General features: G+C 44.3%; 4 protein-coding genes and 1 long non-coding RNA gene across 10 annotated transcripts; 3 read left to right on the top strand and 2 right to left on the bottom strand.

Annotated features, from left to right (window-relative positions):
* Window positions 1-16,114: 16,114 nt before the first annotated feature.
* Window positions 16,115-33,227, top strand: LIPM (lipase family member M). Its single transcript, XM_004780775.3, has 9 exons — window positions 16,115-16,512; window positions 19,194-19,311; window positions 22,007-22,205; window positions 23,033-23,142; window positions 25,424-25,560; window positions 26,146-26,292; window positions 27,517-27,588; window positions 28,772-28,843; window positions 32,397-33,227. Exons 1-9 carry the CDS (start codon window positions 16,366-16,368, stop codon window positions 32,664-32,666), a joined length of 1,272 nt encoding a protein of 423 aa, XP_004780832.1. The 5' UTR covers window positions 16,115-16,365; the 3' UTR covers window positions 32,667-33,227.
* A 585-nt stretch (window positions 33,228-33,812) lies between these two features.
* ANKRD22 (ankyrin repeat domain 22) lies at window positions 33,813-58,273 on the bottom strand. The gene is made up of 7 exons (XM_004780773.3): window positions 58,169-58,273; window positions 56,156-56,257; window positions 44,178-44,369; window positions 40,045-40,152; window positions 37,966-38,043; window positions 35,538-35,636; window positions 33,813-35,259 (listed from the first exon to the last, which is right to left on the bottom strand). Exons 2-7 carry the CDS (start codon window positions 56,174-56,176, stop codon window positions 35,182-35,184), a joined length of 576 nt encoding a protein of 191 aa, XP_004780830.1. The 5' UTR covers window positions 56,177-56,257; window positions 58,169-58,273; the 3' UTR covers window positions 33,813-35,181.
* LOC106004505 lies at window positions 47,424-52,313 on the top strand. Its single transcript, XR_001177531.2, has 3 exons — window positions 47,424-47,862; window positions 48,055-48,250; window positions 52,138-52,313. It is a non-coding gene; the product is annotated as an uncharacterized LOC106004505 (long non-coding RNA).
* A 17,227-nt stretch (window positions 58,274-75,500) lies between the features above and the next one.
* LOC101682028 (translation initiation factor IF-2-like) lies at window positions 75,501-85,903 on the bottom strand. Its single transcript, XM_013050124.2, has 3 exons — window positions 85,847-85,903; window positions 80,863-81,757; window positions 75,501-76,808 (listed from the first exon to the last, which is right to left on the bottom strand). Exons 1-3 carry the CDS (start codon window positions 85,901-85,903, stop codon window positions 76,774-76,776), a joined length of 987 nt encoding a protein of 328 aa, XP_012905578.1. The 3' UTR covers window positions 75,501-76,773.
* STAMBPL1 (STAM binding protein like 1) lies at window positions 80,570-129,775 on the top strand. Of its 6 annotated transcripts, none has more exons than XM_013050129.2 (11): window positions 80,570-80,798; window positions 106,746-106,828; window positions 111,341-111,558; window positions 114,525-114,600; window positions 117,079-117,174; window positions 119,205-119,562; window positions 120,406-120,530; window positions 122,754-122,897; window positions 127,482-127,594; window positions 128,645-128,744; window positions 129,454-129,775. In XM_013050129.2, exons 2-11 carry the CDS (start codon window positions 106,799-106,801, stop codon window positions 129,508-129,510), a joined length of 1,317 nt encoding a protein of 438 aa, XP_012905583.1. In that variant the 5' UTR covers window positions 80,570-80,798; window positions 106,746-106,798; the 3' UTR covers window positions 129,511-129,775. The 6 variants fall into 6 exon arrangements, with proteins under 6 accessions (XP_012905583.1, XP_004780827.1, XP_004780826.1 ...); XM_004780770.3 differs by lacking the exon at window positions 80,570-80,798 and adding an exon at window positions 81,472-81,601 and having other exon boundaries at window positions 122,754-122,891; XM_004780769.3 differs by lacking the exon at window positions 80,570-80,798 and adding an exon at window positions 81,472-81,601.
* The last annotated feature ends 1,594 nt before the right edge of the window (window positions 129,776-131,369 follow it).

Below are 131,369 nucleotides of genomic sequence, written 5' to 3'. Positions count from 1 at the left end.
AGAAACATAATAACAGCACAAAACATAATTGGTGACAAAACAGATGCCATGACTTGTCAGGGCACTAGAGTTTAAAAACTTCTTTTCTTGTTAAATGCACTCTTTGCCAGGGAGATGAGCAATGGCTAGAAACAAAGACATAAACCAAAGTTAGACTCTCACCTTGCAACATTCAGAAGGTTGAAAGAAAAGACATTTTCTTAAGGTTTTATTTTTAAATAATGCCAACACCCAATGCGGGACTTGGACTTACAACCCCGAGACCTAGAGCTGCATGCTCTACTGACTGAGCCAGCCTTATGTCCCAGAAGGTTGAAATAAATTTCAACCCAGAAGGTTGAAAGAAATTTGATAGGATGTATAATGGCCCCCCAAAGATGTCCGTGTCCTAATCCCACAAGCCTGCGAACGTGTTACCTTCTTTGGCAAAAGAGACTTTGCACCCGTCATTATGTTAGGAAACTGGAGGTGAGAATTTTATTTGGGGTTATCTGGGTGGACCCAATGGAAGCACAAGGGTTCTTATGACAAGGAGGCAAGTAGAAGGTCAAAGTCAGAGAAAGGAAATACACCTTGGAACACCCAGAAATGGTATGATGTACTTGGAGCCGAGAAATGAAGGCAGCCCCTCGAAGCTGGGAACCATAAGGAAGCAGATTCTCTCCAGAAGTCTTCAGAAAGAATGCAGCCCAACCAGCACCTTGATCTCAGCTCCCTGACCTTGACCTTGGCTTTCAGAACCATAAGAGAATAAATGTACGTGACTTTAAACCATAACTTCTGTGGTCGTTTGTTACAGTGGCCATAGGAACTGACTTTCCCATCCTGTGATTCTGTGTTAATTAACTCCTCTGAATGATTTAGCAGCCTATGCAGCAGCTGAAATCTCCCATAGTCCCAGGGGAATCTAGCCCATGCTTGGGGAAACAGTGCCTAAGAAACTCCATTGGTTCGACAGGGGAAAAAGGTAGCCATAGATTAGAGCAGCTGCGGAAGAACTGGGGCCTGAGGCAGTGAAGCTGGTTGTTAGATGACAGGGGAAGCTGCATGTGACCAGTGTCCGGCTTCCTCTCCTGCTTCATTCCTCAAGCTGGACGACAGCATTCCGGAATCAGCCCTCCTTCAGCAAATGAACCCTGCCCTGAGGTAGGCCATCCCTCTGGTTCTTTCTGCTCCCAAACTGCACTGCCTTTCTTTGGATTAAAATCGGCTTGGAAATAGTCTCTTAAATTAAATAGCAAACAAATAAAATTATTTTGTTTTTGCTCAACTGTAAAAGTAAAATCTGTTTATTATAGACATTTTAGAAAATAGACACTAACAAAGAAAATAATAAACAACCAAAGTCCTTACCATCCTAACAAAGAAAATAATATATAACCAAAATTCTCACCACCAAAAGCTACTTGGTTCACATTTTGATAGATTTCTTTCTGGTCTTATTTTTATTCAGTAAATATTATTTACTAGCTTTTATCTTCCCTATTGAAACATATGGTGAACATGTTACTATCTTGCTGCAATAGATCTGTAATGACTGAGTAGTACTCTGCTGTGAGATTGAACTAGATTTTCTGGTTACATTTCCCTCACCTGGCTATTTAATGCTATTTCTGTTTGTCACTGATGGGTCCTAGAAATAAATTTCTGAATGAAGAATATCTCATTGTGGGGGCACCTGGGCAGCTTGATCAGTTGAGCATCCAACTCTTGGTTTTGGCTCAGGTCATGATCTCAGGATTGTGAGCTGGAACCTCATGTCTGGCTCCGAGCTGGGAGTAGAGTCTGCTTGGTCTTCTGTCCTTCCCTCTCCCCGCGTGTGCTCTCTCTCTCTCTCAAATAAATAAATCTTTCAAAAATATATTTAATTCTGGAATTAATTGCAAGTTTGAGTGAATAAAAGAAAGGGAAATAAGTAGTGACCTTTTTGGGGAAAAGAGTGAGAAGTGTCTCCTTTCTTCCTATTTTATGTGTTAAATGAGAGTACATGCTTGTCTTCCTCTTGACCTTGTGTTGGAGAAAGAAAAAGGGCAGAAAGAGATGTTCTGGAAATGGAGTAATTCCTAAAGAGGACAAAAAAATAGGTGAGAGGTTTTTTTTCCTACGGTATTTAGATGAATTTATAAATACTTCTCGGGTCAGTGCTTTCTGGTTGCAGAAAGGTGTAGCAGGTGGACAGCCCTCATTATGGCTCATTGGGAAACTCCTTCCAAGGTCTTTCCAAAGTCTTGGCTGTTATCAGAAAAGTCGCAGGCTATTCCCACAGACAGAAAGAGACCTGTGCATTATAATCAACACAGATGATCAGATTGTAAAGCTGCAAAGTCAGTTTCTGCCTCAGCTGTCTATGCAGGTTGTTAGAGGCAGAACTTCCAGATATCCCCCTTGCCTAGTGGTGTTGTGGCAAAGCCAGAGGTGGCCAGAGCCACCCAGCATGGGGTGGGGATCAGGCAACTCTGCCCACACCCAGCCTCACAAACCCGACATCCTAGAGACTGTGATCCACAGTCAGGGTCGCCTGCTTCGGACTCCTTATGTATTTTAACTGAAATGTGAGGCAAAAAATGTACGAGTAATCTGATTTCTTTTTGGTTTTCTCTGCATCAAGCCTACAAATTGGTATTCAGTCTCGTGATAAGAATGGCAATAAATACCAATGACATATTAAGAAGCTTCTAGATGCCAGGCTTACTGCTGTGCACCTCACGTGTGTGTGTGTGTGTGTGTGTGTGTGTGTGTGTGTATGTTTTAGGCTTTACTATAATGCTGCAAGGAAGGTGTTACTATTCATTTATACATAAGAACAGGGAAAATCAGAATATGGCCGAGGGTGCACAGCTGGTGAGAGCAGAGCTGGGATTTGAACCCAGAGCTGTCAGATTCCACCATTCCCGATGCTTCTGGTAGATGGGATTCCTTGCTAGGTGTCCTTGAGGTTTCAGTTGGGATTTCCAGGTTCCATAACTGAACCCACACATCCCCATGCTTACCTTTTAAAAAAATGGCCTTAGGAAAAAATTTTTTAAAGAGACTCAATAATACTTCTAGTCTTTCATGTTCCTCAGTTGTTCTATCATTCAGGAGGCATATTGTGGGTTTGAAAAAGCAGGAATAAAATTTTTTTTCTATATTTTTAAGGACCTTGTTTTAAGATTGTACAGTTTCTGGATTTGTTGTTGTTGATGTTTGTTTTATTTGTTTTGTGTTTATTGATGTGAGGAAGGAGAGGCTTCATATTCCCTGTTGATGAGCTATACCAGGCATATTATAGACAATCAATTCAACGTTTCAAGGCAGGACCCCTTGGGGAGAATCTTCTAGAAATGATCTATGTCAACATTAGTGACAGGGCGAGGTAGGCTACTATGTTCTGGACATGGGCAGACTCCCCAAGCAAGAATTCATAGGAAGGAGAACCAACTTCTGAATCCAGAGACACTTCCTATCTAAATCTCTTCAAGCGTCCCAGTGGATGTGGCCAGGATGTCCCCTGAATCCCAGTGAAGTGACAGAGGGAGCTGTCTCTACCTTACTTCCTCTCTCCTCCTCCTCTCACTTTGCATTCTGCAGTGCTCCTTGCCTGCCTTGGCCCTCATCATGCAAAATATTTGGGCAAATTGTTTCCTTCTTCTGGGCCTTTTTATCTATAAAATAAATTAGCTGATCTTCTAGGTCTTTGTCAGCCTCAATATGTGTATTCCTATAAATGTGATCACTTTTAAAACATCAACTTGGGGGCGCCTGGCTGGCTCCATCAGTTAAGTGTATGACTCTTGATTTCGGCTCAGGTCAGGATCTCAGGGTTGGAGATCGAGCCCCATGTCAGGCTCCACAATGGGCATGGAGTCTGCTGGTGATTCTCACTTCCTCTGCTCCTTTCCCTCCCCACCTCAAAAAAAGTAAAAAAATAAGAAATAAAATATATTTAAAAATAAAAAAATTTTAAATGTCAAAGGAGAGATTATACAAACCATCTCCCCCTTGATGTTCAAACAGTATTAGGACAAAAAAAAAAAAAAAATCTTTTCAAACAAAAAAATAGGACCTAAGGCTCAGACACATGTAAAATCAATGAATAGTAGATGTTTAGTCTAAATTTATCAGATAAAATTCACTTTTATGACCTTCTGCCATTATGAAGTGGTAAAGATAAAGCTACCTTGATAATCCTCAGAATTAGGAGTTTTTATAAGCCACATTACTCCAGGGACTCAGTATTGGCTTTATGTTGAGTTAAGTGATATGATAACACCTGCACACGAAAGTATTTAAAGTCATAATTGTTAAACCATTAAATGGTTTCAAACAACCTCAATTCTCTTCAATTGTATAAGATAGCATAGGACATTCTAGCATAACTTAATGAATATATGGCTATTTATGTGAACTTTGATATGCAAATAGACATTTGTGATTACCTGGGAAGCAAAGTTATTTAAATGAGTAAAATTACGTTCGAAAACAGAATTGAATGCCTCCCTTGGCAGACTTCTCGCAGCCCTTCTACAGAACCCAGACTTAACAAAATACTTTGAGAACTACTGATCTGGTTTCAACGAAATTGTATAGATTCCAGGGTCTAGATGGGGGGAGTGAATTCCCCGGGGTCACAAAACTAGCTTCTCCAGGGACCCCAGACCCCGACTCCCACTCCAGTGCTCCCGCCACTTCCCTAGAATGCCTCACTAACCAAGGTCCTTTTTATCAGTGGAACTTCAGGCCTTATGACAAAACAAAGTAGAGATTTTTCCTGATTAGGGGGAAAACATACAGCTGGGGACAAAGGCACTGATTTGGATAGCTCCTAAATTACTTATCTGCATTCTCAAGTGGTTGAATCCTACATCTGATGACTGCTAGCTTTATTTAACTGTATAAATGTGTTCACAAGTTTTAGGTAGTTTAAGTTCAATACTCACACTTATTTGCCTGCTGACTTAATAACAGATGTGAAAGTCCTAAGACCCTCCTTTTTCCTGATAGCTGTTCTCTAAAGGCCATAAACCTGCAATCACTAACCCAGACCCCTTACCCCAGAATGCATGCACTCTGGACATGGCTTCAGAAGGAGAGAAGTCAGTGCTCAGACCAGAGCTACTTGGGTCCCCTAATTTTTCCTGTGGGTAATATGCATGGGAAAAAATACCCCTCCTTTGCAACACTATGCAATTATCAGCCAGACTTTATCACTAGGATGACAGGTGGATATCAATTGATGGACATCAATTACCTGGCCCCTGGGGTTTACAGGGTCCTCAGACATGCTCTGGATTCTGCCCCTCACTTTCCTTTTTTTTTTTTTTTTTTAAAGATTTTCTTTATTCATTTGATAGAGAGAGACAGAGAGAGCACAAGAGAGCGCGAGAAGCAGACTCCCTGCTGAGCTGGGAGCCCAACATGGGGCCGAATCCCAGGACCTGGAGATCATGACCTGATCCAAAGGCAGACTCTTAACCATCTAAGCCACCCAGGTACCCCCTGCCCTTCACTTTCTTTTGCCAAAATGCTCCCCCGCCCCTACACACACACTGCGGGGAACTATGTTTAGCTAGGACTCAGACTTACTTTTTAAACTAATTCTTTCATCACAAATATCTTCCTTCATGATTTGCAAACATATACTGAATTTTTGTCAATTATTCACTTCAAATTTGTCTTCCTTCCTTGACATGCTCTCCAGGAAACCATCTTAATATTACATATAATGGATCTCTTAAAAGCTAGAAGAATTGGAATCTAAAGTCTAAAGTCTCCAAGACAACCGTCTGCTGTTGCTTTCTAACTGCCAAGTTCAGTGGTCTCATTGAAGCCATCTTGGAAGTTCAAGCCCTTTGGGGCTATTCTCAGACCTCTTTTATCTAGGATTGTGTGACCCTGGAAGCAAAATTTCTCTGTCCTTTTATCAGACTATTTGAGAACCGCCTCCATGGGCGGCAGTAGGTGACTCCCAGCACTTTCTTGGCATCGCGCACACCAAATCTGTGTGATCTTAGTATCTAGGCTTAGCTATATTTGTTTATTAAATGCAACCCAGATTTATGATAATTAATGTTTAAATCCCCTTTGAGATGAAAGCAAACGGAACCAACACAAGCTGTCATTAACAGCCATAAAAATGAGTAACCAGCATGTTTGTTTCTTCAACCCCCATGGTTTTCCCTGATATATTTTAAAATCTCAGAGAGGTTGTAGTTATTATGAATCATCTTTTTACTATATTTTTTTGATGCTGATGAACACAAGGATAACTTTAACCCTAAAAGCTCCAGTTGTAGTTTACCCTCGGGATTAAATTCCCTTCCGAGGTCAGAGTTACTCTGGAAGAATTTGCCCCACAGCGATGGGTGGTCTGTGAGTGCAGGTGGTCTGTGAGTGCAGCCCAGCAGCGACCCTCCCCCAAACCCAGCTCACCCCCAGAACCATCTGGGGGGTGGTAAAAATATAAATCCCTGGATCCCAAACCTGGAGATCCTGCTTCAGCCAGCCTAGGATGTAAACTGAAGTCAGCATCAGCTATTAGATGATTCTCAGTCTAATTTCCACGAATATGGGAGGTAAAGTCAGCTGGGAAAACTTCAGCCCCGCCTGGTCTGATCAAAGCCAGTACTTTGGAAAGAGCACACATTAGTCTGTGCGTGTGTCATCCAGGGGAACAGATGATGTGTTCGAGAGCTGGTGAGAATAAAATGCTTCAGTGGTGGAGCATAAGGAACATCTCATAGAATGTCAGTGCCAAGAGTCACATTCTTTCTCACCTTGAAAACAGGTGCTACATCATGGTAATTATTAGCTCATAAGCAAAACTACTTTTGGAGGATTTATCGACAGTTACAAAAAGCCAGCAATTTTATTTTTTTAAAGATTAATTATTTATTTATTTATTTGATAAAGAAAGAGAGAAAGAGCACAAGCAGGGGGAGGAGCAGAGGGAAAGGAAGAAGCAGGCTCCCCACTGAACAGGGAGCCCCACGCGGGGCTCAATCCCAGCACCCTGAGATCATGGCCTGAGCCCAGGGCAGATGCTTATCCGACTGAGACACCCAGGCGCCCCCCAAAACCAGCATTTTTAAATACTGATTGTAATGCATGTTCATATACCTTTTCCAAGTAGAATTTCTTTTCTGAGACCTATATTCATATGCTGCAATGATGCGAATGGGCAAATTCTTTGCTGGGGACTGCCTCCTGCCTTGCGGCATGTTTAGCGGCATTCCTGGACTCTACCACTAGGTGTCAGTAGCACCTCCCCTAGTAGTGACCACCGAAATTGTCTCCAGATAAGGTCAGAAAGTTCCCGGAAACAACATTGTTCCGGGTTGAGAAGCGTTTCTCTAGGAAAATCATGTACGCTTTCTGGGGCTTCTGGAACTTATAACAGAAGATGAAAAAGTAAAGGTGTCATTCACCGCAGTGGAATCAGAAAAGACTAAAGGATAAGTTATAGTTGTAAAATTAAATAACTGCTTATATTTTAAAAATTCAGATTCAATACCCACCCGTATTGAAAAATAATTTTTTAAGATTTTATTTATTTATTTATTTGAGAGAGAGAGAAAGAGCACAAGAGTAGGGTGAAGGCAAAGGGAAAAACAGGCTTCCCAAGAACCAGGGAGCCCAAGATCAGGACCTGAGCTGAAGGCAGACATTTAACCGACTGTGCAGCCCAGATGCCCCTTAAAAAAATAGATTTCAAATGGTCTGGAGTTCTAAATGGGAAAATATTGGTAAATATACAAAATATATTTATGTAACCTTGGAGTAAAGAAAATTTATCTTGGGGGAAAAAAAATCAGGAAACCTGGAAGCCCAAAATAAAACCCTCAAGAGTCTTAACTCTGTAACATGTTAACATTTCTGTAAAATGAAAAAGGAGCAGTAACATGTTAACATTTATGTAAAATGAAAAAGGAGCTAAAGAAAGGCACCATAATCAAAATTGTATAAAAGAGGAAAAAGAAAAAATATTTGTAATACATGTAAAAACTAAAGGTCAATATTCATAAAAAAATGAAAAACCCAACAAATCATTTTCAAAAGGCAGAGAAAATAGGCTAATATTTTGAAAGAGCGATTCGTAAAGAAAAATCAAAGAGCCAGAGCACAGGAAAATTGTCCAAGTCAGTCATAACTCAGTAGAACACAAAGAAAAATTACAGTATCAGATTGGCAAAAATAAAGAGATTTATGGAATGTGGAACTGATGAAGGAGGATGGGGAGGAATAATCATGCTCACACCCTATTAGCAGAACTTACCCTGGGTCAGTCCTTTGGGGGAAATTTAGCAGTAGCTCTGAAAATGTAGAAACTGCATAACCTTTGAGCTCGTATTCCCCACCTTAAATCCACCCCATAAAAATACTCTCATATGTGTACACTATATGTAGATATGAAGGTATGGTATTGTTTGTAATAAATAAATATTACAAGCGGAAGGAAGTTAGTCCTCTATAAAGAATGGTTGGTACATCGTTATATCTTGATACCTACAATGTGGCTTTTTGCGGTAGTGAAATCGAAAGAAACAAATTTAAAATATTGAAATGAAAAGGCCTTTTTATATGACAAAGTTCCTTTGTTTTTTCTTTTCTTTGTTTTTTTTTGGGGGGGGGAGCAGAGGGAGGGGAAGAGAGGGAGAATCTGAAGCAGGCTCCAAGCCCCACATGGGGCTTGACCCCATGACCCTGAGACCATGACCTGAGCTGAAACCAAGAGTGGTTCACTTAACCTACTGAGCCACCCAGGCGTCCCTGACAGAAAATTTCAAAGCTATATAGAAATATGGAGATAAACACAATTTATATAAACAAATTTATTTATTCACATATATAAAGTTACATGCATTTGTCTGTGAATGTATAATTACATGTATGTGTAAACATATAAAAAGCATCTTGAAGGTTACATATCAAGCTATTAGTGAGAATTAACTCCAGGAAGAAAAGTACGATGTACATCTCATTCTATGTGCTGTATAGTGTTTTGAAGTTTCACCGCAAAGATGCAGGATGCAGATTATATCATTTTGGAACAAAAGTCAGGAAGTTGAACTCTGTAATGTCAGAAGCTCTAACAAACATCGGGCTGGATTCATCTTGGGTTAGAAGTAAATGTGAAAACTTAAGCCACCCAGCTGGGGTCTCTTTCACAGGACCCTACAAGAAGGAAAGAAACAGGGAAAGAAAGTTCGATGTCTTAAGCACCCACATGGGCTTATTCCATTTGTATACATTTTCCCATTTATCATGGTGATGTCATAGTTTACTGAGCCAGGGAGAGCTAAGGGGCTTCACAAAGATCACAGAGCTGGAAGGGACGGAGTCAGGAATCAGACGTAGACCCATCTGCAGGGGGTATAACCTCGGCTCTCCACACTGAATGATTCTAGTTTCCTTGGTTAATGGAGATACTGGCTTATGGTCTAACATCAACTCAGCCAGCAGGAGGCCACGGTGAGGAGCAGCTAGCCAGCCCAACGACTACCATGACCCACAAGAAGCAAACTCGCTGAGATGTGCTCATTTCCTGCTCTGCATCAGGCATTGCCTTCATACCCGCTTAACCCACACAGCAGCCTGGGAAGAAGGGGCATTACTATTCACATGGTACAAAATGGGGGACGCCTGGGTGGCTCAGAGAGTTGAGGGTCTGACCCTTGATTTTGGCTCACGTGGTGATCCCAGGGTCATGAGATCGAGCCCTGCATCTGGGCGTTGGATCTGCTTGAGATTCTCTCTGCCCCTCCCTTGTGCTCTCACTCTTTAACAACAACAACAACAAAATAAAGTGACACTGAGTCCCAGCAAGGGTAAGAAAGTTGCAGAAAGTTACACATACAGTAAGCGTAGGACACCCGCCAGCTTCCAACCCCACCCACAAAGATCAACCATTAGATAACCATCCACAAATAAAAGAGCTCTAGGAGCTGTCAGAGTCCACCTAAAGAATCTCAGCGACACAGTGTAGCAAATACTCTGACAGTAACCCACCCAGGAATAAAGGAAGACAGCCTCATTTTACCAGCATCCCTCCAGCCCTGGAGCCAGTTGTCTGGTGTCAAACTGGAGCTCCCCAGCTGAGAGAGTGCCCCTTGCTGAGAAAGGAAGAGGTGGTAAGTGGGGAGCTTCCCCAGCCTTTCAGGACACCACATCAAAGACCTGCTTTAGTTTCACCCCACCCATTTGGCAAAGCTGAGACACTTAGGGACAGCTAGGAACAACGAAGTTACAGGGGCCACGAATGATGGCCACAAGGCAGGAGCCACCATGGTACCCAGCGACCTGTTCTATGGACAAACCCAGCAACTTTTCCCACTCAAGAAATCAGTGGCTGGGGGCAGCAGGGGGACTCAGGTGGTGAAGTGTCTGCCTTCGGCTCAGGTCATGCTCTCAGGGTCCTGGGGTGGAGTCCCACATCCGGCTCCCAGCTCAGTGGGGAGCCTGTTTCCTCCTCTCCTTCTGCCCTTCCTCCCCGCTCATGATCTCTCTCTCCCTCTCTCAAAGAAATAAAAATTAAAAAGAGAGAAAGAAGTAGGAAGGAAAGGAAGAAAGATGCCAGTGGCCAGCACAGCCCCCACAGACCCCTGCTGATTTCACTAGGTTTGCTCCATGTACATCCCAGATACAAGCCTCCCAAAACCCTGCTGCCCTCCACTCCCCCGCCCCAGTCCCTGCTCCCCTTCCCTCTCCACTCCCCTCCCTAGACACCTCTCTCCCGCCCTCCTCCACCTCTGCCACAGCAGCCGCCTAGTCCCTCACTCTATACTTGCGCACTACCAGCCTGACTCGGGTCACGGACCGCCACAGCACTACCAGCCTGACTCGGGTCACGGACTGCCACAGCCTTGCACATGCCCAGTGGGAGATGGCGGTCATAAGAGTACACACGGACAGCCAAGGACCCCGGCAGCTGCCAGTGTGCCCACGGCTGTGTCCAGTCCTTGCCACTTGCCCTACAACCGCCACTATAAGCGTGTCTATACTTGACTCCCGCAACTAACAGCCCAGTGGGTACGTAACACCAGCGTCAGCCCCCACGGCTGCCTACCCTGATTCCCAGCTGCTGGGCCTACTGAGGACCAGTTTTTCTTTCTATCACTAAGGGCCACAGAGTTGTTGATGCAATGGACCTCGGCAGCCTGAGTCAAAAAGACCTCCTTCCCCTCTGGACCTGGCACTGACACCCAGCCCTGCATTTGGCACCCTGTGCCATTAGACCTTGTATCACAGCAGGCCACAGCATGCTCCCACCCACAGACAAAAGGTTTCCCTCACCAAAATCAGCTCATCAAGTCTGAATGAGGTGACCGTATCTTCAAATACAGACACCTGTTCCACACTATGGTAATCACAAAGAATGAGGGAAACATGACTCTAGCAAAAGCATAAGGCATACCTCCAGGAACCGGCCCCAAAGAAACAGAGATCCAGAAATTGCCTGACAAAGAGTTCAAAATGCTTCTTCTATAGCTACTCAGAGGGCTGAAAGTACACAGGTAACGATTTAAAGGTCTCAGGAAAACAATACGAGAACACAATGGAAAGTTTAACCAAAGATAGAAAATATATATAAAAAATAAAACCAAATAGAAATTTGGGGCTAAAGAATACAATGGCTAAATTGAGAACTCAACAGAGAATTTGAACGAAGACTTAAATGAAAAAATGAAGCCATGAGCTTGCAAACAGGTCAATTGAAATTATCCAATCATGAGAAACAAAAGCTAAAAAAACAAAGAGAAGAATGAAAAGGAATGAAGAAAGCATATGGGATTTATAGAAACAGCATCTGTACTGCTGGAGTCCACGAAGGAGAAGAAGGGAAGGCACAGAATGCTTATTTAAAGAAAAACTGGTGGAGAATTTCCCAAATCTAGGGAGAGAGATGGATATGCAGGTTCACAGAGCTCAGAGGTCACTCCAAAATTTCAATCCAAAACGATCTTCCCCAAGATACATTGTAATAAAACTGTCTAAAATTAGAGACAAAAGAGAATTTTAAAAGCAGCAAGAGGAAAACAATTCTCTGATACAAAGGAGCCCCCACAGAGCCGTCAGTGTAGGTCTTAGCAGAGACACCGCAGCCCAGGAAGAGTGGGATGAGATACTCAAAGAGCTTAAGATGCTTCCAATGGAGAATGCTTTCTCAGCAAAGTCATCCTTCGGATAGACAAAAGCTGAAGGAATCTTTTTTTAGGGTATGACTACTTGGTTTTAGAAATTAACCTACCCTGAGGCACCTGGGTGGCTCAGTGCGTTGACTGTCCCACTCTGTTTAGGCTCATGTCATGACCTCAGGGTCCTGAGATCAAGACCCGTCTAGGTCTGGGTGAGCAGCGGGGAGTCTGCTGGGCATTCTCCCTCTCCCTCCGCTTCTCCAACCACCCTCTCTCTCTATATATCAAATAAATATACAAATAGAGCTTTGAAAAAAGGGGATGAACCCACATTTGAGGCTCTGCCTTCTTTCCGCCCAGCTACCATGATATTGTGCAATTGTTATTTTAAAACCCTGTAGTCTTCCTTACGCCTAACACACACCTAAGCACATTCCATTGTCTTATTCTGCAATCATGTTTTCTTAAAGATTTTATTTATTTATTTGAAAGCAAGAGAGAGTGCACATGCCTTGGGGGAGAGGGAAAGGGAGAAGCAGACTCTCTGCTGAGCAGGGAGCTTGACACGGGGTTCTATTCCCAGGACCCTGAGGTCATGACCTGAGCCCAAGGCAGATGCCCAACCGACTGAGCCATCCAGGCGCCCCGCAGTCCTGTTTCAAGTGGTCTCAAAATGAGGATCCTGTGTTTTCAGGCATGTCTGACACACCGGGAGGGCGGATAAACCGAAAGGCCATTTACCTAAAGGGCTGGGGTGTCCTTCGAGATAAGTCTTGGTGATAAAGGAAGAGGTCAGGCCAAAGTCTGAGTCAGCATAGAAGTTCCTGTCATTTGATGGCAAAGGGAGTCTGCCCAGAGCACTGACTGGTACTTTCATTAGATTCTGGTGCCCAGGCCCGACTGGCCTCCAGCTTCAGCTTAGACGACCTAAAGGAACTGTTTTAATAAAACTCAATTCAGTGTCAGGCGAGCACAGTGCTAAGTCAAGACCCTTTTCACACACAACTCAAGCAGAAGAGAGAACTTCTCTCCCAGCTGAAGGGGCTTTTTCAATTTGCCTTTGTTTTTCTTACTCTCATGTTACTATTTGTTTTCTGTTTGGGGGATTTTGTCCCATTTTGTTTGTTTTATTTTTAAGGGTTTTTTTTTTTTAAAGATATTATTTACTTATTTGAGAGACAGAGATAGGGAGAGAGAGAGTTTTTGTTGTTGTTGTTGTTGTTGTTTTAATTTTGACAGAAAGGGAGAGAGAGCCCAAGAAGGGGGAGCAGCAGGCAGAGGGAGAGGAAGAAGCAGGCTCCTCACTGAGCAGGCAGCCCAATGCAGGACTCGATCCCAGGACCCTGAAATCATGACCTGAGCCCAAGGCAGAGGCTTAACCTATGGAGCCACCCAGGCACCTCTGTTTTGTTTCTTATAGTTTTAACATGCAGTACAACTTGGGGTAAGGCTACATGCTGATTCTTCATTCACTTTGTTCTTAGAAAGCTTTTCTTTAACCTCTGCCCTATTGGACCAGTTGCTTTTATGTCATTTTGATACTGAATTGATTTCTACATCATGAACATTAGGGGAGATCCATTTTCCTAGTTTTGAGATACCGGGGTCTTTCAGACCCTCCATCTTTAGGTATGGACACGATAAAAAAGCCATTTTAAAAGATGACAAGAGTTCCCTGATAGAAGCCTTTACAGATAAAGCTCTCGAGAGAAACACTTCCCAGCTGGAGGTCAAGTTTGTTGGCACATCTGGACCCCCATTCTGTTTATAATTCTTCTGATGCTTCCAATGGCTTGAAAGTTGCTAAGGTAGTTAAAATTCTGGAGTGGGGAAGAAATGAACTTATTTCATGTTTGTTCAAAATTTATCTCCTTGAGCTGGTCTTAGAATGTCACTTTCATGCTTCCAAAAGGACAGTTGGGAGCTCATAAAGTCACCCAAGAACTTGATAGCCAAATCGAACTGTACTTTCTCTGTATTATGCCCTCACCTAAGGAGGGCATGGCTCAGAAAGGCTGAAAACAAAACCACCCCAAATGGCATTCTTTCTGAACTGAGCAGTTTAAATGGCATCAATTCTTTTATTAACAAATCCATATAATTTTCACAAGTTTATTACTCCAATGTGGGCGTTGATCTTACCTGAATATATTGGAGCAAATGTGAGTAGATTATGTTTCCCAAATTTATAATGAAATCATTGAGAATAATCTCGAATCTCAAACCCAGGAGAAAAGTTTTAAAGAGATAGTTTCCAGAGATTGATGCCATTTCTTCTGACGCTGGTAAGGCTCTATACTCGAATGGGGACATGGACACTGAAATGTCACATTTTCTTTTCCATGTAGTAATAACACTAACCAATGAATTAAAGCTCCTGAATTTTTGGTATTCGAGTTGCCACAATCTACAGAGGTAACGTTGGGCGAGTCTTCACGGTTTTCTTAAAAAAAAAAAAAAGCCGAATGTGATTTTCTGGGTTGTTGTTTTTTTTCTAGCTTTCTAACATTAAAAACTCCAAGATATCAGTGATGGGAGCCAAAGTTCCCTTCAAAAGCCTCACTTTGCAGAAGCTCAGAGCAGGCTCAGTGGGGACTGAGGACATAAGGCTCTCTGCCTTGTTGGACAGACGTCCCTGCTCTTCTGAACTAGGTCAGAAGCAAGCATCAGATCCGCGCGGTGGGAACGCTGAGATGGGTCCAGATAAGAGCCTCAGGCTTGCGTCATCACCCTTCTGCCACCAGCCCAGCACGGGCGAGGCCCAGACCGTGGGCCGTCCGTTCTCAGGGACTCGCAGGTCCTGTTCTAGCCTCGGCTCCTTCACCAACCACATTCCAGGCGTCTCTAAGTTAGTGTGGCTGCTGTTGGCTCAGTTCATTTTTTTTTTAGCTTTTGATGAAGTGATCAACGATTCATCAGCTGCCTGTAACACGCAGGGCTCATCACCACGTGTGCCCTCCTTAATACCATCACTCGGTTCCCCATCCCCCACCCACCCCGCTCACCCCTCCCCCCACCGTAACCCTCTGGTTCCCGGAGTCCAGAGTCTCTCATGGTTCGTCCATCTCCCTAAACAAAGAAATATGTCCCTTCCAATAATGGTTGGTTTTGTATTCTTTTATTTTCTTAAATTCTAACACACTCTTTACTCACAATGACAGTTGAGTCTGTCCTTCTGGCCTACTTCAATAGCAGTAGGGTAAGGAAGTGCTCGCACCACCCCAGGGTTGATCCGATTGGGACATTCCGGTCGTGAAAATAACTAGGCTGCAACTCAGCTGAGTTATTGCAGGTGATTTAATTGCCAGGTATTTGTCTCAGGAACCTCTCGGCATTAGCTCATGATTATAACCCAGAATAAAACCCTTTTTGCGTGTGTCTGTTTAGTCGAGCCACAGAGAAATGGCTTAAATGTGGAAGATTCATTTTCTTCTAATCGATGATCTCACCCATTGCTAAGATGAGAAAATGTCCCATCATTCCTTGACATGTTAAATAAAACTACTTACCAACTCACTGATCTGCAGTTAAAGGACTAGCGGTGGGGGCGGTGTCTGGGTGGCTCAGTCAGCAAAGCTTCTGCCTTCGGCTCAAGTCATGGTTCCAGGGTCCTGGGATCCAGCCCGCATTGGGCTCCCTACCCTTCAGGAAGCCTCTTTCTCCCTCTCCCTCTCCTACTCCCCCTGCTTATGTTCCCTCTCTCACTGTCTCTTTCTGTCAAACAAATAAATAAATAAATAAAATCTTTAAAAAAAAAAAAAAGACTGATCATTGAAGTCTTTGAATGTGACTATAGAAGCTTGCAAAGTTTTCTGCAGACTCTGTATCTTTCCACTCTCCAAAGAAAGACAAAAACAAGGGAAAAAGAAAAAAGAAAAAATGGTCTTCCCTGGGGTTCCTGTTTCCTTATGGAAGAAGAACAAGGGTTTTATGGGCTGTCTCATATGCGCATCTCTCCAGGCAGTATGAAAGAAGGTTCTACCCAGCTAGAAGTTGAGGGCTGGTGACTGTGCGTTCTGGGAGGAGTGGGAGGGGCTGGTGGCATTGAGACATCCTGGGCCACGTTTCCATTCTGCTTCCAGCTCTTTCTTCCCTGTCCACCAAGCTTGTTGGATTTGCTTCCAAATTTGGGGGAAGAATCCTGGATGGAACATGTAGGAAAGCTTTTAAAGCTGTAGATCGTGCTGACGTTAGGATTGAGTTGTGACATTGCCAGGAAAAGAAAAAAATCAATAAATGCAGATGTTGGATCATGTCAAGGATCTTGTCAGGCGTGTGGATTGTCTCCCACAGAATGGAGATGTGGCTTCTGATTCTGGTGGCATATTTGCTCCAAAGAGATGTGAATTCAGGATGTATGCCAACGAAAGCTGTGGATCCAGAAGCATTCATGAATATTGTAAGTTGGAGTTTTTCTGTGTTTGGGGGGAAAGGAAGTGGCTCACATACTTACTTTTGCATCTGTGTATTATCTGCATTATATATTATATTTCTATGTGGTGGTGATTTTTGCTAGCAGAGCATAGACATAAATAAGCATGTTGTACTGGGAGGAATGCTAACCTGGGTATGTGTCAATAGCCTTCATCCTCCTTGAAGAAATTTGGTAGACTCAGGGGAATGACTTAATCCCTTCGCCCCAAGCACAATGTAAAATTTTCTTGGATTCTTCAGTTCATTCTAGGAGCACAGAAATCATCGTGGTATCTTAAGCCACACCCAGACCCTGTGCAATTCCACTCCACCTGTGATTTTTACTCCTATCCTTTTTGCTCCCATATTAGAAAGGGCTCAGTCCTCCCCGCTTACTGTCAGGACACCAGCTTCTAGAAGCATCCATTCTTCGTACCCTCTTTCGGACTGGGACCTCAGTCAACTGGCAAGAAGGGAGCCTTGGTGAAATCTAGAGAGGGCCTCATGTACGTAAGACTCATGAATGATGCAAGGTCCTTTTAGGTAATCCAGAGTGTTGGGCTTATGTTCAAGTTCTGTGTTGAGTTTAGGAAAGCCTGCCATAGAGTTAGACTCACCGCATGGCAGACACAGTGATCAAAAGCTGTCGAGGTACGGCCCAATCAGTGGGTGAGATCATCCCCATTTTTCAAAACCAAGGACCTGAGAACAAGGAGCTGTAAGCAACTTCAGATAGGCCGTACCACCGGCAGGTAGAAGAGCCACAGTTTAGATCTGGGCCTGCCTGGACACAAAGCTCATAATTGTAACCAACGTGCAATCAATCCTCCCGGGTGAGAAGAGGCTCCCACCAGCTTGCCGGCCCTGGGAGGATCCTACACACATTCCGCTGAGCTACTGCATGGAGGCAATGTCTTCGACTGGAGGCAGAACCGGTCTCCCCAAGCCTCACCCACTGGGTGTGCCGAGCACTGGGCGTTGTTGGGGCTTCAGGAACCCTAACACCAAAACCCACTGAGTCAGACTCTGCCATTGAGTGTTTACGCCTGGAGAGGCAAAGTAAAATAGGAAATCCATATAATTACTGGTGTACATTCGATGTATAGAATACGAGCTGTTCAGATCCTAAATGGATTTGATTCTGTAGATTGATTTATATGGATATAATCTAGCCTGTATTTGGGGTTACAACTGGCTTCTTGCTTGAGTCTTTCTAGCTAGTGTTAATTGAGCACCTAGCAATCCCTTGTTAATGTGCTAGTCAGTGATGTTCCAGAGACATCTACGAACGCCAAAAGACGCAAGTTCAGAACTTCCAGTCCAGCAGGAAAATAGACCCTCCATTACTAATTAGGATAGCTGTGAAATCAAAGATGAAAATAAAGAAGAGGGGGACCTAATCCAGGGAATTCAGGGAAGTTTTTCTGGAAAAAGATCTCTTAAGCAGAAGTCTGCCACTGAATGGGAGTGACTTGGGAAGGTGGGAGTGATTTTTAATTCTAGTAGTCACTATCGCTCATTGAATACCTACTACGTGCCAGGTAACCTAGTGAGCATTCTAGATGCATTATCTCTTCACATTCCTTGCCAGAACCCCAGGGAGTAAAGACCGTGGGTATAGCTGATTTGCAGATGAGCAAATTAAAGAACAGGGACAGGTTAAGTAATTTTTCCAAGATCACACAGCTGCTTTGTGTATTAGTGTTAGAACCGGGAATAAAACTCAAGCAGGGGACCTCAAGGGCCTTTCTCTTAACTACTATGCCCCCTTTCCCCAGGCACTACACTGGGCATTTCACACCTGGCTTTCTCCTCACGGTCCTGTTAAAGCTGAGAGAAGTGATACCCCACTCTGGGCGATGAGGGTGGGCAGTAATAGGGAGGCTACTGAGGAGATTTCTGAAGCTTCCTGTTTTACAGAGTTTCTACGTGTGATATCTGTGTAGAGTAGGGGTCCTTTAACAGGGGTCAACATATAGGCAACCAGGAATCAGGAACCCCTAAAAGGCGATCCAAAAATGTGTCCAAAAAAAAAAAAAGTCCCCTTGTCCATGTGTGTATCCATTTTTATCGGTCTCCTCAAATGCCCTGAGGGCTCCCTGACCTAAAAATGTTAAGAGCTCCTGTTCTTAAGCCTGTGTTTCTTAGAGGTGAAAAGAGCCACAGGGAACACGTGGCCTGAAGGTTCTCTGAAGCTGTCCTGGGAAGAACGCCTTGTTGACTTCATTGCAATTATCTGGTCCCATATCTGAAGTGAGCCTAGGAAACTATACCTCTAAGTGTCCCCAGAAAATTTCAGCATGTACCCAGGCTTTGAAATCAGGGTTCTGGTGTAGTGGTTCTTAAACATTAGAGTGAATCAGAATGTCCAAAGGCATTTGTTAAAACACAAATTGCTGGGACCTCTCCTCAGAGTTTCCAATTCAATCCCTTTGGTCCAGGGCCCACACTTTGAGAACCACATTCTAGTCCATTCTCTACATTAAAGGCAAAGAAAATAAATACTAGAGAGGGCTGGTTAGTTCTTCTAAGATAACATCAGTAAATGGGGAAAAGAAGGGACTCCTTTCTTTATCTTCCAGAGTCAAGGAATCTCTGTTTTACTTTTGGATCATTGAGAGTATAGCCATACAGAACTGAACTCAAAAGACACTGCTTTTTCCTTAGAGCGAAATCATCCGACATCAAGGTTATCCTTGTGAGGAGTACGAAGTTGTGACAGAAGATGGGTACATCCTTTCTGTTAACAGAATTCCTCAAGGCCCTGCGCAACTTAAAAAGACAGGTATAGTTCAACCACATACCATCCCAACATGGCAGCCTTCTCTATAGTAATGATTTCCTTGTGGTTAGAGTGTGTCGAGGGGAGTTTGGACTCTTGTTATAGACTGGAACCCACTGTTTGTGCCAAAAGATAACTTCACCCCCCCATTCTCCTCATCACCACCACCGCAGTTATCCCAAATATCCCCAATGATCTCAAAGAAACATAGTGTCTGCTTTGAAAAAAAAAAAAAAAAAGACCTTCAAGAAAAGCCCATTTCTTGACCCATTCCCAACCCCTCTTATACAGATATTCTAGAATATCCACTGATGGTCTCTTGAACAGACCATACCAACCCTTGCTCATGGAGAATGCAAACTGCAATATGGCACCCACCACGCGTACTCTGTATTCCCTATCCGAAAAGCATTTCAAGTATTTGGGATGTTGCCAGCTTTTCGCTGAGGTTGTTTTTTTGTTTGTTTTTGCTTTTGTTTTTGTTTAAGAAATCGGACAATAGATACACATTTTTAATTTTTTGATATATTTTTTCATGAAATTACATTTATCTTTTGTATGAGATTTTCAGCTACTGCTGGCTTTTTAAAAATAGTCACATTCATTACCAACGAAAGTGTGCTCGAGTTCTTTGAATTCTTTAGCTCGACGTTTATAGCAGCAACTATAATATTTACCATGAGTCCAGATAATACAGCTTCATACTGTGTTCTTTGCAAACAGCAGCTAGGATGCCGTGTGCTTTAATTGCATTAGTCTTTCTTAACTTTCACAATAATCTGAAGTGACTGGCTCTTCAGAGAGTTTAAGTAACTTGCCCAGAAGGCCTATGCTAGCACTTGCTAGAATATTGCAAAACTTGTGTTCAAATCAAGACCTGTCTGCCACTCTAGCCCACGTCCTTAATTAAGACCTGAGACTGCCGGCGAAGGCTATCCTCTTTGGTGTAAAGGAGCTTCAGGGTTCTGTTTTATTCTAATTTATACGTGTGCAGCTCTTTGAAAACCAGCTTTTTTTTTTTTTTTCTAATATACCTCCTGCACAGCTGTGCTTTCTATAAGTCCAGCCTGCTCCAACCTTGGTGCGTTTGAAGCAGCCCCTTGCCACCTACTAGGGTCTGGCCTCTTATCCTGCCTACATTCCCTACAGCGCTTACCCCCTAGTATAATAGATAATTTGCTGGTTTATTATCTGTCTCTCGCAACCAAAATGTAAACTCCCTGGAAGCTGGGACTTTATCAATTTTATTGAAAACTATACAGCCAGTGCCTAAAAGAATGCCATGCACATTCTAGATGCCAATAAATCTGTGTGGAATGAATGAACGAATGAATTTTATACAAATAAACAGAGAGCCTGGAGATGCAAAAAGAACTTTTTGCTGAGCCCAGCAAATCGTAGGAGGTAAGCAAGGCACAGCTTTTCCAAGCAATCAAGCGACTGTAGCGGTGTCGGAACTCATGGGTCACCTGCACCCCTATTCGTGGATGGAGACTGTTCTCATATCCTGTTTACTTATACAGTTCTCTCAAAACCCCCAGAGTCAGGGAGTTCAACACACGGATCCATCTGCCCTTTGGATCCAGTTGGTGCAGAATACTCCCCTCTAGTGGCCAGTATTTTTCCTGCACCTCCCATTTAACCTCTTCAAGGAGAAAATCACCCAGTAGGCTGGGTCCTATCCTGATCCCTTTCACTAAAAAGAAGGATGGATGTTCTCTTTTATCATCACAATACATCTATCAAGAAATCAGGAAATTAACACTTATGGATATTAGTAGCTACTGCATAGCCCATATTCATACATTTTCAGTTATACCAAAGTCCTTTGTATTTGATCTTCCTTCTGGTCAGTTGTCTTATCCAAGGTCATATGCTACATTTAGTCTTCATGACTTTTTGTCTCCTTTATGAACTGAAACAAATTTCTCAAGTTTTGTCTCTTTTGACCTTGATATTTTTAAAGAGTCAGGGGCACAAGCGATCATGGGTCCCCGAGACCCTGACCCCGAGATCATGACCTGAGTCAAAGTTAAGAGTCAACACTTAACCGACTGAGCCACCCAAGTGCCCCTAGACTCACACATTCTTAACTTATTCACTGGGATATGATTTATTGCTATCATTATTTATTTTGAATCTCAAATTTTCCCATATTTGAGCAATGGGGAGCTCCTTCAGGTGGCTTGTGAATTTTTTTTTGACATGAAGGGCCTGTAATCATTAAATCATTATACATATGATACCTATGGCAAATACATATATATATAATTTTATAATATGATTATATATACATATGTAATTATGTAATATATCATTATATTTATAATTACCTTAATTATTAGACTATGCTGTTTCCTGGGCACTTCCAATATCCTCAGCCCAGACACACCGAGTGAGAGTAAGAACTACAGAAATACAACAATTGAACCCGAACTCTACCAATCGTTTCTCTACACCAGGCATCGTCGTATCTGCTCCCTGTGCACTATTTTACCTAGTCTTAACAAAAATCCCGTTTTTCTGGTAAAGAAATTGAGACACAGACAGGTTAAGTGACCAACTAATATAATCAATCTAGCAAACAGCTAAATCAAAATTTGAACACGGTTCTGTTGAACTTGAAGGCGCTTGCACACGAGAGGGTAACAAGGAAGTTGGAGAACATGTCTAATGGCTGAAATTCTCTTGCACATAGGACCGAGGCCGGTGGTGTTCCTGCAGCACGGCCTGCTTGGGGACGCCAGCAACTGGATCTCCAACCTGCCCAACAACAGCCTGGGCTTCATTTTGGCAGATGCCGGTTTTGACGTGTGGCTGGGGAACAGCAGGGGGAACACCTGGTCTCGGAAACACAAGACCCTCTCCGTAGACCAAGATGAGTTCTGGGCTTTCAGGTATACCGGGTGGAGGCGGACACGGATGTCTTGGGGAGAACCGGGTAAAGAATAGGACTTCTAGCATTTGGATAATTTACTTTGGATGCACCATCTTGGTAGAGAGCCCCCAGTTGTTTTAATTTGGGGGAAGTAGTGGGGAGGATGGGTTTCCCCAATAGAAGAATGGGCCTGCCTAATAGGCCTGGCTAATAATGGTAGTTGGTGTCAGGTAGTTGAGAGAAGGTGTGTAGGTCCATGTCCTTGTAAATGCATATCCTGGAACAAACTCCCCCACCCCCGAATAATGACAAGGACTTGTACCCCCAGAAAGCAATGAGATCAGGCAACATTAGAGATATCAGGGAAACTAGTAAGCCCTAGGGATTATTAATTTGGCTAATACATATCTCACAGCTTTTAATGTTTTTGTGTAAATTACTTATCGGCATTTAACCTGCTCTTTATTTCAACCTATATCAGAGAAGGGCCCTGCGGCATTTTTAATCCTTTCCATATAAATGAATCCGTAAGGCCGGGTGTTGTTCCAATAACTATATAGCAGGACATTTCTACAAGGAGGCAGATCACGTGCTCAGTATATATTCATTGAGGATGATATCGCTCTGTGATACTACCTGGAGAAAACAGCAGGATGCAAATAGTGCAAGTGGTCTGTGAGCCCAGAGACCCCCATGTGTCACAGGGGTGAAACAAGTCCATCCTGAGGGGCATGGTCACAAGCTAGTGGGGCTGATGACTTGGGGGCTTGTTTGTAAACCCCAGGGGCTTCTTTCATTGTTTCTGATTATAATTTTTCATGTAACTTTGTCTTTTCCCCTTTATAGTTATGATGAGATGGCTAGGTTTGACCTTCCTGCAGTCATAAACTTTATTTTGCAGAAAACTGGCCAGGAAAAGATCTATTATGTCGGCTACTCACAGGGCACCACCATGGGTAGGTTCAATGGAGAGCAGGTTTGTATAGTCAGGGACATGGGCGTATGGTGCTCGGCAGTGCCTGGGGTCTGGCACCCGACCTTCTCTCATCTCTGGCTCTGTCTTCTTCGGTGACTCTTCTGGGACTGTGGAAGCCAGGGACTGAAGGAGCAGAAGGGGCAAGGACTCTGGCGGCAGGCAGATGTAGGATTAGATCACATCTGGCTCTACCATATCTTAGGTGAATGTCCTTGAGTGATTTGTCCAACACCTGTGGTCCCAGTTTCCTCATCCACAACATGAAGAGAGTAACTTCCTTGTAGGGGAGTCAGAGGTGTTCGAAGTTCAGGAACAATGTGGATCCTCTCTGTGAGGCAAGGGTTTTGTCTAAGACACAAATCTAAGTGCAGTTTCTGGCCCAGACAGCGCACTCAATCCCATTAAACAGTAAGAATGATTATTACACAACAGACAGGGCAGCTGGAGGATTCCATTCAAGTCTTTTTCCTTCCCTTCTATAGCCAATGTCTGGAATTTCATGCTGTTGTCCTTCTGCTTTTGGTGAATTTGTGAGAAACCGTAACTCACGGCCTCTGCTGAGTACAGGTCATTGCCAGGGAGACAGGAGTGGAGGCTATGTCCTCTGGCTCTCTCTCAGATCAAAGCCCGCAGGAAAAGTGTGTTTGGCTTAGACCGGGACAAGGAGGGATGCAGTGTGTGCCATGAGGAGAAGGCTCTCCTGCGAGGGCAGAGAGCACTCTTTGCCTTCACCCTGAGCCAAACCCAAAGGGGACGGCCAAGGAATGGGATTCTGAGGAGACAGGGGAGCACACCCTCCCTGGAACTCAGGGCAGGAGTTCAGTGGGCTTATTTTTATTTGATGCTCTCTGGTGAGCAAAAAGGGTCCACCTTTCACATTTTCCTCTCTGGATTTTCCAATACCATGAACTGACTCTGGGAATGACACGTCTTGCCACACCCCTCACAGAAAGCAATTTGGGGTGTTAATACATGCTTCCGCTCGAATGGCCAGAGGCCTCTGAGGTTCTCTTTGCTCTACATTCAAATTGTCCAGCTTGACATTAAGACAAAGGTGCTGATGATGAACCAAATGCCCTTTCGAGACGAGAAAGGGAACAAAAAAGCATAATAGGATTCTTCTGGTTGTCAACCACGGAGCTGCTTAGATGGAGGACTTATACTAGGTTTGCATAAAGAAAAAGTATCGCTGGGAGAAGTCAGCTAGAGTTCTCAAACTTGACATTCAAGGGGAGTTCTAATAGGGTCACAATGCAGCAGGAATAGAGTTTAATGGCGTTCCAACCCAGTCCTACTGATGGTGCGGCTGGGAGGGCAAGAGGAATGAGTCACTCTTGGGCCTGCCTTTGCATGTGGCTGCCAAGCCTGATCACGTGGAGAGAACAGTGTGGGAGGACACTTTCTTCAGGAATACTCACTCACCTCCGGGAACTGGAGGAAGTCACGTGATACAGGTCTTCCTCTGCCCAGCTCCCCTCCCCCTCAAGCTGCAAATACAGCCTAGACAGGGAGTTCACAGAGGTAGAGTATTTCAAATACAGTGACCAAGCTGTGGCTTTATGTGATAGCCTTTTTTTTTCTCACCAAGGCTCCACAGAGATGGTCCCCACATGCTGGTAACTCAGAGACTTTCACAGACATAAAAACTGAGGCACAGACTGATTTAGCCAGGGTCCCAGACCTGGTCTATGACAAAAATAGGAGCTGGGACCCAGTTCAGTAGATAGCTTGTCTATTAGATCATGGTACAGTTAGGGTTCCAGAAAATGTAGGCATCAAGGAGGCCAGCGGAAATCCTACTATCCCAACCCCCATTATACTACAGAACCTGCTTCATACTGATAAATAGGCAAGTTCTCTAATTCTCAATTTCATTCACTGTGAAGTAGAGATCTGTTAAAAGTACCTCACGAGAGTCTAAGAATTCAATGAGGTAAGAACCACAAAAGTGCCCTGAAAAGTGTCCAGCACACAGTTACTTCTCTGAATATATGTTTTCTCAAAGTCTGTACCATTAGACTCAATAGTTTAATTCAATAATGCAGGGAGAACCTACTAGCTAGAAGGTAGATGCCAGGTGTTGTAGGGAACACTGAGGTGTATGGCTGCTGGTGTTTTCCCCATCAAGGAGCTCAAACTTTCCTAGGACAATTAAGATACAATCACTCATAGTTACTGAAATAACTTGATAAGAGTACAATTATCATCTTATGGATTCTAGGATACACAGTATCCACACTGACCTGTCTCTTCTCTTATAGGCTTTATTGCTTTTTCCACCATGCCAGAGTTGGCTCAGAAAATCAAAATGTATTTTGCATTAGCGCCCATAGCCACTGTTAAACATGCAAAAGGCCCTAGTACCAAATTTTTGTTGCTTCCGGATATGATGATCAAGGTACGTGACTCCTCAGATAATTCCTTGTGTGCATAGACGTGTCCTCCAACCCAACTCGCTAAGACATACAAACACCCCCAACTCACAATAGCTTGACTTCATGGCCTTCTGACTTAATGATGGTGCAAAAGTGATACACTTTTAGCAGAAATCATACTTAGAATTTTTTTTAAGATTTTTTTAAAAGATTGTATTTATTTATTTGACAGAGAGTAGGCAAAGGCAGGCAGAGAGAGAGGGGGAAGCAGGCTCCCCACCAAGCAGAGAGCCCGATCCAGGGTTCGATCCCAGGACCCTGAGATCACAACCCGAGCCAAAGGCAGAGGCTTTAACCCACTGAGCCACCCAGGCACCCCTGAATGTTGAAGTTTTCCTGGGCTAGTGATATTGGAGACAAACCTCTCTCATGAGGTAGGCAGCAGCCACAGTTCCCAGGTTTTGACTTACCAATATTTGCAACTTAGAATGGGCTTATTGGGGACATGACTCCATTATCAGTTTTGGAAGGTCTGTATGCTCTTAAACTAGATACACTTCTTTTTCACTGTAACGTAACAACTACGATTCCATGTCGTTTTTTAACAGGGACTGTTTGGCAAGAAGGAATTTCTGTACCAGACCAGATTCTTCAGACACCTTGCTATTTACCTGTGTGGTCAGATAATTATGGATCAGATTTGTAGCAACGTCATGTTACTAATGGGAGGATTTAATACGAACAACATGAACATGGTAAATGGGAACCTCATCCATTCTTAGTTTTCCAAAGCAAAACGAGGAGTGAGTCTCACCTCCTGAGAGTGAGCTAATGCCAGGGGAGACGTACCGCGTCTTCTTCAAATCATACTCACGTGCGGAAAATACTTCAACGCTGAGTCGAGGCTGGCATGAGGGCATTGCTAGACATAGACGTCATAGATGGTGGATGGAAAGCCCCTTTACTACATGAGGTGACCGTATGCAAAAGAGAGAGCTGCCGGGCATCGTGGAACTCATCTTTCTTCTTGGGTCCTTCTAATTTGTCAATTCATGGGACATCCCAGAGCTTCATTTGAGCTTTGGCATAGCCTTCATCAGGGGGTCACTGTGAGGCTTCCTCAGAAAGCACACTTGGGGGCAAAAAAATAGTGTGCACAGCGATTTGGGGTTATACCCTTGGAATGATGCTAGGGAAGGGAAGGAAGCAGGATTCGGTAGGTGGAAAACATCAAGCTGTGATGCAGCTGGATGTGAAGGTGGGGTGACCCTTCCAAGCTGTCCCAAGTTAGAGTGAGAGGGTCGGTCTCTATACTCTCACCTCAACCTGTCATTTGCTACAGATGTCGCCAGGGGAGACCCTGGGCAGGGCAGCTTTCTGCACGTGGGGTGGCCCCCCAAGGAAGCCTAGCAGTGGGCTGCTATCTACCAGCAGCTTCTCTAGAAGCTGGAGGAACACATCTTTCACTCCAGAATTTTTTTTTTCTTTTTTATATAATAATATGACCAATCGCTACTGTTTGATAAGCATTTGTTATGTGCCGGGCTGAGTGCTTCTCTGTTAACAATCCTATGAGACAGGAGTCATCAGTAGCCCCCTCTCATAGACGAGTGTCCCGAGATCTCATGAATTCCACTACTCCCAAATCGACCTAAACAGAGAATGGCAGAGGTGGGATTTGAATCCAGTTTAGTTCCCTTGTCCTTACTTATTCTGACAAGGTGTTTTTTTTTTTTTTTTTTTTAAAGAAATCAGTTGTCTAAAGAGCAACTCTTCTGAGATGACAAATACAGGTGTCCTGGGACACACTCAGTGGCATTTTTATTTACACACATGTGTATATTACTGTTCTGTGAATAATTGCTGATAACTTGATGATATTCCCGTTTCTTAGTCTAACACCCTGCAGACGTGGTCTGGCCAAGGCACACGTCTTGTGGGTTTCCCATGCCCTACGAACCACTTGTGTTCTGTTACAGAGCCGAGCAAATGTGTACGTCGCTCATACGCTGGCAGGAACATCCGTGCAAAATATCCTGCACTGGAGCCAGGTAGGAAGGCTAACTCCGTCGTCTTTGCCGCGGGTCTCTGCATACATTGTCTAGGGCACTCAAAGCTTGTCTCTTGACAGCCAAGGTTTATTTCACATTTATTTCTGGATAGAATATGATCTTGTCAATGCTGTTGCCACCATGATCCAGAACCCTGAATCTCTTTTCAGGAGATAGTGGCAGGGAGGGGAGGGTTGGCCCAAGGAATCCTCAGTGGACCTTGAGAGTGTGACTTCAGGTGGTCCAAGTGAGACCTTCCTCTGCCTCTAGTCACCTCACAGAGGAGGCCGGAGATCACGTTTCCGTTCTTTTTCTGGGCTCCTCCGGCACAATTCAGAGGAGAACCTAATTCAGAGGAGAACTTCGTGCTGCAGACTTCACCCCCAATCACTGATCACCAGTCACTGTCTCTGTCTCTGGGGGCCACGAGCCCCTCTCGGATCACCCAGGATGCATTCAGGGACCGTGCGGAGGCTAATTCCTGTGTCACTATAAGGAAGCACTGTGCCTAATCTCGCTCCTTATAGACGATATTGAAGGGTGGCCGATTTGCTGTGGAAATAAGGATGGAGATAAAGATAGAGAGCCAGAACACAGCTAACCTTGGGTCCTCATCTACTCCAGCCATAATCTCGTTGAACAAAACCCGGAGGGCTCCGAATTCAAGAATACTGAGGGTGAAATTTAAAAATCACAAATATCAGTCCGGTTTGCTCTGAGGATTTAGAGCCTAGTTAAATTGTTCCTCTAAGGTTGTGGTTCTATGTGTGTGTGAGTGTGTGCGTGTAAATGGGGAGGGAGACCTTACAATCAAAAGGAACGAAGAAGTCTGCCCTGGATGAAATTCCGGTCACCTTCTCCTGGGATCACCGCACGGAAGGGCTCTAGTGGGCGTTCTCCCGTCGCAATCCGTGGAGGTGTGCAGGACAGCCACCTGTCGTGGACCACGGTAGGGATGCACTTTCTGGATTTGAAGGACAAGGTGGCAAGAGCATCTCCAGTGCAGCTTTCTTCCCAAAAGGGCCTTACTCTCTTGCCCAGATGCTTTCTCGAAGATTCTCCTAACACTGAAGGGAAGGGCAGCCTCAGATTTTGCCCTCCCCTGGCTTAGCACCTGCACGCCCCTCCCGCCACCCTTATCCAGGGAAGCGTTTGAAGACCATGTCCATCTGTCTCCTTTTAGGCAATGAATTCTGGGGAACTCCGGGCATATGACTGGGGGAGCGAGACCAAAAATCTGGAGAAGGGCAATCAGGTATGAAAATCGAACACATCCTCCTGAAATAAAAGGGAGGGAAGTGATAACGACGGTTTTCTGTAGAAGCGGGAATAAAAATACGAGTTCGGGCTTGACTCCATTTGAAAAGAGAGAAGCTCCCAGCTTCTACGATAGGCTTCCTGCTTTCCTAAAGTTCTCATCAGGAGAACTTTCCTGATGAGTCTGCCACCATGAACAGGGCCCTTGGGCTTCTGAGGAGTAAGAGGACATAGATCTAGTGAAGGGAAGAGTGTAGGCTGTGGTGGTTGCTAGAAGGACCCTTTTAGGATCAAGAAATGAAAATAAAAAATAAAACCAGGAATGAGGATGGCAGGGGTGAGTTTCCTTCATGGCCCATAAAAGAGCAAGTAAGGGTTGCTTGTGAGTCCTGCTTCCGTCTCTCATCTGTGGGGTCATGGATAGGCTGCTTTCATTCTGCTGATCCTGATGTCTTTATCTTTAAAAATTATTGGACTGGGGTGCCTGGGTGGCTGAGTCGGTTAAGCATCCAACTCTTGAACTCAGCTCAGGTCTTGATCTCAGGGTCATGAGTTCAAGCCCAGCATGGGGCTCCATGCTCGGTATGCAGCCTACTTAAAAGATGATGATGATGATGATGATGATGATTAATTGGACTAGATAATCTTTTTAAAAAGATATTTATTTATGTGACATAGAGAGAGTACAAGCAGAAGGAGAAGCAGAGAGAGAAGCAGATTCCCCGTTGAGCAGGGAGCCCAATGCAGGGCTCCATTCCAGGACCCTGGGATCCTGACCTGAGCTGAAGGCAGACGCTTAACTGACTGAGCCACCCAGGTTCCCCCAGGATTAGATTTTCCTTAAGAGTTTTGCTGGTCACACTTTTAACACATCTGTCATTTGCAAGTGAGAAGTATGAAAAGTTATTACATTATCTAAGAAAATGCACAGCTGGGCATCTGGGTGGCTCAGTGGGTTAAGCCTCTGTCTTTGGCTCAGGTCATGATCTCGGGGTCTTGGGATCGAATTCCTCATCGGACTCTCTGCTTGGCGGGGGTCTGCTTCCTCCTCTCTCTCTCTCTCTCTGCATACTTGTGATCTCTGTCTGTCAAATAAATAAGTAAAATCTTAAAAAAAAAAAAAGAAAATGCACAGCCAATGCTCTAGAAAAAATGAACAGGTGTGGAGAGTCAGAAGGGAGAGTTATGCTCTTCTGAGCAGAAGATCCCCACTGAAGATCATTGGTTATCTTGTGTGTGAACGCAAAGAAATTCTGACCATAGGAACATCAAGCTAGAGGGAGCCCAGCAGACAGAGGCCAACCTCTGAGAATCTTGGATCATACATAATATCCACTCCCGTCCATCAGTCTAGATCCAAAAGCCTAGGAAATGGGATAGACTGGGGAGTGCCCTGACTAGCAAACTCTAAGTCACAGGCATCTGCTACTTTTTTTTTCTTTAAGATTTTATTTATTTATTTGACAGAAGAGATCACATGTAGGCAGAGAGGCAGGCAGAGAGAGAGGGGAAGCAGGCTCCCTGTGGAGCAGAGAGTCCAATGTGGGGCTCGATCCCAGGACCCTGAGATCATGACCCACTGAGCCACCCAGGCGCCCCCATCTGCTACTTTTTATTAGGTCCTTCTTCGCCATTTCCTAAAACATGTCTTTGGAGAAAGCATTCCGGCTCCAAGATGGTTTTCAATGACCAACATTAACGTTTTAAACTCTAGAGAGAGCAGCTCACACAACGTAGGCCCCAGGAAAGAAAAAGAAAACACGCATGCAAAAAAAGGCATTCTAGAATCGCAGCACCTTAGAGTTCGACCTGAATTCAGGTGCCTGTAAAATAAAAAATATATATGACTTGTGCCGTGGAATGCACCAAGTTTTCATATCTAATTTAGAGCATGAAAGGTGACTTTGATCATCTCTGTGGGGGAGGGGGGCATGGGGAGATTTCCTCCCCCCACACACCGCAGACAGGCAAGTCTCCATACCCCAGCTGGGTGACCTGCTATCTACCTCAATCCTGACACTACCTGGAGAGAGTGTCAGAGTAAGGACTTGGTGTGCTAAGACTGCCCTCCAGTTCACACACCGGTCTCAAGTCTAGGTTCTTCTTGTGCTTCTGACCCACAGGTCAGAAAAATTCTGAAAAATTCTAACAGCCCTCTCCTTGGGTTCTATTAATTTGCCAGGTTGGCTCGCAGAACTCAGAGAGACATTTTGCTTCCTAGATCACCCCTTTATGACAAAAGACCGTAACTGAGGAGCAGCCAGAAGGAATAATTACAGGGGACAAGGTATGGAGGAAGGGCAAGGAGTTTCCAGCTCTCTCCCAGCCCACGGCTTTCCCCAAATCTCCATGTGTTCGCCAGCCTGGAAGCTCCCCAACCTTGTTGAGGGTTTTTATAGAGGCTTTTATCACATAGGCATGATTGATTCAGTTATTGGCCATTGGCGATTGAACTCAATGTCCAGCGTCCTCCTCTCCCTAGAGGCTGGGGGCAGCCCTGAAAGTTCTAACCCTCCATTCACAGGCTTGGCTCCACTGGCTCCACTTGGCTCCAATGGCCCCCATCCTTACCTCAAGTCCAAAAGCCACCTCACTGACTTAAGAAAAGACACTTACTAACTCTCATCACTGGGTAAAATCCAAGAGTAAAGAATTCTGTGCCAGAAATGGGGATAAAGTGCAAATATATACTCCTTATTGCAAATCACAATCTCAGGTTAGAACTCAAAATTCTTAGAGAGTCAACCAGGACTCCTGGGTTGAAGCCCTTGGCTCCATGGTGGATTTTCTGAGAAGAATTGGGGCTCAGCTTTACTGTGGAAAGTTCTGGATGCTTGATTAGAGCTCAGCTCTAATCTAAGGATGCTGATCAGAGGAGCTCAGCCAGCTGGTCTGATCAAGAAGCACCATTTGAATAAGAGAGATCATCAGTTTGGAATCCTACATACCTTTCTTCAGGTGACAGGGACTGGAGCAAAAGTATAATTGTTACTTTTCCCCCAAACCCCAGGCTCAAACAACCCTAGTTCTAGTGCCATTGACTTCCCCAGGTTTTGAGCTTGGACTGCCTCAAGGCCTCTTTGCTCTCCCAGAAAGTCTCTGTGAAGACTTAGCGACCTTCTCGGGGCTCCAATCTCTTGCCTTTCTCTCGAGAATATCTCTCCTTCTGACCCCTCTGAAATTTGTGAAATCAGCCTTTAAAAGGACAGGAACATTATCTTCCAAAGCCAACGTATGTGTTAAATATTTACTAATAGGGAGAAAATGAATTGAAAATTCATGCTTAAGGTGGAAGGTCACTTACATGGTTTGTCACTTAACTTTGTAAGTGGTTACAAGTGTTATCCCCATTTTACAGATGAAGAAACTGAGGCTAACCAACTGTACCTCCAAGTAGGGGCTGAACAGACACTCTAAATGCAGTCCCCTTTGGCTGCAGCACCCATGTGTCTTTCTGCACAACACACGGCATATTTTGACTTAGTTGGCTTAAAATAGAAGTTGTGGCCCACATGTTATCGATAGCTAAAAAACCATTCCTTTTTTTCTAGCCAACTCCCATAAGGTACAAAGTCGGAGACATGACGGTCCCCACTGCAATGTGGTCCGGGGGTCAGGACTGGCTTTCAAATCCAGAGGACATGAAGACGCTGCTCTCCGAGGTGACGAATCTCATCTACCATAAGCACATTCCGGAATGGGCACATGTGGATTTCATCTGGGGCTTGGACGCCCCTCACCGTGTGTACAACGAGATCATACATCTGATGAAGCAGGAGGACACCAGCTTCTCCCAGGGAACATGCGGGGTCAGCCTGTGAAACATCTTGATACTGACGAGTCTTGGGTGGCCAGGGGGTGGGGTGGGGGGTGGTCCCTGATTGGAGGACTTTCACGATTTTAAGAACTGGAAACCTCCCATATGGGGGTGGGGGAGGGTCAGGGAGGTCAGGGAGTAGTGGAGAAGGGAGGGCGAAGCTAGAGTACACATGACACTAAAACGGACATTTAAATTTTTCCAACTAATTAAAATTTGATTTGGGTGAACATAGGTTTCACGTGTTATTTTACATTCTGCCATCCTGAAGAGTTGGTCTTACCTGATAACTAGAAATTAGCTAGGACTAATTAGCTAGGACATTAGCTATATGTCATTCATGCAGACCCCTTTACAATGTTAATTTTTTTCTAGAAGCCATATTTTGGGAACAGTCAAGAAAAGGGATGGATTGGGACAGAGGCAGAAGTCTTAAATCTCAGAACTGTTGTAACTATAACACAATAAGGAAGATACTTTCACCTTATTGCCATAAAGACATCACACTACCTCAGGAAGCTGAACTGCTTTATTATTATTATTATTATTATTATTATTGTAATTGTTAACCTGTAATGTGTTATTTGTTTCATGGGTACAGGTCTGATTCCCCAGTCTTACACAATTCACAGCACTTACCATAGCACATACCCTCCCACGAAGCTGAGCTGCTGTAAGAAAGAGAGAGAGAGAGAGAGTGGGAGGGAAAAAGAACGGTATGGACGAAATATATTTTAAGCATCATTAGAAAGGGCCAAGTTTAAGAGTTGAGTCTCAGAGAAAGTGATCTGGTAAGATATTCAGTGACTTTTCCAGTAAGTACATTACACCCTGCATGAAGCACAACCATGTTTCAGTACCTAGTGCCAAGTCCAAGCTCATATGAGCATTTACTGCCTGAGGCTACCAATGCCTGGCCCTGTTTCCTGCCTTCAAAAATTAAAAACCGGGAAGAAAGCTTTAGAAGGTTATGAGCAAAATGACACAAACGGTCACATATTCTGTCTTTGGATCTCGACAAGAGCCCAAACTCACCCACAAATCTGGATTTACGTCTTTAGAAAAATGGTCAGCGTTCACACAGTTTCAAAGATGACAGTTAACAGATTACATGAGTGAGAGCATAATTTTACAAACCAAATCGGAGGTATACTGGTGTGTAAAGTTCATGTTTATTCGACTCCCCAGAGCCACCTGCTGACCTCATTCAATGCAAATGTGTCTTAAATAATTTAAGAGACACTTAAGGGCTTCAGAATCTAGATTTACACCCTACTATGTCCCTCACAAAACATGTACCGTAAGGCTCTGTACATAGTTCAATAAATACTCCTGAATCGGATTTTCATTAAACCCTTATTCTATTCAAGGATGGTAAATCTTTTCGGTAGACTGTTTGTTACCAAAATATTGTGGTTTAGTCCATGTTGGAAGATATTAATGACTCCGTCTCACCTTGCAAAATTCAACCATTTTTTAAATGTGTGTATTTCTACTGGGTCTCATTGATGAAGGAGTTATGAAATATATTTCAATATTCTCTCTCTCCCCCAGAAGGGTAACCCAAATACCACCCCACCCTATTGCTCTAGTTCTTGTAAAGAAGTCCTTTGTCTAATAATTAACAATGCTATTTTGAATTTTACCAATGAACATAAACAGAATCAACAAGCTTAGTAGCTGCCTCACATTCACAGGAGAATCAGAAAGGTGTTTTTGAATGAAGGTCTCAGTGGTTACAGGATTTTGTTCAAAGTGAGGATGACTTTTATTTGTAAACCAGTAGCAAAATGTCTAGAGCTATGCTGGTTAAATTGGCTCTCCGGAGGGGCGCCTGGGTGGCTCAGTGGGTTAAGCATCTGCCTTTGGCTCAGGTCATGATCCCAGGGTCCTGGGATCCAGGTCCGCGTCAGGAGTCTGCTTCTGCTTCTCCTTCTGCCCCTTCCCCTGGCATTTGCTGATTACTGTGGCATAAATACTCCCACCCCTGACGAGTGGGAGATGATTTTGTTGAAGTTGTTTCACCAAGTAAATATTTACATATGAAGCTCATCTCCCATTCCCCCAACACATCGGTCCACACAAATATGTATACTTTGATTCTTCTTCTGACTACTCAAAAAGGACGGAGAGAAACAGCTGTCTTCTGGGCATGAAATTGCCAGGTAAGAGCTACACAGCTGGGAAGAGAAAACCAAACCAGGTAACTCTGATCCTTTTCTTTGGAAGAGACTAAGTTTGAAACGTCACCTTTTTTTTTGGACCCAAATGGAGACTCCAAGAGTTCTAGTGTTTCTCCTAAAAGGATGGTGACCATGGTGAACTCCACTGGGCAAAAGAAAATTCTAAATACAAAGCTCTTCCAAAACGTTAACCGTGGCAACCACCGTTATGGTTACCCAGGATAACCAAAAAAAATCACAGAATCCAGGTTCAACGGTCCACAGACCACTTGTCCAAAATGGAGATAGAATTCAGTCCTTTAACTTTTTCTACTTCTCCATGCGAGGCCACAAGGATTAGGAAGCTTTCCTTAGCATTAATTCAATCTGGGAAAACTTTAATCTCCGTGCAATATCCAGGGAACTCTCACCACACTGAGGAGAAAAAGAAATCAGAGTTATTTGTCTCTGATACAGTCCAACATCAAAGCCAAAGTTCTAGTAAACAGTCCAGATCGACTGATTCACACTCTTAGCAATGGCCTTAAATGTCATTTGGCTCTAACAGTAATAGGATAAATTAATTGCTTAATGAGGACAGTATTTTTTGCTCTTAAAAACATCAGAGGCAATTAATTCACTACGACAAAAAGCCAAACTCAGGAGACGATGCTGCTAGAAGGGACCTCGGATGCTTGTCCACAGATGCTTACCTTGTTCTTGATCGTGGGGTCAGCACGAGCTTCCAGAAGCAGAGGGATAAGGGTCTGGTTTCTCATTTGGCAGGCGTAATGCAGGGCTGTGTAGCCATACTGAAACAGAGGACCAAACAGTGCATCTGCGCTCTTGGTATAATTTAAAACACTAACTACAAGTCAAAAGAAATGTCTAGGTGGGGTGTCTGTGCCCCCCAGTTTTGGCTTTCAAAAAGCAGCCAAGCCACTGTGGTTTTGGCACGTGGACAAAATAACATCAGACCTTATTAACTCTTCTGAGATCATAGTGAATAATGTTGCGATCGCTTACTTTTATTGAGTGGTGAGATGGTTTAAGTGGAAGATCTGGCTCCCAACGTGCCATGGGGAATAAAGAATCTAATTACCTAAAAGCACAATGCACCGCATCACTTAGAGGTAGAAAAACGACCTGAATATTCAGACAGTTTTAGAAAAATGGTGGGGAAAGTGTGTGTGCACATGAGTGTGCACTCAAATGTCATCATGCAACTAGAGACACACAGAGGACCAGAAAAGTAGGGGCCCCAGGGCGGCTAGGTTGGTTAAGTGTCTGCCTTCGGCTCAGGTCATGATCTCAGAGTCCTGGGATCGAGTCCTGGATAGGGCTCCCTGCTCACCGGGGAGTTTGTTCTAGCCTGTGCCTGCTGCTCCCCTTGGTTGTGCTCTCTCTCTTTCTCTCTCTGACAAATAAATAAAATCTTTTTTAAAAAAATCTTTGAGCAATTTTGACCACAAAGTTTTCAACCTTTTGAATTTAAATGAGAAGACCAAGAAAAATCTTCAACAAACCTTTCCCTAATCTTTCATAACATCTTACTTAGTACATTTCATATCTAAGGAAACGGTGAAGTGTAGTGGTCATCTACTCCAATTAATCCAAAAATCCTATTTTAAATAAAAGGAAACACATGCTTTGCATAAACTTATTCCTTTGTGTTCTCCCACACAAATTAGGGACCACAAAGAAAATACTGGTTCTTTTCGACTCTAATTTCAAATCGCCTACTTTTCTGATACTGAATGGAGAAGCCAAAATTTCATCCAATTAATGGAAGCAAATAAAAGTGCATACCAATAAACATTTGATTCATTTAAGGGAGGAAGAGGGGGACAGGGGTGAAAGGTAAAAACAAAACCTGATATTTAGAAACAGAAGTTCAGGGCTACGGCCTGCTGGACACTGCCCTCGCCACCGTCTGGGCTCCTTGACCTGGATCCTTACCGATCTAGTTAACAGACGGGGACTCTTACAAGTGAGCTGGGAGCTCGGCTGCAGCAGCCGGTACTCTGGGCCAGGCACACTGAGAAGCACTTTAAACAGTCAGCCTTGCAAAGTGGGTGCTGTCAACATCCTCGCTTTGCAAGTGAGCAAACCTACAAGCTTATGACCGGCCACAACACACACAGGCATAAAGGGACAAGCCTAGTTTGACACGTAGGCATTCAGACTCCAGCGTCTTCATGACGGAAGATGGGAGTTTCTCAGCAGAGCTGCCTTTTCCCATAACTTCTCACCAAGGGTGGAGCAGTTCTTTTAAAACATGTCCTCATGTTGAAAATAGAACTACCTTATGACCCAGCAATTGCACTACTGGGTATTTACCCTAAAGATACAAATGCAGTGATCTGAAGGGGCACGTGCACCCGAATGTTTATAGCAGCAATGTCCACAATAGCCAAACTATGGAAAGAACCTAGATGTCCATCAACAGATGAATGGATAAAGAAGATGTGGTATATATACACAATGGAATACTATGCAGCCATCAAAAGGAATGAAATCTTGCCATTTGTGACAGCGTGGATGGAATTAGAGGGTATCATGCTTAGCGAAATAAGTCAATCGAAGAAAGACAACTATCATATGATCTCCCTGATATGAGGAAGTGGAGATGCAACATGGGGGCTTAAGGGGGTAGGAGAAGAATAAATGAAATGAGATGGGATTGGGAGGGAGACAAACCATAAGTGACTCTTAATCTCACAAAACAAACTGAGGGTTGCTGGGGGGAGGGGGGTTGGAAGATGGGGGGTGGGGTTATGGACATTGGGGAGGGTATGTGCTATGGTGAGTGCTGTGAAGTGTGTAAACCTGGCGATTCACAGACCTGTACCCATGGGGATAAAAATATATTATATGTTTATAAAAAAATTTTTTAAAAACAACATGTCCTCTAGTCAATAAAGATGTTATTCCCATGACTTTCATGGCAAGAGCCTAACAACTTCAAGGCTGCCTGACTAGCAGTGAAAACGAAAAGAAAGCAAGCGAAACATAAAGAAAGCCAGGGAAAACGGAGAGGCGTCTAGGAAAATAAAGCCATTAAGTTTGTAGGGGACAAATACACTGCCTGCACACAGCATTTTGAATATTCTTTCTAAACGACTGCACCCACGAACTTACACAGTCTGCGGCGTTCACGTCCACCCCGGCGTTGAGCAACATTCGGACAAGAGCCTCATTCTGCTTGGTCTTTGACACCTGTTACAAAGTGCAAATATGGAAGACGTTCATTGACAACACTTTTCTCCATCTTATGCCTAGACTATTCTACTCAACAGATTTATTTTAATCCAACCCCTTTATGGGTCTCTGCATCGGTCTTCAAATTTCCCCCACGTCCCCGCCCCCTCTGATATCAGGCAGGTAAAGCCTGGGTTCTCAGAGAGTGGTCCTGGGATAGCTGCATCAGCCTCTGGGAAATTGGAAATGTGAATTCAGTGGCCCCATGCCAGACCTCCCTCCTTTGCCTGGTAAATCCATGTTTAATATCCCAGCCCAAGCCCCTCTTTCCTCCAGGAGGCTTTCTCTGACCTACCGCCCTTGGTGGAATCTCTCCTCTGGGAGAAGATCACCTCCCCATATCACCTACTTTGTAGTAAGTTTACATGCATTTCTGTGGTTATTTCATTAATGACCCATTCTTCAGTCCTCTCTGACTCTCATGAGGACAACAACGACACCTGTTTGCTTCCCAACTGCATCCCTCCCAGCCAGCCGTGTGTGCACAGAGTAGGTCCGCAGTAAGTGTGTGTTGAATGATCGAACGAAGGAACGAAATGAACAAGACTCCTCAGAAATCCACGCTTCCTGCCCCATCCCCTGAGATTCTGACCACAGGACAGGTTGAGCAACCCTCCAACATCCCATTGCTTTAGGGAGGACAGTTCTCAGGGAACAGGTGGGCAAGTCCTGAAGATCAACCCCTTTGCCGAGCAGGAAGCCCCACCCACTCTCCTTCTTTGTTTGCAATTCCCTCCCACGACAACATCTACACAGCCTAGACAGGCTCCCCCTTTCTCTGATGTAACTCAGTCCTTTCTGGTTCCTTCCTTTAAAATGTCTTTTCTCACCACTACAACTTGTGCTTAATTTTAAACCTCCGACTATCTTCGAAAGCAGGGCTGTGTGTCAACAAGCTCTAAACGAGCCTTGTTCATCACCCTTGTGATCGTTCTGGAAATGAACGGCAGATCCCTCGACTGCCCAGAAATGGCAAATATACCAATGTTCTGCACTAAATATGCAATTAATTTTTTAAGAACTTTTCCAGGATATAAGCAAATGATGTGTTTCTCAGTGACTTGTGTTTTCTTTTTTCCATAAATCCAAGCATCGAAATCAGCATTATCATATTTAATTAGAGTTTCACAAATTGTGATATTTAAATACCTAAGGAGGTAATTACACTTCCAATGGGCAGACATCGTCCTGGAGCCTCTCTTAGCAAAAATAACCAACGTCCATGGTCTATTAGCTACGGGGAGAAGGGAGCTTGGTCATTTAATTGGATTAAGTGACACATCTGCTGAGTCATCACTCAAGGATGGACATGGACTCCCGGGAACCAGATGGGAAAAAGGGAATGAGTCAGGGCAAAGCTGTCATTCCATTTTAAAAAACCAATGTAACCATTTCACACTTTAACTCATACTCTTCTACTCTTCTTCTACTCAACTTCAACTTCTACTCATAAAATGACTTGCGTTCCTACATCAAGTGTATCTTTTGTTATTCAGCTCTGTCAAGGGAAAAGGTTGGCTTTAAATTCTCTGTAAAGATGATTGGTGTTTGTCAACCTCTGGCTGCAAATATCCTGGGATCTGTTTTTTAACTCAAGACAGGGCAGGTCCAGAAAAATCGGAAACTCAAAGATGTGTGCAAAGACACAAGTGGGGTTTTTTTTTTTTTTAAACATTCGGGATTTTCTGCTTTCTTCAGATGATTCTTAATCAAAATTAATTTAGTTTTCTAAATAAACATCTCACAGATGATTTTACCACAGATCAACCTAGTTGGCTGCCTTTCTTCTCACTTTCCTTCAATCCCAGCATTATGTGGATATTGGAAATGTCATTTTTCGAATACCAACCAGGAGTTTATTTTGTTACTGTTTCTCTACATTGTACTGGCCCAGCAAAACTTGCTGAGTCATGCTGTTGATCTCTCCATTTACCCTTTGATCACATCTGTGTTACTTACCATGAGGAAATACCCGATAAGCAGAACGGGCATTAAGAGGATGATGAGGAGGTAATCAAAGAAGGTAAATTTTTTCTTCACAGCATAATGCAAGCAGTTTCTCTCTTTCTGAAAATTAAGAAAATAAAATAGAGAAATAAAGAAATTCTTTATTAACATTTGTCTCAAATTTCATATTTTCAGATTGCCATATCAAAAAGTTTCATTCATGGGGCACTTGGCTGGCTCAGTTGGTAGAGCATGCAAATTTTTGATCTCACGGTCATGAGTTCAAGCCCCATGTTAGGCAGGAGAGTTTACTTTAAAAAAGAGGCAGGGGGCACCTGGGTGGCTCAGTGGGTTGAGCCTCTGCCTTTGACTCAGGTCATGATCTCAGAGTCCTGAGATCAAGTCCCACATCAGGCTCTCTGCTCAACGGGGATCCTGCTTCCCCCTCTCTCTGCCTGCCTCTCTGCCTACTTGTGATCTCTCTCTCTCTCTGTTGAATAAGTGAATAAAATCTTAAAAAAAAAAGACTACATTATTTAAAAAAAAAAAAGGTTAGTTTATGCTTTTTATTTTTATGGTGGGTACCCATGGCAACTCTTTCTGTGGAGAGTATCTGATTAATAAGTCCATGTCTCCATTGATGAGAATGTCAAACACAGTATAGTCTACAGATTGTCAGGGCGGGTGCCTAGGTGGCTCAGTCAGTTAAGCAACCAGCTCTTGGTTTTGGCTCATGTCATGATCTCAGAGTTGGGGGATGGTGTCCGCATGTGGGCTCTGTGGGAAGTCTGCTTGAGATTCTCTCTCTCTCTCTCTCTCTCCCCTTCTGCTTCTTCCCCGACTCACATGTGCTCTCTAGCTCTCAAAAAATCTATGAATAAATTTTTTTTCTAAAGATTTTATTTATATATTTGAGAGAGAATGAGTGAGAGAGAGCAAGAGAGAGGTGAAGGTCAGAGGGAGGAGCAGACTCCCCAAGGAGCTGGGAGCCTGATGCGGGACTCGATCCTGGAAGTCCGGGATCATGACCTGAGCTGAAGATAGTCGCCCAACCAACTGAGCCACCCAGGCGCCCCATAAATTTTTTTTTTTTTTAAAAAGATGGATTCTCACATGCATGTTAGTTTTTTGGGGGAAAAATACATTGAGATATAAACATAGGACTGAATTCAGTGTGAAAAGCTATCATTATCCCTGACTCATCTATGGTATATGATTACTCATTTTGTGGTTTGTTTATGGGAAAATCTTAACCATGTGGCATATATTTTCCTGTTCCTACATGCATACACGCAGTGCTGGAAGAATGGAATTAAATTAATTTAATTCTTCAAATATGTGAATATTTGTCAGGCAACAGACTTAAGCTTCTAGGGGTTGTGGGGGGATGTAAAGCTTCCGGGCCTCATAATCAAACAAAGGTAGACAGAAACAAGCCCAATAAATGTAATGCAAAACAGTCCATGGTGACTGGAACACCAACCAAATCAATGCGAAGAGAGAGAAAGCCAGAGAGAAAAGAGATGGTAGTTTCCACTTGGGGGGAGGTGCTATTCTTAAATAAGAAAAATTTTTGTTTTTTTAATATATATGTTCTTTGTAAAAATTTTGTAAACTAGACAAGGATATAATTACAGATTTTAAAATCACCCATTATCAAATAGCCCAGAAATAATTGTTGACATTTTGGCTGGATTGTCTTCCAGTCTTTTAACATGCATTATATGGGGACACCTCCTTGGCTCAGTCAGTTAAGCGACTACCTTCAGCTCAGGTCATGATCCCAGAATCCAGGGATCGAGCCCCAAATCAGGCTCCTTACTCAGAGGGGAGCCTGCTTCTTCCTCTCTCTCTGCTACTCCCCCTGCTTGTGCTTTCTCTCTCTCTGTTAAATAAATAAACAAAATATTAAAATAAAATAAGATCAAATGCATTATGTCCAATTTTAAAATGTAGGGTCATACTGCATGTACAAAGTCATGTCCGCTTTTTCCCATGCCCTTTAAAACTTTTAAACATAGGACTATAACAGCTGTATGACTTCCTATTGACTGGAGCTATTCTAATTTATTTAACCAAACCCTATCTGTTGGACATCTCGAGATTTTAACTTTTCATTTTTATAAATTACACTACTTGTGGACATCCTCATTCATAAAGCTTTGTCAACATTTCCAAATTGGTCCTTAGCAAAAGTTTCCAAAAGTATAATTGTTGACGTGAAAAGTATGAACGCTTTTCATATTGTATTGCTAAACTGGCTCTGGTAAAATCATAATGATTTAAACTTCCTTCCTGATCAACACGTGGTTTCCTTTTTTAATCCTGGTCAATTTGACAGGGGAAAACAAACAAAAACAAAAACAAACAAACAAACAAATATATAGATATATATAATTTGTTCCATAGAATTGATGTTCTTTATTAGGTCTGTGCATATGAAATCACCAGCAGAACTGTGTGTTCTATTTTAAGGCCTTTGTTTATTTAGTACTTCTTAAAATAAGTCCTAAACATAGATTTAAGAAATGAGAAGGCACTTTAAATTATTAACATACCAAGATTAGCATTGGGGGAAAATTAAGATTAAGCATTTAAAAATGACTTAAAATATTCTAAAAATAAAAAATGGGAGCCAAATACTTCTTATAATAAGATCTCTAATTTTCTAAAGTATCCCTCAAAGTCCTTTCCAAGATATTCATAATACCAGAGGATCCAGTAGGGCTGGGCTCAGGTTCTGTCCCTTCCGGGCCCACCCCTGTGTCGACCAGCATCTCCTGCCCACAGCTTCCGAATAAGTATGTCTCCCAACAGAGGTCGTGAATTCGCAGACATCTGTCTTTGCCACTCGCCACAAAGCACACACAGCTAGGTCCTCAGCTGCGAGCTGGGGAGAGCGTGTCATAGTCTCCACTAAGCTGCATATCTGTGAGATCCCACGCAGGCCTGACTTGCTTTTAAACCCAACCAGAAAAAAAAAAAAAAAAGTACAAAGAAGAAGGCCTAGGAGCGATCCATTTTCTGGTAATATATTATTGCTCTAAATGAACTGGTCTTGAACCTGACTTGGAAGGGGTCAGGAGGCCCTACAGGCTGCTTTTCCTCACTGAATATATGTGAGTGGGAACAGGGCACTCATAATTATTACAAATAATGATTTTTTATATTTACTTGGTGTGCTTTACTTATTTTTTTTTAATTTTTTCAATTTATTTATTTTCAGAAAAACAGTATTCATTATTTTTTCACCACACCCAGTGCTCCATGCAATCCGTGCCCTCTATAATACCCACCACCTGGTACCCCAACCTCCCAACCCCCCGCCATTTCAAACCCCTCAGATTGTTTTTCAGAGTCCATAGTCTCGTGATTCACCTCCCCTTCCAATTTCCCCCAACTCCCTTCTCCTCTCTAACACCCCTTGTCCTCCACTTGGTGTGCTTTAAATGTTTCTTGTTGCTATGATGCACACACAGAAAGTTCAAAGGTGTTCTGAAAGGATGCTTGGGGCAATACACACATGTTCTGCTCTTCCTTGATTCTGAAGTTTCCATCAGCTAACCCTGCATCTTAAGTACAATCTTTATGCCTTTCTGTGTGGCTTCAAGGAGCCTCTGGTTCATGAGCTTGTTTTTCCTTGACAAATGTCTCACTGGCATCCTTCAGTCCAAAAGCAAACTACAGGATCTTCTGGAGAACATTGACCCAGTAGATAAAAACCTAAAGACACAACACCACTGGGTCAATATTTTTTTTCCAGGAAGTCTTTCCCGTTACTTCTGTGATAGTGAGGAAGAGGAGCAGGGAGGGGGATGCCGGAAGGCAGGGAACAGCGTGGGGAGGAGGAGGAAAAGAAAGGAAGAAGCTCTCACTAGTCAAATGAGTGAACCATTACCTTTCTTTTCAGAAGTACAAGGACATACTGAACCACAAAATATGCCTGCTGAATGAACTGTGATTTATCCGGCTTTTTAGCCTAATAGAATAGTATGTATCTGTCCCTCTAAAGTAAGGCAAAAAAAATTTTTTTTGGTATCAGGAGCTACAAGTAACAAGAGAATGGCATTCACTACTTCCATTGCTATGAGGAGAAAGGATTACCATGGTCATTGACTCTCTCTACTCATGAGTAATGGCCTCACCCGGTTTTTGAGGTTCACATCCGCATTTCTTTTTAAAAGGAAGGAAACGATTCTCAGGTGTCCTCGCCTACAGGCACAGATCAGGGGCGTGTCTCCATTGAAGTCATCTCGCACATTGATGCAAGCGCTGTCTTCTCTCACCCATCGCCACACTTGACCCAAGTCGTTCTGGTAGGCCGCCTGGCAGATGGGCTGAGGGGGGAAACACAGAAGCAGATTTTGCAATAGGGGTATAATGAGACCACCCCACCCCCCATAGAAGAGAAATCCTCACACAGTCACTTAAACCTTGCGTGTTTCCAAATTATAGTATATTGCTTTGTAGGTGAGCTCTTTGGTCTCCCTTTGCCTAGGCTTAAAACTCAGCCTAAGTCCATGAGGAACTCTTGGGATTTCCCAGATTGCTTGGCAGTCAGATGTGTTTGCTGAAGGAGGAAAAAGGTGGAAGCAATACTGGAGATTCAGGTCAGGGACAAAACTGCCTGGTGGGTGGCTGGATAGAGGAGGCCTGTCAGAAAGGCAGGACTTCCCTGAAGACAAAATAGGCATGGGGGAGGGGGAGTTGAGGGCAGCCCTGGGACATGAGATGAAGACATCTGACCCCCTGTGCTCAAGGAACCCAGCACAGGAGCAAAGACCTATTTTAGACAAATAATATATAAACAACAAATTAATTAACTGCATTTGATGCTTTTTATCTCCAGAATGTTAGAAGGAGCTTTGCAAAGCACGGTGGGGGCTCACCAGCAAGACAGAAGCCTACCTCCCCTTGCTCACTTTGTCCCTCCTTCTGGACCTCTCTTCTTCTTCTTCTTATTTTTTTTTTTTTTTAAGATTTTATTAATTTATTTCACAGACAGAGATCACAAGTAGGCAGAGAGGCAGGCCTGGAGGGAAAGAGAGAGCAGGCTCCCTGCTGAGCAGAGGGCCCAATTCAGGGCTCGATTCCAGGACCCTGGGAATCACAACTGAGCCGGAAGCTGAGGCTTTAACCCGCTAAACCACCCACGCGCCCCTGGCTCTCTCTTCTGTTTTCAATACCTCATGTTCGGTTCCTTCCACGTGGGCCTCTGCCCTCCCTGTTCCCTCAGTGCAAACCCATTTTCCCCTTCTCTGCCCTCCTGGCTGCCTGCTGACCCGTCCTTTGTACCCTCACTTTATTTTTACTTTATCCATCTTTCCTGACAGGGTCGGCGCTGGTTCGTCGCAACCGGGTAACAGTCTTTTCTTAGTGGTTTATGATCGTGGGGCGCAGGCACCGAGGGGAGGCAGCCGGGAGTCTGAGTTCAGGCTGTCCGCGCCCTGCGCACAGAGGCTACCTCCGTGCAGTCATCACTGGAACCCATCCGAGTCCTATCCCCAGTGCTTACACAGCACCGACACACGGTAGGCAAATACTGAATACCCTCAGACCGATTTTAATTTGAGAGTTAAAAAAGAAAGAAACAAAGAAAGAAAGAAAAGACAAGACAAAGAAAAGAGCCCTTAGAATAATACCGGGCACAGAGATGGGACTCAGTTTATGGAAATTATTGTTCCTGCTCACTCAGTACTTCTTCAGTTTGGAAACAAAGACCTCCCCTGGGTGCCAGCCGCCGTCGTGGGGGATCAGGGAGGAGAATAAAACGCGTGTCTGCACCCCGTGAAACGTATTTACCAGCTGGGAAGACGGTGTGCGCATGCGCGCCCGCGCACAGCCTCAACAGTTCAAGAAGCACGGATTCGGGTTACTCAGCGCCAGCTGGGGCGGACCGCAGGGTCATTGGCTAATCAGTTCAGGTTCCAACCTGGCCCAACGCCACAACCTGTGAGCTTTTTTTTTTCTTTGAGAGAGAGAGAGCTTGAGAAGGGGGAGGGTCAGAGGAAGAAGCAGACTCGCCACCAAGCAGGGAGCCCGAAGCGAGACTCGATCCTGTGACTCCAGGATCAAGACCCGAGTAGAAGGCAGCTGCTTAACCAACTGAGCCCCCCCAGGCACCCAACCGGTGAGCTTTTAAAAGTAAAATGCTTTTAAACGCAAGGCCCCACTCATGAAAGAAACACCCCAAAGGAAAGTCAGCTGGGGAGCAGGGAAGAGGCGAGCTTCTGTACCCCAAAAGGAAACGAGCACCATACAGGGGTCTGAAATGCAGTAGGCAGTAGAAAAGCACAATCATACAACTCACTTTTCTACCCTGAAGTCATCCCTTGACTAGAACTGTCACCAGCTGGGCTTAGCAGTGTCCCCGGATTTTCTGTCTGGCCAACACAGAAGTGACTAGAGCCCTTGAAAGGATGCAAACTGGCTTGTCCTTGCCATTCTGCTCCTAACTCCTTGGTGACCGCGGACAAATATTTTCCCCTCATGTGTCTCTGTGTCCTCAGTCACAAAGCAAAGGAATAAAGTAAAAGTTGCTTCGTGTTGTCACACCCTATGACTGTCACACCCCAGACTGCAAGTCTTTCCCCAACCAATGCCTCCTCCACATCAACAGTAAGGTCAACACGTAGTCTTTTTTTCTTTAAAAAAAAAAAAAAGATTTTTTTATTTTAGAGAAAGAGAATGTGAGCGGGGAGAGAGGCAAAGGGGTGGGGGAGAGGCAGAGAATCTCAAGCAGACTCCCCACTGAGCACAGAGCCCAAAGCAGGGCTTGATCCCACAACCCTGAGATCATGACCTGGGCTGAAATCAAGAGTGGGACACTTGACCGACTGAACCACCCAGACGCCCCAGAGAGCTAGTTCTTTTTAAGCACAAACACTGCACAGAAACTTCCCAGGGAGATGCCCTGTCACCTAAATTTAAATAACAAAAAAAATGGAGCTAAATACAGCAGTATTAAGTGTTAAGACACTCAGTGCCAGGGGCATCTGGGTGGCTCAGTGGGTTAAAGCCTCTGCCTTCGGCTCAGGTCATGATCCCAGGGTCCTGGGATCCAGCCCCGCATCGGACTCTCTGCTCAGCAGGGAACCTGCTTCCCTGCCCCCGCCACCTGCTGCTCTGCCAAATAAATAAAATCTTTAATTTAAAAAAAAAAAAAAAGACACCCAGTGACTCTCAGGGCTTTCTTAACCCCACTCGGGGGATCGTACTTAACACATCAACCCAACCTTATCTTTTAATTTTTCTGAAGCTTCCTATATCCCAGCCACAGAGTTTCCGCGGGTCCCCCCCCAAAAAGAGGTGTAGGAGTTGAGTGAACCCCAGAAAAGGCTCTATGCTGTTGAGAACTCCCAGTGTCCACCAGGGGGCAGCTCGGGGTCACGAAAGCACGGACAAGGACAGGAGGGAAGTCCAGGGGAAATCTAAGGCCCAGAAAGAGGAAGAGGCTGTTCCCTGGGGCTGAGGGAAGTGTTATTATGGATTCTGTTGACCTCTGAAGCTTCTGGAACTTGGGAGAAGTCTCAGTAAAGGGGAAGCCCGTGGAGAACCTGGAACACTGTCGTGATGATTCTGACCCTTGGTACTCTTTCCATTCTCACAGCCAAAGATCTGAGGAGGATTTGTGCTTTTTGAAGCAAAATGATTCGGGTAATTCTGATGCACTCAAGAAAAGTCTTCTCAGAAAACAAAAGAAGACATGTTCTTCCCCTTCAGATTAAGCAATCCTAGGGAATGATCTCAAAGGCTTCATTTTATTGGTACAATTAATCACTGGCCGTTCTTTCTGATGACTCATGCACATTGGGATTTGGAAATTTCTTGGTAAGTTCTTTCTTCCGGGTCAATTAAAAGGCACAGGGTTTTGTTTTGTTTTTAGGTTTGCTTAGCCCCATGGAGCCTTTATGGAACATGAAGGAAGGTCCCAGAAGTGCTTGGATTGTGGGGAATTGTAGCAATGAGGAGACACAGAGGCAGGGCACACATTTATCTGTTTCGTATTCTTTCTCCTACAAGGTCCGCTTGGGAATACGTTGCCTTCGCTGCTGGGAGGCCAGAGGAGCCTCCCTGCTGACTTCAGACCCTAGAAGCTCTGAGGTCAGTGATGACGACCAGGAGAAAGCAGGAGGAAGAGAAAGGGCGCCTTCTAGTTGCCAGGATGGAGCCGATCAGAAGCCCAGATATCTCCCTCCTGCCTCAGACCACCCAACAGGTGAGTGCAGAGCCTGGAGGAAGCAAGAACCTCAGTCTCACAGCCTCTTTTTCTATTTTTTTTTTAAGATTTTATTTATTTATTATTTATTTATTTATTATTTATTTATTATTTATTATTTATTTGACAGACAGAGGTCATAAGTAGGCAGAGAGGCAGGCAGAGAGAGAGGAAGGGAAGCAGACTCCCTGCTGAGCAGAGAGCCTGATGTGGGGCTCAATCCCAGGACCCCGGGATCATGACCTGAGCCGAAGGCAGAGGCTTTAACCCACTGAGCCACCCAGGCGCCTGGCCTCACAGCCTCTTGAACACGCGGACCTTCTGGCAAACAATGGCTACCCAAGGGAGAAGAGGACTAAGCTAGAATGACTGGAGCACGGGTGATACCACGAAGCAAAACAACCTCTAGTCAGATTTGTGAGTCTATAAATTCCATATAGACAGTGAGCCTTGTTGCCAGCACCTGGACAAGCCGCTGTCACCAGCATACCTTCATATACCCTCCGTCCATCACTCTGACAGGCTCAACCGTCCATGCTTCCAGTTCCCCACATATCTGTCCCCTGTCTGGGACTCGCTCCAAGCTCCCAAGGCTGGTGCTCATTCCTCAGTGCTCAGCTCCAGTATCAACTATCTAAGAGGAGCCTCGGGTGAAAGATCATACGTGCAACCACCGCCCCCCGCCCTGTCCCATATATCCTCTCATCAGCCTGATGCTTCCTCAATGCCACTTTAAATTATTTATACTTATTTTTTTCAAGTGTATATTCATTTTTTTTAAAGATTTTATTTACGTATTTGACAGAGAGTAGGCAGAGAGAGAGGGAGGAGGAAGCAGGCTCCCTGCCAAGCAGAGAGACTGATGCAGGGCTTGATCCCAGAACCCTGAGATCATGACCTGAGCCAAAGGCAGAGGCTTTAACCCACTGAGCCACCCAGGCGCCCCGCATATATTCATTTTTGAAACTGGTAACTCCAAGAGGTCAGGGTCCACTTCTATTTACTTATCACTATCTACCAGGAGCAGCGTGGGCCTGGAATGTGTGATCAGCAAATATTGTGGATTCCATAAATGGATGAGTGATCAAAGGAAGAAATATTTACAGATTTTTGGTCCTGGTTCCTGTTCCTACATTCAAGTAATCATTTCCTCTTAAAAATGTGACTTGGTACATTATCGTTTGTAAAAATACTTCTTTAAGGAAAGAATTAAGAAACCTATTAGAGTAGTGCTTTGTTTTTTTTCTTTTTTGAATACATGGTGCCAGTACTAGGGGTTCAACACACAAAGTAGAGAGAGCTGGTAAGATCGTGAAGGAGGCATCTTGTTTCTACTATCTCTGCCTTTCTGTTTCTCGTATCACGGAATGACTCGACGCTAAACCAGATCTCACCCTGCTCTCATTTTATAAAGTCCCACAGGGTTCCCAGCGTGGTCAGTATAAATTCTACATTTTCTTGACGTTTGGTCCAACAGCCTTCCCATCGCCCACAACTCTCTTCCTGTCTCCCTGAGTTCTTCCCCTCGACTCTACCAGCTCTCCCCAAAAGCCCTGTTTAACCTCTACTGCTCTGTGGACATTATACATCAATACAGTCTTTCTCCTACTTGCCATGTGCCTTTTTCTATAGTAACATCTGCCTCGCTGACAAGCAGGCCCATGCCCAAAAGATTAACATTAATGGTGGGGGTGGGGGTGGGTATGTGTCTGTGAGTCCTTCTGCTCATAGATCTCTTTATCATTAGACTTTTCTAGGTTTAAAGAGATACATCATTCTGATATGACTTTCATTTCTTTTGGGGCCTTTTCCCCAGCTGACAGGGCCAAGAGTCTACAGAATGTTCTACAGTTCTCTAAAGCATGAATTCCTGACCTCTTTGAGTTGAGTTCCTACACATCTTCCTTCTTTCTAATTTTTGGAGTACTGCGCAGGGCAGTGCTTGTCTGCTGGATAGGGGTAGAAGGCAGCTCTCTGGAACCTGGATTCAGGGTTCCCTATTCTTTTTCCTCCGAGAAACAGGCAACAGTGTATCCGAGTGGGAAAGCACACTGGCAGAGAGCAGGGCAGTTAAGATCAACACATTCATGGAGGGAGCATGTGTCCCTCTCGAGAAAGCAAGCAGACACAGAGCTTTGCTTGTTCCTCAGTGGGGTAAGCATAATTCCCTTGAGTAGACAAACACAGGTCTCCTCTCGCAGCCCCCGATCTCCGGCCAGAAAGTACGTTTAGCTGCATTACTCTGGTCAAGTTGCTTAAACTCTCTTTGCCTCAATTTTTTTCATTTGTAAACTGAAGATAATAATAGTGATTCTCTTATATGGTTGTTCTGAGTATTAAATCATTAATGCACATGAAGTGCTTAGAACATGACCACATATGTAACAAGCCCTAATTAAATGTTTGCTGTGGTTGTAAAGAGTGTGAACAAATACATTTGATAAGGGCTTACTTGAGTCAGCCCTGTTTCAGCATCCAGCCTTCCCAGCATGGATAGATCATTCTAATCCAGGTTCTCTGGATTAGAGAGCTCTAAAACTATCCTCTGTTGCAGATGTTAGCACAATCCGGGAATGCTTCCTTATGCTCTCCTTCTTTCTTAAAAATACTTCAGGAACATCCCCAGTGTCCACGGGTGGATGAATGGACAAAGGTGTGGCATATACATGGCAAGGAATATTACTCAGCCATAAAAAGGAATGAAACCTTGTCATTTGCAACATGGATGGACCTCCAGGGCATTCGGCTAAACGAAGTAAATGCGATACAGAAAAGCAAATATCATATGACCTCATTTATATGTGGCATGTAAGCAACACCGACAGCAGCAAAATAAAACCCACACAAACAAAAACAAAAAAAATCCAGCACACGAAAACAGATCGGCAGTTGCCTGGGGTGGGGCGGGTGGGGAAGGTGAAATGTGTTGAATTGGTGAAAAGAGTGAAAAGGTACAAATTTCCAGTTATAAAACGAATAAATCATCGGGATGTCCCGTACAGCGTGGTGACTGTAGTTAATTCTGTACCGTGTATTTGGAAGTAGGTAAGGGAGTGGATCTTGAAAGTTCTCATCACAAGGAAAAAACTGTGCAACTTTCTGTGGCGATGGATATTAACGGAACCTACTGTGATGATCACAGACAAATACAGAGTCATTGTGTATTTGAAACTATTGAAGCATTTGAAACTAATATAATGTTATGTCAATTATTCCTCCCTCTCTCTCTCTCTCTCTCACTCTCTGTGTGTGCATGTGTGTGTATATCCCAAAATATACCTCTGGCATAATAATTATTTTGTGCTGAAGTCGACTGAGAGGAAGCAGCTATAAGGAAAGCTCTACCTTCCTCCCATTCAGCTAAAAGCCTGACATAAATTTATAAAGGAGCTTCCCCTCCGCTCTCTGCCAGGAAGGACAAAAGTCCCCCTTGTCAGCTCAGAGAAGTCACCAAAGGACTCAGCATAATAATGGACTGAGCAGCCCCAGTCCATTAGCTCCACCATATATTTGTCCTCCACGGTCTGCTACCCTACAAACTCAAAGTCTCAGTCTCTCCTGGGTCTGATTGCTTCTCTAGAAATGTATGGTCCCTTGGTTGAGATGCTGTCAGAGTAGCTGGGAGTTTCTCACTGCGGGGTGCTCCCATGGATATGGACAAGGCCCACACCAATAAACTTCTGTTTCTTTTTCTTTTGTTATGATTTCAGTTGTCAGATTTGCAGGGCTCCAGCCAATCAACCGAAAATGAGTAGAGCGACAAAGAATTTTTCCTCCCCTCTAGGGAAAAAAATGACAACCTTACCTCCCCAGTGTAGAAGAGCTTCCCACACTCAAACTGGGGAGTTGAACTCTACCAAAAGTCTTTTTTTTTTTTTTTTTAACAGATGCCCCATGACGAGCACAGTTATCAGGATGAGCCTGAACAATGTGGACAATTGCTGAACCGCTATGCTGCACACCTGAAGCTAATATAACACTGGAATTAAAATTGTCTTTTTTTTAAAGATTTTATTTATTTATTTGTCAGAGAGATCACAATTAGGCAGAGAAGCAGGCAGAGAAAGGGGGGAAAGCAGGCTCCCTGCTGAGTAGAGAGCCCAATGTGGGGCTCGATCCCAGGACCCCGAGATTATGACCTGAGCCGAAGGCAGAGGCTTAACCCATTGAGCCACCCAGGCGCCCCTAAAATTGTTTTGAAAAGGTACTTTGAGGCAGTCTAGGACCAAGGAAAAGGCAGGCCTGGGGGGCTCTTGCCCTGTTCTTAATTTAGTGGTTCCCATTCTTTACACTCAGGCAATGCAGAGCTGTTGGCTGAGGGCAGAAGAGAGATTGGGACATACAGATGGGTCGGTTACGTTTATGTATTTGAGGGATTACTCCAGAGTGTCACACCTTCTTTGAAATCAGAGATGGAAGAGTCTCACAGAGGGGCCACCGCAGACCTTCTGCCTCAAGACACCAGACAATAAGGCTGTTTTGTTTTGTTTCCTTTCAGAGGTAACCCCCACACGCAACTGCAGTTGCCGCTTACAGAAAGCAAGCTAAGCTTTCTTCTGAGCTAAAAGGACCCAGTGGGTTAACGCTCTGCTTTCAGCTTAGGTCATGACCTCAGGATACTGGGATCAAGCCCCACGTCAGGCTCTCTGCTCAGCATAGAACCTTCCTTCCCCTTTCTCTCTGCCTACTTGTGATCTCTCTCTGTGTCAAATAAATAAATAAAATATTTTTTAAAAAAATAAAAGGGGGCACCTGGGTGGCTCAGTGGTTAAGCGTCTGCCTTCGGCTCAGGTCATGATCTCAGGGTCCGGGGATGGAGCCCCGCATCAGGCTCTCTTCCCTTCCTCTCTCTCTCTTCCTGCCTCTCTGCCTACTTGTGATCTCTGTCAAATAAATAAATAAAATCTTAAAAAAAAAATTTTTTTAATTAAAAAAAATAAAAGGACCCACTTCTCCTCAGAGCTTACATCCATTGCTCAGGCCGGATTGTTCCAGTCCTGGGCATGGAATAACATGCAGTGTTAGTTTAGGTGACATTTGGGGACACTGAGTATCTTTAAAACCTTGGGCAGAATCGGCGCAGCTCTAGAACCCACTGCCCTGGGCCCCATCCCTCTATCTAAAGCCAGCAAACACGCCGCAGTCCCCACAGCAGAGCCCAGGGAGAGTGTGCTCATACCGGCTGAGGGTCTCCCGATATCAGCCATGGGGGAGGAATGAGACGGAACGAGATGTCGGAACAGACACCTCCACTCCGCAAACAGCATCCTGGGCCCAGCTGACACTGGAGAAGATTTAACACTTACTCCCAGTACAAACCTGCCACTAGAGCTAGTCCTACTAATGACTTTACAATCCTCAGTGGTGGCCACTTTTACCTTAAGGGGAAAAAAAGAGTTGATATCAAGGGGGAATTCTGCAAGTTGAGAAACTATTTGCCAAAATGATAGTCAACTGCCTTCTTTCTGGAAACGGTGGACTTCCCAGGGATCATGTGTTTCACGTCACTGATGCTGGAGTTAGTGGACAAGTGTGCACAATCAGATGGAAGGTTCTAGAATCCACATGCCATGGATTGGCATGGCTAAAACATCTAATTCAACACTACCTTAGTTTACCTTTGGTTCAATATTAATTATGAGCTTTGAATAATTATCTTTGATCTTCTAGGTATGTTAGGGATTTTTAGGGGTGCATGCATACATGTGGGTTTGTGTGTGTGTGGTTGTTGGATCTGTCTTTAAGTACAGTAAATTCCAAGTCGCTTTGTCCTCCATATATTTGGAAAGTGAAACACTGATTCCACTTCTGGGGATAGTCGCATAGATACTGAAGGGGTTCAGGGTAAGTCTCCCCACTTTTAGCATGTGAAGTCTTTTGAGCTAGAGGCAATCAAGATCCAGCAGGCTCAAAAGAAAATTTTGCCCTTCCCTGAACTACTGAGAAGAAATTAAATTAGGGGTCTCTCCCAGAATGAGTTTTTCCAGAAATAAATGTTATCTGAGGGACCATTAGTAAAGCAGAGCACACATCTCATGGTTAAACATCTGTTCTCCTTTTCACCTGTGAATGGCCTTCTCTCCATTGAATCCTGGGTCCTACTGCATGCCTCAGTTCAGGATGGCATATGTACCTCCTTTTACCTTTCTGTCCTTGAACTCTCAGGTTGGTAGGGTTCCCATATATACAAAATAAAATTTGATTTTCTTCTGTTAATCTGTCTAAGGTCAATTTAGTTCTTAGACGAGTCAGAAGAAATTTTGAAGAGTAGAAGAAAATTTTCTTTTCCCCAGCAATACTTATAAACAATTCAGCAGGGGCGCCTGGGTGGCTCAGTTGTTAGGTGTCTGCCTTCAGCTCAAGTCATGATCCCAGGGTCCTGGGATTGAGCCCCCCCACCCCCAGTGTCGCTCAGTGGGAAGCCTGCTTCTCCCTCTCCCATGCCCCCTGCTTGTGCTCCCTTTCTCTCTGTGTCACTCTCTATCAAATAAATAAAATCTTAAAACAAAACAAAAACAATTCAACATATCTTACCTTGCCTTGACTTATTCAACTACTTGCCAAATCAACACCCCATCAACAAACAATTGTACTGCACAGAGACATTTTTTTTTTTAAACATAATTATTCTCAGGACCTAGATCGAACCTGGCTACTCCAAGTGTGGTCTGCCAAGTGTGGTCCAGGGACCAACAACATAAGCTTTGACGAATGGAGATGCATAATCTTCGGCCCCACCCAGATCTACAGAAAAAAAAATCTGCAGTTGAACAAGATCTAGGTGATCTGTACTCATATTAAAATTTGAAAAGCCCAAGCCTCATAGCAATGCTTCTCTCCCATGGGTGGCAAACCAATCACCTATGGGAGAGTCACCTGGGATGCTCCCCCAAAAGCTGTTTCCCGACCCTACTACAGACTGAGTGCGTGAAATGGACTGTCTGGGCTGGGGTAGTAATTGTCGGTTTCATATATATGATCTCTTCACCAAACTAGAATCACTGAGCAAGACACGCCCGGAATTTTAAACTGATCAACGAGTATACTGACTATAGAAAGACATGCACAGACACGCACCCACACCGGACAGGTATTAGAAACAATTGCAAATGCAGAGAAACTGTCTTTAATACGAGGAGGAGAACCACCCAAGGAGGTTGCGTTGAGCATTTGTGATGAAATGCAGAATAACCGGTTAATTGTGTTAGAGAGGAAAGGGAGTAAATTGTGCATAATAACATCATTATCCCTTACACTCTTGTGTATACATTACTTGTACTCCTTTGACACATTATTACAAATTTATTTGATTCTAATAGGTTACTTTCAATACAGCGGAAAACATTTTTTGGATTGATCAGATGGGAAAAGAAAAAACTCAAAGTATCACAAATATATTCTGCATTTATCCTCTTTTATACAAGGATAATCTCTATTTATAATTGCTGCTAGTGAATTTCTTTCAAATGTCAAGCTGAAAGGTGTCGCTCTGTCCGTGTGGTTCCATAAAGGAGCCGGTCTATTTTTGTATGTTTAGAAAATCCAGTTGGATACAATTTTCATTTTTCCACTGGAAGTTTGACATCAGAAAACACGACTCCATTAACTCCATTTTCAGAAGTTCCTGCAAGATCCAAATTACCCCCACAAACATCTAGACATCATGACATAGATAGCGTATTGCTCTCTCCTTGGACGTGGATAGAGTTTTAGAATTGCAAAATAATTGGCTTTAAAATTTTAAATATATCAAAAAGATGAATACACAGCTCTTTGTTTGGGCTTAACACTCACAGAAAGCTAAACAAGAAAAAGGCACATTTTTATGGGAGCAGGAAATTACATTTGAAAGGCAAGAGCAGTTTTCAACACCTTTGGAATCTTACTTCCAGAAAGATCACATACCTCAGAGTATAGGATTCCCATGCCGGCCCTTCGCAGATTGGCGTCGCCCTTACCGTTTCTTGAATCTTCTGAAAGTATTTCTGATTAACATAAAATCCTTCCCTGCCAAGAGAAAAGTCCCTAGAAGCTGAGGCTGGTGGCACGTCCTTTCTTCCTACACTTGTAGAATGCTCTTCCAATAACACAGGCAGCAACACACCTACTAGAGAGCCCAGCCCAACGCAACACGGGCATTGGTTTACAGCGCAATGACCTAAGTGTGCATCATCTAAAGTTACATGCCCGAGGAACCGGTTTCTGAGTCACATTTGCTCTGCCAGTAGTGATATGTGGAGAGAAGGGAGCAAAGTCCAGGGGAAAGGGAAGTTCCCAGCCTCACAGGAAGGACTCGGGGTTCAAAATAGGGCATGGTAGTTAAGACATTTCCTAATTGAAATCTGGTTTTCAGTGGCTATTGAGAAAGGCTAGGGATGAGCAGACTTGCTTGTTAGAACCATGTATATCTACCCCGGGCTTGACTTTCATGAAAAATAATCCTGAAGGGGCACCTGAGTGGCTCAGTCTGTTAGGCAGCCGACTCTTGATTTTGGCTCAGGGCATGGTCTCAGGGTCCTGAGATGGAGCCCACTGTCAGACTCCACACTCAGCACGGATTTGCTCAAGATCATCTCCTTTTTTTTTTCTTTTTTTAAGATTTTATTTATTTATTTGACAGAGATGACAAGTAGGCAGAGAGGCAGGCATAGAGAGAGAGGCGGAAGCAGGCCCCCCAACAAGCAGAGAGCCTGATGCGGGGCTCGAACCCAGGACCCTGGGATCATGACCTGAGCTGAAAGCAGAGGCTTTAACCCACTGAGCCACCCTGGTGCCCCAAGATCACCTCTATCTCCCTCTGCTTCCCCACCCTGCTCAAAAAAAGGGGGAGGAATAGAATAATAATCTTCTAAACTGTCATTATGGAATTTTGCTATCTTTTTTTTTTAAAGATTTTATTTATTTACTTGACAGAGAGAGACGCAGTGAGGGGGAACACAAGCAGGTGGATGGGAGAGGGAGAAGCAGGCTCCCTGCTGAGCAAAGAGCCCAATGCGAGACTCAATCCCAGGACCCCAGGATCATGACACAACTAAAGGCAGACACTTAATGACTAAGCCACCCAGGAGTCCTGGATTACTTGCTGTCCTTAAGCATGGATAAAGTCATTTGTTTCTCCTTGATGGTCCTGATTAATATAAATAAATTAAAGTAATAAATTAAATAATAGATGAAGTTTTTAAGCTATATTATTTTATAGACATAAATGTGTTCACTTGCACGGGCATTTTGAATAAAGCTTGAGCAATTCAAGTTGAAAAAACTCAGATCTTTGAAGATTTCAGTCCCATTTATATCCTAGGTAATTAAATTATCCTTCAATGTTTAAATTATACTTATAATATCACTATATTTAATTTTCTTTAATAAGTACTTTAATTCTGAACCTAACAAGTAATACTTACCTAGCGAAATGGTCTCATATATCTAATAAACTTATTAACATAATAAATATTAGTTGTCTTAAAAATTCTAATATAAATTCAGCCAAATTCTTTTATAATATTCAATTTTAACATTGTAAGTCTGAAATCAATTGCCGCAATACATGTTTTAAACGGAATCACTAGGCCACTTGGTAAAACACGGTAATACGGCAAATCTCTTCAACATTCTAAACATTTTATATAATAAACATAATGCCAACCATTCACACTTTATCTCTGAACACAATCACAGCGAAGTGTGGAAATTTTCCAGAATTAGAAAATCCACACATACCCATGAAAAAAACAGTTTCAACCATCCCAATCAAACTAATGTGATTTTTCCAGTCTCTGAAGTTTCTTCAGTGGCCAAGAATAAGGGGCCAGGATCCAAGACCTGAGCCTACATATATTCAGGGAACTTCTTCCTACTCCCCTGATGGACATCATGAGCTATTTTTATGAGTTTTATAACAAGAATTACATACTTTACCTTGGACTTGGCTTTCGGACCAACCTCCCAGGAGTTAAGAATTAACGAATTCTTCTGTTGAGGATGGGAATCTGCAGTAACCACCAACGTAGCAGCTGACTTTCCTTTTGGCTTGGTTTGATTTTGAATTTCTTAAAACACGTAAGACATTTGAGTATCTTTCCCTTTGACGTAAACATTAACGTTTTTTCCACTGGGTGCTTCACGTTCTTACGCAAGTCTTCTATAACCCCTTTCAGCTTCTTTATAACCTCTTTCAACAAATTACTGGCTCCAGAACTCTTCGCCATCCCTGCCTCTCTAAGGCTGCTGCTGGCTTCCTTCTCCAAGCTCCTTCCCCCCTGATCCAGAGGATTCTTCCACTTCCCGTCAGGACCAAAACTCACCTAATTGGATTCCGTGTCTCTCTCTTGACTTCATCTAGAAAAGTAGCAAAATACACCACCCTAACATATGCCTCTTGGACATAAGGATTGTTTTGATACGGTTGTTTCTGAGATACGGTTGTTTCTGAAAACCTTCAGACACACAAGAGAATCTCTGAAAACAGAGGAGAAGTTACTTTTTTGTAAAGGACATTTACATATATAAAAGAAATTTCCCAGTTACTAAGGTGCCTCCCTGGGGAAGAGGAGGTTGATTCTAAATCTCCATTGAAGATTAATTCTCCGAATAATGGAGAAAGTAATGACTTAAATCTGTAGGACAACTGATGCTGTTTATTGTGCTTTTCCTGGTAGCGTCCCGTAACTGCCCCTCCCCCATCTTCCATTCTCTTCAGCTGGAGATGAGGGTTAAAATGTTGGTTTGGGCCATTTCAAGGGATTTTACTCAGTTTTCCTGGGTCTCCTTTGTGTACACATGAGGTACACACGTTATTACCTGCGGTTTGTTTTTCTCTTGTTCATCCGTCTTTTGTGACGAGGGTTCCAGCCACAGAACCTAGAAGGGTAGGGGAAAGATTCTTTTTCCTTCCCGACAATCTGGTTCTAAAGGCACAATACTCATATAATTATGGTAGATGAACTTTTTGGATGTAGGGTTGAACCTGGAAAACAAACCAATAAAAAGGCAATTGACTCATTGCAGTTGGTAAAAACACCCCAGGGCAGTGAGTCTCAAACAGCGACAATTTGGCCCGCAGATAGGACTCCCAGATATAGCAAACAAAATACAGGATGTTTAGTTAAATTTGAATTTTAGATAAATTTCTGAAATACCGCATGGGGAATGCTTCTACTGAACAACTGTGTTGTTTAACTTAAAATGAAATGGGCGCCTGGGTGGCTCAGTCCTTTAAGCGTCTGTCTTCAGCTCAGGTCATGATCTCAGGGTCCTGGGATGAAGCCCCAGGTCGGGCTCCCTGCTCCGTCAGGAGTCTGCTTCTCCCTGCCCCTCACCCCGCGCTCTTGTGCTCGTTCTTTCTCTCTCCCTCTCCCATAAATAAATAAATAAAATCTTCAAAAATAAAATAAAATAAAATAATAAAGCCATTGCTCTAGCCATTGTGTGGAAAGTGGATTTGAGGCAGGCAGGAGAAAAAACAGAAAGACCAGTTAAGAGGCTACGGAGATAATCGTGCGGAAGTCAGGAGAGCAGCAGTGGGGACAGAGAGAAGAGGAGGTAGGAGGTAGAAATAAGGGGCATTTTGTTGAAAATGCATTGTTGAAACAAACTTCTATGCCCAAGATGGGCCACACTTGCCCAGAATGTCGCATCAGGAAACCAAAACTGAGAGAACTTTCCTGTTCCTGTAAATGCTCCATTTTACCAAAAAGGAGGCATTTCCAGCCACCCCATGGCCAACTGCCAAGAATCTGTGCTAATATCATAGTTTTAAACAAGGTCAAATCGTCACCCCTGGCCAATCAACTTAAACCAAAGACATTTACCTTATTCCCTGATTGACCTGTTAGCCGGGGTGTCCTGTGTCCATATCACTGCTTCTAATCTCAATAAAACTTGCCTCTGCCCCACTTCCCTTGAGAAGAGTGTCCTAGTCCTCCTGCGGTACTCCCCCAGTCCAAAGGATATCAAATTAAATTGCTTTATTCTTGTCATTTGACAACCATTTCCTCCTGGCACCAAAAGCACGTCCCTGTACATTGATCTGTGACACTCACAAGAGCTCTCTGTCAATTACATTTCTCTTTGCCTCACTGGCCTCCTGTTAGATTTCCCCCATAGGGAGCACTCCAGGAAGGCACAAGATGAAGGAGGCAGAAAGAGAGCTCCTCATTCCTATGTGTTAGCTGATCCCATCCGCTTAAGCCCAGCAATAGCCCTTCATCCTGGAAACAGCCATAGGCTGGCTTTTCCCTGCACTGTCTGGAAGAGCCAAATCGAGCCCTTCAGAGGTACCGACTCCCACCACCCAACGAGGTGCAGCTCCTCCCCTGAGCTCCCACAGCAGCAAGCAGACCATGTCCCCCCTCACTGCCTGGGTCCCCAGCATTCCAGGGTCCTTCCCTGCAGCTCCTCCATTCTGGTAACCCCAACCTCTGGTTCTTGTTCCCCCAGTCCAAGAAGTGGTGGCTGCTTCTGCCATTTTGTTGTAACAGTGTAACAAAGTGTTACCCCTCTGCCTGTTCAGCCCTGAAAGACCCACTTTATTAATTCCTTATATTAAATTCTTTCAGTTAAAATAACTGTGGTTGGGCACCTGAGCGGCTCCATTTGTTAAGCATCTGACCCTTGATTTCAGCTCAGGTCATGATCTCAGGGTCGTGGGATCGAGCCCCACCTCTGACTCCGTGCTGGGCGTGGAGCCTACTTAAGATTCACTCTCTCCCTCTCCTTCCACCCCTCTCCGCCTCGCCCTGGCTTTCTCTCAAATAAATAAATAAACAAATACATAAATACAGATAAAAATGAAAAATAAAAAAGTAAGTTGTATGGTTTTCCTTACTGGGCTCTAGCTGATGTAGTATGCTGGAGTTGTGTAGAAGCTACAGATGAGTGATATTCGGAATCCCAGATCAAGGAAGGCATGCACGTTTCCAGCTTCACTGTATAGGGTTATTTCTTCTTTAAATAACATAACAACGTTTTCTTTTCATTTTAGCACCTTTAAAGGTGAACAATGGCTATCCAATCAAATAAGCACTTTTGCTCACCAGAATGTTTGTGTTTCTGAGTGTTATGCATTGGAGTCCCACCATCTCTTTCTACAATTCTCCTGCTTGTGAAAGCTTTTTAGGTCGCTTGTTCGCTTAAAATAAAGTCCCGGATTCTGAGGCCAAATCGCATTAATTGTTGTTCTGTACTAAGATAGGGTCCTTCCTCCAAGACTTAAAAAAAATCTTGTTAAATTTGAAATCAGTCTTGAATTTTCCAGAAAGAGGTTTATGATAATGGGAAAGGAAATGGGGTCAGCCATCCCTGAAAATTAAAAAAAAAAAAAAAATTGACATTTTAAGTTTAAATTTGAAGTAGGTCACTTCATTGCTTAACACTTACACCACATTTAATTCCTCGGCGGCTTCTACTTCTGTGTCACCCTCCATAATGTATTCCCAGAATCAGTTACTATCATGTGCTGTAATGGAAACATCAAGAGTAAATACCATGCTCCCACCGTAATTGGAATGCTGTGATTTTCTAGATAACTTCACATATATGAGATGAGAGTTTATTTTTATTTCTTGGTAAAAGCAGAAAAGAAGCTAAAAAGTCACTATATCACTGATGAATCTGTTATGTTGGATGACTGTTATGGGATATAACCACCTACTTTGGCAAACCGTCCACTATTCCTCCAGGGAGGGGGGAACCTGCTGGTAGAATTAAATTATAAGGCTTTTTCCATTTTGCAGTAAAACCAGTTTTTAAATAAAAACAATGGGAGACAAGCTATACTCTTTAGGGTGTGGGTTTACTACTTGGTCCTGGGGCAGAAGACATTACCTACTTTATTTACACTTCGAACTGCAATTTTCCATCGCTCTTGGTGCCTTTTGGGGCTTGACAAAGAGAGAAGTTATGTCTACTTTCTCGTGGGGCCTTAATGTTCAACCTATTATGTTCTCTTCTGAGGTTATGAAATGCAATCTCAATTTCTTCTGGAGTTTTGTTTGTTTTGTTCTATGTCCTAATAAAGGGTTGCTTTCTGGACTTTCTGTTTTGTTTTTTTGAATTCAGCTGTTGTTAAGGCCAGGCCTGTCAGACTGGTGGTGGGCCCAGATTCTGAGCTTTCCTGTTTAGAGATTGACCTATTCCCCCCAGTCCTTGGTAAAGCCCAGAGCTTTTTGGCCAACCATTTCTCATAGAATAAGGCAGGGTCCCAAGGTCATCATCTCACGTATCATTCTTTTAATTCAAGGCATTCCTTCTTTCTCCCTGTCGATCATGAATCCACCAAAACTAGTGAACCCGAAACATTCCATTATGTTGCCATTTTAATATTGCTTTGAAAGCATGAAGAATGGCACCTCTAAAAGGCTGAAAAACCATAGCATAGCATTCGGGGACAACCATTCTGGAAGGTTCTCAGCATGCTGCCTGATGGGAGTTTTTGTCTATGTTCTCAGCCTCCCTTCCCCTTTTCCCAGTTTGCATTTACTCTCACAATCATGTTATGAGTCAGCTGTGTGGTGCACGGCTTAAACCGACTAATGAAACAGATGCATAGGCATTCCACGGGCCATTTAGAATATAAGAAACATCTACATCTTTACTTTTTCAATCAGATTGTAAGTGGGTGGAGCCCACTGTCCGAGGCTTTGAAGAAATCCAAGATTGCTCAAGTTCCCTGGGCTTTCTCCCTCTCCTGGGATGTACCAGAACCCTTGGGGTCTCGGCACACGTGGCTCTAGGCAAATGAGCTAGGGTGGTTATTAGCCTCCTCCTTGTCATTATTCCATAACGTGCCTACAGAAATCTTGACAGCTTGCTAAAATGTTAATTCCTCACACTCACACCAGATATGTGAGGACCCGGGGAACGACATGTTGATAAACATTCCAGATGATTCTGAAGCTGGTGTCCATGGCCACTTGTGATTTTATATCTTTCTGATCTAGAAGCTTGGACAGGAAGCATTTATCCAGCTCCAAAGGCAGTGTTGGACTTGTAGATGAATGCGGTTTGTGAGGCGCCTGGCTGGCTTGTTGGTAAAGCACGTGACTCTGGATCTTGAGGTCATGAGCTTGAACCCCACACTGAGTGAGGAGCCTACTTCAAAAAAAATAAATAAAATATTAAGAACGGATAAATAAATCCATTTGAGTTTGAGATTCTAAGACTTCTTCACATAAAATTAATGAAGTTGTGCAACGCCTGGGTGGCTCTGTCTGTTAAGTGTCTGCCTTTGGCTCAGATCATGACCTTGGAGTCAGGTTATGACCTTGGAGCCCGGGGATCAGGCTCCCTGCTCAGTGGGAAGTCTGCTTGTCCCTCCCCCTGCCCCATTCATGCTCATTCTCTCTCTCTCTTTCAAATGAATAATCTTTTTTTTTTTAAGTAATAAAGCTGTATAACAAATACTATTTCTGACTTTAATGACCCTACCCTCTCAATGATGATACTCATTTCTCCATAGTCCATTTTTGGTCCAGAACTGACTGATCATTTCTATTCTAGGCATAAAACCTAAAAAAGACCTTATAGTATATAACCCATGGAATAGGAACACATTCACGCACGGGTCTGAATCCCTGCTACCAGGGTTTTGACCTACTACGTTTTTTACCCCAGGTTTTTCTTCCTTGGCCATCAATATTTGCTTGTTTCTTTTAATTAACGTGTGCTCAATGAGGATGCTGTCACTCTCCCCACCCAGCAAACTTACTTCTTGGAGGGAGAAGAGAAACTCAGTTTTTGTGCCTGCAGCACAGGTATAAACACAGTACGTAAACGGAGATCCAATGTACCTGTGGCACTACAGTTTCATGGAGAAACGTCACTTAGGGAGGGGGGCCTCCAAAGCTTCCTTAAAAAGAAACAGGAAGGAAAGTTTGAGAAACATGGCTGCATCTAATTTCAATCTTAGTTTTTTAGTTTTTAAAATAGACATCTTTTATGGGGGCACCTGGGTGGCTCAGTTGGTGAAGCATCTGCCTTTGGCTCAGGTTATGATCTCAGGGTCCTGGGGTCAAGCCCCACATTATTGGGCTCCCTGCTCAGCGCGGAGTCTGCTTCTCCCTCTGCCCCTCCCCCCTGCTGGGGCGCTCTCCCTCCCTCTTGCTCCCCCTCAAACAAACACATAGTTGATACTTTCAGGGAGTAGTCTGAGCCCTTTATACATATTAACTTCTCTAACGTGGTCAAAGTAAACCCAACAATGATTTAACAGATGAGGAAGTGGAGGCCCAGAGACATAAAATAATTCGCCAGGGTGACCTGACTCTGAATGGCAACATGAGAGCCAAAACCAGGACACATGGCCTCAGAATCTGTCACTAGAGCCATCACCTTATCTGGCCTCTCTTTTGGTAAACAGCCTTCCCGTCTTCCTAAGGATGTGTGTGTGCTTCATAAATTAACTTGCAAAAAGTGAGATATTTTTTGTGCAATTATTGGCATCCCACATTTTCCCTTTCCTGCTACTTAGTGACTCCCTTTCCAGTTACAAGATAGCCCTCGGTATGATTTTTTGTGACTGCCTTAACATTTCCTTGGTATCGATGACAACAGCTCTCATTTACTTAGCATTTCCCAGGGCCAAGCTGTCTACCAGGTGCTTCTCACATATCGTCTGGCTCAAACTATGAGGATAAGTAATTTCTTGAGATAATAAAAAAAAATTATGGCTTGAATGTACGGAGTGTTTCCTATTCACTGGGCACATCTGAGGGACCTCGTTCACATTAGTGCTCTCTCACAATCACCCAGTGAGGCTGACACCACTATTATCCCCACTTGTACAGAGGAGGAGACTGAGACTTTGAGAGGCAAAATTATCTGCCCCAAATCAGCAGGTGACAAGAGGCCGAATGTAGCTAAAAACCTTCCTTTAGGTAGACTACTTGCTGCCATGATGGTGTCTTCATTTCCAGACCTTGACTCATGTTGGCTAGACATCCCTAGACTACTGGGGCCCCCATTGGTCACCGTGAGCTTGGATTCCCTGACCTTTTTCAAGTTCAACTCGTCCAGCCATCGTCTCATTGCATTCCAACATGGGTGTTATTAACTCTGACCAAATAAATGGCACAGAAGATAAGTCCATAATTCTTGGAATGTTCGCCTCTCAGAGTGGGTCATTGGCCCAGAGGCAAATGGCATCATTTGCAGCATTATTTGTAGGTGGGCAAACAAAAAAGCTGAATTAGCTAAGAGCTAGTGTCAGGTTTCCTGTGTCATTTCAACAGGAAAAATATTAAACATATAGGAGGCAATATTTTTTCTATTTTTGTGTTTAAAATACAAAGAAGAAGAAAAGTTACAGAAGTATCCATATTCACTGTGGCTATGTGATGTCTCCAAGTAGAAGATGATAAGAAATGCTATTTTCCAACTGAAATCCATATTTCAATGCGTGGCTTTGAAACTGTAAAAAAAAAAGGGAGAATTATGCAAAAACATTTCCTTAGAGGAAAAAAATAAACATCCCCTAAAGAAATTTATGGTGTGGCCAAGTGAGTTGAGGGGTTGTGCTCCTCAAGAGCTTTTGAACCTGATTTGAACCAAATATTGACTCTTAGTTTATAATTCTGACCCTTAGGGGACTATATACTTGGGAATTTGGCAGTGATTCAGGAAGAAACAAAGTGTGGGTGAAGGAAGGAACTATCTCACAAAGAAGGAAGTGACTTAGTTGGTGCTAAGAAATATGAGAGGTTCTTGGGGCACCTGGGTGGCTCAGTGGGTTAAAGCCTCTGTCTTCGGCTCAGGTCATGATCCCAGGGTCCTGGGATTGAGCCCCGCTTTGGGTTCTCTCTTTGGCCGGGAGCCTGCTTCACCCTCTCTCTCTGCCTGCTTCTCTGTCTACTTGTGATCTCTGTCTGTCAAATAAATAATAAAATCTATTTAAAAATAAAAAAGAAATATGAGAGGTTCTTATACAGACATTCAGCCCACACACTCCGCAGGGGGCCAAGGGCAGGCAGACCCAAGATGGGCCACTTGGGCATGAATATCATTTTGAGTTACAATCAAAACCCAGTAGATTCAGGAAAAGCTTTTACCTTCCAGCTCAAATTAATTCAGATAGAAGACTTGCTCCAGTAAGAGAGATATCACTATTGATAACTTCGTTATGATATGAACTAGGTGTGGTAATCAAGGAGGAACCTAGCAAGGACTGTTAGATCAAAGTCCTCTATGTCACATTGTTTCTGAAGGGCCCAGTATGGATTTGTTTACAAACATTGGCTCTTTGATCTTCCTGTGAACGGCATTCCTTCGCTTTCAAGTCCCAGACCCCTACCACCTCAGTTCTAACTCATATGTCTTTGGAATTTCCATGTCCATGTGGATTCTACATACACATAAAATTTAATTTTATTATCTCTTGTTAATCTGCCTCATGTCAATGTCAATTTGATTCTTACTCCAACTAGAAGGACTTCGAATGGAAGAGAGAATTCTTCCTCCCCAACATCAGTTAACCACCAAAGAAGTTTGAGGATCCAAGATGGAAATTTCCATTCATCTTCAAACGCCTGATGTCCCTCCAAGTTTAAACCCAGTGCAGGTGGAGTGCAAAATGTTACAGCCATTCTGGAAATATTTTTGGAACATCTACTGCAGTTCTATACATGAGTACACTTGTGACCAAAAATTCCACTCTTAGCATACGCTTAACCAAAATGTAAATACCAAAGACATAAAAAAATTCAAGTGGGCATTATTTGCAATGGACAAAAGTTGGACTCCATGAACTGTGGAATAGATAAATAAAATTTTATATAGGAATATAATGGAACACTAGACAGCAATACAAATGAACAGACTACTGTTACATGCAAAAATACGGATGAATCCCACAACCATAATGTTGAACAAAGAAGCTAGACACAAAAAAGGATGTACAGACAATTTCATTTTTATTTTTTTTTTAAAGATTTATTTGAAAGAGAGAGAGAGAGAGAGACAGCACAAGCAGGGCAAGGGGCAGAGGGAGAAATAGGTTCCTTGCTGAGCAGGGAGCCTGATGCGGGACTCGATCCCGGGACTCCAGGATCATGACCTGAGCCAAAGGCAGTCACTTAACCAACTGAGCCACACAGGCACCCCACAATTCCATTTTTATAAAGTTCAAAAGAGAAAAGTAATAGGATATTAGAATTCTTAGTGACTATCTTTGAGGAAGGGAAGGAAATGGCACTTGGGAGGCACATGAGCTTCTGGATATTGACAAAGTTCTATTTCTTAACCTGGGGTATGATTTCATGGTTATGTTCCCTTTAGGATAATTAACTGAGCTTATCATGTTTCTACATGTATGTTACTCTTAAACATAATACACACACAGACACACACATCAAGACTTCTGTAGAATGAATATATTAAAACCTCCAACAAGTATGATTCTCTAGGACCTCTCCCCCGAGGACTGCTTCTCCATTCCCACCAGCTCACCATCCTCTTGGAGAACGTTCCCATCTCCAGTCTTGCCTTCTCTTTATTACCCCAGGTGGTGGCAACTGAGTCACTGCTTGTTGTTATGGTAGGCTTTGGACACCTGTAGCACATGTTCCTTCTAGCCCTGAATCACCTACAGCCCGAGAAGCCATCTCATTTGAGAAATATGATAGGAACAACTGGAATCTGGCCACATCGATCTTCTTTTCCTAGAAGGATTCTGTTCTGCTCTAACAATGCACCCAACGCAACTAGGGGAGAGCAGAAGTATAATTACTACTTAGAGCGCCATCTGGTGTATTTTTTGCTGAGTGACACAAACATCTCCGCTGGGAGCCGTGGAATTAAGTCTTTCCCTGAGGAATATTACAGACCTCTGGCTTTGCATTTAACCTTCGACAAAGTCCTAAGAATTCCTGTTATGTATCAATTTGGGAAATACAGAATAACTATTCATATAGTGGACATTTGTCTGTTTCTTTTTTTTTTCCTCCTGTCATCCTGAACAAGCTGTTTGGAGACTATCCTATGGAAACTGTAGAAAAACAAATACTGGATTTCCCCAGACTCCCAAGCATCACATGATCTAGGCCCACCAATTAGAAGCAATCTGCCATGTGAGCTTAGAATTAGAAGTTCAGAAGAGAAAAAGCTGAGATGCCATTTCTCTATTGACTGGCTCCCATTTCTAAAGAGCAATTTTAGCAGCAAGTGCAAAAGCTAAAGGGTATGAGAATTTGCCCTACTTGCAGGCTAATAGGTTCCTGTGGGAGCAAAGCCCATGAGCCAGAGATAGATACCCAAACACAGAAGAACACACTGGATCTTTATAATGGGCAGTAAGCATGTCTACCCATTCGCTCTATAGGGAAATTTTCACTTTTCAAGACTTCTGCTATGCAAGCATTTTTTAAAAATTTAAATTTAAATTCAACTAATTAACATGGAGTGTATTATTAGTTTCACAGGTAGAGTTTGGTGATTCATTAGTTATCCATAACACCCAGTGCTCATTATATCCTGTTGCCAGACTCGTCTCCAAACGCAAGGGAGACAAAAGCAAAAATGAGCTATTGGGACTTACCGAGATAAAAATCTTTTGCACAGCAAAGGAAACAGTGGACCAAAGACAACCTTCAGAATGGGAGAAGATATTTGCAAATATCTTAGATTAAAGGTTAGTATCTAAAATCTTTAAAGAACTTATCAAACTCAACACCCAAAGAACAAATAATCTAGTGAAGAAATAGGCAGAGGACATGAACAGATGTTTCTGCAAAGAAGACATCCAAATAGCTGAGAGACCCAGGCCCTCACATTTGACAGACGAGTCTGAGACACGGTAGTTGCAGTCTTAGCCCAAAGGCCTGAGAAGCCAGGAGCCTATGTCCGAGGGCAGGAGAAGCAGATGTCCCAGCTTAGAGAGAGCAAATTAGACCTTCCTCTGCCTTTTTGTCATATTCAGACCCTCAGTGGATGGGGTGGGGAGTGCCTCCTATACTGGGGAGAATGATCTTTTCCCAGTCTCCCAACTCAAATGCTAATCTCTTCCAGAAACACCCTCATAGATGCATCGAGAAATAGTGTTTTACCAACTCTGCACATCCCTTAGCCAGTCAACTTGACACGTAAAATTAACCGTCACAAATGGAATCCAACATCCTAAAGCCTGGAGTAAGAGGGAAAGAATATTTGCATCATCATAGAAAGGGTTCTGGGGGAAGCAGATGTGAATACCAGCTTTTTTAAAGCCATCCTAGATTTACGAGGCAAAACACCCACCAGGGGTGCGTAGGTTAAAGCAGCGTGTTGGCCGTCTTATCCTGATCCCCTCATCAGAAGGATCACTGAAGGGCCTTAGCTTTTTTAATAAAACTCAGAGCAATCAGGTCTGTCTCCTAAACAAAGCCTTTACCTTCCACCTCGTCTTTTTGGCAGCATCAGAAATCTCTATCTTGGGGTGCCTGGGTGGCTCAGTGGGTTAAAGCCTCTGCCTTTGACTTAGGTCATGATCCCAGGATCCTGGGATCCGAGCCCCGCATCAGGCTCTCTGCTCAGCGGGGAGCCTGCTTCCTCCTCTCTCTCTCTGCCTGCCTCTCTGCCTACTTGTGGTCTCTGTTTGTCAAATTAATTTTAAAAAAGAAAAGAAAAAAGAAATCTCTATCTTGCCATAATGGATTTTTTTTTTCAGTGAATGGGAAGACAGGAGAGGGAAAAAAAGAACATATTAGAGATAAACTCAAAGTTTTCAACCCACTTTATGCCCACATGCTTGCCTCCAGGTCCTCCCTTCTCCAAATCTTCTTGAACACAGTGGTCCGACTCTCCTTGCACACTGGCTTTTTACACTGGTGTGTTAGTAAGACAGGAGATGTATTTCCTTCATAACCTTTAAGTTTGTATGATCACACAAGTAATAGATGTTCTTTGCAGGAAGGTTAGGAAAAATAATATAATTAGAAAAATTACAAAGGAAGATGGGGTGCCAGGGTGGCTCAGTGGATTAAAGCCTCTACCTTCGGCTCAGGTCATGATCCCAGGGTCCTGGGATCGAGCCCCACATCAGGCTCTCTGCTCAGTGGGGAGCCTGCTTCCTCCTCCTCTCTCTCTGCCCGCCTCTCTGCCTACTTGTGATCTCCATCTGTCAAATAAATAAACAAAATCTTAAAAAAGAAAAAAAAATAAAAATTACAAAGGATGAGAGGAAAGCAAAGATGACACGCAAATCTGTTCTCCACCATCCAGGCACGTCTGGAATTGAAATCGTTCTCTAGGCACTGACGTAACGCTAGGGGATGTTATTTCCCTTGCAACAGCTTCTGTAGGCCAGGTCAATCTAGATTTTAATCAAGCTAAGTCAGAGCTTAATGAAACATCTGCTGAAAGATGCATTTTGTCTCCTGAGTCTAGCCTGCATTGCAGACATCACTTTCTGGCTCTGATATTGGGGCTGAAAGATGAACCAGGGCTTCTAAGAAGAGCGCAACATTTTCTAGGAAAGGCTGCTTGGGTATCTGCATGCTAAATGGCCTGTAAGGACAGAGACAGGGAGGCAGACTCTGTCTCCCCCATCTTTTTCCTCGCCCAGCACACATAGCTTTGTATCACCATGTGGCTAATGAACTTGCAGGACAGCTCAGGGGGGTCTCTCCAGCTGACTCTACCCATCTATTCGACTTACTAATAGGAAATTCTCTTTTACCACTAGCCGTAATGGTTTATTTATTTATTTGAGAATTGGAGAGAAAGAGGAGGAGAGAGACCCTAAGCAGGGGGAGGGGCAGAGGGAGAGAATCTCAAGCAGACTCAGCATTCAGCTCAGAGCCTGACATGGGGCTCTGTCTCCTGACCCTGAGATCATGACCTGGGCTGAAATTAAGAGTCAGACGCCCAACCAACTGAGCCACCCAGGCATCCCTGACAATCCCTGTTTTATAGAGAGGGAAACTCAAATTCAGAGGAGTTAACTTAACGGCTCAAAGGTCACAGGGCTGCAAAGTGCTGGAACCAAGATTCGAACCAAGTCTGTCTCACTCTAAACCTATTCTCTTAACTGATCTACTTAGCAGACCCTCTCTTAGTAAATAAACTCACATTCTACAGACACAGTTCGTGTTCATGATGCTAATGGTCCAAGTACAGAGGAAAAACCTTGGACCAACACAGTGTAAGGGGTCATCCATTCAAACCTTATCTCCCTAAAGATCCTAAAATCCAATGCTGTGAAGTCAGTAACTGCTGTTTGGCTGAGCACAGATGACTGTTGAATTTTTATATTTGGTAAGACAGCTCCTGGCTCCGGGAAGCACTTCTACCTTATGGAATATCAAACAAAAGAACTACATTTGGGGGTGGTTACAATGTATCTTTGACTCCATACTTTTCATTCTTTCCTAATGTCTCAGATGAATGGTATGTGACAAGGATGCAAGTTCCTATAGGTTCTCAGGCTTCCACCATTTTCTCAGAGTTGGAGAGGTAATGGGAGGTGCTGAAAGGACCCTTGCTTGCTAAATTAATCCTGGTTTCTCTTCCTTTGGAAGGAATCTGGGTAATGTGAGAACAGATCAGTAGGAAGAATCTAGGAAGCCTTACAGATTTAAAATAAAGAGAAGGGGCCTTGGAACAAAAGCCTTGGAATGACCGCCATTTAGAAGACAAGGGAAAAAAGGGGAAAAAATTAACATTATGAAAGCAACACTTTCAACATTTTTGTGACACACACAGCAAGGCTTTAAAATTGACATCTAAAGTTTGGATGCTGGGGCACCTGGGTGACTCAGTCAGTGAAGCCTCTGACTCTTGATTTTAGTTCAAGCCATGATCTCAGGGTCATGAGACTGAACCCTGCACTTGGCTCTGAACTCACTGTGAGCCTGCTTGAGGTTCTCTCTCTCCTCTCCCTCTGCCCCTCCTCCTGCTCTGAATAAATACATAAAATCTTCAAAAATTTAAAAATAAAAGTTTGGATGCTGAATGGATTTTTATTTGAATGCAAAAGCTTGCTGAGGAGGAGTTACAAAGCAGGAGAACATGACTCATTTTGGTCTTCTTCCTTCTGAAAATGAATCTTCACACCTGCATTCTTGATCTCAGCCTGTCCAGATCCCTTCAGGATCTTATTCTTTTCTCTATGTCATTCCATACTCCACAGTCTTTCATTTTCTTTTTACCACATCCTTTTTCTGCTGCCTCACCTTAGAGGCAGAAGCTGCCCGGGCTCTGAGGACCCCCAGACCCCATCTATTTCTTGCCTTCTGTTGGGATACCTGGTCCATAGTGGGCATCCCAACCCTGCCCCAGCATTCAGCCATTCCCGTAACCTGGTGTATGTGCTCACTCCTCTTCTGGAAACACAGCCACCTTCTGCAGCCCAGGACACGTGGACATTCATTGAGGCTCAATCTTTGGTGCTCAGGCCTTTCCCATTCACTGTCCTTCAGGCTTTCGTCCATCTTCTGGGTTGTACTCATCACTCCTCAGCAGAGAACCCCAAGGTCTACATCTCAAGATTAATTTCATGGGATTACTAGGTTGACATTTCCATCTGGCTCTTCACCATCTTACTCCAACCTCCATTATTGCTTGACTCGGCATCCCTTCTTGTGCTAGACACCTTGCTACATGCTTTCTAGATGTGATTTCATTTACTCTTCATAAGAACTTTACTGTATTTACTAGTTAAGAAACTCGGGTTTGGGAGAAGTAATCAACTTCCCTTTGAAGTCCAATCTGTCCAACTCTAAGTACCCCCATTCTTTGTGATCAATGACTTTGCCACCCAAATCGTCCACTTCCACAAACTGACTTAGCCCTTTATAATATGTAACTGATGCCCATTTGTTTCTAGGTGGCATCTGAGTCACATTTTAACCCTGACCTTTACTGTTCCCTGGTTTGCAGATTTGCACTCTTCTACCCATTCCTTTCTGTGTATCATTTCTAGAAACACAAGCCTTCATCCTTTGCCCTTACACAAGGCCTTCCTTTCACAGGATTGTGAAGAGAACCAATTGGCATAATGCTTGGGAAAGGACGTATGACCAATAAAGGTAAAATCTAGTCACACTAGCTCGTAGCGAGCTAATCAGTCTCCCAACTATAATGGAACAGCCCCATGTAGGCAACAGTGACCTTGACAACCCACCACCACCTTCTAAGATTTCCCTTTCCTCTTCTGTGAACTAAGGAGGTTGGATCAGCTGATATCTGTGGTACTTTCTGATTCTAGAACTTGAAGATTCTCCTTGTTCAGAATGTACTCTATCTCCCACCTCAAAGAATGATAGGTTTTTCTGATTAAAAAAGATAATAATTAAGTCAGAGAAAGGCAATATCTTCAAGCTTTTAGAATTTCTCCCTTCTGGGCATGTGCACCTGAATATTTATAGCAGCAATGTCCACAATAGCCAAACTATGGAAAGAACCTAGATGTCCATCAACCCATGCAGCCATCTAAAGAAACGAAATCTTGCCATTTGCAACAACATGGATGGAACTAGAGGATATTATGCTGAGCAAAATAAGTCGATCAGAGAAAGATAATTATCATATGCCCCCCCATATGAGGAAGTTGAGAGGCAACGTGGGAGGTTTGGGGGGTAGAAAAGGAATAAATGAAACAAGATGGGATTGGGAGGGAGACAAACCATAAGAGACTCTTAATCTCACAAAACAAACTGAGGGTGGCCGGGGGGAGAGGGTAAGGAAGAGGGGGGTGGGATTATGGACATTGGGGAGGGTATGTGCTATGGTGAGTGCTGTGAAGTGTATAAACCTAGCGATTCACAGACCTGTACCCCTGGGGCTAATAATACATTATATGTTAATAAAAAAAATTTTAAAAATTTGAAAGAATTTCCCCCTTCTCTTTCCGGAGGAAGGGGTATTTCCTTGGGTTCATCTGAGTCTCTCAAAACTAAGTCATGTGCTATGACAGAGTACCTATGATGGCAAAGTTTTGACATTTAGTCAGAGAAACTGAATAAATCATTGTGTGTTATGACACACTCATGATTATTTTGTCCCTTGGAGTACAATGAATCCTGTAGTTTCTAAGAGACACATAGGAAACTATGAGGTTTCATTCGTGGTTTATTTTGTACTTATGTTTAAACGGCAAATAAGATCTATGGACTGAATTCATTCCCCCCGAATCTCACATGTTGATGGTCTAACTCCCAGTATGACCATATTTGGAGCAGGATTCCAGGAGATAATCGAGTTTAAATAAGGTCATGAGGTTGGGGTCCTAATCCTACAGGGTTGGTGGCCTTATAAGAAGAGGAGGAGATGGGTTGGGATGCCTGGCTGGCTCAGTCGATGGCATGTGTGACTCTTAATCTCAAGGTTGTGGGTTCGAGCCCCACGCTGGGTATAGAGATTACTTAAAAATAAAATAAAATCTGGGATGTTTCGGTGGCTCGATTGGTTAAGGGTTTGACTCTTGGTTTCGTCTGTCATGGTCTCAGCATTGTGAGATCGAGCCCCACAGCAGGCTCTGCACTTAGCAGGGATCTCCTTGAGACTCTCTTCCTCTCTCCTCCTGCCCCTCCCCCTGCTGGCATGCTCTCTCTTTCTCTAAAATACATAAATAAATCTTAAAAAAAAAAAAAGTTAAATAAAATCTTAAAAAATAAACAAGAGGAAGATAGAGATCTTCCCCAGTCCCCACCCATGTGAAGACACAGTAAGGAACAACTGTAAGCCAGGAGGAGAGCTCCTGGCAGGAAAGCAATCAGCCGGCCCCTTGACTGTGACTTCCAGTCTCCAGATCAGGTAGAAAAAAAATTCTGTTGTTTAAAGCCATGCAGTCTGGGTATTTGGTGGGGGCAGCCTGAGCAGGCTCAGATGTACATGTTAGCCACATTACGAGCCTGAGTTTTAAGCCCAGTAGCCCATGCCCCAATATATATTTATAGATCTGCTATTTAAACTATGTGTCCTTGGAAAAGGTCATGTCTTTGTCTACAGAGCCACACATTTAAGAAGTGTATTGTATTTTATTTTTTTTAAGATTTTATTTATTTGACAGAGAGAGACACACAGAGGGAACAGAAGCAGGCAGAGTGGGACAGGGAGAAGCAGGCTTCCTGCCAAGCAGGGAGCCCAACACGGGGCTCGGTCCCAGGAACCTGGAATCATGACCTGAGCCAAAGGCAGACACTGAATGAGCCACCCAGGTACCCCAAGAATTGTATTTTAAAACAGTGTTATTCACTCTGGTAAAAACCTTAGTGGGCACTTTTTTTTCCCTTATAACAGAAGATGACCTTTCTCTGCTGACCAAAGAGATTTTTAAATTTAAAGAACCAATATCACACCATCTTGTGTGTTTTGCACTTTCTCTTTCAAAGGGATGCCCCTTGGACCTACTGAATAGCTTTTAAATAATAGTTAAAGCCTACCATGGAAGGATTTCTATTGCGTGGGAGCAGTCCCAGGGGAGATGTGACTGTTCTAGGACATGTTTTGACAGTGAAGGTCAGATGCAGTTCTATCATTAGCCTCCTCTCCCCGTTTCTGGACTTCCCCACAACCTGCAAAAAAAGATCTGTAGAAAAAAGTCCAGCAACACCCCAAACACTATTCATACACCCAACCTGGGGCTCAAACTCACAAACTCTTGATCAAGAGTCACAGGCTCTCCCCACTGAGCCCGCCAGGCGTCCCTATTAACACGTCTCTCATTTATCCACATGTCATGGGCCTAAATCCAAGGCATCAAATAGTATCAGCTCAAGTGAGAATTTACATCTTCATCACATGTCTGCCTGGGTGTTGAAATGTTTGATAGTAGCAAGTCTTCTATCTTCCAAGCACACGCGAGTTTGCAAAATGCTTGCATATTAATTCACCTCATGACCACCTGGAGAGCTATCCGGAGCCATCATTCTTGTGTTTCCAGGGGGAAAACTGGGCTCAGGGAGATGGCTGGTAGAAGAAGACACAGCTGCAGCAATTCTGAAGCCTCACGCAGTGTACTGGCTACAGGAACACGGTGGACATAAAGTAATCTGAGCCTAGAGTAACTAACAGGAAGGGAGCACTAAAATGAATCTCACAAATGGAAAAAGTCAAAGGTGCCTGCCGTGTCTGTGTTTGGAGCACTTTTGAACGCACTTCCTGTGTTCAGTGACGCGGACTAGTTGCCATAGTTATGATGAAATTCCTCAAAGAACAGGTCATTTAGAACTTACTAGCTCCGTAATAGCCTAGACTAGTGGTTTGCAAACTTTTTGGTCTTGGGGGTTTTTTACACTCTTCAAATGATCTTAAAAACTATGGAGGCCCCCAGAGAGCTTCTGTTTATGTGATTTCTAACTACCCATTTGTACTGTATTAGAAAATAAAATTTAAACATTTTAAATACCTTACTAATTTATTAAAAAATAAGAGACTGATCACATGTGAAAAGGAATATCTCATTTTCATTACAACATAACGCTGTTTTCCCAAGCAAAACAAAAATTGGTGAGAAATTGGGCGTTGTTATATACTTTTAGAAATCTCTTTCACATCTGGCTTCAGAGATCTGGCTGCATTCTCTGGTCTGGGTCTGTGTTCCAGCTGTGGTGACATCATACCTGTAGCTCTGGAAAATTCCATGGGAAGCCTATGAGAGAAGGAGAGTGAAGAAGTCAAACGATGTATTCATGTGTTTAAGAAAATCATTTTGGGGACGCCTGTGTGGCTCAGTCGGTTGGGTGGCTGCCTTCGGCTCAGGTCATGATCCCAGCGTCCTGGGATTGAGTCCCACACTGGGCTCCTTGCTCCGCGGGAAGCCTGCTTCTCCCTCTGCCTCTGCCTGCCACTCTGCCTGCCTGTACTCTATCTCTCTGACAAATAAATAAATAAAATCTTAAAAAAGAAAAAAAAAAAGAAAATCGTTTTGATCTTGAAATCCGTCTGAAAGGAGGTGCGGGGTCACTGAGCCATAGTTGGAGAACTATTGGAATGAACAACAGCAAACCCCTAATTTTAAGAACACATGTTTTTAAGATACAGCCTTTTTTAAGCACACAATCTCTGAGATGAATATTCCTTGCAATAGAATCAACTGGGTCTTTCCCTCAACTTTAAAGATAATCCAGAGCCAGGAAACTGTAAACAAAGAACAAGGACTCCAGTCCATCTAAACTCAGCAAGGACCACGAGTGAGGAGGTTATTACCCCAGGGACCGTCACTTTATGTGCAAACACCAAACAATTACTGGAGTCTACGAATGTAATTTTGGTCTCCTGACTTACGTAAATTCAACCCGGCCCACTTAATCCTTGTACTGTGAGTGCCAGCAAATAAGATTCTCTTAGGATGTCAACAGATGTGCTGATTAGAGGCTGTTCCAAACTCTTGGACTTTTGGGGCCCCAAAGAGAAGGGCAGACCTCCATATGGCGGCCAGTCAGAGGCAAAAGGGGGCCTCCTTGTCGTGCGCACCAAGACCCTGTGGTTCTTTCACTTTCTCGGATCTCTCTCTGATGTCCGGGGACAAGAAAAAGGCTGAGCACCGGTTCCGTGTTACTCCAACCATGAGAAAGACATTCAATGTTTTGGGGTTTTTTCCCTAAGATTTTATTTATTTATTTGACAAAGAGAGAGAGAGAGAGATCACAAGTAGGTAGAGAGGCAGGCAGAGAGAGAGAGAAGGAAGCAGGTTCCCCACTGAGCAGAGAGCCCAACGCTGGGCTCCATCCCAGGACCCTGAGGTCATGACCTGAGCTGAAGTCAGAGATTTAACCCACTGAGTCACCCAGGCGCCCAACATTCAATGTTTTGCCACACACCACAACTGGGAAACACTTAAATGCAGTGTGACTTAATAAAGCAACTTAGGGGGTGCCTAGGGGGTATCTGCCTTCAGCTCAGGTCATGATCTCAGAGTCTTGGGATCGAGCCCCATGTTGGGCTCTGTGTTCAGCAGGGAGTCTGCTTCTCCCTCTCCCTTTGGCCCTCTTCCTGCCCATGCTCTCTCTCTCTCAAATAAATAAAACCTTAAAAAAATAAAATAAAGCAATTTAGAATGCACTGCCTTGTTTCTATATATGCCATCAACTAAGCGAATGACAGAGTAATTACAATCCCTTAGTTCACTGTTCTTTGTGAAACAATGTGACCCCCTTCTTTTCCTCCTTCCTTCCCTTCTTCTCCCTTTGTTCTTACCTTAAATATTGATTATGTACCCAGTATGAACAAGGCACTGTGAAAAACACAGTGCTCATATTTTTCTGGCTACCAATTCTGTATATTTGTCATTGTTAAATATTCTTTTTTCCTAAGTAAGCATGCCTAGTATAAGACATTAAAATTATAGCAAAATGTAAAGAAGGCAAGTATAATTGTCAATAGCTAATTTCTAGGAATAATTTTAATAAATTCTAGATTTTTTCCCTGTGGTTTCACCTAGTTGAGATTATATGTGGACACCATTTTATACCCTGATTTGTTTAACATTGGATCACACTGGATCACCAGCAGCTTCAATGTTATTTAAAACTCATCATAAACCTAACTTTAATGCCTAAAGGTGATGATCAACATCTCAGTGGAGAAATCCTACTTCTCATTTCAGATTTCCTGAGAACCAGCTCCCTCCTGGAGGTGGAATTACTTGGGGGAAAGGCTATATTTCATAGCTTCTGTTAACACACTGAAGAATTCCTTTCCTTGGCTGTGTATAAAATGATACCACCAGACGAAGGGGTCATTTCATGGCACCCTCACTGGTATTGAGGGCAATGGTTATTAAAACACAATCTTTGCTAATATGATTAGTAAGGGGGGAAAATCCTATCTTTTAAAAAAAATTGTACATTGGATTCATAGTAAAATAAAATCTTTAAAAGTGTTAGTAAAGGGCCACCTGAGTGGACCAGTGAATTGAGCATCTGACTTCTGCTCTGGCTGGTTGTGGTCCTGAGCTCAGGGCTGGGAATCTGCCGGATTCAGTGGGGGGTGTAGAGGGTGATCTGCTTGTCCCTCTTCCTCTGTCCCTTCCCTGCCTGGCTTGTGGCTCATGTTAAATCTTTTTTTTTTTTTTTTTTTAAGTGCAGATAAAATTATAGCACACTTAAAAATTCCAAGATAATAGCAGAATGAAGACACTGGTGCCCACTTTTCATTAATTCAATTAGTGAAAGGAAGACAGACCTGGATCGTCCCAAAAGTCCCTAGATCAGAGTTTTGGTGGCAAACACTGAAACCAATTCTGATCACTTAATCGGAAGAGAGATGTCTCGAAAGGCCAGCAGGTAGCAAACCAAAAGAGACAGGAAGGCTGAAGAATCAAGTCCATCAAACAGGTAGGGTAGTTGGTATTGCCACTGGACATGTCCAACTGTCAGCTCTGGCATTGCTGCCTATGACCACAAACATCACTTCATAGAGAATGACATTATTTTTAGAATGTCTCCTGTTTGTGTCACAGACCTCTGAACTGAAGTCATAGGATGATTCCAGGGATGCCAGAGGGTGGAGACAGTGAGTACTGGGACATTTTGGCTTTTATGAGAGTTTGGATTCTAGGTAGATCTTTTATCAATGATCTTATTATCATAGATCTTTATCAATGACCACTATAAATGCTCACATGAAATTCTTTGTTTCATAGTATTTTTTTAGGAACCTGGTTGATCTTCTTAACTACAACTGAATTTTTAGATTGTCTAGTAGGTCATGAGATTATCTAGTCTGGAACTGCACACTCCAATGTCTATCCTATCTTCAAAGGTCAGTGGGGTGGGGGCATACGGGAGTGGTGGAGACTGTGGAAAACTGAAGAGCATCATCCCAGGGTCAAAGGGACACCTCCGACTTGGCTCCAGCTGATGGGTGCTGGAACCCACTATGAACCAAACGTTGCCAGTTCTTTCAACTTCTCAGAACGCACCAAAAGTCTGCGTTTCCCTTAAATTTCCTGATTTTAAACTTGGGAACTAAATTCAAAGTGAGATAAACAATGACACCATCGCTTTTCAAAAATCAGGGCTGCAGGCCGCCTCCAAGAGTCAAACCTTTTCATCCCGAAACACCAACACAAGGAGAGGAGAGACCTAAGAAGGTGGGACATGCCAAGGCCCAGCAGCTCAGCTAGGGGCAGAGCCAGGACCGGAAGTTTGGTCTCTCCAAGAAAAGCAGGTTAGGAAAAGCCTAACCTTTTCTCACTCCCCATCTCTGCAATCACTTCTCTTGGAAATAGCCTCCTCCCTAAATTGTGGAACAGTGTCTGTGGTGGTTCAGCAGCAGCAGTGTTTGTAAGATGTTTATAAATTCGTAAAACCTGCCGGTCCCACAGAAAGAAATACCGCGTAGTGACGTCATCTCAGAATTTAAATCTTAACTTGTACTACTTTCTAAGTGGGTACCCGGGGACAAATTGTTTCTCCGGGTCGCAGTCGTGGGAACCGTGAGAGCCCTTTTCATCAGGCTGTGGAGAGGATAAAATAAGATTTCATACCAAGGGTGCCCGGCACCCTGCGCCAGGACCATACTAAGAAACACTGCCCAGGATAATAACACGATACCCAGAAGGTGGCTGACTGGATCGCGTCACCCGAGTACGCGAGGCAGGGAGGGGAGGAAGAGGACTAACGTGTTGCACGGTGGGGTGAGTTATGCATGAACCTCCAGGCGGAATATCTAACACGAGGACGAGTGGGTTTTGCACCTACGCGCCGGCCTTCCTCGGACTCCAGTGCGAGTTTCAAGGCCACGGCCAGCTGCATGGGGCGCGCGTGCACCGCGCCGTTCGGAGCCACCCTCTCGGGGCCATCGGTGAAGCTGATGGTGGAGCGCACGCCGGTCCCAGGGGCTCCGGGCTAGGGAGGGGACGCGCAGCGTTTCAGAGGAGAAAGTGGCAGCGGGCGGTTTCCCCGGCGCTCTAGGCCGCCGCGGGGACTCGCTGCCACCTGCGAGCTTTCTCTGCAGAATGCGGGAGCTCGCGCGGCAGAGGAGGGGCGGAGGCAGGGGCGGAGGCTGCCCCCGGGGGCCGGGGCCGGGGAGGCCGGGACCATCGCAGCGCCAATTTCTGTTACGGCAGCAGCGGCGGCGGGGACGCTGCAGGCTCGGGTCGGCCGGCCTGCGCGCGGGTTCTCCGGGGACCTGCTCGGCGCTGTTTCTGGGGAGCGCGGCCGCCGAGGGGCGGAGGAGGAGAGGGAGAGCCAGGCGCGGGCTCGGCGCAAGCGGACGGAGCAGGGACACCGTGCCGCGCGGCGGAGCAGCGTGGCGGGCACGGCCCAGGCCGGCGAGCGGGCGCTCCTGGCGCATCACCCGGCCGCAGGGCCTTCCAGCGACAGCCACCGCGGCCCGGGCTGCAGCGGCCAGACGGATGCCAAGGCCACACGGCAGGCAGGCGCGGGGACAGCCGCCGCAGCCGCCGTCCCACGCGGGCTCCGGACACCGGGGTTGCTGGTGAGTGTGAGCGCGCGTGAGTGTGAGCGCGCTCCGGCCCGGGCGAGGGTGCACGCCGGGTGCCGGTGGCCGCAGGCCCCCTCTCCCGCCGGCTGCCTCCGGCCGCGGGCTTCGCTCGGCGGGAGAAGAGGCGCGCTGCCGGGGCTCACTTCCTTCCTGCCGGTGCGCGGCCCCCGCCGGCCCCTAGGGGTTACTTTCACCTTGATGGGGAAGGCAGGAAGCGGCGGCTCCCGGTGGCGGGGCGGGACTCCGGCGGCGACCTAGGCGCGTGGGCTTCTGATTCCTACTCGGGGTGCAGCTCTGGCGAGGGTGCCGGCGCTCGGAAGGACCCCCGCTCGGCTTCTGGGGCGCGCGGGGCGGGGCAGGCGGGGCAGGCGACGCGAGGGCAGGACAAACAGAACCTTCCCCCCTGCGGGACGGGGGCCGCGCTTTTCTAGGTGGTGTTGACTTTTGTGCCTTCTCTGCGCGACTCTTAAGACGCGTCCCCTCTCCTGGAGCATGGAAGCCTTAACCCAACCCTTTTAATGAAGTCCACAAAGGAAGTGGAATGTCGCCAAGACATAATTTTCCAAAACTCTCTAACACAACCCCCGCTGCTGATCCAAGAGCCGAAGGTGCTCTAATTACTGAAGAAAAAAAAAATACAATTGTATAAGTAGTACATTGTTTAGGAAGCAGAACCCGATTGAGAGAATTGAAGAAAGTCTTGTGTTTGGTCGGCGTGGGGGTGGGGACGGCTTTCTGGAAATCAGTGTTTGATGTAAGTACAACAGACATCTTTCAAAGGAAGCTCCCGCGAGCGCCCTGCTTTGCAAACATCCTGCTAATCTCTAAGAATGAAAACGAAGTGCTAGGTTTTAGGGGTGTCCAAAATGATCGAGGCTATCACTAGGGTGCGGATTTGTGATCTCCTGATTCAAGGCCCTGTCAAGGTCAATATGGCAGGTGTGTTCCAGCAGTTAAATTACATCTGTATGTTTGATTTCCTTTTCTAAGATTGGGGGAGGGGAGGTAAAGCTGCTTTTTCTGTGGTTGTTTCACACAGAGATGAAGCCACTGTGTTGTTTCTTTCCAGAGCTTGTTTCCGTTTGCAGTCTTGTATTTGTCTCGTGGATGCTCACTTAAACTTAACAGGTGTGCTCGGCCAGTGCATCCTAGCCGGGGTCCTGTAGCCACCCTCTAAACATCTCTGCTTCTTTCTAGTACACGTTTGTGCCTTTGAGAGAGAGTCCCCTCTTGTTTATCATTTTCTCCAACCCATGTCTTCATTCAAAGACATGAAATGTTCTGGAGTCTTCCTAGAAAATGAACGGGCTGCTTGTTTTTTCTGTCCAAGCATATAGATGGCACATAGTTTGCTGCTTGGGAAGCTGCTTTTGCATACGCTTCAGCTGTCCTTTCTGTAGGAGCCGGTTCTTGGGAATTTGAAGAAGAAATGTGTTGTCTTATGCTGTTTTGTAAGGTAAGTAAGTACTATTGAATTGATCAGGCAGAGAACATTAGCCCTTTATTCATATTGCCAGCTTCTGGGGGCCAGTTTCTTGCCTACTTTGGGGCCTTTGGGGAGGATCATTAGGAGTGAGAGGCCTTCTTGTCTGATCTCAGAAGCTAAGCAGGGTCTGTCCTGGTTAGTACTTGGATGGGAGGAGTGAGAGGCTTGAAGGAAGAAATGGTAGAATCATGGCCCCAGGGTATCTTCCGCAGAGAGGTTTCTTTTGGAGAGGAGAATGTCTCTGGGGTTGGGTCCTGAGAAGACAGTTAAAAATAGTTAAGGAATTGTTAATAATAGCTACTTCTTTTTACACATAGCACATAGCTTGATTGGTATTCCTCCTCTAAGGACCCTTCCCAAGCCTACTTACATTTACAATCCAGAAAGTGAGAATGCCCTTTACAGGGAAGAAAAGCCTGGTACTTCATGCTCAGAATATGAGGGGGCAGGAGGAATGTGAGAGGAGCCCAGGAATCCCAGCTGCCTACCTGGAAGGATACATTTACCAATTAGACTACATTTTAATCCACTGGGTTTATGATTGTGTCCAAGGCGCTGTAGGGGATTTGTAAGTCACTTGGGTTGAAACTATGAGAAATGACTCATGGTCATCCTTGAGAATATGTGAGTCAGCTTTTGGTCCCTTAGGCTAATGGATTGCAGCTGCCCAATGAATATTTGTTACATGAATAGCAATTCTAAAATGTTTATCTTCCCAACTTAGCTCCTCTATCCATGTCTAGTATGACGTATTTTTAGCCATAACTTGGTATGAATATTCAATCATTTCATCCAGTCAAAGCCCAGTGAGTACATTCAACTAAGACTGATTTCCTCAACCAAAGGAATGGTAAAAGTCCCTCCAAAACAAAACGGAAACAAACAAACAGCATTGTGTTGGCACCTGTTGACTCGCTCAGGCCAGCTATCAGAATTGTCCAGTCGGACATGTGAGTGGACATTCAGAAACCCTGAGTTGACAGCAGAATGTTCAGCTCAGGAATACTCTGGATGTAGCTGTATCCAGACGTGGCTTTTGTCAGATATGATTGGCATTTCTAAGCAAATCCCGTGAACTTCTGGCACATTCCTCTATCTCCTCATGCTAAGTGGAGGAGCCAATTAAACATTTGGCAAATTGCTAAATCTTCAGAGCACATGTTGATTTTTTAAGTTTTAAATTAAATCTGTGTTATGTTTGTCCATTAATGTGATTGACTTAGAGGTTATTAATTTGGCCTGCTGGTTACTAAGTAACTTAGAGTTATTAAAATCTAGCCACTGGATATAAATACAAATAATTCATATGTTCTGATTTGATCTAGCAAATTAGCCTCTCAAGGTACTCTTGGAAACGGGTGCATTCGCTGATACTGAATATTAGGGATATTATACCTTTCTTTTCTTTCATTTTTTTTTTTTCTTTTAATACAGTGACTTTCCATCCCCAGTCATTAGAAGTTTAACCTGTGGTTCATGATCCAGTTTCAGGATGAGAGATTAGAAAGCCGTCTGAAATTTACCTGGATATTAACATGAGAGTGCACATTAATAATGCACATTTTCTCTTTGATATCCTTCCCTTTATGTCTTTCAGTCAAGCTCATTTCATTCTGAACAAAAGTCAGATGAGATCCTTCAATATTTAAAAATTTTTTTATTGGGCTATGTTAAAAATCAATGTATAAAATAAAACATGGCTTATTACTGTTTTGAAGTAACATCAACACTGCTATTCTCTGCATAATGAAGCATGGTCATGCTTATTGGGGTCATTCTTATTGGGGATTTGTTTAGTAAGTAGGCACGTGAGCCCTTGAACCTGACGTAAAGGCGTGTCTGGTCCATGTCTTACTAAGGCCTCTTGTTAAGCCAGGGTGTACAGTTCCGATTAGATGAGGTGGCCAGTTCTAGGTAGGTTCCTTGAAAGGAGTAAGTGTCAAAAGTGTCCTTTTAGAAGAGTTTTTGGCACTTGGCTGTTTGGCACTTGATTGGATTCGTAGAAGGGATTTGGGATGGAATCTAGTGTCGGCTAACGATGGCCTGACCAGGGAGCATCACAGTGACGCTGAATGGAGAAGGAAGAATGTCAGGCAGGCAGACCGATGTCATTATGTGGAAGAGGGTCAGTGCACTTGACCGTGACCATGACCATGACCGCTCCCTTGTTCCCCATCCAGTGGGTCACAACGTCCGCTCCTGCCGAACCCTGGTGTAACCTAAGAATCTTGCACACACTGGCTAGATATTAATTAATTAATTATTATATTATTTATATTATATATAATATATTATATATATTAATTAATAAATATTAGTTCCTTTGTACAGTACCAGACACTGTACAAAAACTTACAAAACCTTAACACGTGTTATCTGATGGATGACAGAGTGGTTAGGAGCGTGGGTTCTTTATGCCATTGAGGAGCTGTGTGTCCTCGGGCAAGTCCACTGATTTCTCTGGGCCTTGGTTTCTTCCTTTTTCAGTTGGGATATTCATTTCTGTCTCATAAGGTTTGGAGCAGGCTTAAATGGATAAAGTAGGTGTAAATGAAAAGTGGTTGGAAGTTTTAGGCACAACATTAAGGGCTGTATGTTTTGTTATTATTACTTCATAAAACAACTTCATGCAATAGGTATCATTTTTTGCAGAGTAAAAATTGAGTGCAAAGAGGGTCGTGGTCGTAGCTGGGAGTGAAACACAGACTCTGGTACCTGTTTTCCTAACATGTACGCAGGGCTGTCTGCTATACCGTGTGCGCGGTGCTAGGAACGCTGCTTGGGGCAGGAAATGTGAGCGCTGGTCCCATGTCGATTCAGGGCGCCAGTCATTTCCAGTGTGGAACTGGCTATCTCCAATAGAGAATGAGTACCCAGATCGTCCTACAAAATTTTTGCTCATTTTCCTGGATGTTGTGCTCTTTTGCAGATTGTGTTTCTCATGAAGTTCTTTATTAAGAAGGGTTCCAGTTTCTGTTTTCACATGTGCTTGAGAAACACGCTGTTTTTTTGTTTCTGATCGTTGACATACGTAGTGCATATCCATTTGGTACATCTTATACTCATCATTCTTTGCTGGAGGCAGAGAGGATATGTCTCCCTAATGAATGCATAATACCCGACTATATCCATTACATATTATTTATGTACTGTAATACTGTGTATTTTTTTTAACATAGGGTATACAAGGTTTGTATGACGTACATAGTATATATATTGTAAGACATGTATTATACATTTCTATACATTATATAATATATATTATATCATACATTATGTCAGGGAGACACAGTATATGTAAGGAGTCACTGGGTCTGAGGAGAGATGTCACTGATGTGTATGTGTATATTGCATTATTGGGTAAATATCAGCATTCTATTAAACGCCATCCACCATCTATGCCATACACCTCTCTCTACACCCCCAGAGTCTCACATGTCTTTCATTTCTGAGCCATCATGGACTTATGATGACATTTCATAGCCAGCGTTGTTCAGGGTACCCCTGGGGAGCTCAGTTGGTTAAGTGTCTGGCTCAGAACGTGATCTCAGGGTCCTGGGCTCGAGCCCAGCATCAGGCTCCGTCCATGCTTAGCACTGAGTCTGTTTGAGATTCTCTCTGCTCCTCTTCCTCACCCACTGGCTCTCTCTCACTCTAAAATCAGTCAATCAGTCTTGAAAACAATAACCATTTTTATTCAGAGCATCTTCCAGAATAACGGCAAAAAATTTTTAGCTATTTCCTGACTTGTTGAAGTAATTATGTTTAATTATAAGAGGCCATATTTTATTTTATTTATTTATTTTTTTTATTAAAGATTTTATTTATTTATTTGACAGAGAGAAATCACAAGTAGATGGAGAGGCAGGCAGAGAGAGAGAGAAGCAGGCTCCCTGCTGAGCAGAGAGCCCAATGCGGGCCTCGACCCCAGGACCCTGAGATCATGACCTGAGCCGAAGGCAGCGGCTTAACCCACTGAGCCACCCAGGCGCCCAAGAGGCCATATTTTAATTTTTGGTGGAAAACTGCCAGAGCAACAAAGAGGAAAAAATCCAGAATTCCGCCAGAGCTTCTTTCAGGGGGAACATGTCGTCACTGACTTCAATATTTTACCATTACGTTCGTTCTCGTAATTCTTTGTTCTCATAATTCTTTGTTCTCCTACGTAGCTTCCAGAAGTCTGTAACTGGTATTGCTTTTTTCTAAGGAGGTAAAAGCTTTCCCTGGTCTTGTGAAAAGTTAATGGGTGCTATTTAGTTGAGAATTTTTAAATTTCATCTTTAAAAAAAAATTGTCTGCATTCTTCGATTTAATTTTTCGTAGTAATTATACATTATTGTTTAAGTAAAGTTCAATGCCTTTTAAAGGAGCTGTTTTTAAATTTTGTGAGTTTAAACCTGATTTAAAGAAAATACAGATGGGATTTCCCAAAGGTCCCCAGCCATGGCCGTGCTCAGCCTGGAAGGCTTCCTGCTGTGGTTTGATCCCGGGGAGCCCTGTGGGTTGGGAGGAGCTGGACAGGTGCATGCTTTGTTCCTCACCACACCTGCCCTCCTGTTTCTAGCACATTCAGTAGGCGTGAATCGTGGACCAGGCTGGCTTCTCCATCCCTCTTTCAGTAGCTTAGGGTTATCACCACAGCTCCTAGGATACCAAGCAAGTCAGGAGGTTGAGCGAGATGCCCTGTGGCCCTATTCCCCAGGGGAATGTAAGAGCACCAGAGAAAAATGTTTTCTAAATTTAAAGAAAAAAAAAAAAGGTCCTTATTAAAAGAATTTGAGTTGCAGTGGATTTGGTGTTTTGTTTTTTAAACCTTTGATATACCTTCGTCTCAGTGGGATCATAGTAACCAAACGAGAGGTTCAACTCAGCCTCCTACAAGAGGTATCTGTTCAGGGACACGTGAGGAATTACTCATTTCGATTGTTTGACTTGATGAAATCTCTGGGTAATTTGGAAACAGGAGGCCAGTGAGGACTCATTATTAACCCTTCATGGCTCGGAGTGAACATGGCCAATCTGTTTTCCTTGGTGGGTGCTCAGAAAGCAACTGCAGTGCGGGTCTCTTATGAGAGAGTAACATTTCTGACGCGAGTGGCTTGGGACAGCAATCAGCTGTGCACCTTTTAGTTAAAGGCAGCAAGAAAACTAAAACCAGTAATCGCCATTATGGTTGCATTTAGCTCATCTAAGGACCATGTGCTTCTATTCATCCTGTGGCTAGACCAGAGCTTTTAACACCGGAAATGTGCATTTCAACCATAAAGGAGAGATGTAGAGAGAGGCATAAAGCCTGTGGGTTCATGCTGCCATCTTCTGATAGGTTGACTCAGGTTCTTTCTCCCATCTTTCGTCCTTGAAAGGCTGGCTTATTGGGGCGCCTGGGTGGTTCAGTGGGTTGGGCCTCTGCCTTCGGCTCAGGTCATGATCCCAGGGGCCTGGGATCAAGTCCCGCATGGGGCTCTCTGCTCAGCAGGGAGCCTGCTTCTCCTCATCTCTCTCTCTGTCTGTCTCTCTGCCTATTTGTGATCTCTCTCTGTCAAATAAATAAATAAAATCTTTAAAAAAAATATAAAAAAAAGAAAGGCTGGCTTATGAACTGTTCCCCAAGATCAGTTTTCTTTATTAGACGCAAATAGACATGATGGGTGGAACAAAATTAGAAGGGAGAGGCCTGAAATCAGTGCTTTTTTTGTAAAATTGGGTCAGAGAAATGGCTCCTTGAATCAAGCGAGTACCAAACAAAAAAGATGATCACTTGGAATCATGAGTGGGGGTGGAACTTTGTTTTTCTAATTAATGGAAAATCCATGAGATTAAAATACAGGTTTGCAGACATGTAGATGGGTATCCCGTTCTTATGGCATAAAGGTCATTTTTCTGTTGCCAAGTATAAGGTTACTGAAAGATTTAGAGTGAGAACTGGGGGAGGCGTCTCCAACCGGTCTCCCCAAACCAAAGGCCTCCAGCCCCCAACTTATAATTCAGGAAATATGGGTGGGGTCGGGGAGCCTTCATTTTAACCACCTTTGCAGAGGATTCTGATGTGCAGATGGTAAGTAAACCACACTTGGAGAGAAAAGAAACCCAAAGAGTTAGTTCTGATTTCATATTCAGATTTGTGTTTCTAGTTTTAAGTAATAACAGATACAGGAAGGCCGTCTTGGAGTTTTTATAATGGCACTATATCCTGTGTTTTGTTTTCTTACTAATTTTGGACGATGGAATCAGAAGACGGTGGGATTGATGGGCGTGTCTAGAAGGAGCTTCACACGTCCTGAGTGTCAGGTGTTGGCATGGAGCAGAGAGGGTTTGATCAAAGAGGGAAGTAGGGGGGAAACAGACACTGGGGGGCAACGGAATACAAAGTCTCTTTGTGCCCAAGAAAAGGGGTCAGCACATCTCTGGCCCTCGAGTGCCTCCAAGGAAAGGTGTTTAGACCTCTTCTGGTAGGCACGAGGTTACCAGTGTGTCTTGTTGAGCAGGGGGCTAACCTGATGCAGACAAGTGTGACACGCACGATCCCGACACACAGCGTCTGGTCTGAAAACAGAGGGTTAACGGAGAGATGGGCCAAGCCAACTGGTTTGTCACCATAAAGGCAGAAGGGAGTAAGGGGGGGGGGCGCTTAGGGTCTTGAACTTGGTAGAACTGACACTAAAGGTTTATGCAGCAGGTTCTCTGGGTTTCTGGAGGTCTGTAGCCAGTTCCCTCCTCTTTGCAGCAGCTCCGTGTGATGTGTGTAACCCTGAGTTCCCCCAGCTCCGCCATCAGGCCAGACCAGCTCCTCTGGATTTAGAAGGCCTCTGAGTAACTACTACAGTTATCCACTACCTTAGAAATATTGTGCACGAAGAAGGACACAATGAAGCTCTGTTTGGACCGGAGGAACAGATTCAGAGAGTAATTTACCAAAATTTGCACATCTGGAACCTGGCAGGGCGAGGGTTAAAATCTGGAGCTAGCTACTCAACATTGATAGGTATCATGAAAGTCTAACTTGTCAGGTTATGAAGGGATACCTCCCAGGAACAAACTGTACAGAAATGAATGAATGGAACGTGAAAGACCTTCATGATCCTGTCCTCGAGAGAACAGCTGGGAGAAATTCAGTGTATGTGTTGTTCAGACTTTTTTCTTGCAAATGTTGGTTTACATCAACTGCATAAGTGTGAGTGTCACAAGGACGGAGTCATGCTTTGTATGCTACTCTACTGCAGTTGTTTTTTTCCCACTTAATAATGCTAGATCTTGGACATCTTCTTGGGGTGGTGTATGTAGATGTAAGCCCTTTCTAATGGTTTCATCAACTAGAGATAGTCTTTATTTTAAGTAACACCCTTTTGATGGCTATTTTTACGTCCTAAATTTTCATATATATGTATTTTTTTTAGAAAGTCAGCAACTTTATTTTTTTTTTTAAGATTTATTTATTATTATTATTTATTATTATTTATTTATTATTTATTATTATTTATTTATTATTTATTTGACAGAGAGAAATCACAAGCAGGCAGAGAGGCAGGCAGAGAGAGAGAGGAGGAAGCAGGCTCCCTGCTGAGCAGAGAGCCCGATGCGGGACTCGATCCCAGGACCCTGAGATCATGACCTGAGCTGAAGGCAGCGGCCTAACCCACTGAGCCACCCAGGCGCCCCGTAAATTTTCATATTTTTAAACCATGCTGAGATATGAGAGAGAGAAAGAGAGAGAGGAGTGTGTGTGTGTGTGTGTGTGTGTGTGACATTATTTGGCCCAAGGGGAAATCTTAGTTACGGAATTGCTTGGTTAACAGGAATGCATATTATTTAAAAAATGACAATTTTTCTTCCAATCCTCATTATCATTTAGTATCAATCATATAAACTTTCTTCAATCCAATAAATGAAGATACCTTGTTCAGATGTGTGGTTTTTTCACATTACTTAGTCCTTTATATTCCTCTTGTGATTTGTTTATTCCATTTGCTTATTTTTATTGAACTCTCTTTCTTATTTTTCTGCAAATGCTCCCTACGCTTTAGAAGCAACTGATGTTATAACTGTTGCAAGGGATGGAGACTCTTCCTTTTGTTGTTTTTTTCCTTTCTGAGGGATTTTTAAGGTACTAATTGAGCATTAAAAACAATGCTTTAAAATAATGTCAGAGTTTATTTTTATTTTTTTCTAAGATTTTATTTATTTATTTGTCAGAAAGAGAGAGCACACAAAGCAAGGGGACTGGGAGAGGGAGAAGCAGGCTTCCTGCTGAGCAGGGAGCCAGATGTGGGGCTCGATCCCAGGACCCTGAGATCATGACCTAGGTCGATGGCAGGTGCTTAACTGACTTCACCACCCAGGCATCCCAATAACATTTATTTATTGAAAATAAATAAATAAATAAATAAATAAAATTATGTCAGACTTTGGAGAAATTGCAAAAATAGTACATGGTTTTCTGTATATCCTTTTCCCCCTTCCCCCAATATTCACAGCTTCCATAATCACAGTAGTTCTCAAAATCTGGAAAGTAATACTGTCCCACTGCTGCTATTTAATGCACAGCTCTTACTCACATTTCCTCCGAGTCCGAATGGTCCAGGATCGTGCCTGGCATCTTGTGGTCTTGTCTCTGTGTTCTCTTTTAATTTGAAACCATTCCTCAGTGTTTCTGTCTTTCATCATCTTGACACTTTGTAAGAGCAATAGCCAGTTGCTGTTTTCTTGGTTTTTTTTTGAAAGACTTATTTATTTGACAGCGAGAGGGAACACAAGCAGGGGGAATGGGAGAGGGAGAAGCAGGCAGGCTTCCTGCTGAGCAGGGAGCCATTTGTGGGGTTCAGATTCCAGGACCCTGAGATCATGACCTGAGGTGAAGGCCGATGCTTAACGACCGAGACCCCCAGGTGCCCATGCAATAGCCATTTGTTTTATGGAAACTCCCTCCCTTTGGGTGAGTCTGACGTTTCTCCATGAGCGTGCATGCATGCGTGCACGTGTGTGTGTGCACACGTGTGTGCACATCTGTGTGTGCACGTGTGTGTGTGTGCACGTGTGTGTATGTGCGGTGGCAGACTAACTGTGGACTTCAGGTGCAGACCCAAGGGGTCTATTTCCAGGTCTTGCCAGGTGTTTTGCAATTGATTAGATGTTGATGCCGTTCGTTGAGGTGAGGGAGAAGTTTCCTCTTTGCAAGTCAGAAGCACCGGCCGTCTGCCATTCCTGTCAGTGCCAGAACGGATCATATCTTTGCCTGCTTGTGCTCCCATGCCTCGGTGTGTTCACTTACCTTCCAAGGTCTACGTCTTCTCCTCAGAATCTCCCTCAGTAAACCATTTATCCTTCTCCAATCCTTTCACTGCTCAGTCCAGATCTGGGGTTCCGCATCCATGGTTGCCTACCATCCCATGGGGTGCCAGTTCCTGTTCTCTATGACTTTATCCATTGCTGCTAGACTTTTGTTTCTTTCAGCTTATTGAAGTATAACTGGCAGAGACTACTTTAATTTATTTTAATTTTTTGAGATTTTATTTATTTATTTGACAGAGAGAGAGATAACAAGTAGGCAGAGAGGCAGGTGGTGAGGGGGGAAGAAGGCTCCCCGCTGAGCAGAGACCCTGGGATCATGACCTGAGCCGAAGGCAGAGGCTTAACCCACCGAGACACCCAGGCACCCCAAGAATACTTTAATTTAATACCTAAGTACTAAGTGCCTAGTTTGGGCAGATCACCTTAGGGGGCAGAGTTGCAATTTAAATAAGAAGCTAAGTGTGATCAAGGAGATTCAGGGCCATTTCACCTAGTGGTAAAAGAAAACTGTAGCCTTGTCTTACTCTTTACAAAAACTAATTCCACACAGGTCAAAGGCTATTGGTCTATTTATGCAGAAATATCCAGCCATAAAATTACTGAAGGAAAATATTGATAAACACATTTTTTGGAGTTTTTTGGGCATTCGTGAATTTGGTGGCTCAGTCAGTTGAGTGTCTGCCTTCAGCTTGGGTCACGATTTCAGGGTCCTAGGATCAAGTCACTCATTAGGATTCTTGCTCAGTGGGGGAGTCTGCTTCCCCCTCTCCCTCTGCCTCCTCTCCACTGCTCATGCTGTCTCTGTCTCTGTCAAAAAGACAAAATCTTTTTTAAAAACGATGAAAAATCCGGATACAATAAAGAAGAGATGGAACCATTTAACAGGCTGAGATTAAAGCATTTTGTACAAAAACTAAACAATGTTCAACCAAAAATGCCACCTAAACTAAGAAATGTCGAAGGGAGGATGGAAATAGAAAATTCACTATTTTCAGATGCCAGAGTAATCATTGTTAAGGCAAGAATCATCTTGGATGCTACAATTAGTGTGCCAAGGTGTATTTGCAGGTTCTCTAAGTAATTCCCTACAAGACACTATGTAATTACAAAGGAAAAAATAGTATCTTTACAGGGAAGAAGGCTGACAGACTTGATTCAAACAAGAGATCAAAGTTGACATCAATAATAATGGAGCGGGCGCCTGGGTGGCTCAGTGGTTAAGCCGCTGCCTTCGGCTCAGGTCATGATCTCAGGGTCCTGGGATCGAGTCCCGCATCGGGCTCTCTGCTCAGCAGGGAGCCTGCTTCCTCCTCTCTCTCTCTCTCTCTCTGCCTGCCTCTCTGCCTACTTGTGATTTCTCTCTGTCAAGTAAATAAATAAAATCTTTAAAAAAAAAATAATAATAATGGAGCAAAATACTGCCTCCCCCTGCACAGAGGAAGACACACTATTGTGTCTGAGGCATCTTTGGGGTGGGGGGGAAGCAAGCAGAACTGTCTATTTTTCCTGTATTTTGTCTTTGTAGCAGTTCCCACACGCCTCTGCCTCACCCTGCCCCTAGCAGATTGTTCATGTCCTAAGATCAGATATGATCAGTCTCTTTAGTCACTGTTGTAACTTCAACTCCTAGCACAGCCTATCAGCGAATAAATAATGTTGTACAAATACATGAAAGGCTGGATTTACTTGGAGCCAGCACTATTTGTATGAAAGATGTGAGAAAGCACAGTTGGGTGTCCTCGCAGAAGGGGATGGAAGACATTTGAAGACACAGTGCGAATGCTCGAATGCAGTGTCAGTTTGAGTCATGAAAAAACATGTCTCATGAGATAAAGATACGTTAACGGAAAAGACAGAAAATTAATAGTTGAGAGCAGGGTGAGGAAAGGTATGGGGGGACAGACACCTCCACATCACAGAGGAGACGCTCGGTCTGCAGTAGGGAATAGGCAGCTGATGAAGGCCAGGTTTTTAGGAGGGTGTTTGTAGCCATTTTACAGCAGTTTAATCTGATGTAGTTAACCTTAGGTTTTCTTGTGCATCTCTTAGGCTGCTTGATAAAAATAGAGATTTGTGGGGCAGTCTCCTCAGGAAATCTGACTGGGTGGCATCCGGAAATCTGTTTTCTTGTGACAGACACTCTCCTTCTCTACCAAGGAATTACAGTGCAGGTGGCCCAGGAACCACACTCAGGGGAAACTTCCCATCAGGGTAGAGGATGTTGGCGACAAGGCCGGAAACTAGGAAGTGAGTGAGTGGTGAGCCCACAGGCCCAGCAGCCAGCTGGGTGCTTGCTAACCACATTGGCAGCATGAGGGGCTCCTTAAACATTTTAAAATGGACCACCAGGCATGGCTATGGAAGGACACAGCCGATTTTGCTTTGGTCTACTGCACCGAAGAGACTGTCTAGAACAAAACCGAAAATGTGATTGCTGCTATCCACAGGAACGTGTGGAACACTTAAAATTCCTGTGGTCAGGGAATGTCAGAGAAATGCTTGTCAAGAAATATTCAAGGACAGCCTTTGCTTTTGAGTAGAAGTGCCAGGCTCGATTCATCCTGGTCACGGACTGTCCTTAGGAAACTTAGGAAAATTAAATAAAATGGATTCGTAATGCCCAAGGACTGACCTTATAGCTCCGAGCTTCAGGCGACTGGCAGGCAAGAAAATGAGGTTATTTAAAAAATTTATTCTGACTCATTATGCTTCATCGAATTAGATAACTCCTGGATAGTATTTTGTTGCAGGCTTATTGCAGGAAAAAAAAAAAAAGGAAGCATGTTAAAGGATTCATTAAAACTTAGTGACGGCTTATTTTTATTTATTTATTTATTTTTGGAGGGCTTATTTTTTGTAGGGATAATTTCCAGGAAATTTTAGTACCTCAACAGCAGAATAACAAAATTAATGTGCTCATACGGATTTAAGATGACAAATTAATTGTGTAAAAATGTGGATTTTTCCCCGACACCCAGATTCATTTTCTAAGTGTTTTATGATGCATATTAATTGGATCATCTCATTAAGAGGAAAAAAAAACAGAATCTGAAATTAGCACATTTATGAGCACGTGAAATGCCTTTTGAATACCACAATTTAGAACTTAAATTAAAAACCAGCACATATTCTGAATTGAACTGTGTCTTGGTAGAATAATTATGTGTCTGAATATCTCAACTCCATATTCCAGGTGGTCAGTCGACAGACTAGAAAACAAGTGAAGGGAATGAATGCCCTTTTCTTTTTTTGGCAGAGAGAAGATTATGAATCAGGTATTTGTAATGCCAAAGTAAAATTTCATTTCTCTCTTTTCTCTGCTTAAATACACATGCAGAAAAATCATAAACTGTAGAAAACAAGGAACAAACCTCAGGAAACTAGAAATGAAGTGGTATCTTAATTCTAAAAATGGTGAAAGTAATGAAATAATAAAAATAAGAACAGAAATTAATCAAATAAGATTGCAAAGATAAACCAACCCAGAAGGTGATTCTTTGGAAATCATCGATGAAGTAGCGAAATTTCTGACAATGTTAATCCAGAAAGAAAGAGGAAAACTCACAAATAATTTATATTAGGAAAGAAAAGGGAGCTATAATCACCAACCAATTAAATAATTAATTAATTATTTTGAAATGATTTTATTTATTTACTTATTTGAGAAAGCAGGGAGGAGGGGGAGGGGGACAGGCAGAAGGAGGGGGCAGAGGGAGAAGAAGAGAATCTAAAACAGACTCCGAGCTGAGCATGGAGCACAACATGGGGTTCAAACTCACAACCTTGAGATCAGGACCTGAGCCAAAACCAGAAGTCCGACACCTAACCGACTGAGACACCCAGGCACCCCAAGACACCCAAAGAGAACACTGACTATCTGCATTTGACAAACAGATGAAATGGGGAAAAAAAAAATAGAAAACTTTAGCTACTAAAACAGACTCCAGGAGAAAGCAGAAAACCCTAATATTCCAGGAACCATTAAAACAATCCGATCTGTAGTTAGAAGTTTCTCCCCAGTTCCCCCAACTCTCCACACCACCAGCCACCCCCATCTCTATGTGTGGCTTACATTATTTCAAAGGCATGAGTTTTCATTTCTGCAGTAAATCCTACCATCCTTATCCAAGCCCCAAGAATCTGACCTTGCCCTGATTTTCACCATCGACTACGGCATGCTGCTTGACCTTGAACTCAGGGATCCTGTGCACCTAGTCCTGAGTCCCCGCCCCACCACTTGCTCAGTTGCTTACCTGTTCTGGGCTCTTGATGCCGCATCTGTAACATGTAGGTAACGGTGTGGTCGTTCTTTAGCACCAAGCATCGTGCTCTCTGTTTGACGGTTATTAAGAGCTTTTTCCTTTCTTACTGTCTCAACCCCACTTTGCAGCTGCAGAAGCTGTGACCCTACATTTAATGGTTGGAGTCAGAATATGAACCCAGGTGGTCTGACCCTGGAGTTTGCATGTCTGATCCCTAGGCTCAAATGCCCTCTATCTGTTCGGGCTTTGGTGAGGGTTAGTGCTTTCTTCCAGTTACCCAGGGAAGGAAAGCTTCCTGTTCATAGTTCTTATTATGATAATGATAGCTTTTTTTGCTATATTAAAGGTGATGTATAGTGCGACAGTAATCCTCACCTGCCCAGAACTTACCTTACTCATATAGAAGACATTGGAAGGGGGGGAAAAAAAAGATTCGTGTCCTTGAGACCCATGTCTAGTCTCCACTTTAATTTTACAAATAAATGTAAACTATTCATCAGTGATCTAAAACTAAAAGGACAGAAAGACCGAAGTCAGACAGAAGTTTGGTAAAGCAGTTCTTTTTTAGTTGATTTTCTAGACAAGAGCAAATGAGAAATAGGAAAGCATTGCTGTGGGCAGGTACACTGAAATAAGGTTGACTCATCAAGAAAGAGTTAAACAGTAATTATATTTTAATCAGAGAAGATATTCGAAAGTGGTTAAATTTACAAAATTGTGTTATTATTATTTTAGTGATGCAGACTCACTACTTTTGCCATTGGAATTACAAAGCTGAAGAGTTCATTATGTTGCCAGAGTAACCCCGTATCACTTAGGCAATATCTCACAGAATCCTGGGAGTGTCTCAAACAATGACGCTTACATCTTATGTGGTGACAGTTCAGAGGAGGATAGTTGTAGGGTAAAACTCAGCAGCTCAACAGCTGATGTTCTGTAATAGAACTTCTGTTTATTACCTTATGTTTTACCTTAATGTATATATTTCTCAAATATTTAAGCTCAGCTGAGTTCTTCTAGAAGGCTGTTCTTTTCCCACATTTAATAGAGGAAGATAAAGTACACAGAAAAGGTTATGTAAGATGTCATAGGGGCTCCCGGGTGGCTCAGTCGGTTAAGTGGCTGCCTTCGGCTCAGGTCACGAGCCCAGAGTCCTGGAATCGAGTCCCTCTTTGGGCTTCCTGCTCAGCGGGGAGTTTGCTTCTCCCTCTCCCTCTGCCTCTCCCCACCTGCTTGTGCCATCCCTTGAATAAATACAATCTTAAAAAAAAAAAAAAGATGTCATAGCAATTCCAGCTAATAAATGGTGGAAACTGGGTTCTCCTACTGGTGTATATGGCCCCAAAGCCCAAGCTGTGGGTGCTAAAGGTCCCCGCCCCTTCCTTCTGATGTCAGGATCAAAATCATATTATGTTATGAGACATAATTACTTTATGACCAAAGTGAGACTTGATAGCTTTCAATGTAGCCTAGACTTATCTTGAAGTAATGTAAAACATGTATTGGAGCCGTAATTTATTTAATCACTTTTCCTGTAGCAACTGCATTCTTGCTGATTGATCTAATCTAAACCACACTGTTGTGTGTTTAATCTGGACTATCCCTCTAGGGGTAAGAGAGGAGCACCTGACATCTGGTAGGTACTCCCATAGGGAACTTAACAAATACAGGGGGAAAATGCAATAAAGCAATTTCTAATATTCTTATCAGATTTCATATTCATCTTCTCCGTGTTTTAGAACAAATAAGGTGTCCTCTTATTTGTGAAGACCTGTATCAGCCTTTTTTATTTTTTAAATGTATCAGCCTTTTGTAAAGACAATGTATCAGCATATTTCTGATTTGCAGATACTAACCAAGGAGGATAAGAGAAAGTAATCTTTGGTTTTACTGCCTGAATTTTTAAATCTTTTATTAAAGTGAACAGCGCGTGTGGATCTCGGTCATTTCCTTTCTAAAGCCGGTTCCAACCCGCCAAGAGAGTGACTTGGGAGACTCCTCTCTCTGCCCCTGTCCTTTGAGGCGTGAGAATGACCCTGTACCACCTTTTATCTAAATCAGATGCTGACGCAGCAGCTCACAGCCTCGCTTAGGAGCACTTCCTTTATTTCTCTCCGCCACAGTAAATTGCACCCTGTCGTGTGGTTCCTGAAAAACATGAACTCTAACCCAGCGGGGGCCAGAAAGGCTGCTGGTTGGCCAATTAGAAGTGAGACCCTGGGAGGTGGCTCGAGGTGCTCCCAGCCTCTCTCCCCTGCTGGCAGGGCGCTCCTGCTTTTCCGGTTGGTCTGTGCCAGGGCCCTCCAGCAAAGGACACGCCCCGGAGCTCACCTCGCTGCCTCTTCTGCTGGCTGGCTCCCGGAGGGGGCTGCTCACTGTCCGGTAGACACCCCCGGTATTCGGGAAAATACGGTTGTGTGCATGGAAGTGGATCAGAATTCTGAGCTTAGCCACAAAAAAAGCCCTCCCCCCTAAAAAAGGAAAAAAAGAAAGAAAAGGAAAGTTAAAGGCATTCAAGTAAAAGGTCATGAGATAAACACTGTGCTAGGCAAGATATTTTCTCCTTCATTCTTGGCATTATCTGCGGCTGGTTTTTATTTTCAGTTATTTACTTATTTTTAGATTATTTCTTTATTTGAGAGAGCGAGAGAGCATAAGCTGGGTGAAGAGCGGAGAAAGAAGCAGGCTCGCCACGGAGCAGGGATCCGGATGTGGGACTTGATCCGGGGACCCTGAGATCATGGCCAGAGCCAAAGGGAGATGCTTCACCGGCTGAGTCCCCCAGACCCCCAGCAGCTGGTTTTTAAAGCAAAGGCAGCATCAGTAGAGCTGCTTTCACACTGCCTTGCAGGGGTGGGGGAGGGGGAAATTGAGATTGGGAGACATCCCATTGGGACCCCAAATTCAAAAGAAATTCTGCTCCTAGGCTGTAAATCTGTGGGCACAGAGAGAGAATAAACTCTCACAAACTCAGAGCTGTGAGGCATCAGGTAGGAAAGGGTCCTGCCCCCTCCCAGGCCACTTCTAAGTGAGACCCGCTTTCTGTCCCATCCGCCCTGGGCGTGGTTGGGAATTGTTTCCTTGGTTCCAGGAGGTCCCCCTTAGCTGGGCAGCAGGGATAGGAGTTGGCCTCCATGTGTTCAGTGAATATATAGGTTTTGGTTTTTTTTAAAGATTTTATTTATTTATTTGACAGACAGAGATCACAAGCAGGCAGAGAGGCAGGCAGAGAGAGAGAGGGAAGCAGGCTCCCTGCCGAGCAGAGAACCTGATGCAGGACTCAACCCCAGGACCCTGGGATCATGACCTGAGCCAAAGGCAGAGGCTTTAACCCACTGAGCCACCCAGGCACCCCAGTATATATGTTTTTTACCAGTTCCCCAATCCCTTGCATGCCCAGATTCACAGAAGTCAGATACTCCCCCTCAACTTCTTTAAAAAGTCATGGGAAGAGGGAAATGGTGTGTCCTTGGAGGCTACAGTGAGGAAAAGGGCCTGGAGATCTGGGCAAGAAGACAGGGGGCTCTAAAACAGAAAGAATTCTCAAGGGGCCTGCTTCACTTTAAAATGTATCTGTGGCCTGTGGTTCAGATTTACGAAGTCACAGAAATGTGCCCCCACCCCGGGGTGGAGGGAGGCTAGGGAGCACGTTGGGATTGAATCGGGCCTTCCTGGTGAATGTTGGCAACTGGTTGTGGGCCCCTCCGAAGTGATGAGCCCAGTTGTGCGTGAAGAAGGTGAGAATGGGAGGGCCCAGGAAGGATGAGTGGCAAGAGGACGATGCAGCCGGGACCCCCAGCCAGGCCGGCCACAGAGGCTGCCTTTGCTCTGTGCCCCTGGAGCCCCCACTTCCAAAGGGAACTTAGGTGTTACTGGTGCATGATGCCGAGTACTTCCCTTCTGCCTTAGACATTCTCTGCTGTTTATTTCTGATCCTCCATATTCCAGTGTTTATCTTATCTTTAGCACCTAAAGTCATTATTGGCCTGCTTCCTACAATCCTTGCTGACAGGTGAGGAGCAGAAGAACGTGGTGCGGCCAGCATCAGGCTGGCCGGCCACTCCAGCCAGCTGCCTTGCTCTTTCTCAAGCACGTGATGCTTCTGCCTCAGGGCCTTTGCACCATCTCTCTCCTTTCCCTCATCTCCTACAAGTCCTTGCTTCATTTTTGGCTTCAGATAAGACCTACTGTGAAAATTCCGTTTCATATTGTCATCTGCTGCCCAGCTTACCCCCTCCACAGAGCTTCTCCTTCCCTTTGCTCTTTTTCTTTTTTCAAAAGCACATATTACCTTCTAACTTATTATACAATGTATTTAAAATGTTTATTGTTTACCTGTCTCTTCCAATGAGAATATAAACTCTACAAGGGGCAGGAATCTTTGCCAGTTTTGTTCATGCATGCCTGGAAAAATGCCTGGTATATCCTAGATGTCCAGTTGATGATTGTTGAACGAATATGTGACTGAATTAATGAACAGATGTGTGTTAAGAGAATTAAATGAGCTACCTGTAAATTCTTGAAGGCTGGTGCATTTGGGGGACATATTTTTTTTTATAAAGATTTTATTTATTTATTTGACAGAGAGAGACACAAGGAGAGAGTAAACACAAGCGGGGGAAGTGAGAGAGAGAAGCATGCTTCCCCCTGAGCAGGGAGCCCCATGTAGGTCTCGATCCCAGGTCCCCAGGATCACGACCTGAGCCAAAGGCAGCCGCTTAATGATTGAGCCACCCAGGTGCTTGGGGGACATATTTTAGCACAGATTTAGATCCAAAAATTTACCAAATTTTTGTTATATGTCTGGGAATGTGGTGGAGAGTATATTCTAGACTTTAAGGGAACTGCTTCCTCATTCACACAACAAATATGTACATGTAGCAGGTACTGTTCTAAACTCACGATAGACGATAAAAACAAATGTCCCAAGTACTGGGCCCAGTGGTGCCAGATCCTCTGTGTTGTTTTTTTTTTTTTAAGGAGAAGCTAAAACCTGAATTTTTATATGAAATCTCCCCATTTTTAAAATATTGATAACTAACTTAGAATTTTTAAAGTTTTATGTAACAACAAAATTAAGCATTTATAACAGTCAAATGTTGTCTTCGGGGCTGGAGCTTAATATCTAAAGAAGTTTGAAGTCTAAAGAAGTATGCAGGCTCTCCCCGGCTGGGCAGGATTTGGGTGAGTTGTGAGGTCACAGGAGGGAGGAGGGTGTTTCTGCCACTGCCTGCAAAGGCATGGAGGCAGCCAAGCCGGCTGTTGGGGATGTGATGGAGGACGTGATCCCCCTGATGGAGGATACCTGTGTCCTTACTGGTGTCGGTCACGGTCTCCCTCGGGCTGCGCTGCATCACCCTTTCTAGGTTAAACTATGGCATTTGTCGGGATGCACGTCCAGATGCCTAAACAGAACACGGTATTGCACAAGACAGACCTTTGTCTCTGTCCCGGTCTGAGCATGAGCAGCAGCCTGGAGGGCTTCCTCTCTCTTCTTGCTTTGCCGTGCCTTGGGCTCCTGTGCTCGTGCACCTGCGTGGCAGCGTCAGCGGGCAGGAAGGGCCCCAGTGGGTGGGGGAGGCTGGCTCCCTTTCTCTAGGGGCAGGATCCAGACTTTGATCACAGTACTTCTGCTCACACTCCCTGGCAGGGCCTGGGGACATGGCCATATCTAAGGCCAAGGCAGGCTGGAAAAATGTAGGTTTTTACTGGGGCCACTATATAGTAGCTAACAATTGTATTTTTCTTTGAGAAAAAGAGTGGATATCTCAAATACTGGCAGTCTGTGGCATTTGCTTTTCTGGGTCTCAGGGTCTATGTCAGGCACCTCCCACGGTGCCCTCAGTTTTCTTTGTCTTTTTTTAAGATTTATATATTTATTTTAGAGAGGAGAAGGGCCGAGGGAGGGGGGATCAGAGCCGAGCACAGAGCCCGACTCGATTCCACGGCCCTGTGATCACGACCGAAACCTAAGTCAACGGTCGGACACTTTGCCGACTGAGCCACCCAGCAGCCCCTGCCCTCAGTTTTTAAAATTATTTTAGTAGGACCGCAGTAGCACCAACGGAGGGTGACACTCAACATGTACTTTTTCCTTTTAGATTCTTCTGGACCACACTTTTGGTGTTTAGATTGAAGTTACATGGCGAGGTTTTGTTTTGTTTTGTTTGCATGGTTGGTCTAGAGCAGTGTTTTTCAATAAGCATTTGTTTTCAAGATTTTATTTATTTATTTGACAGACAGAGAGTAGGCAGAGAGGCTGGCAGAGAGAGAGGAGGAAGCAGGCTCAGTGCTCCCCACTGAGCAGAGAGCCCGATGCGGGGCTCGATCCCAGGACCCTGAGATCATGACCTGAATTGAAGGCAGAGGCTTAACCCACTGAGCCACCCAGCCACCCCTAAAGCAGTGTTTTTCAAACGTCTTGGACTTGGGACCCCTTTGCCCTCTTAAAAATTACGAAGGATATTCACAAGCTTTGCCTGTATGGTCTTTATGGATTTATATTTATTGTATTAAAAACTGAAACGACATTGACAGGGATATGCAAATAAGCCATCCCCCCTCTGGACGTCTCTGCTGCAGAACCGTGACAGATAGATGGTAAAGGAGCAAATAACATCTGAGGGATAGTATGAAAATAATGCTGACCTTGCACACCCCTCACTGGGGTCTTGGGGATCCTGCCACACAGCTGGACAGCTACTGGTCTAGAGAACGTCACTGGCTATGTTGACTTGGGTAACAGATTGTGTTGGAAATAATAGATGCTAGGATTAGTGGTTAAAAAAAAAATTCAGACAAGACCGCTCCCTCTGAGGAGTGCATGGTCCAAAGAAATGAGTTGACTGACCCATCTATAAACTTCTTTCATCTTACATTTGAGGGAGTCAGTTTCTATTGGTGAATTATAGGTAAGTTTATGTGTGGGCGTTAATAGTGATGGGTTTGCATCTATGGCAAGGTAATAAAAGCCCATGTTCGGGAAACCTGGGTGGCTCAGTCGGTTAAGCCACTGCCTTCTGCTGAGGTCATGATCCCAGGGTCCTGGGATCGAGTCCCGCATCGGGGTCCTTGCTCAGGGGGGAGCCTGCTTCTTTCTCTGCTTCTACCTGCCACTTTGCCTGCTCGTCCTCTCTCTCTCTCTGACAAATAAATAAATAAAATCTTTAAATAAATAAAAGCCCATGTTCAAGATCTATTGAATTATGCATTTTGTACATTCAGAAGATCATTACAGAAAATTTGGTTTGAGTCTTGTGCCCGCTGGTCATTGTTTTTGGGCACCTGGGCCTGGCCACCAGGAACCTTCTCTCACTGGGCCCATCCCACTGCCTCCCGTGGAAGTGTCAAGTGCTGGGCATTTGCATTTTCCGGTGCCTGGCTGTGGGCATGTGACCTGGGCTCCGCCAGCCACAGAACTCCATCTCATACTTTGAACTAGAAACTGGTGACATCAAACAAGACACGGCAGCTGGTGGCTGTGCTGGAAGCTGGGGGACCCCCTTCCACTCACACCAGTGCTGCTGAGTGATTTGGGGGGATTACATAGCCTCCAATCCCCATTTCCCAGGCCCTCCTGGAAATCTGTGATATTCCCATTTTATTATGAATTCAAGAGTGGGTGCCTTCGCTTGCAGCGAGGGGCCTTGCTTGATGCGTCCCCAAAGACAGCGTCCCTGCAAGTATTATTTGGAAACCTCACATGTCAGATTTCCCCAGGCCGTGTCCTAACCATCAGTGCTGCTTGGTGGGCTCACAACGGCTGGATACAGAAGCCCTGTGGGTGAGTTCTAGGAATCTGCATTTTAAATAAGCCCCAGGCTGGCATAACTTTTAGATACAGTAAAGTTTAAGAAGCACTGTTGCAATGTTTTTAATTTTTTAAAATTGTTTGTTCTCCATGTAAGGATCTGAGCAACCCCTAAAAAATAGCTCTAGGCTTCTGCAAGACCCTAGTCAATGACTAACTAGTGTTTCATTGTCTCCTTCCCTCCCTTCCCCCTACCCAGCCCCAAATTTCCCATAAGCCTTTTTGTTCTGTCTCTTTAACTGTTTTAATGTCTTTCTTTCTCTTCCTTCCTTCCCTCCTTCCTCCCTCTCTCTCTTCCTTCCTTCTTTTCTCTTCTTTCCTTTCCCTGGTTTATTTCTTCTTACCAAGGACTTGTAATTCCCCCAAATAATGTTGCCTGCATTCTGAGATACCAGAATACCAGAATTAACTAAGGTTTTAAGCTACACTGTGACTGTGTGCCCCCCCCCACCCAGGTCGTTACTTTCTCGGCCATTCCTGCAGGCGACAAGCTTAAATCTCCCTGTCTAGGGGTCCCTGGGTGGCTCAGTGGGTTGAGCTTCTGCCTTCAGCTCGAGTTGTGGTCTCGGGGTCCTGGGATCCAGCCCCGCGTTGGGCTCTCTGCTCAGTGGGAGGCCTGCTTCCCCCTCTCCTTCTGCCTGCCTCTCTGCCTGCTTGTGGTTTCTGTCAGATAAGTCAATAAAATCTTAAAAAAACAAACAAAAAAAAACCAACAAAAAAACCCAACTTCCTGTCTACTCCAGGAATCACTAGAGAGGATGAAGGATGCCATGTGACCTTCTGTGGAGGGTTTCTTGGGCATGGATTCAGGCCAGAAAAAAAGCCGGAAGGATTGAATGGTCAATGGGTGAGATTTCTAGAATCACAGAATGCTATGATCAGAATGAATGAATGTAGGTTAACCCCCCCCGCCCCCCCGTCATGAGTAAGGAACTGAAGAGAAGTTGTGTCCAGCAACACATAAATGATCTGTGGAGTAAACAGCCAAAATAAATTTAGAAGTGGGAAGTGGTGTCATGGAGTGGGAGCCCAAGTAGTGTCAGAGAGGAGAGAATGTTCGTGCAGGGACTGTTTGAACCCAGCACATTCACGTAACTCCGAGCCTCAGGTTCTACAACGTAAACTAAAGACCATCGTAAGAGCGGACACTTCTGTAGTCTTGACTGTGCTAGGAACTATACCAAGCACTTCCTCTGCTAACTCATCTCATCCTTATCGCATTGATATGACATAGGTCACATTATTTCCCCCAACAACACTTGTCCACAAAAGGCCATATAATGTACGTAAAGTCTCATAGCTGACACACCTGTTTTCTTGTGCTGCTTTACAAGTCACCACAAGCGTCATGGCCTTAGAGGCCATACACTTATTACCTCCGAGTTTTGCGGGTTTGGTGTCTGGGCACAGCATAACCCAGCTCCTCTGCTCAGGAGCTCACAGGGCAGCAAGGGAGGTGCTGCCCTGGGTTAGGGACTCATCTGAGGCTCGGGCTGCTCTTCCAAACTGACGTGATTTCCAGCAGAATTCTTGTCCCTGCAGCTGTGGTTATTTATGGCAGCTGAGTCTTCCAGGCCAGTGGGAGACTGTCTCAATCTTTGAAAGGTCTCACCTGATTAGTCCAGGCCCACCCAGGATCATCTTTCTTTGGATTGATTCATTGCCGGCTGGTCAGACGTCTTTATCTATCTACAGACCTCTTCATCCTTGCTACGTGACATAACGTGAACATGGGAGAAGTATTCCCTCACCTCTGTTGTGTTCTGTGGATTAGAAGTCAGTTATAGGTCTCCTGCACACTCAAAGGGAGCATGGAGACTGAGGAGCAGGAGTCCGAGAGCTGTCTTACAATTCTGCCTTCCACAACTAGAAGAGCTTAGCTTAGGCCCAGACGGACTCCACCCAACATAGGAGGCCACCGCCCCAGCGTCCAAGCTTTTCACCACAAGAACAAAGTAAACCCACTTAACAACCCTGCGTGGAGTTCTGAGTAAGAAAACCCCCAGAAGACACACTGCGCACTAGGCAATCACGAAGTCTCGTCCCACCCCCGTTTTCAAAGGTCTGCTTTCAAGGAAACCGAGCCACCTGCCGTTTTGTTTTTTTCGGGAGATTTCCAAAGTCTCTCTAAAAACTCAGGTTATGTAAGTCGATTTGAAGTGTTTATATTCTGAGCCAGAAATAACCCGGGGTTTGAGATTTGAGACTCAGATTCTCTAAAAATAAATAAATAAATAAATAAATAAGAATAATAATAAATAATAACCATAGCTCTGCTTTCTGTCTTTGAAACAGATGAAGTGATTGAGAAGAGACCGTGAACCCCTTCATTCTGCGGACAGGACAAGATGGATCAGCCGTTTACTGTGAATTCTCTGGTAGGTAGCGCCAACCCATACCTTCCACGCGGCCTGAAAACCCGAAAAGAAGAACAGAAACATATCACATGGGAAATGAGTCACCCTCCCTTCACGAAGTTGAGCACTTGTCGCTTCTTATCCATCTGTGCGGTCCCCTCCTATGAGGAAGTGACTAATAAAGCCCTCTTCACTGGAACTAAAAATAATTCTTTTTGTCCACAAAAGTGAGAAATTTTAATCTCTCTGGTTAGATTCCAAGAGGGTGGGGGAGGGGCACTTGAGAATCGACTTCGTAAGCAGAGACTTCATCCTTTGTGCCTCCACTTCTTCAAGGAGAATACCTGGAAGCTTCTCTGGTGTGGGAACGACCAAGGGAGACATTCTACATACAACAGGTCCATGTTGCTCTGGGATCCAGTGCAAAGGTCCGCACGCTCAAAACTCTCATTCTCCCTTCTCTAGCCTCCTACACCTTAGGAGGGGTGACAGGAGCCCTGGGATCACAGGGACATATTGTGTGTCCCAGATCATTCTCAGGGTGAGAATGTAGGCACATTATGTAACCTCCATGGCCCCGTTTTTCTACTTTGCACATTACAACCATTGGGAACAATATTTTTACGGTTCGCAGCCAATCATGGGGGCTTGATCAGGGGAAGCTGTTATGATCATTAGCCTTCTCTGATAGCCAGCACCTGCCCGTGCAAAGCTTTAGCCCCAGATCATAGAGAAATGGAGGGGGTATCCAGGTGGCTCAGTGGTTAAGCATCTGCCTTCGGCTCAGGTCATGATCCCAGGGTCCTGGGGTCGAGCCCTGCATGGGGGGGGGGGGTCGCTGCTCAGCAGGGAGTCTGCTTCTCTCTCTCCCACTCCCCCTGTTTGTGCTTGCTCTCTCTCTGTCAAATAAGTAAATCTTAAAAAAAACAAAGAAAGAAAGAAATGGAGGGCCTGGTTCTTGCTCTGAAATAGGTTATGGCCCACGTCCTCTTTGCCAGGAACGTCCTTCACAGAGGCTTGGTTGCTTTGAGACGATGAGGAGTGGAGAACTGTAGGAACTTCTTTGTTTTCAGACCCCATGCTGTCGGGGCGCTGTGGGGGGGATCTTGGAGTGTCTTACGTGTTTTCCATGTCTTACGTGTTAGCCACAACTAAAATGTTAGTAGACATGACAGTGTCAAATGAACACTGTGGCTTTTTCATTGTGATATTTTGTATTTTGTAAGATATCACAAACCCGACTTGATAGATCGATGAAGACAGGAAGCTCTTTCCTCATTTATTCTGAGATCAATTTTGAGTTTGGAAAGGATAGGACCGTTCAACAGAGGAAAAATAAATCTTATTTTCACGTCCAAGTAAAATCTAGTTATAATCACAATGCACCTGTTTCCTTCTTCCTCCTTTATTTGGTAAATGTATTGATTATTGTCTGTGCTGCAAGGAATATGCTACATCCTGAGGGAACATGGACACTGCATACAAATAATTATAATTCAGTGCAGACTGTTTAGTAATAAAGAGTGGACCAATTACTTTTGCACGTGTAGGAACCTGGAAACCCTCTTTGGAAAATGGGCTAATTTCCATAGTTTTTTTTTTTTTTTTCTCCTCATTTTTTGATGCTATTGGCTCCTTTATCTGTCGTCGAATAGCAGCATTTTCCCCGGGTGCTGCTGGGAGCAACAGGTGCGCGTGGCGTGGCTGCCACGTGCCGGGCTTCTCCCTTGGACGAGACGCCCCCGCTCAGGCCTGAGGCTGAGACGCCGCAAGCTTCCATTCCTGCTTCTGAGGAGGGGAAGCCTCCAGCAGCTTCTCAGAAATTAGAAAGTCTTTTCGAAAACTGTAGGAGCAGCCCAGCAGGGTCTGGCTAGAAGGAAGTGTGCCTTCAGGTAAGGTGAGGTCCTGGAGGCGGGGCTGGGTGTTGTGTGCGGTCACACCTCCCTCTTCTCACGATTCTGGACCCAGTGAGAACTGATTGAAGACGCCGAGGTCGAAAATCCAGTGTCTGCTTTATTCTTTATCACTTGGCCCTGGAGACAGACTCCAGGAGACTCGCAAGTCTCCTTATCCCTTCCGCTCTAAACTGAACTTGCCACCTTGTCGCGGGAGGGATCGCTGGAGACTTCCGGGCTAGGAAGCCCAGGCCCTGAGGACCCCAGCCTCCTCGGGGAGAAGGAAACAGGGAGGAGAACAGGTTTATGCCTCTGTGGCTGGTTGTAGATTTCCCCTTTAGAAACAAGAATCAGGGTGCCTGGGTGGCTCATTGGGTTCAGCATCTGCCTTCGGCTCAGGTTATGATTTCAGGGTCCTGGGATGGAGCTGGTCATGACTGCAGGGTCCTGGGATCAAGCCCCGCCGTCGGCTCTCTCAAATAAATAAATAAAATCTTAAAAAAACAAAAAAGAAGAAAACAAAAAAATAATTCCAGGTCTCTAGGGTTCTGTCTGCTACAGAATTACCACCACGGTGGCCCCCTCCCCAGGCATGGAACTCTGTAGCCTGTCCTGATGGCTTGAATCCATCCTTCCTGGCCAGACTAAAATCCATTCCACCTGGATTTCTTTTTTAAGTTTCTACAGACCTTTTAATGGAAGGCGCTGCCCTTGACTGACAGAGGCAGTTCTGGGAGCTAAATTTGCTCTGGGCTAATTCCATTCCTATTGATCAAAGGATGCTAGAGGGGTCTAAGGCAGCGTTTCCCAAACAGGCAGCACGCGGCAGTGCCTCGGGGAACATATATTCAACCCTGGGTTCTTCAAGCCCGCCTCTAATCTGTCGATGCCAGGGGAGGCCTGTTGGGAATTTGTTTTTTTAATTAAGAAATGTACTTTATTTTTTTTAATTTATTTTTTATTTTCAGCATAACAGTATTCACTATTTTTGCACCACACCCAGTGCTCCATGCAATCTGGGCCCTCTATAACACCCACCACCTGGTACCCCGACCTCCGACCCCCCACCCCTTCAAAACCCTCAGATTGTTTTTCAGAGTCCATAGTCTCTTATGGTTCACCTCCCCTTCCAATTTCCCCCAACTCCCTTCTCTCTAACTTCCCATGTCCTCCATGCTATTTGTTACGCTGAATACCCAACTTTTGTAGCAACATGGACGGGACTGGAGGAGATTATGCTGAGTGAAATCAGTCAAGCAGAGAGAGTCAACTATCATATGGTTTCACTTATTTTTGGAGCATAACAAATAGCATGAAGGACATGGGGAATTTTTATTTTTTTCTTAAAAACACTTTGTTAAAGGTTTTACTTATTTACTTAGAGAGAGAGAGAAAGAGAGAGAAATCAGGAGCAGGGGGAGGGGCAGAGGGAGAAGCAGCCTCCCCGCTGAGCAGGAAGCTGGTCTTGGGGCTCCATCCCAGGACCTGGGACCATGACCTGAGGTAGAAGCAGACGCTTAGCCCACTCAGCCACCTAGGCACCTGGGGACTGTACTTTGAAGAAACTCCCAGTTGATTCTGGCAGTGCTGGTACATAGAGTGGGCTTGGAGATGCAGTGATCTAGAGCTGGGGTCAGCAGACGGGGGTGTGAGCGCCAAAGTCACACACTTGTTTTTAAAACAGAACCAGGATCCTTTGCTTACATGTTGTGTGTGGCCGTTTGTCCCTCAGCAGAGCTTAAGTAGTTGTGGTGGGGACTCTAGGGCCTACAAAGCCCCAAATATTTGCTCTACGGCCTTTAACAAGAAAAAGAAGTTGACATTTTTGCCTTTCCGAAGCACTGACCTTTCCGCTGAATCACAGAACAGTTATCCTGAATGCATACGTTCTGTTTTTTCCCCAAATGTGTACAGATGCTATTTTCATGAATAAAATACAAATGTATGCCTTAACATCACTGACTTTTTCTTAGTAATGACTTTCGTTATTTTCTCAGTCAGGGACTAATTAGCCGTGCCTGTTAATGTACTTTATTACGTGCAGGTCCAAGAGTCTTTTTATGTTAAAAAGAAATGGGAGGTATCCATGGGCTTGAAGAGGACTTACTGGTGGGGTTTCATTCACTGGGTGAAGAAGCACAGAGGTCCTAAAATCTTCTTATTAAACAGGATATGTTCTGGAAGAGAACTGAATCAAAGAGTAACTTTGAATACAGGCCATCTCTTGGAGACCCTTCAGAGCGGAAGGACGTGAGCCCTACGCAGGCAAGAGTCTGCCTGTTGGCCTGTTTCACGTGGGCCAGAATGGAAATAGCCATGAAGACACAAAGCTTAGTGATACTTTACCTAAAATAACCTAAAACATTTGCATACCCAGGAACTGGCACAGCATGGTACCCTGAACCCTAAAGGAGATTTTGCCCCCAACACAAAGGTGTGTCTATCGTAGAGATGCATGTCTTTTTGGTGTGAAGCCCATGTGTTTCTGGCCAAAGGTTTCACTTTCATCATTACCATGAACTCTTACTAAACGCCTTCCTTAGGTACTGGTATCAGGGATTCAGTACAGAAAATACACCTGTCATTTCAGTCCTGTTCATTTCCTATGTCTACTCAGATTTCATTTTTTGCTTTGCAGAAAAAGTTAGCTGCTATGCCTGACCACACGGATGTTTCCCTGAGTCCAGAAGAGCGAGTCCGAGCCCTCAGCAAGCTTGGCTGTAACATTACCATCACGGAAGACATCACTCCGCGCCGTTATTTTAGATCTGGAGTGGAGATGGAGAGGATGGCGTCGGTGTATTTGGAAGAAGGAAATTTGGAAAATGCCTTCGTCCTCTATAATAAATTTATAACGTAAGTCTTTTTTTTTTTTTTTTTTTTGGTAGGGAGAGGTCTTTGAAATGAGAAAAATGGGGGGAAATATTTACATGCTATTTCAGTGAGATGGTTTGGGCTCCAGGAACATTGTCATATTCGGGCCAGTTTTGCAATCTCCAAAAGCATTAACTGTCCCAGGTTTTTCAGTTACCAAGTAATGTGTTCACAGGCGTCCCCGCAGCATCCCTGAGGCTCAGGAATGGAGGGAGTCTCGGGGACAGGAGCGCAGGGTATTGACGTGTGTGTGCCTGTCTTTGTCACTCTTCACCAAGAATATGTCATTTTGTGCCATCCTCCCCCCCACAGGAATGTAGGCTTCATGAGAGCAGGAGCCATATTAAGCTCTGTCCACAGCGCCTGGAACAGACCATTAAGGGTTTTAAAATTTGACTTGTTGGCTTGAGAAGGGGGAGTTAAAAGAAGATTTGACTCAGGGATAGAAAGCAGCAGTCAGTTTCGCTTTGTAGTTTGTATTTTTCTTTAAGATTTCTGTATTTATTTGAGAGAGAGAGCAGGAGGAAAGAGGGGGAGAGAGAATCTCAAGCATGCTCCCCACTGAGCTTGGAGCCCCCCCACCATGGGGCTCTATCCCAGGACCCTGAGATCATGACCTGAGCCGAAATCAAGCCGTGGCCACTTAACCAACTGAGCCACCCAGGCATCCCTACTTAGTATTTTAAGGCAATTTATTGGGACACCTGGGTGGCTCAGTTGGTTAAGCGTCTGCCTTTGGCTCAGGTCATGATCCCAGGGTCCTGGGATCAAGTCCTGCATCAGGCTCCTTGCTCAGCGGGGAGCCTGCTTCTCCCTCTGCCATTTCTCTCTGCTCATGCTCGCGCTCTCTCTCTGTCTCTCAAATAAATGAATAGGATCTATTTTTTTTTTTAAAAGAGGTAATTTATTTAGCGGTACAATAGTGCTAGGTATAAAAGAGAGTCAAACTGTTGAAAAAATACCCTACTTTCCATCAGACACATGCTTGTTACTGACATAGTCCTGAACCCCATACTCTGACTTTATTTAAAAGTCGCATGATGATTGACGTCCCTCGCTCAGTTGGGGACCTAACCTGAGAACTTCTGAGAAAGCCGATGGCTGGCAACACTCAGCCTACCTGGGGAAACCGCTGGTTTCTAGAGAGCTAACGATAAATACAGAATTGGAAGCTGTTCGACATCAGTGATAGCACACATATCCCAAAAACGTTGATTTCTGAACTCTAAGTCACCATTCGCTAAAATTTCTGTTTTGTCCTCTGCTGGTGTTTTTCGTCCACGTTCATGGAAGGGAGAGCAGCGATGGTAAGTAAGTGTGGCAAAGCGAACAGCCCCTCTTCTGTCTGCAGTTAGCGAATCACTGGAATGTTGGAATTCCCTTCCGTCATTTACCACGTGACAATTTGTAATTCTCCGCCCCGTGGGCCTCAGTTCCTTATTACAAATGGAAGACGTAAGGGCAGAAATCTCTCTTACCTCCAAATGGAAGACTTCTCCAAGCTCTCTTTAACTCCCAACTTTGTGTCTTTATTCCATTTAGAAAGAAGAGTGACTTTAGGCAACTAACAATTTATGTAGCCTCCTTAAACCGTAATTTTCTCACCCAAGAAATGAGTTATTTTACCATCCCCATGCCCCGTAGGGCAATGTGACAAGAGCATGTGTGATCTGTGAGGGAGAAGACAACAGTAATTATAAGGTATTGCATATCAGTTGATCATAAGTAGTATTGATAGCCCATCATGGTCTATCAAGGAAGGACATTTTTTTAATTAATAAATATTTACTGAGCATACATCATGAGCTGGACATAGTTCTACCAGCTAGGGAGACATCAGTAAGGAAAAAAAAAAAAAAAAAAACACCACCAACAAAAATCAAGAATTCCCTGCCCTTTGGAAAGCAAAATCTTCATTTTACATGGAAGTGGTGAATCCGGTTTGGTCTAAGGATTTCCCTTTACCTCTGCTGCCCCTTGTTCCTCAAAAAGGTGAGGAAAAATAATGAATTCCTAATTAGCACCTCCTCGGATCCACTAGGGATTCTGACTGTCATTTCTCTCAGCTGTGAATTTGCAGTTAAGAATTTTTGATATCAGGGCACCTGGGTGGCTCGGTGGGTGAAGCCTCTGCCTTTGGTCAGGTTGTGATCCCGGGGTCCTGGGATCGAGCCCCGCGTCGTGCTCCTTGCTTCTCCACGCCACTCTCATTCTCCCTCTCTCTCACACACACACACGCATAAATAAATAAAATCTTTTAAAAAATGAATGTTTGATAGAGACACACAGACACGATGGCACTCCTGACTTATCAGTGGTCCTTTGAGTCTTTTTCAACTGTGAGAAGGGATTATGTTGATCTTTCTAATTCTCAACATTTTTACACCATCCTCCGTGTTGCCAGCAGGGCACGCAAGAGAGCTAGGGCTCTGGAGGATTGGGCACTCAGGACCCAAGAAGGACTGAAGTGACAGGGTCTGTTAGGGAGGGTCCTGAGCCTCTTAACCTCAGCGCTCCATCCGCCGAGCTTACTACCCTGGAATGCCAAAACCATGATCTTGCCAGCCCTCGGTGGAAAGGCTGATGGAAAGAATGTAGGTTAAATAATAATGGATTAAGCACGTCCTTTTTGAAAAGGAGTTTCCTTCTTGTATTAGAAACCGTCACTGATGGGGGTACCTGGTTGGCTAAGTCAGTTCCACGTCCGACTCTTGATTTTGGCTCAGGCCATGATCTCAGGGTCATGGGATGGAGCCCCCCACTGGGCTCCACACTCGGCAGAATCTACTTCTCTCCCTCTCCTTCTCCATCTGCCCTTCCTCCTGCTCATGCATGCTCTCTCTCTTTCTCTCACTAAAAATGAATAAATAAAATAAAATAAAATAAAAAAAGAAACCATCGCTGAGCTTTTTCTGCCCTGTAACACTAAGATGTACTTTCTCTTCTAGCTTGTTTGTAGAAAAGCTTCCCAGCCATCGAGATTACCAGCAATGTGCAGTCCCAGAAAAGCAGGATATTATGAAGGTATTGTGGGGTCGATTCTCCCCCGGGGGATCAAATGCTCCATACATCTCCATTATCAATCTCCTCCTCCTCCCTCCCTCCCTCTCATCCTCTGGAGAGTTTGAGCACAGAAAATTCATTCCATTAGCCAAGCAAGATGTTCCGATTTCTTCTTGGAACCTTTAAACATTGTTACAGAGCCAGTGTGGGATGTCTAATTGGAACTGGAAGGGGCCGAAAAGGAAAATGATCAAGAATGTGCTCAATCTCTTTGTGGTATGAAGACAGCATTATTCCCCGTTCCTCCCAGGGATTGGAAAGAAAGGTGATCCAATTCCCCAGATTTGTATGAGAGTCATTTGGGCTGTTTTTGATTCTTCCATACAGTCCTCAACCCCAAAACTGAAACTTAGTGTTGATTATTAAAGTGGCCCCGAAGTTCTAGTTCTTTTCTTGTACTACCTGGAAAAGCAGGCTATTATGAAGGTATTATGGGGTACTCGCTTAAGGCATAATCAAGTGTTTAAGGGTAAGCGGTGGCTTGAAATAGCCTCAAGGAAAAGGAAGACAGTTGCTGAAAAGTTATGTATTCGCCGTCAACCTTGGCAACCTGATAGAGTGAGCGGTATTTTTAGCTGAGAATATATATACTTTTAAATAACATTTTAAAAATGTTTCCTGTGTATCTGTGTTACGTAGTTTGGGTTGATCTTACATGGAGGAAAATAAAATGGTATATACAAAGCCAATTGCAACATGAAATTTTAAGTAACTCTCCAAAGATGCTTGACCATCTAATGGAGAAAAGGCTGTCTTACCAGTAAGTCTGGCCTGAGGCTGCCTGTAAGAACTCAGGTTTTGTCAAATGGTCATTTACATTAAAAAAAAATTTCTATACACCCTCATCTGAAGGGCCACTTACTGCCATTCCTTGTGTAGCAATTTCCACGGAATTCTCTTGTTCATTCAGACTCAGGCTGTTCTGTATGGGACTTGAGGGGGCCCAGCTGCCCAGCTGACTCTTTTGCTCTGATTTAGTTTTATTCTTTTTTTTTTTCTCATGGTAAACCATTCTCCAAAATCATATACATTTTCTTTGTTTATGCTTGCTGAATAAATGGATGGATGGGAGGGTGGATGGACGGGAGGATGGATGGGTGGATGGATGAACGGGAGGATGGATGGGAGGATGGATGGATGGATGGATGGATGGATGGGAGGATGGATGGGAGGATGGATGGGTGGATGGATGGGAGGATGGATGGGTGGATGGATGGGATGGGAGGATGGATGGGTGGATGGATGGATGGATGGATGGGAGGATGGATGGGTGGATGGATGGATGGGAGGATGGATGGGTGGATGGGAGGATGGATGGGTGGATGGATGGGTGGATGGATGGATGGATGGATGGGAGGATGGATGGGAGGATGGATGGGAGGATGGATGGGTGGATGGATGGGTGGATGGATGGATGGATGGATGGGAGGATGGATGGGAGGATGGATGGATGGATGGATGGGAGGATGGATGGATGGATGGATGGATGGGAGGATGGATGGGTGGATGGGAGGATGGATGGGAGGATGGATGAGAGGATGGATGGATGGATGGGAGGATGGATGGGTGGATGGATGGATGGATGGGAGGATGGATGGGAGGATGGATGGGTGGATGGGAGGATGGATGGGAGGATGGATGGATGGATGGATGGGTGGATGGATGGATGGATGGATGGGAGGATGGATGGGTGGATGGGTGGATGGGAGGATGGATGGGAGGATGTGAGGATGGATGGATGGATGGATGGATGGATAACAGAAGATTAAAAAAATAGAAATTTCAGTGAAAAAGCCTGGCCAGAGTCAGAACATTTGGATTCTAGTCATAATGGGGCCACTAGCTAGTTGTCTTTCTAATCTCTATAGGCTTTGTTCCCTCATCTCTGAAATGGAGGGTTTGGCTAAATCAGGTTCCCCAGATTTTCTGGCCATTAAGAATAATGACTGAGAATTTGTTTGAGATCCACATTCCCTAACCTCTTCTCTAGACCTGTGGGTTCAGGGGAACCTGGAGGAGGCCCGGGAATCTGCATTTGTATGCACAGTGCCTCGGCCTCTTTTTTATAGTCAAGCCCAGCAGTCCCTACCTACCTTCTCCAGTGTCCCTTCCAACTATGATGCCATAACATTTGCCCACAGTGGAATGTGCAGTTACAAGCCCACTGCTTAAAAACGGGGGTACCTCCCTAGAGAGAATGCTTATCTAACTACTGGAGTCCATGGAGCTCTTACAAAAGGGATAATGGTTTCCCTTCCCTACTGAAAAGTGGTGTTTTGGAGCCATAGCGAAGAGAGGTTTCTATGTCCACCATCATCTTTGGTTACTCGTGTCTTGATTTCTAATACACATGGCAGCTGTTTTTCTTTCTCAGCTGATGATCTGAAAGACTATACTGAGAATCCCACTAATCAATGTGTATATATATATTTTTAAAAGAAACTGAAGGAGATTGCATTCCCAAGGACAGATGAATTGAAAAAGGACCTTTTAAAGAAATATAACGTAGAATACCAAGAATATTTGCAAAGCAAAGTAAGTTCCATTGGTACATTTATCTCGTGACTGTTTTGTGTGCAGATATTTTTTTGAGTTTCATGTTCATGTGAGTTTTTCAAATGTCATGTCCATTTAAATTAAAAGCAATAAAAAAATCATGTTGAGATACAGGTTAAGCACTTGCACCAAAGATGTGGTATCTTTATTTCCTTGCAACATCTAATCATGTGATGCATTGGAAAACAAATTTCCTACAGTGATTTAAAGGCAGCTTTTTCACCAACTCTTGCCACTTTAACCTTAAGACAGATGACCTCTTTTGGTGATGAACAGAGTCGGTAGGAGATAGGGAGAACAGTATATAATTTCTGATTTATCTTATTATGTAGGCTTTGGAAATGTGAATTCAATTCTTCGATCTTACAGTCAATATTACATTGAGAGGAAATAATAGCTAACCATGTGAGCAAAATGTAATTGTATCACCAATGGATGGTGGTTTCTGGATCATTATTACAGAAAGAGTAGCAATGGTAATGATGTCTAAGAGAGGAATGGCATTAAGAGAAAAAAAATTGATCCGTCTCTAGGACCTCAAGTTCAAAACTCGAATTCTTAAAGTCTTTAGCATTGTTATAAAAATGGCTTTGCCTTTCTTGTTCAATTGCGTATTTATGTGCTTTGGAATTATCACTCATTCTGACTCTCGCTGGAGTTCAGTCTTGTGAGCTCTGAATGTGGCACAGGGCTCCTGGTGTCCCGTGGGCGTAGCTGGAAGTCAGCATTGAGTGCAGCCTTTAGACCAAGGGACTGAGGGAATGTGGCAGTCTGAACATTCCCTCAAGTGCAACTATTGATCATTTGGATTTGACTTGAACTATGATACATGAGAATGATCTTAGATGCTCAAACGAACCAACAGCAAAGGAAAGAAGAGTCCAGGCCAGTCTTCATCCTGTCTGCAACACTCCTGGGGTTGTCCTCTCAGGGTCTCCCAGGAAGGGACCGCCTGGTCTACCTTTAATGACACCAGTTTGGTCCCAGGTGGCAACAGTGTCCTAAAGTATAGGTCATGGAGATATCTCTGTGGAGATAGAGTGGCAGCCTTTACGCCTGGGATATGGGCATGCCCGTCAGTGAGCCCTTGCTGTAGGCAGGACAGGCATCACTGAGAGCTTTTTAGAAGTGCAGACTCTCACGCCATGCCCCACTCTTGCTGGGTCGGCTTCCACACTTCTGCCCAGACTCTGGGGGATTCATGGGCACCCCCAATGTGCGCTGTAAGCTGTGCCCCCACCCCAGCCCTACCAAAGCTACTTTTTCTCAAAACAACTTGAGGGGCTTATTAAAGATTTGTAGTCTTTAACCTAATAATGCCTAGACTTTTTTTTTTTTAAGACTGGGGAGCCTGGGAATCTTTATTTTAACAAGTTCCTGGCTCATCCTGATGGAGATGATTGCGCCATATTTTGAGGACCGATTCCTTGTGGTTCCCCCTTCTCGGTAAAGTTCTGGCTGTCTGAGTTCTAGAGTCTAGGGCAAGAGGTTCTAGGGCAACACTGACCAACAGAACTTCCTCCTGCGGTAGAAATGTTCCGTGTGGGAGCTGCTAGCCACATGGTATTAAAAGGTGGCTGGCAGGAAGGACTGCGGAACTCAGTGTCTAATGTCATTTCATTTAAATTAATTTAAACGTAAGTAGCCCACGGGGCTGGGCATTACCATATTGGACAGTGAAGTCTAGAGCAACAGAACCATTTCTGAGATGGTCCACTTTGGTTCTCAGTCAGGCAGGCCAAGTAGCCAACCCTGACCTTGGTTTTCTGGTATTTGTTTAAAGCTCAGGGGAATGGAGGGAAGTTGACTGTCGTGGCCCGCCCCTGGTAACATGAGTGGACTCAGAGCCACTGCCTCGGGCAGACCAAGGGGCTATGGCGCCCGTGTCCCTGTGGGCACATGGCCTTGTCTGCCTCTCTCCGCCCGCCTCTAGCTAGGAAGGGTCTCATCCCAGCTGGCTGGGGTTGCCATGGAAACTAACCTCCTATTCCGGCCACCACCTTTTCCAGAACAAATACAACGCGGAAATTCTGAAACAACGGGAGCATCAGAGCCTGATCGAGGCCGAGAGGAAGCGGGTGGCTCGGATGCGCCAGCAGCAGCTGGAGTCGGAGCAGTTCCTGTTCTTCGAAGACCAGCTCAAGAAGCAAGAACTAGCGCGGGGTCAGATGCGGAGCCAGGAGAGCCGGGCGCTGTCGGAGCAGATTGACGGGAGCGCTCTGTCGTGCTTGCCCGCGCCGAGGACCAGTGCGCTGCTGAACGTGCTCGCAGACCAGCCTCCGAGGAGCGAGGCGGCCCGGGATGCCAGCCACTCGCCTCCCGTGAACAGGGCTCTGAAGCCCGCGGCGGCACTGAGCGCCGTGCAGAGTAAGTGACCGGCTGCCTCCCGGCCTCGCTTCGGACCCAGCCTCCTGGCTCCGTCCGGGGACCCGTGGGAGGGGCTCCTCTTCCCGTTATCCACGGTGGTAGTGCCACGGAAGGTTGGGGTGTGAATTTCAGGGCCATCCGGCTCACCCCTCGTCCCCTGCAACCTTCACATTCAGGCAGCGTGACTTGCCCCCCATAGAGCAGCAGCCTTCTCATAAAGGGGGCCCTATGGGGTCATGGGGCCGAGATTTGAAAAGAGAATTCCAAGCATTTTTTTTTTTCATTCTTGTATTTTCACCAAAGAAACCACCTGAATCCTAAAGGGAAACACATACACTGCAAAGAAGATGCCGAGAAAATGGTTGGCGCAGAAATTGGCTTAAAAACGTAAATGTTTCGCTTGTTGCTGCGGCAGGAGGGTCTGGCGCACAGGGGGTGGCCAACCTCCAGGCAGATTCTGTGCTTCTGCCAACAGTTAGTGCAGCTTGGGGGCAGCTCTGTGACCCCCAGCAGGGCCCAAATCCAAAGGCAGACACAGTCGGATGGCATCTTGTGTCCATTTATTTTAAAAGAGTTACGCTAGACAGCCATTTTATAAATCACCCATGGCGAAGCTGGAACCTTCCCCCTTGCTCATGAACCAGTTTGTAGATAAAGGGGAATTTTACCTTCCTTTGCCTTGATTCCCGCTGTTAAGACTTTTAAAAATAAAACAGAAAGCGGAGCACCTGATAATTTCATCTTTTATGTTTCGATTGCCCTGCAGTTGCTTGCCAAAATCAGTTCTGGTGGTGGGGTGTAAGATTTGTTTCTTTAGCTGGTTCTTCCTTTCCTATTTCTTAGATCTAGTGGTCGAAGGACTGCGGTGTGTAGTTTTACCAAGAGACCTTTGCCACAGATTTCTGCTGCTCGCAGAATCTAATACAGTGAGAGGAATAGAAACCTGCGGGATACTCTGTGGAAAACTGGTATGGCCTTTGTTTCATGTCTCTCTCTGCCCACGATACGTTCTGATGTCATGACTTTCTTACCATTAGCAAAACAGAATAAAGGCATCCTAAGATCCCTAAGATGGCAGCCTAAGATATCATCCTAAGGCAATCCATAATTGCAAAAATTATGAAGATGCCTTTATCTAGATTAATGAACACAAAAATCTACTGTTGTTTTTAATGGAATGATCCTTCTAGGAAATGAGTTGTAAAATTTTAGGATACTGTATCAGTTGGTTGTAGAGAATGAATCAAACCACATGCTAAACCTTTGTTTAGAAAAATAACTGTTTGGGGCACCCGATTGGCCCATTTGGTTAAGCATCCGACTCTTGGTTTCAGCTCAGGTGATAATCTCAGTGTTGTGAGCTCGAGCCTCGAGTCCAGCTTCATGCTCAGTGTGGAATCTGCTTGAGATTCTTTCTCTCCCTCTGTCCCTCCTCCCTGCTCTCTCTCTCAAATAAAATCTTAAAAAGACAAAGAAAGAAAAATGATGGATTACAGGTCTCCAGATTTCCAAAGCCATCTAGTTTTCTGAATCAGATTTCCACAGCAGTTGTTTATTTCCCATATATTTACCTAATTAACTCTACCCATTCTGATCTGGGGTCAGATCGGAGGTCTGTCATCTCGCCAACCTTTTGCAGACCCGCGTGGAATAAAACTAGGATTCTCTTGTTTTCTTTGGTTTTATACAGTAGTTTCAACAAGCTGAAATCTTATGGCACAGGTCCCATTTACTTATGGAAGAGTCTATCAGAAATATATGATGAAAGACAGTGTCAAAATAGAAGGAGGACGAAAGAGAGGAGATGAGTTTAGTTTGCTACTTGCAAGAAGGATGAAAACTGTCTTGTGGAAGGTGCCCTTGGGTCTAGGCACGTTTTCCATCTAAACATTTAGCCTGGGAACTGTTGCTTCATGGCTATGGTCTACTCAGCCCACAGTCTCCCTGCGTAGTTCCGTACTAAGTATTCACGTGTCCTCCAGGAGAGAGAAAACACAGATGACCAACACAGGAGCATGACCCACCATGTTCTCTCGGTCACCTTGTTTGTCTGTCAGGGGCAATGTGTTCTGGATGCTTCCTCAAGACCATATATTGTACCCAGTTTGATTGATTGATTGATTGATTCATTCATTCATTCCTTTATCAGACAGACGTGTGCTGAGTATGATGTGTTAGGCACTGCCCTTGGTGTCGGCATTCTGTAACCTCCAACAGCCATAGTCTTTGCCATACAGGGCTCACATCATGCCTCTGAAGGACCATCCAGATGATCCCCAGTTGGGGGGGAAATCCCTGAGACCGGAGAGAAGGTGGTGCTTGTGGAGAGCGGACTGCTCCTCCCAGCACAAGCATCTCCTCCCTGAGAATCCCATCACCTCTTCCCAGACTCCTTCCTTCAGCTCTTCCCTTGACCTGAAGGGAGTATTGTGTTTTTCCTTTTTCGTTTTCTAAATGCAAACCCAAAACATCACCTTAATTATGGAAGATCTCAGTGAGTTCCCCCAATGGCAGGAGAGAAATTAGGTCTGGATGTGAAATAAAGTACAATGAATAAAATAAAATACACAAGGCCATCAACCTCCACAAACCTTAGAAATGTCCTTCAGTAAATCCACAAAACCGTTTCACTGGTATCTCCCCCTCCAGATAAACCTGATGCTGTGTTGTCTGGATCTCTTCCCCTGCACATGTACTATATCGAGGCATTGCTTATTAACTGATGATAGTGGAGCAGCCCTGGTGAAAGTGCTAAAAACTTTCTTTTTTCTTTTTTCAAGATTTTATTTATTTATTGGACAACAGAGATCACCAGTAGACAGAAAGGCAGGCAGAGAGAGAGAGGAAGGGAAGCAGACTCCCTGCTGAGTAGACAACCCGATGTGGGGCTCCATCCCAGGACCCTGGGATCATGACCTGAGCTGAAGGCAGAGGCTTTAACCCACTGAGCCACGCAGGTGCCCCTGTTAAACATTTTCTATCGTGAAAAGAGGTTTTGAGGTCCAGAGAGCTGCCTCACCTTTTTGGCAGATAACTCATTTTTAAGTGTGAGGCTTTGATTTTGTGGACGCGGGGGGTGGAGTACTCTCTAGTCTTCCCGCAAAACACTATGCTTCCAGCTCAGGCTGTGGTTTTGTGGTCCCCCCTGCCCCCCAGATGCTTGTTACTCTTTTTTGCTGATTGTTTTTTAGACGCATAATGAATTTACTATCACCCATGTGATCGTGCCAAAGCAGTCAGCGGGGCCGGACTACTGTGACGTGGAGAACGTGGAGGAGTTATTCCGTGTGCAGGACCAACATGGCCTCCTCACGCTGGGATGGATCCACGTACGTGTGAGCATTGGGTTTTGGTGTCTCTCCCGTGGGGTGCTGCTTTCCTCCCTGAGGAAATTGAGCTTCCTTTAAATCGTTTCTTCTTCTTGATTTTTGTTTTCAAGTGGAATAAATGTCATCATAGTAAAGCATTCTCTCCAATGGTAGGCCAGGTCTAAGTCTGTCAAGTCCAGATTTGGACAAGGCAATAGTATCTTTTTTTTCTGACCATCCAGCGTTAAAGGAGAGAGAAACATTTGGAAATTGGATGACTTGCTTTGATGATTTTCTGTAGTCTAATGAAGACCTAGTCAGATTTTTAACTAATTTAACGAGACCATTATTAATGTTCTCTTTCTCTTTGCCATGGGTCAGAAGTGGAATATTTTAAGAAAATTCCTAAAAATGTTTCTTTGAAACAGATGCTTTTATATATCAAACAGGGACCATAGATTTTGCCATGTCTCCCCAACAGGCCAACGAGGAATTTATCACTGCATAAACAGCCACGGTGGGGCCAAAAATACTGGGTTCCAACAACCCCCGGGCCATCATAGGAGCGAGAAAGGGCTTACTAATCAAAAGCCATGAGTTTAAATCTCAGCTTTGCTAAAAATTCCTTACAGGAATGTTGGTAAATTATGTAAGCAATCTGGGCATCAGCTTTATCATCCACAGAACAGATGTCATAAGAATTGACTTCCTGCAGTGGTTTGCGTTAAATGAGATAATGTCAGTGAATTTCATAGCACATTTTTCTAGGAACTCAGAAAATCGTGGCCACTGGTTTTGGCGATGACGCTCAACTTTTCCTATCCATGGTTCAATCAATTTTTCCATTCAGTCTTATACATGTGGACCTGGGGTAGGAATAAGTCATCCCACTATCATGGGATGGATGGCCAAGATTTTCGGAGAGAATGTGGAATAATTCAAGGACCCTTGAAGAGAGATGGGTGACCATTTTTCATTTTATTTGCTTTATAGGGATGCACTGAAGAGGGGCGGGACACATGCTTAGATTCTTTTACCCTCCCCCCACACAAAATCAGCAAGCATTTGGTGTTAATGTAATTTCAGAGATAGAGGAGACCTTAGTCCCAGCTCCACCTAGGTTCTCCCCCCCCCCAAGATTTTATTTATTTATTTGAGAGAGAGAGAGGGAGAGCATGAGCAAGGAGAGGGACAGAGGGGGAGGGAGAAGCAGACTCCCTGCTGAGCAGGGAGCCAGATGTGGGGCTCGATCCCAGGACCCTGAGATCATGACCTGACCTGAAGGCCCCCAGACACCTTTCCACCTCGGTTTCTATGTGGACGCGGTGGGTGGAGTACTTCGTCATCTCTGCTTCCGGGTGTCCCCACTGACCAGGTGGGGCTAATGACTGCCCCCTCTCCCTCACTGGTTGTGTGTGAGCCATAAACAAGACATCGAGTATGAAAGCTCTTTGAAAAATATAAACCGCCTGTCAAACACAAGAAATGATTTATGATGAAGAGTTTTCAAAACTTCCCATATGTCTGTTTGCCTTAACAGTAAGTATTGTGCCTTACTGGGTGCTTAGAAATTACTGAATTTTCAAGGTATTCTGCAGTTGAATGTGATTTTCTGTCACAGGGAGGCATTTTAAAGCAAAATAAATTATAGCCAAAGAAATAACACAAACTGAGAAAGAATGATACCCCATGAAGTTTTACTTACGCCGAGGAGTCAATGTTAGTTTATAGTTCGTTTATTTCTTATAAAATGCTTTCCACATTAAAAACGGGTTTTCCCGGGGTGCCTGGGTGGCTCAGTTGGTTAAGCCACTGACTTCGGCTCAGGTCATGATCCCAGCGTCCCGGGATCGAACCCCACATTGGGCTCTCTGCTCAGCAGGGAGCCTGCTTCAACCTTTCTCTCTCTCTCTGCCTGCCTCTCTGCCCACTTGTGGTCTCTGTCTGTCAAATAAATAAACAAAATCTTTAAAAAAAAAAAAAAAAAAAAACGGGTTTTCCCTTAGGACCTGTGTATGTAATACATGCAGTAATGAGGTTAAGCCGTGAATTTGGCAAAATTTTAAAATTTCAGGATTTTGCTTTTTTGTTTCTTTCACCATTGCAAGTCATTGTGGTTTGATTAACACCCTAAATCGTTGTACTTCTAAATTTTTATGGTTGTAAATGACATTTTATGATTTTTTTAAATTAACATAATAGTAGCAAAAAATTCCAGAGCTAGCTTTTTTCAGATGTAAGCTAGTCCTCGGAAAGAAGGGCGGAATCAGAGTCTAACAGGACTGGGTTCTCATGTGGACTTCCCAACTTAAATGGCCCCCTGCACGACCCTTGTGCTTTACCTCAGTCTTCGCATCTGTAAAATGGGGATGGTAATAGCACTTTGCTTCTGTCGAATGAGTCAGTGCCTGAGCAAGTGGCACCTGCAGCCATCGTCATCATCATGGTCGTGGCCATGGTCATGGTCATTTTTATTTCCCAAGAGGGAGTGGGGTTGGTGCGCCATTCTCCCGCGAAGAGCTATTATTGGCCAAGTAGAAGCGATGCCTCTTGCCAGAAATGAAGGGCTCGGGATGCTCGCGGTGTGCCTTCTGTCTGCAAAGAAATGGGGCGGGCAAGTGGCGATGGGTCTGTTTGACAGTCTGCTGGTTGCCTCCACGGTGCTGGAATCCCTCTGAGCAAATTCTTACTTTCTCGCTGAGGCATAGATAGTTCTATGTAATGACAGAAGGTTTGCACTGAATCAGATGGACAGGCAGTCAGGCCCTCCCAGTCATTCCCTCACTAAAGCTTTGGGTTTTTTAAACGGTGGGATAATTTCCAGTCCTCAGCTGACCTACGTCTTTGCAGACCAAGACCGGGAGTTATTTTTTCTTTGCAGTATATGTATTTTCTGTGAATAGAGATCAACGGCTTTTCCCCTCATTCTGTTATATCTGTTAAATAAAGTGGAAATGAACTGTGAAATCTTGCATTTCTTTTTTTTTTTTAAGATTTTATTTATTTATTTGACAGAAGGAGAGCTCCTACGTAGGCAGAGAGGCAGGCAGAGAGACGGGGGAAGTAGTCTCACTGCTGAGCAGAGAGCCTGATGCAGGGCTCGATCCCAGGACCCCAAGATCCTGACCTGAGCCGAAGGCAGAGGCTTAACCCACTGAGCCACTCACGTGCCCCAAGTCTTGCATTTCTTTAGCAGACCATAGTTAAGTGCAAAGCTGTTTTTATGGGTCCGTGCCCTTTAGATAATAATGACAATATTGGGGCACCTGGGGGGGCTCAGTCGGTTAAGCCTCCAACTCTTGGTTGTGGTTCAAGTCACGATCTCAGAATTGTGAGATCGAGCCCCATGTGGGCCTCTGTGCTCAGTAGGGAGTCTGCTTGAGATTCTCTCCTCCTTATCCCCATGGCCCCCATCTCAAAAAACAAACAAACAGAAAAAGACAGTCTTAAAATAACAATAGCAGGGGCGCCTGGGTGGCTCAGTGGGTTAACCCTCTGCCTTCGGCTCACGTCATGATCTCAGGGTCCTGGGATTGAGCCCTGCCTTGGCTCTCTGCTCAAGGGGGAGCCTGCTTCCCCCTCCTCTCTCTGCCTGCCTCTCTGCCTACTTGTGATCTCTGTCTGTCAAATAAATAAATGAAATCTTTAAAAAAAATAACAACAGCAATAACACAGAGAATAATTGTGATTCTTCTCTGTGCTAGGCACTGTTGTAAGAATTTTACGTGGATTGTCTCATTAATTTTAATGTAGCAACCCCATGAAGAAAATGATTACTGTCCTTATTTTAAGGCTGATGAAATGGCATGAGGGGGTTAAGTAATCTTCTCAGTGTCATACAGCCAGTGAGCGATGGGCCCAGGACCCAGGCCGTACACCCAGGGACCTCGGTTTCATGATTAAAGTGGTCACATTCCTTTCTCAAGGGTAACTGAGGTTGACTGTGAATTTTTAAAATCATGGTGGGTGCATGTGTTTTTCCTATTCGAGTGTGAACCTCTAATGTGTCTCTTGTGAACACAAGTTTGTTTATAGCCCAAAACCTGGAAGATACAGCTCTTGGTTTATAATCTCCCCTTCCTTCTCATCATATGGGTATTTACTTGCTGTGGAGGACGAGTCCCAAATGCCTCCGACACCTTGGAGAGTTCTGCTCTCCTATCTGTAGGCAATGATGATCCACGGGAGAACACACAGGAAAATGGAGTAAATTCACTGAAAACGTTCCATTCGTGTCCGTGGTTTTATATAAACTATCTCTGGGCTCCCTCGGGATCCCGTGTGTGGAATTAAGATGCCAGCAGGAGGGTCTCCTAGCTGCGTTGTGACGCGAGTCTAATTAATTCCCAGTCCTGTTTGTCCTAATACGCAGAAAGCGCATGGACACTTCCAGGAGCCTCTTCTCGGGCTCGTGGTTATTCTCAGGGTACACGAGGGGAGGGATTGTGCCAGGGACACAGTTTATTAAACCCTGGTTTTATTAATCAATGATGGTTAAAAAAAAAAAAAGAAAAAGAAAAGAAAAGAAAAAGCCAGCTGTGAGAGATTTCTCGAACAGGCTGCGGCCTTGGCAAAGTCCTCCAGTAAGACTGTCCTCTTTCCCGTTTACAGACACATCCGACCCAAACTGCGTTCTTGTCCAGTGTGGATCTGCACACGCACTGTTCCTATCAGCTCATGCTGCCGGAGGCAGTCGCCATAGTTTGTTCACCAAAGCATAAAGAGTAAGTGGCCCTGGGGACCGGGTCCAAGTGAGGCATTGTCTGGGGCTGTTGGGTTCAAGTGCGTCCACATGGCAGGGGGTGGCACTTGGACAGGCAGGCACCCCAGGCCCTCGGGAGGCAGGGCTCGGTGCCGGCCAGCTCCCTTTTACCTTTACCTCTGTAGTCATAGGGCTTTTAAGGTCCTTTCATAGTAGAATTACCGGTTCTCTTTACTTAGGGAGCATGATCTCCAAGTGGATAAGCTGGACGTTATTTCAGTTTGCCTTTTGGGTTCCTCATTCTCCTGTCCTGCCTCGTGTTGTAAGAAAATTTCCAGCTTCCACTTAATGACCTTCAAAGCCTTTCTAGATTTGGGAGACAATGATGAGAGAGTGATGATGAGCAGAGGAGTCGGATACACTTGAGAGTGGAATCCTAGCTCCAGCTTCAGACGATGTGTGACTGGCAGGATTCCTGACCACTATGATCCTCAGTCTCTTTATCCTTGACACCTGCCCATCTGGACTGATGTGAAGAGGAACCTGAATGGCAGTCTGTAGAAAGGGCTTAGCAATGGTGTCTGGCCCCACAGTTAGCACTTGATAAATATTTGCTGTTTCTTTAAACAGTGTCTATGTTATTAGAAAAAGTAGAAATATCTGCCACCTGTCATTTCCTCCCATGGCCCCTCCGTTTTGCATTCCAGTCTCATGGGACAAGTTCAGCTGCCTCTTCCCCATTGCAGCCCAGCAGGTGCATGGAGTTGGCTTTGGCCCCTTGGGAGTTTCTCTCCTCTGGGCCACTTGTTGCAAAACTGGTTTAAAAGATCACTGTGGAGGGGCGCCTGGGTGGCTCAGTCGGTTAAGTATCCAACTCTTGATTTCAGCTCAGGTCGTGATGTCAGGGTGGTAAGATCGAGCCCCGCATCAGGCTCTGCACTGAGCGCGGTGTCTGCTTAAGATTCTCTCTCTCTCTCCCACTCTGTCCCCTGCCACCCACCCCTCCCCCCGCTCGCTCTGGAAATCCAGATGATCTTTAATTTTTCCACTTTTTGTTTTCACCCCGGAACAGCACCGGCATTTTCCGGCTCACCAATGCCGGCATGCTCGAGGTTTCTGCTTGTAAAAAGAAGGGCTTTCATCCGCACACCAAGGACCCCAGGCTGTTCAGTGTGAGTAGACTCTGCTGGCTATTTTCTTTTTTCTTCAGATACTTATTTTCTACCTGTTCATTTCCTCCTCCCCCCCTTGAAGGAGAGAAACAGCAGCAGTGTAATATGGGATAAAACACTGCTTAGTTTGGGGTTTTCTTATCCTGAAAATTCAGCAAGCTTTTTAGTTACTTCTGATTTCTTTGCACGATTATTTTATTTACAGGAGAATGCCATTGTTTCTGTAGCACAGTTCACTGTGCATAAAGTTGCCTTTCCATTTATGGATCTATGGGATACTTAAAGAAATGCAGTTTTCCTCAGACTCTAACTAAGCAGACAATGAAAGAAAATGATATTTATTTTCTCATGACTTCTTTCCACTTGATGTGGCCAGATTAATTTTGTCATAACAGTTCATTGGAAACTGTAATCATACTTCTGGGGTAGCCACAGATAGCCCCAAAGAAACACCATTTGACTATATCTTTTCTTTAACAGTAACATCAGAGAAACATTGCTTTGAAGTTAGAATCTACTTAAAGTGACAATTAACTTGGCAACCTCTGTCTGTGTGTTTTTGCTAGAAATGAATCAGTCCGATTCTCTCTGTTCTGATCGGAAACATCTTCAAAATTAGAAATGTTTTTAAGTTCGGAAGCCCATATTCCCTTTCTGCGGAGAAACAGGGTAAAATATCATGATGTAAAACCAGTTTTTTCTCACCTAGATATGCAAACATGTGTTGGTAAAAGACATAAAAATAACCACACTGGACCTGAGGTGATGTGTTCTGAAGACGAGCCCCGTCGACACGACTCCTCCCCGTGAACGTGCGGTAGCCGGATTTTCTTAACACGTTTCCTGAAGTGACTGATATTTTATATTTATACATTTTAGATCAGAAAATTTGATATTTATTGTTCTTGCCCACTTTGAAGTTTTCTTTTTGGGTTGCTCTGTCTCCGGAGAGGTCACCGTTGTGTTACGTCAATAGTGTGAATCCCCCAGATACAACAACCACACAATAAATAATGCTGCAAACAACAGTATGTCTGGTGTTCGGAGAGGTCTCCGCGTGCGTTTTCAGTTTTCAATGCTTTGCTGTATTTTCTTCGTCGTTCCTATCAAAGGCAATTCCAAACAAAAGATCCTGAGTGCTCGGGGGTCTCCCAGACGGGCCATCGGGTCCTGCCACCCTTCCTATGGTCGAAGATGGGCAGTTACCATGTGGGAGAAGACACCTGGCTGCACACAGGAGAGCCGTCTGGCGTTCAATGTCAAGCTCAGAGCTTTGTGAGCGGCCGATACCAGACAGGGAGCTTCTACTCAGGGAGCAGGTGTCAAAGGGCTTGGGGGAGCAGACAATTCATTAACCTGATGGAGAGGAGTCCGAGCAGGGACGCTTGCGGAGGGAAGAATGAAAAAAGACTCAGATAAAAGTGTACAGCTTGTTACTGTGAAAGTTAATAGAGGTGATGGGGAGAAGAAATGAGGTATAGGAAATAACTGATAATTCTCAGCCCAAGAGAATTAAAAAGAAAATCACTTGCAAAGTGCACTTGCAATGAAAAGCATCTAGCTATAAATCAAGGAACAGGGAACATGAAGAGAAATACCTTTAAGCTGAGTAAGGCGACATAAAGACAACATTACCGAAGCTTGGACTGGGGTTTGCAACTGGTATCTGGATAATTCACGCTTTTACTTGAATCAAATGCAGGGGGGAGTGGGAGATTTGTGGACGATGTTGGTTGAATTAGAAGGAAAAACATTGTGGAGACAGAATGTGACTGTCTTCAGAGGTAGAACGTTTAAAGAGGTTTAAGGTAAAATGAGGACACTAGAGGGCCCTCATCCCATCTGGCTGGGGTCCTTATGTGGAGGAGAGATGAGGAGGCCGACACAGGGAAATCAAGAGGGCACACAGGGAGGTCTTCTCTGTCTGGCCGTCTACAAGGAAAGATGCTTCCAAAGAAACCAGACCTGACCACACCTTGATCTCAGACTTCCAGGCTCCAGTACTATGAGAAAATAAATTTCTGCCATTTGAACCACTCTACCTGTGGTATTTTATTACGGCCGTCCACCAAACTCATACAGTACTTAACACTTACTGAGGTTGTTTTCTTTTGTTCTCACGGACAGAACTGGAAACGACGTTCTCTGTTCTGCAGAAATTACTGTTTTCTCCACAGACCTTGTCAGTTATCGAAGAGCAAGGTGGGTAGTGTGTGGGTTGTGCTCAGCTCCTGAAGTGGCTCCCGGATTCTTGTGAGAAGTGTTTTGTTTGCAGAACGATCGGCATATATTTGAGATGCGGTGGCGGCGAACGCCATATCCCAGGGTTGGCTCCATGTCTCCCCCTGCTTCCTCCCACGCCACAGACACGCAGGTCGTGCTGGGAAGACTGTGGTATTTCAGTTGCTTGGACTGAGACGAAGGTTTTCGTTGGGGAACTAGCCACAGTGACCCCAACACGTGGAAAGCAGATGTTTCTCACTTGGCCCGTCTAACAGAATTATGTAGCCGGAGAGTGTTTTAGGTGATGAGGATGCTTGAGGAATGTCATGTGTTCGGCACCGATCAAGAAAGAGAGGAAAACTTTCAGCTCCTTGTTCTTCTTAGAATTTAGTGTGTTATTTG

This window comes from Mustela putorius, unplaced genomic scaffold (assembly GCF_011764305.1).
Source record: "Mustela putorius furo isolate JIRA1106 unplaced genomic scaffold, ASM1176430v1.1 tig00537291_pilon_pilon_pilon, whole genome shotgun sequence".
Lineage (NCBI taxonomy): Eukaryota > Metazoa > Chordata > Mammalia > Carnivora > Mustelidae > Mustela > Mustela putorius.
The sequence above is the reverse complement of the archived record's forward strand: the minus strand, read 5'-3'. Positions and strand labels throughout refer to the sequence as shown.

Excerpts from the sequence above, each read along its gene's own strand:
- LOC101682028 (XM_013050124.2), bottom strand. The coding sequence starts at position 85,903 with ATGGGACCAGCGCTCACATTTCCTGCCCCAAGCAGCGTTCCTAGCACC. Across the intron at positions 81,758-85,846 it reads TTCCTAGCACCGCGCACACG|GAAGGAAGTGAGCCCCGGCA; the intron begins GTATAGCAGACA and ends GCGCACCGGCAG. Across the intron at positions 76,809-80,862 it reads AGTCCGAGGAAGGCCGGCGC|GCTTCCCATGGAATTTTCCA; the intron begins GTAGGTGCAAAA and ends CTTCTCTCATAG.
- LIPM (XM_004780775.3), top strand. The coding sequence starts at position 16,366 with ATGTCAAGGATCTTGTCAGGCGTGTGGATTGTCTCCCACAGAATGGAG. Across the intron at positions 16,513-19,193 it reads CAGAAGCATTCATGAATATT|AGCGAAATCATCCGACATCA; the intron begins GTAAGTTGGAGT and ends CTTTTTCCTTAG. Across the intron at positions 19,312-22,006 it reads TGCGCAACTTAAAAAGACAG|GACCGAGGCCGGTGGTGTTC; the intron begins GTATAGTTCAAC and ends TCTTGCACATAG.
- STAMBPL1 (XM_013050129.2), top strand. The coding sequence starts at position 106,799 with ATGGATCAGCCGTTTACTGTGAATTCTCTG. Across the intron at positions 111,559-114,524 it reads CTCTATAATAAATTTATAAC|CTTGTTTGTAGAAAAGCTTC; the intron begins GTAAGTCTTTTT and ends TTTCTCTTCTAG. Across the intron at positions 114,601-117,078 it reads AAAAGCAGGATATTATGAAG|AAACTGAAGGAGATTGCATT; the intron begins GTATTGTGGGGT and ends TATTTTTAAAAG.
- ANKRD22 (XM_004780773.3), bottom strand. The coding sequence starts at position 56,176 with ATGGGAATCCTATACTCTGAG. Across the intron at positions 35,637-37,965 it reads ACGTGAACGCCGCAGACTGT|TATGGCTACACAGCCCTGCA; the intron begins GTAAGTTCGTGG and ends CCTCTGTTTCAG. Across the intron at positions 35,260-35,537 it reads ACCCCACGATCAAGAACAAG|TGTGGTGAGAGTTCCCTGGA; the intron begins GTAAGCATCTGT and ends TTTTCTCCTCAG.